The sequence below is a fragment of the Thunnus maccoyii genome, chromosome 20 (assembly GCF_910596095.1).
Source record: "Thunnus maccoyii chromosome 20, fThuMac1.1, whole genome shotgun sequence".
NCBI classification, from domain to species: domain Eukaryota; kingdom Metazoa; phylum Chordata; class Actinopteri; order Scombriformes; family Scombridae; genus Thunnus; species Thunnus maccoyii.
The window spans coordinates 11,363,896-11,481,585 of record NC_056552.1 but is presented as its reverse complement, the minus strand read 5'-3'; the positions used below and the strand labels follow the sequence as shown (position 1 = coordinate 11,481,585).

Genomic DNA, 117,690 nt, shown 5'->3' with positions numbered 1-117,690 from the left:
CTGCTTTCACCAGCTACATTAAAATCCTACTTACACCTCATGCATCGGTTATATTGATATGTGTATATATAAGAATATAACACTGTAAAAGGAGCCATTCTGCATAGTGCATGCTTTTATAACTAGGACTGCAACTGACATTTTTTAATCTTTTTTTTTTTGCTGATTGATGTAATTATTTTCTCAAATAATCATTTTGTCTATAAGATGTCAGAAAATAAGGAAGCTGTCGTATTCGAAAATGTCTTGTTTTGTCCAACTAGCAGTCCAACAAAACCCCAAAGATATTATGTAACACTACGAGAAATATTCACATTTGAGAAGCTGGAATCAGTAAATGTTTCAGTGCAGAACTTTTACTTGTAATGGAGTATTTTTACATTGTGGTATTGCAACGTTTACTCAAGTAAATGACCTGAATAAACCCACCAACCGGTGTTGTTTGAAGAAGCAAAGGATGGCAATCTGCAGTTTTCTGGTAGGAATCTAGCTGGGATTTGTCTGAGGGGGGGAGGGGAGGGGGGGATTTTCTGTTCCCCTGCTTGGGTTTTTGCCTTCTGTGGTAAAGAAAATGAACACATCCATGTTTTCTGCTGACATAAGTGCTCAAGTCAAATATATCCAAACTATTTAATACTGCAGTTATTAGCTCTTGCCTGCAGATGAATAAAGCACTCTCAAGATGTGTTTAATGGTTTACACAGGGCAGGGAGGAATGTAGGACCAGTGTGTTCACTGGAGACCAGTCATAGGCTATTACATAAGACTTTCTGGTTGAGGAAGATTGATTCCAGCTCCTTTTTTGTACAAAGTTCCCTAACGCTGACACAAATTAGTCCACTAATCAAGTCGTTGATTGTTAAAGTAAAAAATGTCAAACACTCACTGGTTTCAGCTTCTCAAATGTTTGTATTTTCTCTCCTTTTGATTATTAATTGAACATATTATTTTGAACTGTTTTGGTCTGGCAAAAGATGGAATTTGAAGGCATCACTTTGGACTGTGAGATTTTTAAATAGTTATTTGATGAATCAAGACATTTTAACCGATAACGGGAATAATAGTTGCAGCTTTAAGTCCTCACACCTTCTTAGTCACTAACTTTTCCAGTTAGTTGAGTATTTTTTTTGGGAAGAATCATCATTTGATAAACCACATGGAGCTGTTGAACATGTCAGAGTTAGTATCAGCACATCGAGCCAACTCCTGTAGCCAGTGTCCCACAGGCAAAGAGCGGAGCATGACTCAGGCTGTGTGGTGTGATGTGTGGTAAAGTTGCATTATATTACCATCAGCCCAGACTGACATGACCGAGGTTACTACAGTTCAAAATGCCCCCAAACATTCACGCCACACAGTTCACAGCGTCTGACTCCAGCCGGCCAATCAGCAGCCGGGACCTGACTTATGATCCTCCTGGACCAATGGAGGAAGGGCGGGCGAGCCACCTGTGCCAGCTTGCAAACTGACAATGCACAGCAGCAATACTGCCTCGGGATTTGACAGTGAATTAAATGAATGAGTTATGAAACGCTCCTCGAAGTCTACAGGAAACTCTGCTGACTTTGGTGCGTTCAAGTGCTTTTGGTGAAAATAGGAAAAATGAAACTGCAGGAAAAGTACTTTACCTGTGGGTGTTCTGTATAGAAAACAATATAATTGCTGTTACAGCCTTTGTGTAAGAATTGAACAGTGCCACTGAAAAGATAAGCCAATGCCTGCATGTTAAACAGATGCCATCTACTGATCAAAATGGAAACTGCCTAGAAATAGGATATCCCAAAAAGGATGTCACAAAAAAGTCACAATATGTGATAATACAATGGCTTGCATTCAAAATGTTACTAAAATAAAGAAGTATTATCAGCAAAATCTACTTAAAAATGTTATATACACACATATATATACATTGTTTTATTGGATATTTTTGATGCATTCATGTGTAAGCAGCATTTTAATGTTGGTGGTTGGGATGGTTGTGTTTCTTAAAGTCCCCGACCACTCAAAATGATGTTACTTGGATGTTTGAGCTTCACTGTGCAGTTTGACACTATATTTTTTCACATTCATCTGCTGAAGGTGGAAAATCTCTCAGTGCTCACCTTACATGACACGACTAGTTTGGAAGCCAATCGTGGTGTGACGTGTGCAGTTAAACTGAGAATGGACTTTTTAATAAAGAAGACATCCAGTGGGCTAAACTTTAGAAACAAAATGATATTTGTATAGTGGTATAGATTGTGGTGGTTTTAGTGAGGGAGGAGAATGTAATTTTAAGATTTTTTAACTAAATAATTGAACTTTTTTTTGGAAAAATCATATCTGGAAGGGCATTTTATCTACTTACACTGTTGGGTGATTCAACTTTTAAAAATGCATCATACTTTATTATTTGTCGATCATGTTTTTGTGTGTAAAATCTGAATCTGCGAGTGACAACAGCTGTCAAATAAATGTAGTGGAGTTAAAAGCACATTTCTCTCTGCAATTTATTTGAGTATAAGTATAAAGCATAACGATAAATATGGAAATACTCTTCTCCTTCATGAAAGTGGGATTTGCATTTGCATTTGAGCTCAGTGTTCCTGCCTGTGTATTCAATTTTTTGTGAGGTTTAATTGATACATTTGAAGAATTAATCGAGACTGGAAACTTTAGAAGTGAAATTTTATTTGAAAAAAAGATACCGAAATGAGTAAAGTAAGCAACATGGATTGTATAAATATCTGTGCAACCAAAATGAGCACACTGAGGCACTTTACTGCCTTCTGCTGCCATGATACACCAAACTATCCAGCTTTATGTCCAGCTACAAACCTCAGAATATCAGATTTATTCAGTCATCAGTTCATTTAAGTTGGTATAATTGTATGATCTAATCTAAAACAAGTATGACTTTGAAAAAAAAACAAAAAACAAAAATGCAATTCCGAGTTAGAAAAGGAGAGGATGCGGCCTGTAAAAGCATCTTTAAACAGAAGGAGAGGGGTTAACACGGAGGATGCAGATTTCAAATAATTTGCAGTTCAACATAAATTAATATAATTTTTGTTTATGAGCTGCCATGTGAGCTCAGCAGTCAGTTTAAGAGTTCACATAAGAAACATGCACACAGAAGCAAGTTTGAAGGTAAAGACTCAGTCATTCACAGTCTCAGTGCTAATCGGGGTTTAACATAAAATGGGGAAGAAAATAAAACAGCAACTTGACAATCACTGTATGACATTCTTCTGCAGTGCTTTGGCCCAAAAACCTTCATGGCACAATTCACTGGACACAATCAGTTACAGCAGGTGAAGAGTACAATCGGTACTTACAGTATGTTACAAATGTTCTCGATGTTTGTCGTGAAATATCAGAGTATCAGTCGGTTTCTCCCTCGATCAAAGTACTCCGACATACAGATGTAAAGTGCACCCCAAATTTTATTCTCACAATTTTTCACCCCTACTTAATATGTAGGAGCTGATAGTCCCAGATGTTTTGTTTCTGCAGTTGGGGTGCTGTTTGTATTAAACCAAAAAAAAAATTCACCTATGGGGGTCGACGTCTGCAGATGTGAGGGGAGAAATACGCAGTAATGACGTAGACTACAAAACTGTACCTACTTGTACGACCGCATGACCTTAATTCAAACTTTGCACCATTTGCTCTTTTTATATTACATCAACTGTTGAATTTACACAGAATCACAACTTTCAGAATACATTCATCTTATCGTAAAATTACCACAGCAACATTGACAAATCTCTACAAAACATCCACCTCGCTGCCCCAAATCAGCCAAATCCTTAGGAAGGAATACGTAAGGAGTGATGAAGACTACAATCTGCAATATCATCTGTAATTATTCTCATTATCAAAGCACGTCATTATGTCAAAAAAAAAAAAGAGGAAATAAATACATATATAACAATATGATAACACTGAAGTCTGGCGGGCGGTGTCTCCATGGGGGAAGGGGGGGTTTAGACGCCCAACTTGTTGGCGATGGTCATGACCACTTTAAGGATGGGCATGAAGGCGGAGATCTCGCTGAAGTTGCTGCTGCTGACCACCTGGGTGTGGACCTCCAGACCCCGCTGGTAGTTCTGGTTTGCCACGCAGCGGCCGATCTCGTGGAGCCCGTTCAGGATGTTGTGGGAGAGCTAAAAAAAAAAAAAAAAAAATTGGCAGAGAAACAATATTAGATGTTATGCGTCACTTGATCTGCCTGCTCTGAAATAGAGCTACCACAACTAATGATTAGTTTCATCATCTGTTAATCTTTCCATTATTTTTAACGATTTGGTTGATGTATATCACAAATTCTCAGAGTGCTTAGTGTTGTATTCAAATAGCTTGTTTTGTCTAACCAGCTGTCCAAATCTTCTATGTATTCAATTCAATTCAAATTTGTGATTTGTTGACTTCAAGCTGCTCAACATACAAAAACTACTATGACTGAAAATCTGTGATGAAGTTTTACAAGGCAACTTCTCTGAATACAAATCTTATTCACTGCTGTTCTACAAATTGTTTTCTCAATTACCTCGACTGATATATAGTTTCAATTCTATCTGTCCAGGTTTTTAGATATCTGTCGCAGACTTCACCCCAATACATAGAGGCAAATGTTATTTTATGCTTTAAAAAAGTACAGCTGAATTGTGTCTTTACAAAAACAATGTCCTGAATCCTCTGGATAACCCACAGACCTCACTGTCAACTACTTCTATATATAGAATAGAGGGGAAAGTTTTTTTTGTGATTTATGTGAACTGAACATTTCAGTTTTGTCCCTGAGGACAGAAAATATCTCTCCCATGACGTACCTAACTGCAGAATTTCATTTGGACAAACAGGACAAATCTGTGTGGTTTCAATTAGAAGGAATGTGAAACTCTTTTGATTTGTGATTGAAGCTAATGAGTGTCTTTTGATCTGAAGGCACAGTCCCAAGTCCACTTTTAAACTTCAGCACAGGGCTGAGAACATTCAGTTTTATTTTTAATTGTTTTTCTTTATCTGACTGTTAAGAACTGAACTTTGTTTGCATAATAATTCCTTACCGACTGCTCTCTCAGCTTGTCATACAGGAATCCCAAACGTTTGGCTGCATCATCAAGTTTCCTTTTTGTTTGCTGAAAAAGGCAATATTTTTGGTCACTTCATATTTAATAAAACAAAACTTTTTTCCTTCCATCAAAACAAGCCCAATCTGGATTACGCCACAGACTGACTGTGAGACTTACTGGGTCTCCTGCTGCTAGCTGGCAGCGCTGCACCAGGCTGTCAAAGGTGGATTTGAGGACCATGTGCTCAGTGGGGATTTCTTTCTGCTCCACCCTCTCTGCTGGCAGCTGCTGAAGGAGCTGAGGAAAACAAGTACACAGACACACGGTTGCTGTTGACATGTTTGCTGTGTGCGTTACTGCTGAGAATAGAGATAACAACCCCTTGTCAAACACTAACCTGCACGCTGGGCTCCTGAGGGGCTCCGGGGGGGACTTGGGCGTGTTCGTGCGTCTGAGGGGCCTCCCCAGCGAATCCCATCACAGGGACAGTGATGGGAGTTGGTGGAGTGTAGTTATCAGGGACCTGTGTACACACAACAGTAACACAAGTACAGTTAATGAGAGGAAGGTTAGAAAACACAGAGACAGAGCTGTGATCAGCAGTTTAGATCTGATTACATTATGTGATTTTTTGGGCCACAGAAACTAGATGTTTGGCTTCAGTTAGCCAGTTGCTAACTTTATTTTAAGAATGATTGAATATGAAATTATTGGACTATGCTCTTGAAGGCTTGACTTCACAGCACTACTGCACAGCAGGGACTGTCTATCCTCTCAGGAGGATATTCAACCATGTCATGTTTATGTTAAACGTTCCTACAAGAGTTTGTGATAGAAATGTAAAAACAAGTATTTTCTACTCACTGTCATGCTCTAAGTTTGATTTAATTTGATCTGTGCCCACAAGAGTTGATTTAGACTGAATTGCTTACGCTTGCTGAATGTATTCATTCTAATTTAACATCCTTTAAAAAGGGAATTGGTTGAAGTGGCAAATTATTAAGAAGTCAGGAACTGATTCTTGCTGGAGAGACTGTTTTTGATAATTAGGGTTAGGTAGGGTTACCTTCTTCTTCCTGGGTCCACCTCGTACTGCTGGTGGGTCATTCCAGCCTTCTTGAGATCCTAAATCAGAAGACAAAGAGTGACAATTAGAATGACTAATGGCATTTTCTACTACTCCTAGTCACACTCACGCGGTGAAAGATTGTCTATGTGAGACAATCTCTTTGAGCCAAGGTTAGTCAACATGGCAAAAATGCTTTAAGTAAGAACTTGCCAGATATGCAACAGATTCTGGCAGTTAATGCAGAAACAAAACCGCAAATATGGCAAAAAGTGTTCAGGCAACATTCTTATATCACTCAACAGCAACAACAGCCCACTGCTGAACATTTATGAGCGCCTCATACATACCTTTTTGATCACAAACATGTATCTATCATTTGCAAATGTTGTAAAACATCTTAATACACTTTCATGACTGTGGATGTTATCTGCAAGGGCCTGACAATGTATGATCCAAAATAAAAAAAAAATACAGTATTTTGTTTCAAGCAGCATAAGCAAACACCACTGAACACACAATAGGTGACCAGAAAAGTATAGAAACGCTGTACACAGGATTACAATCCAATACAACTGATTGAAAAACTACAACTAAAGTAATACTTTCAACAAAAACTCAGGTAAATTTATTGCACGGATGTTGTATTGCATTGTATTAAGCTGTACTGGTATTTCTATTTTTATGGTTACTCAGTGTAGGTTTCAGTGAACTCTTATTCCATTGCAACCCTAACCCTGTCACCTTCATATTCACACTGGGAACTCAGCCAGGGAAAGTATCCTGCAAGTCAAATGAGGGGGACAGATGAATACGATTCATCGTTCATGAATATAATTAGACACAGATTCCTGCTAACATCTCTCATGCTGTGTAGACGAGAAATTATTTCATGTAATTGTGCTCTTTTGACTATAAAGTGACCAACATGGCATCTACCTGTAGGAGGAGGAGCGACAGCAGGGGCACTGAAGGGCTTCACAGCAGGAGCTCCAGGGCCTCCCTGTGGATACCCTGAACCGGGAGGAGCATAAGGACCAGGTGCCATGGAGGGTGCAGGCACCTGGTGGCCCCCTGGGTACATGGGAACTGGGGCTCCAGGCTGGGAGCTGGGTGGCATGGGGACTGATGGCAAAGAGGTAGACGGCATGAAGCTTGTCGGTGGAACCCCGGGGCTGGGCATGGGGGGCATGCCTCCGGTAATCGTCGACGAAGGCTGTAGCATAGGTCCAGATAAGTTAGCCGCTGGCATAGCAGGACCTGGAGGAGGGAAGGCTGAGGGTCCGCCGACAGACAAGGGCTGAGGCTGGAATGGTTGATGAGGAAGGAAACCTGGAAAAGGACACAAATATCACTACATCAAATCAAAGCAGCCTGACATAATCGAAAGTAGAAAACAAATAGTCAGCATCAAACCTGGGGCAGGAGCAGGATGTTGGGGGTAGGAAGGCCTCATGGCAGGGCGGGTCACACTGGGCGGCAGTACATGAGAAGAAGGTGGCAGGCCGGGCCCAGTGTTGGCTGGAACACCTTGAGAGTTGAACATTGATGGCAGAGGAGGTGCAACCACCTGAGAAGGAGCAGAAGGCTGGCGCTGACCCTAAGGTTGGGAGGAATAAAAACAATCAGAAAATGGTTTAAAAGAATTCATAACTGGAAGATAATCTGACAAAATATATGAATGATTTAATGCTTTCAGTTGCTAATAAATTTATACCATAATTTGTGCTTTTGGTGCATTAGGCTGAGCAGCAGGAGTGGGCTTGGAGTTTGGAGGCTGCTGTCCAACGGCAGCCTCTCCCTGAGCATGGAACAGCCTGTTCCTCAACATCGTGATCCCAGGCTGGGGAGACAAAATGGAGCACAAACAAGTGTGTTTATTACAATCCAGAAAGAAAAAAAACTATGAATCTGGTGTTGGAAATGAGGTTGTTTTTTGTTTCTTACTTGGTCTGAGTTCTCAGGCAGGTAGGTCATAGCAGTGGTCAGGCTGCCCTCTGCAGCCAGGATGCCAGCATAGCAAGTTAGCTTCTCAGCCAGGATGGGGCTCTGGACTGCCACCTCGCTGTTGCGGAGGCGTTCAATTGACTTACGCAGCATCATGACTTTCTCAACCAGATCCTGAAAAATAAAAATGGAAACGACAGAACAACATGTCAAAGTAAAAAAGGAAAAAATTTCTCCAAGGTTATTATTCTACTCTACTATTCAGAAAAATGCTGCAAATAACCACTCCAAAGAGCTTCTTGATCATTTTTGAGTACATTTCATTTTTATGAGCACATAAGCGCCACATATTTTAATTTTGCTGTTGTGCTAACATGCATGTGCTTGGTGCAACAGGTACAAATGTAGTTAAAAAACAACGCCCAGATTAAAAAAAAGATTATACCTCTAGACCAAGAGGGGAGGAGCAGTCTCTATGTAAGGCCCAGCACTCCACCAGCTTCTCGATGTTCCCAGAACAGATGTAACACAGACAGGCCTGAAGGCAGCGCTTCTCTGTCCCCTCATGCTCCAACCGGCCTCCCAGGGTATCTACCGAGAAGATTTACAGATTTGAAAATGTTGAAAAACAGCAGGACGGTTAACATGAGAAATGAGCTCAGACAGAAATGTTATTCAGCAAGTAAAACAGGTACTGATAAAAACGGTGCAATTCTCCCGGAAGCGAGGCAAGTCGCAGCATGATCGATGTGCTGCTTCGCTTGTGAGCAACCTACCACACAGACGGGCGAAGTCTTCAGGGTGAGCGTAAGTCAGCAGAGCAGCGAGAGCCTCCTTCCAATTATCCAGCTCACAGCTTTGCACAATGTCCCTCCAGTTCTGGGTCACCACTGATGATATAAGCTAGAGTTGAGGACAAAATAATGAAATAAAGTTAATATACAGCTTCAACATTTCCCCCCCTGTGACTGTACCAACCAGACATCAATCAAAGAAATGTAGTAACATCAACTTTCTCACCATTGAAATGCTGTTCTTTTGCTTGCTTAAGTATTTTTGCTGAGTCTTCTTGAGCAGCTCCTCTCCTCCACTGATGGATAGCAGGATTGCTTCAGCATAGCGACCGTCGTTAAGACACAGATCCACAGCTCCCTCGAAGTTACCGACTAGCAGTGCCTGGCTAATCAAACCATCGGTATCTTCAAAAGAACAACGTGATTAGCCATGAACCCCGAAACGCACAATACAGTTACATTTGCAATAATGACAAACAATGTCAAGGTGTTAAACATGTAAATAGAGCTAATGTGTTTTTAATCACATGATTAAATGTGTTTACCACATGATACAGGGATCTGGAAGTTGGAGACTTCTTTTGGTGTCTGACTGAAGAAGTCAGCTGGAGAAACAGAACCTGATGTTCTGGCATCAGCAACTGAAGCTGCTTCATCAGACCTCTGTAAAGACAAAAAAATAGAGTATTTAACATTAATCAGGAGCAGCAAAACCAATGACCAAAAAGATTTAAAAATAAATACTTTGCTTCTGAAGAATAGCTGACCTCAGTGGAGAGTTGCAGCATCTTTTTTGCCAAGTCTTCAGCATCTACTGCATGTCCATTGGGTTGAAAATTCTTCCCCAGGCATTTTGAAATCTGAAAAAACACAACAGTTTCACAGATAAGACACAGAATGTGATTCAGAGGTAAGATACATGCTTACAAATGTTGCTAATAGCTATAATTACAACAGTTTCTCAGAGGAAGAATACCTTTTTGTCCAATTCATCTTTACTGAAACCCAAGAGTCTGAGGAATTTAATGCGAGCTTCATCCTCAAAATTAACCTGTAAAACAGAGACAGTGAATTAGCTTAAAAATACACACTGGGTGACAGATTTAATGTTGTTTCTCCATATCAAGAGGACATGAGGGCCCACCAGAAGGAACTTCCATATATCCTGCTCAGCGTCTGATGTGGCGTTCTGAATCTTGGCCTGGCAGTAATTGTTGAAAGAACCTGACTGCAGCGCCACCTGCAACTCCCTGGAGCGCTGTAGGAACTCGGTCTCCGTGGTGACCTGGCTCACAAACACCTGTCTGGGGACGGGCTGGGGGCTCTGCACTGGAGGCATCTTGGGATTCTCAAAGGTTATTAGTTTCCCACCAAACTGAAACACAAGAAAACAACAGGTCAGCCATAAATGTTGGGAAATTTTAGCAAAGCCCTTTCTATTAGGATGATTGTAGCACGTTTTTAGCCTTGCACTTACAGCAAAGGAAGCCCCCACTGGCCTGCGCACCCACTTAGGTGGCTTCTTCAGAGGGGGAACTATGGTATCCTGCACTGTAGGCTGAGGAACTTGCAGGGGAGGGAGCACCTGCCCTGTACCAAAGGGATCCATTGAATCAAATGAGGAGGATATCTGTTAAATAAAATGTTAAATGTTAAAGCAAGCACAACTCTCTGGATGAAATTCCACACAGTAATTAAACTCTTTTCCAAATTAAATGTACATGTCCAAAAAGTAGTTCACTGTCAATCCCTTCACACAAGCACCACCTTGTGGACAAACTATACAGCTGAGCATACAGCCTTTGGGATTGAATACATCACATAAGACAGAACAGCCACTACCTTATCAGCGGTGCTTTGCTGCTGAGCCTTCAAGCTCCCTCCCATCACTGAGTAAACAGTGATTTTCCCATCAAACGAGGCGGCTGAAAGCAGAGCTGGATTCCTGGGACACCACTGGACGTCAAAGCACCACTGGTTCGTCGTTGGAAGCTCATAGATGACCTAAAATTAAAATCACTCTTGTAAGGATCAACTGTATTATCGTCAAACCACAATAATGGAGGTGAGGTAATTCAGGGATGACAGAGAAGCAGCAATTAATCTCATATACCTCTCCAGTGTTTGGGTTCCAGCAGAGGATCCGGTTGTCTTTAGCACTACTCAGTAGGAGCTCAGAGTCAGCCTGACTCCAGGATATGGACAGAATTCCCCTGTTAGAAAATAACAACAGAAGGCACATGCTGTATATTCTGCAAGATGACCAAAATACAGAGAATAGTGCGACACACAAACTGCTTAAGTCTTACCTTGTGTGATTCTCAAGGACTTTAAGGGGTGATGTGGCAAAACGGAGGTCCCACATCTGGAGGACTGGCATTCGGTCATCTTCAGAGGCCAACACCAACTGAGTAGCCACATCAGGGTGCCAGAGCATCCCAGAACAGTGCATCTGAACACACAGAACAGATGAGACTTACAATGATTAAAAGGGATTTTCTATACATCAACTTATTCATTTATCTCATTCCTCTATCGGTTCTCACCATTTTCTAATGAGGTAGTGAGACTTTTATAGAGGTAGTAAGTGGTTTAGTAAGTAGCTATAATGAAAAACAGGCCAAGTAAAGTTATTTCAGTTGCTGCAGTTAAGTTTTGCTTGTATGCTTAACCCTCTCTCTTTCTCTCTCACTATTGTCTCTTGCTTATTTTCTAAAGAGAAGTATATGTTGCTTCCATTTTGTAAGAGAGATTGCACCTGAACCAAAACATGCGTGATTTGTGCACAGAAAAACAGACAGCGTCTAGTAAAGGCAGACAGCAGCATCAATTCCAAGGGATCGTCCCCTAACAGGAGATTAACATTACTGATTGATCAAGGAAGTTTTTAATTAATTAATTTGCAATTAACTGACAGAAGGTAACTTTGGACTTGCTGTGTTTTGTTTTAAAGCCACCAACCCTGTTGCTGTGGTCACTGATCTTGATGATAGGTTCGTTCTTTCTTAGGTCCCACACAACTGCTTTCCCGCTGGGGTTGGCGGAGGCCAGGATGTGCTGAACCTGTCGGTTCCAGGACACGACACTGATGTCTTCAGCAGGCTGAAAGGAGGGGCAGAGGCTGTTACTGACAAAAACAAAATCAAGCAGTGAGTCTGAAACACAAAGATCCCTAATATTCAAATAATGATACATCAGGCCTATGCCATACAAACAGTGATGGCACCAATTCAAAATTGCCACCCAGATCTAGCTACTAAGAATGAAGTTGGATCAAGGTCAGACTGCATGTGCCAAATCCAGTAGTTGTTACACAGATGTACCAAAAAGGCCATCTTGTATGGTCATAATTAAATATTGTATTGATTTTATAAAATTATTCAATTAAATTAAAAATGATTCATTAAATTCCTTTCAAACATTACAATTTCATAAAATAAAATGTCTAAGTAACAAGTCAGCATCATTTCCATAACCTAAAAGGCAATTACAGCCACCGCACAACAAATGGAAACCATAAACAAATACCTTGTGGCTCGTTCTTAACTCAACATGAAACTAACTTAACATGAAACTACAAAGGTTTAGAAACAAGGAGGGGAGCTGCCTGTTGAAGATTGTGGTTTCTTTTTTATGTTTTTGACTCAAACAGTAAATAGGTCGAGATCAAAACAAGAAGTCAGCTCAGCCCTAAAAACAAACATACGTAAATTTCATAAACCCTGTGATCATTGCATCATGTACCCACCTGTGCCTTTGCTCCTGGTGTCATCGGACTGCTGAAGTTGTTTAGATCCCAGATATATATCTCTGAATCATTCGCTCCTGATGCGAGGAGATTACTCTGAGAGAAATTGAGAAAGATGAATTATGTGAAGTACAGTACAAATAATTCAAATGGATGTGTTTCTGTATTAACTGTCTCTAATCACACAGAAAGATTTGACTGTAGACATTTACCTGAAAAGGGTTGAAATCAAGCGCTCGGACAGGTCCTGTATGTTTGTCAGACTGTCCCACTACTGTCTCAGCTCCAGAGTTCATTATGGCCTCTGGGTTATATACAGTTAATGTGCCATTTTCACTGCCACCAACCAGTCTCCCTCCTGTACCGTCTGCTCCCATTCCAAAATTCACCCACACAATACTGTGCAACCTGTGGAATATGAAAAGTATTGTGAGTTTTAAGTATATGGCACATATGGCATAGTGACGATCCAACCTGGAGTTCACTGCATCCTTTCTAGCTGTGGATTGAACACTGATACAAAAGCTATGTGCTTCATCTCTCTAACTCTTTGCCTTTTACATGAACATCAATCATTATTTATTGAAAACAGTGGAAATCAAAGGGGTGCAGGCCAAAAACAGGTAATGTAAAAGAATTCAAAATTAATTTAGAGTGCAAAAAGGCCCTTTCCATTTTAAAATCGGCCATAATTTAATACAAATTGTGCGTAAAATGTCTAAAGCAAACATATTATATGCTTTTCCAAAATACTGGAGATTTTTCCTTGGATCTTGATATGTATAAACAACATAATAATATATATTTGAGGTAAAATTTCACTTGCTACCTTGTAGAAAAATATTTTCAATATACGTACAAACCTTAAATAAAGCTTGTAACATGTAGATATAACCCTGCAATAACACCTGCTATTATGAATGTTATAATATTCTTTTTTTTTTAATGTTTTGTGGTGTTGTTGATTCTTTATGCTCATTTGGGAAGCTGTAGTTGTGAAAAACTTATTGACTGAAAAGCACTGATTTATTCTGACAATTCTTTCTAATATCCCATAAAAATCAACAAGGTTAGACTAAATATTGGACACAGTATAACACAATACAAATCAACAGCACAACAGCTTTAACTAACTGTAAAACTGAGTTTGTTAAATCGAAAAGCTAAGCAAAATATCAAAGCACTCACATCCTAACAGTAGCCAATACAGACACTGGTAAAACAATAATGACTTATAATCCTGCCAACAAAACGTATCTTGCAATTGCATCATTTCATATAGTTTACCTGTTTGAGGTGGGTAGTGACCCTTTAAGCTGCATGTCCAGAGAGGGATCAGAAAAATCCACCTCAAATATCTCCAGGGCTGCTGTGGTGTTGAAAGAGGCATCCAGCTGTTGTGCTGATGTGCCTATTCAATGATAACAAGAATCAGACAATGGTGGAATGTAACTAAGAACTTTTATTCAAGTACTATATGTAAGTACAATTTTAAGGTACTTTTACTTTACTTGAGTATCTTCACTTTATGCTACTTTATACTTCCACTCTGCTACATTTCAGAGGGAAATATTGTACTTTGTACTCCACTACATTTATTTGACTGCTTTAGTTACTTTTCAGATGAATATTTTACATAAAATAACATAATAACACAATTATAAATGACACTGCATTATTAAAGATTAAACCAGTGGTTCACAAACTGTTTGGTAGTGGCCCCTTACAAAATATCAGTGTGCATTTCTGTCTCCTTGTCATGTTTCAGATCTATGAGCTGTTTGCTGTTCCACCAGAGAGACATTTCCCCTCATGGATTCAAATAAATAACTGTTTGAGGCCTATAGAGGTAACACTCTCCCAATATTTCACAAAAATGCAAAGATTAAAGAAGAACTACAGTGAAGTAGGAGACATCTTGTGTCTATCAGTTAACTTTGATTTTTTTGTGGAAAAAAACTTATCAGACACACATTATTGTGCCAAGCATTGTATTTTATATGTCTTAATAAACATCTGGAGGGGGTCTTTACATAAAGGATCTGTGCGTTTTTTCCATCACTGGAATCAGAACAAGTTAAATCACTGATCAACCAATGCATCTAAAAGCATATATGCATAAAGGAAGATGTGATTTGTAAACAGTCATTTGGTTTAACATTTCCCCTCATGGATTCAAATAAATAACTGTTTGAGGCCTATAGAGGTAACACTCTCCCAATATTTCACAAAAATGCAAAGATTAAAGAAAAGTTCTGAACAATAAATCCAAATTTATGTAAAACAACATGTTTTTTTTCTTCTTTGCTACACAATCTATCATCTCAACACCCCTCAGATTTATATTGTGTCCCTTACAAAGCAGTTCAAAATATCTCCACCCCAAGCAGCTACAAAAAAATGCTACTTATGCATTGACTCATCAGTATTTATAATGTAATTTGCAAAATGTATTTAACATATAAGATACATTATAAAATACATGCTATACACAGCCTGATTTTTGAGTAAAATTAGTACTTTTATTTTAGTACTTGAAGTAATACCTCTATACTTATACTTTAGTATAAGATTTTAAATGCAGGACTTTTACTTGGTATGGAGTATTTCTACATTGTCATATTGATACTTTTATTTAAAGTCCCCCTCCACTTAAAAATATGTTTTTCTCCTTGTTCCTACAGTAGCATGTTTGAGCTGCACTGGAGAATGATGCATGTGTAGAGTTTGACTGGAAGTGAAAACAGTCACATTCATCTGCTGAAAGTGGAAAGTTTCACTATGCTCATTGAAAATCCCATTTAGTTTCAAGCCAATTCTGGTCCAATATTCAACCTACACAAGTGTGATGTGTAAACTTGAAGTGCACATACACTGAGAATGAACTACAGTGAAGTAGGAGACATCTTGTGTCTATCAGTTAACTTTGATTTTTTTGTGGAAAAAAACTTATCAGACACACATTATTGTGCCAAGCATTGTATTTTATATGTCTTAATAAACATCTGGAGGGGGTCTTTACGTAAAGGATCTGTGCGTTTTTTCCATCACTGGAATCAGAACAAGTTAAATCACTGATCAACCAATGCATCTAAAAGCATATATGCATAAAGGAAGATGTGATTTGTAAACAGTCATTTGGTTTAAGGGAGATAGTGAAGAGTGGTTTATTATATCTACCTAAGGCCAGGTAGATAGGATGGTGCCCGGCAGGACTCCACGCCTGGTGGGCAGTCCTCTGGATCTCCTTCAGCCTCATCTTCCTCTACAGGTGTGTACAAGTTTCAAATCCTGGACAAAGGAATTTCAATAGTGACACACTGGTTTACTTCTTACAATCACTGTTGCTTGTGACACACAAACCTTCACTTACATCTCAAACATTCATAGTTTTTACCTTGAAACCGGGTGCCACCCATACTGACAGACTGCCTCAGACTATTTCCTGAAATTGCTGGCTAACGTTAACTTACCAAATCGTTCACCCCTACAGCTTCCACCCGTGTTACAATATATGTACTATGCCAGCATTAACTGTATGATGACGACATCTTAGTGAATTAAACCTACGCACCGGTGACATTATCTACATTGAACCGTAGCCACTTGTAAAATAATTAATCATTAGCCTGGGTTAACTAAAGTGTAGCTAACAGTTTAGCATTTCGCAAACATTATCGCTAGCTTTAACGTTGTAACTCACACCGAAAATCTGGTTGCAGCCATTTTTAGCGTTTAGTTAATATTACCCCCACAGTTTGAAGGGGAACTGATACTTTTATACTCATATGAGCTATCGATATCAGTTAATTTTATCTTGCCATCAGTGCCTGGCCGTTTAATCCCAGTGCTTAATCACATCCTATGTTTCTGCCAGCTAACAAGCAAGCGAACAGCCACCACCCTTGTAACCTATTTCAACAGAAAAGAGAAGCGTTATGTATCAGATACGTTTAAACCCAGCAAAAAAGATGAATATGGTTTAGAAAACAACTCACGTCAACTGTCTATATCACCACCCGACTGCCCGCATTCACAACCCGGACTGCTTGTGTGTTAGCTGCTTATCATCAGCCAAGCTAACAGCTTAGCATTCGGTGGATTCCGACCAAAGTGCTTTGCCGTGTTGTCACTACGCTACGGTAGCCGGCACGGACATTTCTCGTTCGATCGTGGCCTGAGATAACCCCGATGACACAGTAAACCCAATTCATTTTTTACAAGTCTGTCTCAAACCAACAGTCAGATGCCCAAACGAACATTAATATAGTTTTTCTTGCTTTCAATTATTCCTCCTAGAAGATCCCTTCATAATGCACTTACAATGCAAGTGATGGGGCCCAAAATCCACAAGGCTCCCTCTGTGCAAAAATGTACTAAAAAGTTTATTTGAAGCTAATATGAAGCTTCAGCCGTCCAATTGAGTCAAATCGAGTAGATATTTGTCAACATTACAGTCTTTTTAGTGCCAAAGTCCCTCTTTTTGTTATGTCTGTGAAGATTCTCAGTAATCAAGATCATGGTTACTTAAGAGCACTGAACTGAGGGCAGCTGGACTTGGTTGTAGATACTTGAGGACGTCTCACCTCTCATCCAAGGGGCTTCTTCCCTGAAGAGTATCTTCAAATATCAACAACAAGTATCAAGTCCAGTAACCCTCGATTCAAGCCTTTGGTGTTTTGTTACTATACTTCCACAGCAGCTCAACAAGAAAACACTGTCCGAGGAGACACTTTTTATCTGTAAATATCCACTCGATGTGACTAACTCAGACTGCTGAAGCCTCATATAAGCTTCAGATAAACTTCTTTTAAATGCTTTTTTTTTTTTACAAACTGACTGTGGAAACTGTGGATTTTGGCTCCCATCACTTACATTGGGTACGCTTACATGCACACTAATATTCCACTATTATTCCAAATATGACAATATTCAGAATTTTGATACTTGTCATGTAAACAACATATTCCGTTTGGATATTCCGAAATAGGCTTTATTGCGAATGTAGCATTTACTAATTAAGACATGTGGGATATTATTGTGCTTTTAGGAGCATTGTTTGGTCATGTATACAGCGCATTCATAATCCTGTATGCGCCTCAATTGGGGTTTTTACCGCAGTTTGCGAAACACGGCCCTCTTCCCTGTTTACCCCTGCACATGCAAAATGACATATGCTGGAGCGGGAAGGCAGGCAGAGGAGAGGAATGAGAGGAGAGTGGAAAGCTGTTCAGGACGGGCTGGAGAAACATAGTGCGCTTTCTCCACGACGGGGAAAGAGGGGATTGGTTATCATCCTGACTAACGGTGACGACTCGGTGTGATGCACCAAACACACTCAGCGGTGTGGTAAACATCACGGGACACCCTAAGTACTGGATGTGCCTGTAACTATAAAGTCATATCAGTCATATCAATATCACTTATAAATATCAGGCAGCAGCTCACTTATATTTTTCACCTCGCTGGTTTACTTCACTGCCTGCGGAGATCTCGTGATTCCAGTTCCCACTGGAGCAGAAACCCTGAACACCTCCTGCATGTAAATGGGAATATTAGAGGAATATTCATTTCCGTTAGCCATGTAAACAGCTTAGTATGAATATTGCCTTTTTCGGAATAAGGACAAAAACCGGAATATTTTGTGCATGTAAACGTAGTCAGTGATAGCACATTTGAAGGGAATCTTTTAATAGCCAGTATGAGTGAACGGGAGGAATGATTAAGTTATTACAGTAGGAAAACCTCTTTCAGTGATCATATGGACACCTGACTTTTGTTCCTATGGCAGGTTGACTTTCATTCAACACACAAAACAGCACAAAACAGAGGTAACTGTTAACATAAGTCTTTATTCTTGACAGAAATATATATACACAAGTAGAATCAGACTGAAGTCTTTAAATTTCATAATGCTTGACTTCCTCAGGTTCTTTTTCAGGATTTCCTCCTTTCTCCAAGTACAGGTTGTTGTAGGGATACTGTTTCTCTGCCTGGAACAGAAACAAAGGCTTTAATGAAAACGTGCATGTTATTAAATGAAAGACATAATCCAAAACATTTTCTGTACAGGTGGCACAGTGCTAAACAGAAGTGATATTAAAACATTGGAAAACTGTTTAAGATACTTTGATATTTTCATGGAACTCATATTTTTCTTAACAGTCTTGCTCACATTGTACTTCAATGACTAAAAGCATTCACATTTTGTTTTTCAGATTCAAATAAACATACAGGTAATAAAGTAAAACACTCAAAGATGTCTGTAAAACTTTCTAATTCTACTGAAATACCTGCAGTACTTGAGAAGAAATTTATAATTATATATTCAGCCTGAATAATCTGTCATATTCTCCTTAAAAACATTTTAGATAAAAGGGTCGAGCTGTCAGCCCAAACTGATACAAAATACATCAACATAACACTGTTAGTTTATCCTTACATGCATAATTACACAACTCGTTAGAAGAACTGTGAACCTTTAAAAATTAATTGAATTCATTTCATTCAGTATTTCCACATGTACCTATTAGAGGTTAAACTTATCTCATATATGTCAAATAAGAAAGAGATTTGAGCTTCTCTGCCTAACCATATATTACCCAGTTAATGGTGAGGAATAACACAGTAAGCCGACATGCGCTGTGATTACACCTCTTTCTCTCTTTCTTTGGATCCCCATTAGCACCAGCATAAGCATTGGCTATTCTTCCTGGAGTCCACCACACATACAGTGTATGTATATGTATCTAAGGCACAATTCAGCATGGTATAATAACCATTGCACAAAGAGACTCATTAATCACTTGGGGGTTTTGTATCTGGTCCTGACCCTGTGGTAAGTGCAGGGATTATTAGAATAAATTAAGAAAAAATAAAATAATTTCCCAAGCCAGAGTGTTTTTTAAACAAGTGTGATGACTAGGCCATTTCACACACTTTGAAAACTAGTTTGCAAAATGAACAATGATTTCAAGCCTCTGTACTTACAACAGGTTGGTAAGCTGGGAATTTCTCCCCAAGGTAGAACATAAACAACATGAACCCGATGAAACCAAACAGTTGTTTGCACATTGAAGACCAGGACACGGGGCTGGGAGATGTATCCACACGGTTCCTGATGTACATGTCAAAATCCCAGTGCATCTAAAAATAGAAAGAGAGCAATCACTGATGAACTGTTGTGAGCAATCTTATACTGTCAGAACAATTTATTTTGTCATTTTAGTCAACTGATGATTGTACAGAGTCACTGCGTCCTGTTGAGAAAGAACTGCAAACAAGCTAATCTGAACACTGTCTACATACCCAACAGTAAGAGACCCTTTAAAGAGGAATAGAACGATGCACTTAAAAAGTAAAGCAACAATGGTTCTTCCAGACACTCTAGACACGATAATGCATGTATGATCTTTATCAGAGATTATACAATGTTATGTCAGTGTTGTGTCTCTTGACTGCAGCAGTAAAACACTATGAATTGTGTAGAAATGTGCAAATGATCTCTGAATGATATGAAGAAAGATAGAAAACTAAAATCTAGACCCCAAGTGATAATAGATTTTTTAGGCTTACATCAAAGGATGCAAAATCTGCTATCGTTTATATAAACACATAATATTAACAAACATTCTGATGATGATCTCTTACTTTTTTTTTTATTAATAGTGACCATCAACCAAGTTTGTACTAAGTGGGATATTTTATAGTTGACAAATTGACTTGTAAGTGCTTGGTGATGGACAAATTATGTACTGTTTCTAAATGACCTCCAATGTATATCTGCATTTCTGTAATGTACACGCCAATACCAATTTATCTATGACTTATCTAACAAAACAGTAGGAAATATTATCAGCACTATCTTACCGGCTCTCCCCAGTTCCTCCTCAGGTCAGGGTGGTCCCATTGGTACCAGGGGTCCCTCTCATGCTGAGATCTTGCAGGAAGCTTTGGATAATCACCATAGCTACAAAAACACAAAATGATGGCATATGTCATCTATTTAAATACTGTTGCTGGTGATGATGTCAGTACATCCTTTACGTGTGCATCTGGTAAACATAACCATGAGGACGTTGTACTTTTCCGCATCTGTCTTTGCTCTACAAAGAAATGACGTACAGTTTAAACTACTATGAATGTCAGATTCATTCAGAATAAATCTCACCCCTCGCCTTTGTCGGGATATGGTTCATAGTCCTCAACCCTCATGTTGTACTTCTTTGCTGCAGCAGCTCTCTCCTCAGGGGTATTCGGGAACGGACCAGGTAGACTATCCTTTGACGTGGCAGAAGCTGAAACAACAATCGGTGAATATGTGAATAAAACAGGTCACGCATATAAAGAATTTTGGAAAGAAACAACAATGTTATTCTGCTCGCCTTCACCCTCATTCAGAACAACGGTAGCCGCGTAGCTAACGTTAGCATGTCAAGGTTACGTAAATTCGGGGCTTCAAACTTTAAAAATTTGACACGTATCTTCGGAGAGATTCATCAGACAGCTTTGCAAAATGTTATAGTATAACTGACCTGCTCTACTTCCCGACAGAAGGGCTGGAATACCAGACCCTTTGCCTTTAGAAAGGGCTAGGGCCAACCGCCGGAAACCAACACCAGCCATGTTTACTGGCTGCTGCTGTCGGACAGAATAAGAAGTACGCGTGCGCAGGGTTGGAAGTACGGGTCGACATTAGGACCAAATTCTTAAATCTACAGTGTACAATACGTCTACATTGATGTTGTAGTAGTGACTGCTGACTGTGCCGACTATTCTCGATTAGTTGTTTAGACAATGAAATGTTAAAAAAAATAGCAAAAAATGCATTCATAATTTCTCAGAGGCGACGATGAGGTCTTCAAATTGCTTGTTTGTCTGACTAACAGTCCAAAATGTAAGGATATTCAATAAACTGTCATATATGACAAGGAAGAACAGCAACTGTTCACATTTGAGAAGCTGGAACCATCAAGTTTTTGTTATTTATGCTTGAAAAATGACTATAACGATTATTTGATAATCAAAATAGTTGCAGATTCATTTTCTGTTGATTGACTAATCATTGCAGTTCTACTGCTGACTGACCCATTATGTCTATTAATAACAGTAATATCAAGAGTGATAACAAAAGAAACTATAAATACATGAGGATTTGTTTTATAGTGTTTAATTCATATTTATTTTTCAGGAGCAGACACCATCACATCAGAGAAAAGTGTGAAAGTGACATGAAAACTCCTCCAGTGGCTGAAGGGAACGTGTTCTCAGAGTGAATGCACTGAAGCTCTGAGTCCTGTTCCACTTCCCATCAGATCCAGCTCAGGGGCACGTATGCATTTACTGGGGGATCGTCACTCTGCCACCGGTGATAAATTAAAGAAAGTCCATCAGAGAAGGTCTGCAATGTCCTTCTCTACTTTCTCAATGGGACAGTGGAGTTCATACCTGCAGCATAGAGAAAACATTAGACCCACTGTAATATGTTAGACCTAATGAAGGGCTTTTGAGATTTATAATTTTAGGTCTATGGCATATGACTTTACCTTCTGAAGGGTATGCCATCTGCAGTAATTAGGAACTTCTCAAAATTCCACCGAATATCATTAACTTTGATTGGGGACCAGTAGAATTTCTTTATATCTCCAATAACAGGGTTCACAAATGGCAAAGATTCCTGTGATAAGAAATGACAGTGTCAGCCTACAAGTGATTCATTCAGTAATCCTATACGTATATTTAAATCTTATATACAAAGCACAATACCTTTAGATAGGTGAAAAGCGGCTCTTCATTTAATCCATTCACCTCAACTTTGCTAAAGACAGGAAACTTTGGCACGAACCCTGCACCAGGTCTCACATACCTCAGAATATTTAAAGTTTCATGATTCACCTCTGTAAAAATATAAGTAAAGAGTTATTCATGATGTATGTGTCATGAAAACCATAATGTGTGTGTTCAGAAATTTGTGGATTTATACTAAATACATTCACAAAAGTACTGTACTTCTGTACAGGTTTGACGTACTTGTACTCAATTTGAGTATTTCAATTTAACTTTACATTTCTACTTATATATCTACTCCATTACATATTTTACTTGTTGTTCCACTACATCCATTCATTTACAAGATACCTTTCATATTCACATTAAGATTTTCCATACAAAACATAAGAAATATGATGCATTGCTATAGATCAAACTGCCCAACAGTATATGAATATGGATATAATCAAATTAGCTTACATGTTCATGCATCAGCAATAATAATCATACAAAAATGTAATCATAAAACACTGAAAAGGGCAATTCTGTATTATGAGTACTGTGCAGTATATGCTACCTCTGTTAAATTACAAAAGCTTTAATGTACCTACCAGGCGACTGAAGACCAAATTGGTTGCAGGGGAATCCTAGGACAGTGAAGTTGAGGTCACCAAACATTTCCATCAGTGCATTCAGTCGGTGGTACTAAGGAGCGAATGAGGGAAAAGAGCTCAAAATCAAATACCTCTAATAAAAAAAAATGACTGCACTGGTTATGTGTTATGAGATAATGTGGTCTGACTGTAATCAATCAGTGCTTCTGCAGAACATTACCTCCTCTATTGTTGACCCTCAGAAGGTGGCAACGTTGACGACCAGAAGCACCTTACCCCTGAAGTTACTGAGCGGAACCAGCTGTCCGTCCAGGGTCTCAGCAGAGAAATCATAGATTGATTTATTCGCCATGCCTGGACTTTAGCTTGTATATGGGATTGTAGTCAGTCAAGAGTGAGTATTCACTCAGCTATCCTGTTGGCTCGTCTCATTCTCTGAAACATACCTCATGGGTCAGCAATTGTTCAGCATGACTGACTTCATTGTTCTTCTGGGCAGAGGTGAGTTTGCAGAATGGTCATTTGTTCAACAGATGTAACATAGGAAGCGTGGCTGTTAGGACAGTGACAGCTAATTGGGATTCAAATTAAATGAACAAAATTGACATGTATGGGTCTGAAGAACACAGTAGTTTGGCAGCATCCTTTCCTCTTTACTACTGACAGTTACAGAAAGTAGTGTAACATTAAGGTGAGAGCTGCAGTAAATAAAATACAGGAGTTTTTACACTGATTTCTCCAGTTTTTGTGTGTTAATAGTTTTATCACAATGAGACAGACTGTTCATTTTGTTTCTGCAAAGTTAAATCTGTGCAGTGTTTTGTTCTTTAACACAACAGTATTGGTCTATTTTTAAAAAAAAAATTCTTTCCTGATCAGATCTATGTACAGGTTACTTTGTAACTACTCATTAAATGTAGGAAAAGACTGCTGACATTATTTTGTGCACAAAAGATAAAAAGTCCAACAGGAAACCGACCAATTCTGGAAAATATATGATTATAAAGTATAGGAGGTCTAAAAAAACATTCAAAAGAGTTGTTTTAAAAATCCTGAAGGCAAACCAATGTGTTTTTTTCCTCCCGCTTTATTGGCCAAATATTGAAATACACAATACACAAAAACAATATACATATACAGGAAAATCATCACAAAAAACTGTTGAACAATTTCAAAAAGGACATAGAAGGGCATTAAAGGCACAGCACCAAAAAAATTGAATCATGTATTTTAAAAAATCCCCAATACAAATAAGAGAACTGAGGAAAATAAATAAGTAAATAAATAAAGATTACAGGTGTGTAAAATGCCTTTATCATGATCTCTGACGTGAACCCGGAAGGTTGACACTGATGCATTCACTTTACTGCCTCGTAAACGCCAACGTCCATCTTTACAGTAGGCAGAAATCTCTAAAATACGACGCCCTCGACATTCATATAGGTATATCTTTGGTAGAAAGCGACAAGAAATTCACTCCTTATTCACAAGGTGGTGATAATTATTGTTTTAGTTAAGTAAAATGGCACAGAATTGGGCTACGTTGTGCTGAAATAACAAAACGAGTGGGGAAAAAATAGCCTTCAAAGTGGATAACATTGGTTTTAATCTATGAAAAGAGTTAATACTGTATCACAGTGACCATCACTTCCTAATACTGATTCAGTCTCCATATGTTGAAAAATTCACCCTTGTTTGATAGTTAATGTGCCACCCGATCTTAATATAATGTAGCTTTTTCCGACAGTAAGCGAAGGCAGCATTGGGCTTGGTTATTCTTCAATTGCTCGCAAAATGCTGAAGGAAAATATATTATTTTGGCATCTTTGTGGAGAACAAAACGTCCTTAAAAACTCTGTATAACAAATCCAAGCCATAATGGATGAAGAGGCAAAAACACGAACGTAAGTGCATCTTAAATACTGAATTTTGTATCTTGAAAGCAGCTGGAGCGGCTGCTATCGAGCTAACGTTAGCTGAGTTAACGTTAACGTTACACAGCTAGCGAGCAACAACGACCAAGTCACTGAGAAATGTAGCTCTATTTATTTATGGCAGCTGACTTCGGTTTAAATATATAGCCTATTATCGTGACAAGGCTGATATAACATCAGTTATTGCTAATGTAATGTTGCGGTCATTATTCTTGCTCTTTAAAGTGTTTAACAGTTACTATGCTCCCGTTTAAACTGCTTTGGCTGCAGTAACAAAGTTCAGCTGTAAACACGGTTTGCGTTTCTTCACCAGATGTCATCTTTTGGATTTGCCCTGGGAGGATGTACTAATTCCTCACATTTTATGCCATTTGCCACTGCAACACATTGTCAGCTTGCAGAGGGTGAGCAAGCAGTTCCATAACCTCATCCAGGTGTATCTAGCCAACTGCAGGACATTTGATCTGTCCCCGGTAAGTCCCGATGAGTGTTGCGTTTCATGTTTCCAGCCTTTAAATATATATTGAGAGGCATTTATCGTTGCAGCCCAAGTTCTTGAAGAAGTCTGCTCTCTGTTCTGCTGTGATATGCACAGGTTGGACCATGCATCCCCAAGGAGGCGTTTTGCTCCATGTTAAAGGACAACAAAGTTCTCCAGAGCCTGTCACTTCAGAACTGTTCAGACTGGGTGACAGACCAGGAGCTGCTGCCAGTTATCGGCCAGAACCAGCATCTGCTGAGAGTGGACATGAGCGGGTGTGCTTGGCTCACCCGCCACTCCCTGGTGGCTGTGTCATTGAGCTGCATGCACCTCCAGCACTTGGGCCTGGCACACTGTGAGTGGGTGGACAGCCTGTCCCTGCGCAGCCTGGCTGACCACTGCGGGGGGCTGCAGTCCATCGACCTCACCGCCTGCCGCCAGCTCAAGGACGACGCCATCTGCTACCTGGCCAAGAAGTGTTTGAAGTTGACGTCTCTATCTTTGGCAGTCAATGCCAATGTTACTGACGAGTCGGTGGAGGAGGTGGCCAAGAACTGCAGGGGCCTGGAGCAGCTGGACCTGACAGGTTGCCTGCGGGTCAGGAACCAGTCCATCAGGTATACCATATATTTTTTCTTAGTGTAATCCAACTAACTTTGTGCCACTCTGCCCACACTTGCTTTACCGCACTTGTGCACCCATCTATAAGATCTTTTGCATGCTGTGCTCACAGGACGCTTGCAGAGTACTGCCCGAAGCTGCAGTCCCTGAAGGTGAATCATTGCCACAATGTGACAGAATCAAGCCTCGATCCTCTACGAAAACGCAACGTAGTGATTGATGTTGAGCCACCTTTACAGAGGGCACTGGTACTTCTTCAGGATGTGCTGGGTTTTGCTCCTTTTATCAATCTCCAGATATAGCTAAAGGGCCATCTGTCTGTCCAACAAGTGCACACAGGTAGGTAATATCAGCAGTATATCTACTAATTGAGCTTCTGACATATTTATATTCAAAACTGACTGTCAAAGATCCAAACAGGGCCAAATGTCAACCACAATGAATTTAGTACTTGTCTATTTTGAGTGACAACCAATCATTTGTAACATTCACCTTCTTGTATTACAGGTGTCTTCACATCAGAGTCGATCACCATCAGCTGCATCACATGGGCATGTGGATTCTTCTGAGAAATGTGAAGACAATCCAAGAAGACATGTATGAGTTGCACTTATGTTGGTGTGCCAAAATAATGTGGACAAAAAAAAAAAAAAACCTCACTTGAATATGATCAAAGATGCTTATTTAAGAAGAAACTGAAAACAATTCTCTTGCATATGACTGATGAAAGCCATGTACTTTTAAGAATTGCTGCGTCATGTTCAAAAGATGTCACTGAACTTTTTCTTAATCTTTCAGTGTTGTGATAAAGTGACTTTTTTGAGGCGCAGTTCGAAGTACAGCATTTTGTTTTGTTGGTTTTTAAACAAGGTTCTTTGTGTATATGACATTGTAAGAAGCAGTTATCTTATGTTTCATTTAGAAACATTTAAAAAATGTTTGAGTTTAATTAAACATTTTATTCTGCATGTATGTGCCAACATCAATATTCTGTCACTTAACACAGGTTGTGTCTGGCCATTGGTTTTATTTGTACAGGTTTTATTGTCTCCACTACTGCTGAGACTTCTGCTGCCACCGCAGTACAATAAAGGTGGATGCAATTGCTTTTGTGCTGTTGATCGTCTGTCTTCCAGAAGCTCCTCGCTCCTCAGGATCATCCACAGACCTCACTGTCATTAAAAATGTTAATTTCTTACTCTATTATTACTCTACTATTACACCAAAACTATGTTCATTGCTGAATCCCATGAGGGTTAATTGGAAAATTGAATTTTTGTGACGTTAGTGAAGCAACCCTTGCAATCCATATTGTTAATAAATGCATCCTAGTCTTTGAAATAAGTATATGATTTCATTATGACTCTTTCCCGTTATGCCTTTTAAAAGTATCTGTGTGTAGATGATGTTGCCTAGTAATACAGTAAATGCATTATATTAAAAATATTCAATTGTCAAGTACCATCAAAAATGATTGTTGTCACTTCTCTGCTGCCATAAAGAAGCGCACAAATGCATCTGTTAGGATATTTGGGATACTTGTAATGTAGTTTGATGTCACTTTGTTCAAGTGTCCATTGCTGAGTATAGAAGTCAAAGACAAAAGAAGTACTCTTCAGGTATAAGTAACATGGTTTTAGGTAAATTAAGGGACTGTTCTTGACAGATTTAACACAAACAAATGTTCAAAATAATGACCCTTAACCCCTTTTTAAAAAACATCCCAGCCAACAGATTGCTTCTCTGTCAATAAAAAGGAGGTTGCTGTAATTCCCTTGACTGTTAAGCATAAGAGGCCTTTGTCAAAGTGTTGCACTAGTGTGTTCTGAGATGAGGTGACTTAATCTGACACAAGGTGGCAGCAATGAGTCAGGATATTTGTTATTCTGTTCAAGAAGCTGCATGACTTCTAAACTACAGCACATGTTGGAACCATATAGTGATATTTAATGAGAAATATGTCAGGAACCAGGGTCAGGAGTATATAAGAAGGTCAAGACTCCCTTTCTCTATGCTTTAGAGAACAAATCTAAGTGTTTGACTGGTTAGGCATGTAGTGGGAAAAAAAACTTATGATCTTGTTAACACTTGATGCAGTGAATGCACAATAAGAATTAATGCTTCCCCTTGTTGCCACAGCTACGTGCTAAAAATCCCTCTTATAGTTTCCTCTGGTGGTACGATTGGCAGACTATATTGTAACTTGTCTCTGTGACAACACAACAGGTCTATTTTCCACTTGATGGCATGGTTTACCCCATCTGCTGCGTGCTGTCCACAAGCCGAATTTTGCACCAGCAGAGAGTTGTGTTTGCAGGGCTTCAGGGATCGAACAGCATCCTTCTGTTAGCTGTGCTGATCATCATATTGTACCGCCGTGCCTCCAAGGAGACATCACAGTGTCATTAGTTATAAAGAAAATCTTGAAATTTCAATTCATGTAGAAACTGATGTGCCATATATATGCAGTAGACACCCTTATTTAACCAAACTGAGCTTAATTTTTTTCCAACTCTGCAAGCAAAGATAAGCAAGAGTCTGGGTGACATCATACAGTTTTCCCCTCAAAATAACAAATGATGCAAAATAGATAACACTCTTGTGTCATACTGCATGGAAAAGGAATTTAGATTAACTGCAAGACATTTACTGGAACAAAAAATAACTTCTGCAGCTATAACAATCAGTGAAAAAACATGTTCAGTGTTAAACAGTAACCCAACAGTGGCCTGTCCTTATTGTGTTGCTGCTCAGCAGTCAGCGGGTTAAAAACGCTTCAGACTACATTCATCATGTAGGACCTCAATTAGCATTGATCTGCAGGGGGGGAAAGAAACATCGCCGTGTTATTATATACCACGCAGCAATTTCTGTTCAAGTGATTGAGTGTATGGGGGGGATTCCTCAAACATAGCCTCACATATTTTGTCTTCCTGTCAATAATCTGGCACTTTTCTAAATTATTGATCAATAGCAACTGATCATTTCATACCAAGGCGCAACAATGAAGTTGGTTATTCAGTATGCAGTTTTAGCCCCTGGCAGCGTGTAATATACTGTACTTATTAAAACTAAGAATAAATCTCATTTTAATCTCTGGCTGCTTTCAAAGTCTGTTTATGTTGTTTAGAGGCTCATCGGTTTCATTCATGTGTGTTGTGACAGCTGGTTTACTAACAGGACAAACCATGATCCTTAAAAAGAAAAAAAACAATTAACAACCAGGTAATACAGACCTTTTTCACTGCAGACATGTCATAATAGGAGAAAAACAGATGTTACTAATACCATTAAGGACAGTGACTCAGTTTTATGCTACTGTCCAAAGAAGGCAGCAGCTAAATGGAATTCAGCCTTAATTAATTTGACTATTTACACCTGTGCTGTTTCTACTGTGACATGTAAAATGTCTGCAGTGAAAAAGGCCAATTATGGCTGTCGTATTCTCATCGGAGTCTCTTTGCTTTGGCATTTGGATTAGCTCTGATAAGGTATATTTGTTCTTTGACCGAAATGGCAAGAATGACATGCATTGTTAATACTTGTTAATATAAACACACAAGTACAGGGGAAAATTCTGATTAATCCTCTTGTTTTTGAGGTGGATTAAAATGACAAAGACGGCGTCGTAAGTTTCCCCCAAACTTATCCGCAGGCACACATTTACTGTTTGCCATTTGTAGTTTCTTTATTTCTCAATCTTTTTTTTTTATCCCATTGAAGGTAACAAACACAAACAATCAGATAACACATATACGGTACAAAGTCTTTTTTTTAGTATGGACATACAACAATCTTCAACAAAACAAAAAGACACACACATCCATCCTTCCATTTGTAGCAGGGTGTACACATAATACAAATTCCTATAACGAGGTAGGAAAAAGGAAAATATCTCAGTGAAATACATCAATACACCATGGGATGTAAATAAGTATATAAGTAAACAAATACAAATAAATAAAAGAAGTAAACATGGAAAATAAACAAATGAAAATGTCCTCTCCTTACTAAGTTAACAATAGTTTTGTTTCAGTGTCGCTCATTTTATGTTCTTTCAGTAAACAAAATAATTACAGTAATATTTTATAATTTTATTAATATTTTAATATTTTAACTAGTTTGTTATACAAGAAACTTGGGAATATTATATATAATCTACTGTTAATACTTTAGAATAAAAACAGTCACTGCCATTTGGATCTCAGTAACCATATCCAAATGCGCTGTATGGTGTAAATGAATAATGAGGGATTTCGGTAAATCATGTTTATTGTACTGTTTTTTCATTAACTTTCTGAAAATATAATGTTTCTTAACAGTTTTCCTACATTTAAGTAGCTGTTGAACTTTGTCTTGTGTCCTGAAGCATCCAGTCAAAACAAGAGAGATGAATGTCAAAAAAGACCATATTTTAGTTTAGAAAAGCAAGAGAAATACGATAAATATACTATGGATGAATTTTCATCTAACATTAAACAACTGGATAATAAACTGAGTCATTATCAAAACAGTTTTTAGTCATTTATATGAATGCAAAATATTATTTTCATCTTCAGCATGTGTAAAAACCAGATCCTGCTCAGGAAAACAATCAGAAACTGGTTACTTTTCAGCTTCCTGTTAAGTAAACGATGTTCATATGAGGTGGAGAGAGAATTACTGTAGCTGTTCAGAGAGGTTCAGAGATGGGCCAAAAACTGTGTCAGAGATTTTGTTCATTTTCATATTTTTAATTAACAGACTTTTTCTCCCGTCTTCCATCAGTGAATGAGTCTTTCTTTCATTTATTTGATGTAGTTTATCTCCTCCAACCATTCATATACGACCTTATTGGATCCTGGGACTTAAGGATCCATCTTTTGGCCACCAGAGAAGCATAACTAATGACAACATTAAAGTGGCTTTGTGAGCATGGCCATCAAAATGTCGATCAACCAAGCAAGAAATAATGTTGGATTTTAAAATCAGCATGAATAAACATGTATGTTTAGAATCCGTCGAACTCAACCGCAAGGGGCTCAATTTAGAGAGATTTTGAAGGTGTTGATGTACTTGTGGAAGACAAAGTCTTCAGTGTTCGTACAGTGTGTGTGTCATGGATGTCAGTATAGTGGTTTTATCAGCTTCTATGCGGAGTGAGTAAGTGACGATGCCACACAACACATCTTCAGGGTGCCATCTAATTGAAGCGACATTTAAAGCTTTCCTTGGACTCATAACTGTCAGATCCATTAGTATCTCTCTAATTGCTCCGTTCCTAACCCCAGACTGGACAGGAAACACATGGTCAGCTAGCTGTGGTTAGTACTCGCATAGTTTATCTACTCATTAAGACATTTTTCTCATTCGCTTTGAGTGAATAGAGCATCATGACCAGTCTGACTCACAACTATTCCCGGCTTAGGTGGAGAATGTGTTGGCCCAGTTCTTGTTAGAAAGAGCCCACATATTATCTTTTCCATCAGCAACACCATCACTTTTTACTATTTTAAATAAGGAATCATGGGTTGTGGCAAATATTATAAGAAAGAATATAAAGATTTCCCACTGAAATATATTAAAAATATTCTTTATTGAAATACTTTTCTGTCCTTTTTGTAGCAGTATTATCCTGCTGACATTCTTGCCTACATGATTAACAGATTAAGGAACCTTTTGATCAGAAAATGACTTGACAACAACTTTGATAATTGCTTAATCACTGCAGCAAAATGCTGAAAAACATTTACTGATTGTAGCTTCTCAAATTTTAAGGGTTTATTTGTTTTACATAATTGTAAACAGAACATCTTTGGATTTTGGACTGTAAGGGGGACATAACAAACCATTTGAAGTTACCTTTGGTCTTGTTATGATTAAACATCAACAAAAAAGATAGATTACCTGTTAATGAGAATGATCATTAGTTGCAGCCTTAATACCACAATTGTAAATATTGGTGTACAAGTCAAAACTGAGTGATGAACTGAAGCTGAATCACCCCTACTGTTAATCTTAATATGACGAGCTGCTTAGGCAGTGTGACACTTATTCACCAGGTAGCATTTGATATAACAAAGTATTTGTTGCACACTTTGTCATGCAAATGGGAATTCGTACAGTCGACCAATATCTGTGCGTACAGCCCATGAATATAGATGTTGTAGTTTGGGTTTTCAGCAGAAGTATTTTCTATAGTGGAGGCACAGCTGGAGCTTCGGGTGTTAAAGACCTTCTTCAAAGCCATGCATCAGTGGTGTAGCATCTTTAAAGGTAACATAAGCACTTCAAGGATAGATTCACATTTTTCGACATGTTCATATGCACGTTGAAAAAGTTATTACTTCCTGTAATATGTAGAATAAAGAGATTTTAACACTGAGTGGTGCACATTTGGGCTAACATTAGCTACTTTAGTGAAATTGTGCTAACAGGGCAGATATTGTAATCAAGTAACATTAAACCTACCGAAATATTGTGTGACAGCATCCTGTGAGGGTCTTGTTAGTGTAACTCCTTAACCACAAACACCGCAGAGCTACATGTCAGAAAAAATCACTGTTTTTCTGGCTCAGTTGAAGTCCCCGGGCCAGTGAGAGCAGCAGGCGAGGGAACTGTCCATCACACCTGTCAATCAACACCCACACAGCAAACATCTAATACTGTAAGTCTTCACATCTTATTAATAGAGCAATGATTTCCAAAATGACCACCAGGACACTTATTAGAGGCCTCGAATTTAGCGATTGTGACCATAATGACTCATTGATGCTTTTTGAATGGGAGTCAGTTGGAGCCAATGATTTTTTGGAGGCAGCATCTAGTGGCCATCGGTGGCATTGCACTTTCTGCATTTACTTCAGCCTTAAGCTGTGGTAGTTGACTCAGACTGCTAAAGCACCATGTTATTTTCAGCTGACTTCTAAAATGCATTAAGAAGACAGTGGATTTACCCCCCTTTGCAAATGAGATGTTTCACTTCATGAGCTTGACAAATAATGGGTCTGTTTGTCCTTTAAAAGCAGGTGCGTTGCTCCACTTTCTCAGCCTTTGGTTCCCCACTCTGTCCTCGAGCCTCCTGCCAACCAGCCTTGAGTTCCTGCCCAATTTTGAGCACCCAAAGGCCAAGTTTTATAGATATGCTCAATTTGCCTGCAATATAAACATCCTAATAGAGAACATGTATTTACAATAAGCATGATGAGGATTCATACTGGCAGGATTTTGCATTGAAGCATTTTGTCCTCTGACTAATCTGGGCTGCTAAATTGTGAGTAACTGTGTTGAACTTGTGTCCTCCAGCCAGCAGAGATCAGAGTTCAGCATTCTGCCGTAATCACAGATCACATCTTGTTATGGTTAGTGGACACTGAAAGATGCTAGAGGCTGTCTCATCATTTACTTTGTAGGGAGGCTCAGATCTGATTCAGGACAAAGAGAGAAAACAGCGGACAGTCTATGGAGTGTGGTGAATATAATCATTTGTAGTGGGTTATAGTTTACATGTTTGAAGCCACAAAATGATTAATATCACCTGAACTATTCTACTGTTCTACTGTTCGTCTACTGTGTCTCTTTTCTGCTTTGTTGCCTCACTGTCTAGAAAGTCTGACGTAAATGCAGCTCTCAGCATTATTTCACAAATGGCGCACAAACAGCAAAATATGTGTTTAGTACATGTCTCAGCCTGTAGATTAATGACATTAACGAAGTTTCCATTAGCACAGCGATCGGGGGAGACAGAGGCGTCCATGCGTAAATCCACATGACTGAATCACTGATAAGAGAAAATGAAACACATCTCTATGGGCCAAGAGGGGCCAGGAAACGCCACTCCAAATTAGCCCGCGGCCCAATTTGTTGTTACTTCATTAACCGACCTCTGTATCTGCATCTGTAGGGCAGGGGAGGGAAGTTGTGACCCATCTTTTTGCCTAAAAATTCCCCACTCTGCCTTTACTGGGCCTCTGGAAAAAAAAAAAAAGTTCCCTGTGTAGAAAGGCAGCTGGGAAAAGGATCTGCCTGGCACAATACCAGAGAGAGAGAAGCTCCATCAGCCAGTGCTGTGCACAAGAAGAGTTTTAACTGGGTGTGAATCCCCTATCGAAAAATAATCTGGAGCATGTCAGTGTGCTAGCAGGGGGAGCTCAGGCCTGAAATGTGAGAATAAAACTCTCTTTCCAACATAGTTTTTTGATCCCAACTTGATGATTAGTTGCATAATCTCAGTGCTGATATTTTTTCTGAGTAGTCCTTTGTTTCATGACTTATTCAGTAGTTATCAGATGACCTTAAATATTCATATCTCTGTCCTGTTCAGATTAGTTAAGAGTCAAAGTGCTTGGAGTATAAAGTTTCAGATCACACAAGATTAAGGAATAGTGTGTAGCTGCTTCCAAAAAGCGTTTTATAATCATGTGAAGTATTCAAACGGTTTCTGCTGACATTTAATTTTCTTGGTTGCAGCTGTATGTTTGCACACTAACACTGGTATGGTTGACACAAGACACATTTTCCAGCTGTTTATGAACATTCAGTTAGGGAAGTGCTTAAAGCACATACTGATGCCTGTAGCTGACACTGAAAACTATGCCTTAAAGACAATTCAATAAGTCGCAATCTCACAATCTCCCTGGTATCCTTCACAGTGTCAGATTTGGCACTTCTTTACTGTTAGAGTAAGCAGTGTTTTGATTTTTACTTTCAAAGAGTCATAAGGTAACAGTACACAGTAATTTAACCCTTGAATTCAAGCTCTGACAACAAAGGTTGGATGTAAAGCTCATCTTAGTTTGGTTGTTAATGGGGATAATGTACAGGAACCTCCAAATATACAGTAAATATCAGATGCCTTGGAATAAGCATGTAGACTATTTTGAACAGAGGCTCAGTGGAAAGCTACAGTAATATATATATAAATAATATCTTATAAGGACATTCCCTAAATATAGGTAGATTCTTATTTTATTAAATCAACAATATTTCAAAATACATTACAATATGGTATTCATATTATTGAGCAAATTATTCCTCATGTTTAAAGAATAATGCAGATGTATCATTCAAACGAACCCAAATTACAAACTTTTTAAAAAATAATTGTGTACAGACACTTATGTTCCTTAGAGGTGGAAAACGTATTTTTTATTGTTTATTAAATGATGATTATTATATATGCAAATGTCCTGCATTTATGATCATTTGCTTTGCCTGGATGATTATTAAAAACTTGTTGTGTTTTATGAAGAGGATTTCTGTGGCAAAGAGAGAAGGATTTGTTTCATATCTGCAACTAAACAATCCGTTTACTGTTAGACTGATTATGAAATAATACATATGTGGTAATTACATCATAAATTAATTTAAAAAAAAGAAACGCAAAAATATGTTATTGGATGAATGTTGTGAGATTATAGTCACACCACATTAGCCCCTGAAGTGGATCAGTGGAGGTTCAGGTGGAGGCACAGAGGCCTTTTCTGCTCTTATCTGCTGATGGAACTGGCTGTCTAGGATGGCTAGTTTCTTATCTTCCATGGCCCACTAATATCCACAGGGGACCAACACCGTTTGGCACCCTGAAATCCTTTCTCCTACACCGGATGGGAAAGCAGCCTGAGTGGATCACGGGGGCTGGAGACATGGATGCCATATGGCCCCTTTTTATTCTCTGTGGAGTTCAGGCCTTTGGGATGCCCAGCATCTAAATGCACACAAGAGATTTTCACAATATGTGCCGTGACAAAGGCATTTTGGCAGTTTATGTTGTTGTTTGTCGTTGCTGGCACATCACTGGTATTCATTTGCATTTTTTAAAATCAAAGATGTGTTTTTTTTCCCTGACTGTATCTGTAGACACATGAGCATGAAACAGTATTTATTTAGATTTGCAATCAACACATCTTTTAGTTGATCATTGGATATTTTTGCACAAAATATCTTTATTTAACCCTTTAACATACATTTTTGCATATTTGTTTCCCCTTAAGTATCTGAAATATTTGAAAATACATCTTTATCTTTGGTCTATTATCATATATTTTCTGTATCAGCTTGTTCCAACTCTTAATTGAAGCTATAAGATGTTTATATTCACTAAAATATTCAAACCCACACACACACACACACACATTTATATACATAAATAGATACAATGCAGATACAATATAGTTTTAAACCCTTATGTATGTGTGAACATGAGGTTAAGTAAACTAATTATTGGAGCTTGTACCATAGTTACAGGACACGGTGCAATAACTAATTACCCCAAATTTTCTGAATATGATAGCTTTGAATTTTTTTGGAAATTAAAATTTGGGCTTAAAGTTGTTAAAGTCCAAAGCACAAAAAGGGGTTTGTTTTTATTTTGTTTAACTCGTCCAACACAAGCACAGGGGAAAACATGCATAGGTGTTTCGGCCATGCCTTCTTCAGTGTACAATTTTCATGGTTTGCGCCTCTTAACTTTTCACCAACAATGAATGTCAATCAACTTATTTCCAACAGGTGTACCAAGTGCCTACCTGTGATAAGAAGCGTCCTCGTTGAAAACTTCACAAGGCCCCTTCCCAACATTAAATCCCATAAGTTTAACAACCAAAAACAAAATCATACACACATTCACAGAATACTATACATACAGATTATACAAGCAAACACATTTTTAATTCTGTTTAAATTTGTAAAAGAACGGCTCCATCTTTCAGGCTTGATTGACAGGGCTGTTAAAAAAAAAAGCAAAGGGTGCACTACTGTATCTGGCCAGCTGAGGACATGCTTTCCTCAGACTGGGAGAGGGGAACATATAGCTTTATGTAGCCTCACCTACTCACTGTATCCCAGCATTGAGCATCTGTTGTTAAATGTGGGTGTTTTATTCACTCATTCGATATTTAACAACCTACTACCAACTAAATATGTAAACTAATAGACGTTGCTTATGATTTATCTCAAATAGTTATTTTAAAATACCACCAAGTCCATCAGTGCAGATATGGGGACATAAGCTGCCCCCACAGTCTTGAATAATCAACTTTTCCCATGCAGGTGTAATCCACCACAGCCCAATATGTTTATGACGCAGGCTGGGAGACCTCCATCGAACTTCTTTATGAACTAGATTGAGGACAATTTTCCTGCTGAAAGGTGGTCTACCTGGAAGGCCGGGGCTGCCTGCCAGCTGCATGTCATTTCTATCAAATGTGGCCGGGGTCTGTCAATTAAGAAAACACAGGGCAATCTGTGGCTGCTGAAAGAGATCTCCTTGGCCTGCTCCCAGGCTGAGAGACGGCCTTTTGTTCCCAGGCATGTCTCACATACTTTCAGAGCCCAGATAAGCTCAGGCTTCATGAAGCCCTGCTTTATATTTGCCCACTGTAATGTCTCTGTGGGGTCAGGGAATATGGGGAAGCACTGTCGGCGAAAAGGTAATATCCCCCCTCCCACACACACATTACGGGGTCAGGAATAGAAGCCACAGGTTAGGTGGTCCTGAGGCCTGGCCAGGGGACTTTTTGCTGAATGATCCCCTCCTCCCATGTGCCCACCCTTGATCCTTTTCTACCTCTTTCATACCAAAGACGTAAACTGCAAAACAAGCAGGCAGCTTTAGCCGTTTCCTGAAATCGGATAAACAGGTACTCTATGGCTGGATCTGCCAGTGTGGGGGGAAGGGAATTTGTTTTAGTACTAGCCGGACCACCCACAGACAAGTAAATAGGTATATCAAGGTAGGCTGAAATATAAGTAGAGGCGAAAGGGAGGTTCAAGGCCAGCAGGTAGGGGGGTCACAAAGGACTGGGACCTCTCAATGACTTGGCGTCGTTGTGGTTTATCATAAAATATGTCTAGTAAAAAGAACAAGGCTAAAGGCAAATACCAGGCATTCTTTGTACAAGCTACTCTTACATGAGTCAGATTTACTTCTAACTTGTATAGAACGAGTGTGTGTGTCAGGTATGTGCAGTTTTATGATTTATTGTTCCTGGTGATGTTGACTGTAAATTATTTTGGTTTTTCATTCATTAAAATAGACACAGTTAATTGCATCATGTTTTATTTTTTTTAATTATTTACAGTGGCCTGTTGGAATTTCAGCAAAATAGCCATGCACGAGTGAGATATTTACAGTCCTGTGTGTTGAGTGTGTATCCATTAGGATATATATATAGGATAATGTAGTATGTGGACACACACTTTCAGTTTTAAAAATATTCTTTTTTACTGTCCTTATTTGAAATTCGACAGCAGAGAAATGACTTTAAATGAGGGGAGAGAGATGTGGAACGTCATGCAACAAAGGTTCCCGGTTGGACTCGAACCAGCGTTCAAGATAATGCCTGAAACAAACAAGTCTGAAGGCAAAAGCATTTATTCCAGTTCCTAAGACCACAGTCGAAGATGGGATGAAGAGCCTACTGGTATAGAGTGGCACTGGACATGATAATAATTCAAATCAGAATCAGCTTTATTGGCTAAATATGTTTAATACACAAGGAATTCAACTCAGAGACTACAGAGAGAGATAATGAGACATAAACATATAGCTATTATGTACAGGCAAGTAGGTGGAAAAAGAAAAGAAAAAAAATATATAATGGGGATAAAAGTGCACACATTTGGATAATCTGTCCTCTAAGGCATTTATGATCCTGTCTAGTTGCACCTGTCTCCTACTCTTCTAACAGATTGTCAGTTTCAGAAAGTTACAAAAATTGTTAGATGCAGCCTCTCACATTTCTGATGTCAGAAATATGTGGGGTTGCTTCAGACACTGTTTGACTATCCAACAAGCACTTCTGATGAAGCTTACTGACCCCTTTAAATTGCTAGACCAGGTCACTCCTTTGTCCATACTTTTGTCTACTTATAGTTTGGGGATGTTTTTCATGGCTTTGCTTTCAATTAAAGGAATGATGATGTTATAATAGTGTGCTTTCAACGGTTTGGTGTAGCCCTTTTTCTATTTCAAATGCCCCTGTGTACAAAGCCAGGTCTATAAAGAAATAATTTTCCCAGTTTGGTGTGGAAGAACTTGACTGACTTGCACAGAGCCTTGACCTTAACCCCATCCAATACCAGCGGGATGAACTGGTGTACGACTGAGAGCCAGGTCTTATCACTCAACATCAGAGCCCAATTTTGGCTGAATGGAAGAAAATCCCTGCAGCCAGGTCCCAAAATCTTGTGAGGAGCCTCCCAGAGAGGTGAGATTTTCAACAATGTCCATATATTTTTGGCCACAAAGAGTCAGATGTGCATTTTTATTATTGGTTGCTATTGAATATTTCATATCTCTGATGTATGTTTTATATGTTGCAAGGATTCATTTTTTTATGATTACACAAAAACAAAATCCTAGCAGCTGACAAGATAGTGCTGTTGTAAAGTATTGAATCTTGATGGCAGATATTATAAATCTCCTCTCATCTAATACGTTGAAATATACACAGTTACAGTATTTGGATTGTTACTTTTTTTTGCTTTTGACTGTTAATGATGGTTATAGTAGCCTACGCAGTCATTTCTTTCATCATTGTCAGCAAATTGCCCATGCAGCAGTGAGGTATTTAACGTCCAGCCTGGGTCTAGTTCCATTAGATAGCTTTAAGACCATGCTGAGTGCTCTTGAAAATTAGTTTTTTGGCAACTTCCTAGGATGCACAGTCTCCCAGCAAGCCACCAAGGCTTTGTCAAGACCGCGCTGGTTTAAGCTCGCAGCTTTTCAAGCCTCCCATTATGCCTGACTCAGTCGGGCAGAAAGCAAAAGAGCCTTTTCTGCAGTCATGTGGGCATACTGGCATTATACACAGTTCAGTATTAGATATTTGTGAGTCATATAAACAGAAGGGAGGGCACTGAGACTTCTTGAGGAAAAAAAAAAAAACTTTATAATTGGGGAGTTATATAAGTGTCTAAATCCTCCTCCAAGGATTTCATTTTTCCCCCATTGTGTGTTTTGAAAAGCAGGAAGACCTCACAGCAGAGGTGACAAATCCTCTGACATAGAAATCACGGTGGTACAGTTTAAGGACTGTAAGTAAAGTCTTCGAGTCTTGAGGTGAGGGGTAGTTAGCCTCCCACTATGAAGTCATTATTCAATATTCACCAAACAGTACATTTTTTTTTGTTTTTATGTGCAACAGCATCAGGAATGTGGATGTTTAAGGTGAAGGGAGCAATTAATTCCTTCTCAAAATCCTTTCTAAAATGGAATTGCATCGACTGGAAAATTATCATATTTGCATCTTTACTATAATATGTTGGCTAGTAATCTATTAAGATCTGTTTGCACAGATAGCACTGCTCAAAATGCACATATCGTACCTCTTCTCCTGAAATCGTCCCACTTCTTGAGTCTCCTTTTAGACATTCAGTTCTATTTAGCCTCATGCACCCTTGTGTAGATTTGTTATGGTTCTCTTCTTCCTTCTGTAGCCTCCCCCAATTATAAGCTGTATAGATTTCCCCATGGTGAGTCCCTGTCCTCTCTTCAGATCTACTCCGTTCATGTGTGTGTCTGTGAGCTACTTGTGTGTGTGTGTGTGCATGCGCGGCTCCCTGTTGGCCCAGATGCTGCGGTGTGTACAGTGTGTAAATCTGGGGCTAGTCGGGTCGCTCAGGCATGACCTGGACTATGTCGGGCCTTGTCTTCTGAGCGCCTCCAGCAGTGTTCCCCCCTCCTCAGCTCTGACCAGCCAGCCTCACAAACAAGGATTTAGGTCATCTTGACCCCCCTGCATCACCCGTGAGTTCTTTAACGTGGCTAGGAGTCACTACCTCTGATGATCTGTGAGCGGAGTTTAGGATGTTTACAAGATCTGTTTGCACAAAAGAGATTTTTGGTTTCATTTTAAATTCTATAACAGAGCCTGTAAAACAAAATGATTTTACTGGTATCTCATGAGTAAGTACTCTGCAGATTGCAATCCCTCTTTTAGTCTTGTGAAATGTTTCCTGGAGCAAGACCGACCCAAGCATTTATACCCACCCTCAAAATGTGCAAACATATAACACTATGACTCCAACTGATTTTGTTGTAGCTACCCCAGAATCTAAATTTTTGGTATGATGAAAAAAGAATTTGTTACATGCTTTAATTCCCAAAAAGTTTTCTGTTGTCCCTAAATTCCAAAAAGTACCGCTGTTGTCAGATGTCGAGACAAAATCTGTCTTTAAAGCCACTATGTGTAGGATTTGAACATAGTTGAAGCATGAAGCATAGTTTAATAATTATTGCCAAACTAAGATTTTTTCCCTGCTAATAAGAATGACACTGTGGCAGACAACAATGCTCACTAGCTCTGGACCCCACCAAAAACAATACATACCCAGTTGTTTTCACTGGAGTTTTCTCATTTTTCTACCAACAAAACTTTTGCAGACATATTAATATGAAAGACACTATCATCAAATAATTAGACTTTTACTCGTAACTTGAAATACTTGAATTATGTCCGAAAAATGAACGGACTAACTCAAACAGCTTTGTTTTGTTGTGCCCCTCCTGGCCTTAACCAAACCCTGAAATGTGACTTTGTTGTTTATGATGCGTCTAGAAATCCTACCTGCAGAGTCAGAACAAACTCTCAGTGGATGGACACCAGCATTTCTTGGACCAGGCTGTGTGCTGTAATGCCTTTGTTGCGGCAGTGAACTGCAAAAAAAACAACAACACTGAGCCTCTGTACAGTAGCTTAATGTCAACATACTGTAAGTGATGAGGGAAAGAGGCTACAACAACAGCATCGCTGTTCCTAATTCAAGCAGTTAGCAATGACAAAGGTAACAGAATAAAATCTTTTTTTTCAACAGTGTTCATTACCTACAGCCGTTGCTGCTGCTACTGGCAGAGGTACCTGTTTTTGTTATGATATATATGAATAAAAAGCGTAAATTGTAAAGACTGTTGATGAATGGGTGATGGTAGGTGACACATACTTAACTTTATTTACATATTTATTAATTTGGTGCTTAGATCTACTCCCTCACCACTACAAATACCACCACACCACTGCACTTAAGGGAGTGCAAAGGCCTGTCCTAGAACAGGCGTACCAGTACAACATTTACATGGTGCCTCTGAAATCAGATTATGTATGGGTTCAATTGACTTAATGGATTTGAAGAGACTAGATCCTATTAATGAATAGGCTGCCCTACGGCACTGCCCCGACCAATAGCAAGCTAATCTGGCATGCAAATTAAATCCTGCCTCAATATGCCTGCCTGTTTAATGCGATCCATTACACAGTTTCACTTATTTATATATACTATTATAAAAGAATAGGCTTATAAACAAACCGAGGGAGGGGTTTTGTTCTATAAATGGTCCTGCGCAGCGGCCCGGGGGCCAGTGGAGGGAGCAGTGATATTTGCTGTCGTTCACTGCCAGTCTCTGACACTGCCTGTGTTTAAATTATGGGGGAGTAGCATTCCACCTTTAGTCATCACTTTATTTTATTTCATCTTACAGTAAGTTTTTTTCTACCAGCGGGTTCTTTTATAAAAGAATTTCCTGTGTTTTACACTGTACGACAAGCTTTTTTTAGTGAGGTTTTATAACACATCAGTATCATGAGACTATGTCAAGGGCGAGATTTGATCTGTTTCTGATTTGATTATGTTTGAAACATTTAATCTTCTGTGCCCATTTCCCCACTTCAGATTCACCACTTTCAGCCCACCGTGCTGCGGGGAGATAAATGATTTGTAGGCTGAGGAGTGCATTTGAAGTCATAATCTGGCACATGATCACGCTGAAGGCTGAGCGGGACGTCTGCTGAGGAGCTTCCAGCCTCTTTGGTTCTGCCAGGCTCTTCATGCCTGGTTACCTTAGAGGCTGCTTTGTTAGTGTCGGAGGGAATAGGGGTCAGGGAGAGGCCAGATTTCACCTGACCCCTGCTGAAATATTACAGCCACGTTTACTTATACGTCTCCAGCCGGGGGAAAAAGCTGAAATGGAAAAGGAGGGGGAGCCTTGGAGGGAGAAAAAAAAAAGAGGGAGCTAGTGAGAATATTGTCAGAATCTGATGAGGGTTTTTCTGCTGATGAGGTTAAATCCTTGTATAATTTTGGTCAATCTCCTGCATTGTATTGCCTAAACATGGCTAAATGTTTTCTTGTAGGCTGTAGTCTCATGTAGCACAGGCCTTACTAAGGATCAAAGTCTGATTCAATCAGGTTCAACCACTTTCAGAGCATACTTCAGCACAACTGGCTTTTGAGCAAAATTGAATAAGACGTGAATTGAATATTTTCTGTTTATCTGACACGGGTTCCCTGACAAATATAAATAAATAAAGCCTTCCCAATGCAGGTATGCTTGAGTGTGTGCACCTCATTTCAAGCACAATTAACTTGAAATGGAGTGCTGCAGGATCAATAGTCCCCATTTGATCCAGGGGGGTCTGTCACTCCATGGAAATGGCACACATATGGTAATACAGCCAGCTTAACAACAACTTAGAGGATTTACTGTTGCCGTTTTCAGGCCAACATGAATAACAAACAGTGGGCCACTCTTGGGAGCTATCTTCTTTTATCCCAGCTTCAATTAATCTTAAAGAGAGATACCATTTAAAGCTAATGAACGGGGGGTAAAACTAATGCATATTGATACCGAGAGTAAGATTGTCTGTAATATTCAGAGCCATAGAAGGGGACTCATGTCGCAGATTTCGCCGCTATAGGCAGCCTGACTCTAGCAGCTTGCCTCAGAACACAACATAAAAAGATAAATGAACACTGAATGACCCTGACGTAGCCCTGTTCCTTCATCATATAAATAACAAAAAGCAGAGCGAATAAAGCAGACTGCGCCGAGGCCAATTCCCCAATGGGTGCTTATATGAAATGCAACTTTCAGGCGTTCCCCCTGCTCAGAATGTGGCATTTATTTGCAGGACTCTGTTTCAATTTAAAGGGAATGGCAGCTGAAGGAGGCACAGGGGACAGTGTCTCATCACTGCCACTTACCGGCCTGCTGCCGGGGAGGAAAACCTCAGCAGGCAGCTCCACTTAAACAGTGAAGACCTCCACCAGTCAATGTAATGTGTGAGGCTCTGATAGCCTCATATTCTCAATCCTTTTTGAGCGTGTGGGTGTTTGTTCGTGTGCATGTGTGTGTTTGTTGGACACTGAAAGGTTGGTGGTGTTTTTAGGAACACGTGTTTTTGTAACACTCGAGATATTTCAAAGGTTTTTCGCATTTGGCCTCTAACTACAACTTAGAAAGATTAGACACAACAAAAGGTTTCATCTTGTTTTAGATTTTTAACTTGTGGACTGCAAGGGTTGGGATCATGGTGTAAAAAGAAATAAGTGCTCATGTGGCAAGTTAAGTATTTTTTTTAAGTAAAGGTAAAATCCTTTTACCTTTGGTGATACAGTTTATGCAGACAGTGATGTTCCTTGCAGGGCTAATGTAAATTTTGTACTGTTTTGGAAACCACAGTTAAAGGTCCCTTGAATAGCCTACATAGGCTACTTAATAATTTTAGTATTGCGGCTGTACTAGTTCCCAGCAAAAAACTAGCCATTTAGCAGAACATATCTGATAATGACAAAAGTACAGCTTCAACATAATGTTATTTTAATAAAAAGACTACAAATGTCATTTTAATAATCATTGTACAGTGAACTATAACAATTTTTCCCCAAAAAACTCTAGAAATGACTGTCAGATACAAGACCAATCCTGATCTATAGAGGATAATATTGTAAAGATAATACCCACAGCCAGTGGTGGTGAGCTGCCAGTTAACATGCTATCTTGTCTGCCCTCGTGACCCTCCATCTGCAGGTCACTCAACCCTAATCCTTAAAGATCCTGCAGATATCACACATATATGTAACGGGCACTTGAACCTGGAACTTGGAAAACAGTACTTCTCTGATGGTGACCTGATGTGTCACAAAAAAGTCCAACCTATCAAGAAATCACACATTTTTTCAACAATCATTGGTTTACACTCGCTGCCAAGTATTATACACTTCTTGTTCATATGGACAATTTGATGTATTATTATATGTAATTTTGTGTTATGTGTTTGTCCTGTTTGTTTACATCATTGTGTGAATGTTTTATGAATAATGAACTGTGACCTGCCAAGGGACTGCAGATGATAGTCACATTTACATGCATCTAAGTAACCAGATTATTGTAAATCCAGAGTAACCAGATTTCTGCTGTACCCCCAACTATTTTGGAAGCGTGGCTCAGGGATTTTAAACCGTATCATCCATAGGCTGACTTTAAGGGAAAATCTACAGGTTTTTACTTTCAGGTGATCATAGTCATTGGTGTATCACATGAACTAGATCGATCAAAACACCAATACAATAAATCAAGGCATTAACTTCACATTTCAGTGGACTGGATATTTTATCTCTACATGCAGGCTGTTTTAATCATTTATGACACAGAAAAATAATCAGTTAAATAGACCTATGTCACAACTCTTACATCAAAACTTGTATATTATTGAACCTGCCTGAGTGTACAACTCATAAATGTTATATTGTCAGGGAAATTTCCACCTTTAAGTTTTGAACAGGAGTACTTGAACACACCAGTAATGTTTCTCTCACTAGTAGGGCTAAATAAACACTTTAACCAATGACACTTATCATCACAGATTCAGTATGGTATGAGAAAATTAAGTCTTGTATACTTTGAAGTTGCATAGAGAAGGGAAATAGTCTTAAAGGCCAAAACTCCAGTAACACGATATTTGATTTTGTCACCTTTGAATAATCTCTCCTTGTGTCCTTCTTGTTGCAATAGAAAATAACGTGAATTAAAGAAGTGCTCTCAAAATGCTATTTGGTGGGAATTTTTTGAGGTTAATTTTCACACAAAGCTACATGTAACATACTTAGAGAGACCATCGCATAGGTCATATGTTCTGATGCTGAAAACAAAATTAATTATCTTATATTTTCACCCTAGGAGTCACTGAGAAAACAGCCTGACTGAAACAGTGTGACTCCCTGCCCAAGGACGTTCCTGGGACCGCTCTTGAAAAGACGGCATACGGACGTTCCTTGCCCAAAGGGTTAATGTTGATGAAAAACAAACAAACATGTCCATAAATAGGTGCTTTCCCTGGAAGAAAGACTTTATATGCTACAAGCTCATTTGAAATTCAGTGGAATGTCTCAACACAATGGTCGAACATACAGGGCTGACGATGGGGGGTAAATTAGAGCTCGGAGATGAATTATCAAACAATTAAAAAAAAAACGAGGCTGAGCCAAAGGGAAACAGAGCACAGATGATATTGGCAATGGTTTTGGAGATGCTCTTGTCTTTCTGGGTTAAGTCAGTCTGTTTTCTGATTTGTTTTATTCTTTTTCGTTTTTGCTGTAATGCAGCATATCATGTATTGTTTAAAGCCCGAACAGTCGAAAAATGAAAGGTTTATTTCAAAAATCTATTTCTCGGCAATCAGCATATCAAATGTGAAGCCATGTTAGCTGACACTGAGGCCGGTAAAATGGGAAAGGATGTGTCCATCCCCACCCCCCACTCACGCTCCACCCTGCTCTCCCTGTGTTCCAGCGATATTCATTTTGATTTCAATTAAAGATCCTGAGTGTGACTCTTGGAGAGAAATTGCCTGCCTTTAATTAGGTAGTCTAAGTTCATGGAAGCAATTGTTGTTTCCACAGCACTTTCAATTTGATGAGCCAAGGACTCCCATTTTATAGCTATGAATGAATATGGTTTCATACCCCTCAGGTTCCTTGTCCTGTTAACTGTCTTGCAACCAAATAGAGAATATTACTTGTGTGTTTGTCATTAGTCGTTGGGGTTATGCTGCTGTGGGAATGTTATGTATGTGTGTGTGTGTGTGTGTCCTCTAGCATTGCTGTGGACTGCAGGTGGGCTCCTCCATCTGTGATGAAGAGGTCACTGGCTGGCTAGGACCACATGGTGCGGTGCAGGCCGCTGCCCGCTAGTCAATAATCTATTACAGGACATCCCTCCTCCTCCCCTATGTGACTAATGCACTGCACAGAGAAGGCCTCCCAGAGGTTAATGCTGCTCGGCTGACCCTGGTCCCTTCTGACACTGTCAATGTTTGATTTGGAAAAGCTCTTCCTCAGCCAAATATCGAGTCGGTTCATTCTGAAGGTGGCTTGAGGGGTGTTTAGGGATCCACTAATGTGTCAGTATATCTTATAGGGGACGTCATATGCTTTTTGTGATTTTCTGTCTGTTTCTGTTATGCTGTTATAATGTCAGATGTTAAACAAAGTAAAAATTTCAAAACTTGAGGTGAACGTATGTGAAATGTCATCTTTAACTCTTCAGCCTGCTCTGAATGCTTCTTCTGCAATGTCAGCTCTACTTCCACCTTGTGATGACGTCAGATTATTTGCGCAAGCCTATTAACCGGCGTCCGTTACGTAGCATTTGTTGCTAAGGTTGTTGCACGGGCTGTTTGAGTTGTCCACTTGCATATTTCAGATGGGATTCAAGTTTGAAAATGTATGAATGTATTTGAGAAGTTTATATTTCCAATAAACAACGAGAAAAAGAAAGCGAAGGCCAACTACTGTTTGTTTACGTAGCCCCCGGAGCTGGTGAGATGCAGCTTAGCTAACCAATCAAGGTAGAGTGGGCTCATCGGGAGGGGAGCCTTAAAGGTACAGGAGCTAAAATGGCCTGTTTCAGACAGAAGCTGAACTGAGGGGCTACATGAAGGGCCAGTCTAATATAAATAAGGAGATTTGAATTGTAAATCATGCAAAGATACACAAAGGAGAGCCCCAGAATATAAATATAGACCTGGAAATGTGCATGACCCCTTTAAACATCAAGTACATTTGCATTCGTGGTTCAGAGATCATCCAGTAATTTTCTTTGCATACACAAAGTACACTCCTGATCTTGAGAACTTATACCTCCTGTTATTTTGGAGCAAACATTGTGTTCATGATGATGCTTCACTCCAAAAAAACTGTCTTATCTCATGGATTTATAAAGGATTAATTATAAAAATCAAGTATGCAAAGATATCTGACCTTCTTCAGCACCATTCTTCAGCATCATTTAGCTTTGTAGAAGTAAACTCTTTACACATACAGTGCAGTCATGGGATCGTGGCAAATCCTTCATTGTGTTGTCTCTGTACTCAAGCACACTGGATTTTAAATGAAACAATGATCATGAAGTTAATGTAAAGACTGTCAGTTGAAGTGTAAGCACTGAGAGCAGTTAACCCGGGGGTGCTCAGATCTTCATCAGAGGATCTGAAACCATTTTCATACATCGTCTCCTAATTTTAGAGGACAGAAAGTAATTAAGATAAACTTAAATTAAATCATCTTATTCAACAATCAATGTCAAACAACCGACAAAAAATCAGCAAACACTTCCACTGCAGCTATCTTCACTTTCACTCCCTGCTACGCTGTCCTAAAATTGGGGGAAACAAGCTCCGAGCTGATAATCTGTGTGGATGTAAACACCTGAAGATGAAAGTAATCACTTGGAGCCTATAGTATTTTCTTTTCAGATCCAGTGTGCTGGAGTACAACACAGTAAAAATCATATTACTGTCCTGACTGTACTGTAATGTCAGGTACTAAGTTACTACACGTTGCTGTGTTTGGAGCCGCAAGGTTGAAGGTGCCTCACGAGGAGCTGTGATAAACAGATCTCTTTGTAGGACCCTGATTGGTAGAACATCATGTTATTCTGACAACCCTCACTTCCAATCAATTTATGCTACAAATTCATACTCGCATTCACTCAAGCATCGCCTGTGGCCTCCATTTCCGTTTTTCCCTTGTCGGCTTCTCCAGCTTTTCTCTTCTCTCTCTCTCTCTCTCTCAGCAGCAGTAAACAGGATCAAATATTTGTGTTCACATCCCAACAAAATTCCACCCAAATCTGGTTGCCAAGACAGAGAATTTTTAGAAAAAACGTGAGCAAAAACAGTCACAGTTTGTTTTTCCATCTAATTTGCATACAGCGATATTTGCACTGTAGTTAAGAGCCTCATAAATGAATCGGATCATGGTTTGTGAGCACTGCGCAGCCACGTTGAATTCATTGTGAATATAATCCACAACATTAAAGCGATGTCTCTTTGTTTCACTGTTCTGTTTTAATAAATCACCTGCTGCCTCTGCAAGAAGCTGTCATTTGAAATTCTAGCAGCGGGTCTCGTCTGAGTGTGATGAGGACCACGGGCAGGCCTCATGTCTGCGTGTGGAGCAGAAGGAAATTAGCCGCACCTGAATGACAAGGCAAAGGCTCCCACCCCCAGAGGGACTGTGATCTACACACAAACTCCCTTTTAATAGACTTACACCTCATTTGGCCTCTAAAGCTTGTTGAAGGGTCCCAGAGGACGGGGAGGTGGGGGGAGGCGGGCCCCTCAGAGGTCAGCCCCGCTGCTCGCTGTAAACCAGCTGCAGTGAAAGGGAGAGCTTGATTAGATGGCCATTCACACCCAGAAGGGGACCGCCGTGGAGGGACAATGCCACATTTTCCCTTGCAAAACAACAGGGACATTTTGTCTGGGCTGTCGCGAGCAATATCTGTTATGTCGTGGAAGGCTGTTTGAAACACTCAGTCTCTGGAGAAGAGAGCCAGCGTGAGGAGACGAGTTGTTCTCACTGCAGTCGCTTCTGTTTAAACAAGAATCCATGTTTTCTTGTGGGTTTGGAAGAGGACAGTTTTACCTAATCCCCTAAATGATTTGATAATGTTTAATCTTATCTTAAATATTAATGGATATCAGCAGGTTGATATAGTTATGCAATATGGATCTGTGAGAAATATGCAGCAGATGACATGAAAACAAGCATCCTGATGGTGCACTCGTATCTTTCTTTGCACTGAATAGCTTACAAGCTCCAACCAGTCACCTAACTATCTACTCCTCTTAAGTGTATCTGCTCTGAAAGGTTTAGGGTAATTCTAATGCACAAATAAAAACTTAATAAGCTGGTCTACCCACTCTTATTTAAATAACAATAGTTTTAACCTTTTACCGCGCGCTTTTCTTTCTGCAGGACGCTTGCACAATGTGCAGCATAAATTAAACGGATACTTATACTATGAAAAGTTACATCAACACGTTTTATTTTGTTAAACTCTCACTGTTTTGGTCGTTGTGGTCATTTTCAAAAGAGTATACAACTTAAACCTTAAAAACATGCATTGTTTCCATACCCTCAAATCAGCCTGGTGGTCCAACAATTCAATCCATCCTTGAAAAATTAATGTCCAAATCCATCACAAGTGTCTATTGATCAATAATGAACCATTTGTTAAGGGATTAAAAACCTTTTGAATGTTTTCTTTCAAAGCAAAGGAGACATTTTTGGACAATTAAGGGAAATTTCATTCCTAATATTGCATACATTCAAGCTCAATTCTTGCTTAACTTGGCCAACAAGTCCTCTAAATTAAACAACATATGCTGTTGGTCCATGCCTTCCAGGTCGACACATACTGCATAACCATTTTCTGATCTGATGCCACCATCAGCAGGGCGACATCGTTGTTTCAGACATAACACTTTCCTGGCTGTGGTTAAGGCTTTGTTAGGCTTACAAGTGTGTTTCAGTAGCTAAAGAGCTTCACTTTAAGCACTGAAATAATACCATGTTCTCTGTCTAAGCTAAGGCTTGTAGCTGCGGACCATCCGTGCTTCAGATATAATATGATTCCATTTTGGCTCATTTGAGCATCAGCTGCTTGTAATTGGAAAGAAAAAAACATGTGACCTGGATAATGGCAGAGAATAAGAAGTAAGGTGAGTATCACTTTTTATAGAGAATGGTTCACACTGTATAGTAACTCACAAAAAAAAGTAATTAGTCGAGAAGACTTTTGTTTTGCATCGCCAGCTCAATGAACTGTCTCACAGCTGCATCATATAACATATATTACACAATATTCATATGACAGCTGCCATAATTAATATTTGTGTTGTAAAGTGGATTTCATCAACTTTATGTATTTTGGGAGATAAAAAAAAAAAGTACTTTTGATGTCTCAGAGAGTGTATCTTGGGTTACTGAACAATAAACCTCTACTACTATAATTGTCTTCCAGCGAATATGTTTCAAGTGACACATGACGATAAACTGGGGATTCATTGTGTTTGTGTGTCTGGCTCAACGCTCTCACTGTGTTTTGTTTTTTTTTTTTTTTTCTCTTTACACATCATTCAGTGACATCCAAAAACATTGATGGTTAATTATTTCTGAGTAGGCTTTTTTGCATAGCTCCTGTATCCCCGGGTTAATTCAAAAGCATTCCCTTATCTTCCCAGGGGTATAGAGTTTGCATTTTAAGTGAGGCACAGCACAGACACTCAGCAGCATCTTAACTTCCTAAGTTGAAGTGTGGCTGGGGTTAAGTGGTCCCTATGCTCACAGCACCTATCTCAGCCCAAACATGACAGCTGGGGACTTGACTGTTGCTATGGAAATCACATCCCCCCCCCCCCCTCCTCCCTGCCCCTCCACCACCTCCCGCCCCGAGTGCATGAAAATGCCCCAGACTGCTCATTTGAGACCATACAAGTCCTCCTCCTTCTCTCTGTGTTAACAAGTCAACTTTTCTGTTGTTCTGCCCTGTTTCAAACAGGGTTTATTGCAACTGGAAAATGGCTCGGGGTGCACTCGGGTGCTTAACAGTGCTCAGCTCGGCTTTGCAGCTGGAAAATTTCCTAGAATGGGCTCTTGTAAGCTGGCTAGAGATAATGACTGAAAAATGGTTTGCCTCACAATCCACCTCAATTTAAATAAAAATCTAATACAAGCACATACTGTATGGTGGTAAACAAGATAAATCCTATAAATCATTAATGTGCTGAATATTTCTCAATACTTTATATTATAATTAATTTTTAATTTAAGTAACAATTCTTAATATTCTTCTCATATTAAACCACATTTTTGATACAATTTTTATGTTCAGTAATCAGCATTCAGTGTATTTGTAGTTGTTACTGGCAGAGTCCCCGTTTCCTATGCAGGATTCAAATACCCAGAAACAAAGCAAGCACGTACTGGACATAATGTTGCAGACAGCATTGGATCATAAATGCAGTATTATTTTGTCTGACAGTATCGTTGACTGTCTTCTTTTGTCCATGGCTTGTTTGGCTGTGTTGTAAACAAATACACAAGTTCCGCTGTTACATTTCTGACAGAATAGCTGTCCGAGATGTGTTTGCTGCCCCCAGTGGTCGATATCATTTCGAACAGAAGTCTCAGACCTGTATTATTTAAATTATTATAGCCTCTTTTCACTCAATAACAATGTTAATTGTTATTTCAACGTGGATGTTTGAGCTCCACTGTGCAGAGTGATGTACAGTATGTACAGTTGCACACTAGAAAGCTATTTTCACATCCGTCTGCTGAAACCTGAGTGTCAGAGCACTGAGTTTACATGTACATTCAACCAGTTTTGTGACGTCACAACTAGTTTTTAAGCTAATTGTGGTCTTTAAACGAATATGCAACTTACACAAATGTGATGGAAACTTGAAACCTCAAGCGCACATACACCTAGACCGGACTTTTTAGTGAACTTGAAATGAAAAAAGGAGTAGATGTAGACTTAACTAAGAATTTTTAAGAGGGCAATTGAAATCATATCACAGAAAAGGGTTTTTCTAAACATTTCTGCAGGGGATATTTAAGGATTATTTGTCATTATTACATTGACTAGGGTCTTAGTTTTGCTGTCATTCAATCAGTTTTAATTGAAATGTATTTAGTTATGTCACAGTAGCACTTGATAACCTTTTTTGAAGGGTTGTGCACACTTGGGCCAAGAAAAATGAAAAGAGGCACCAAAAACATGTGACAGTGACATTGAATTCACCTCAAGGGTATTAGATATTTTATTCGAACTATCATGAGGTAATTGACTAGCGCTCTGTTGTTGCCTTCACATCATGTCTCTTCTTCTGTAAATATGAACTGCTGACTGTTGGGACTCCCATTGGCAACTGCAGGAGGGATATATATGATTTTGATATTTTCTACCTGCATAATGTCAGGAACTTTTCGCTCAGAAGTAGTAAAGGTAGCAGGAAGCCTAATAAAAAACTGAATTAGTTATATGAAAAGGTTCTTGAGAAGAAGGATTTTTTTTGTAAATGCAGGTTCTGCCAGCAGGATAAAAGGGATGAAATACAAAAGACTCTCCAATTTGGCCGTTTGAAAGACTTGATATGATAGTCTTAAATCTAAACCAATTCAAACATTCTTCTAATTTTTGCTGTTTCGTGATGATCCTTTCATTTATTCTGCCCAAATTGGAGAGAAAGCCTTGAACCACCAGTCTCAAAGAGGTGTTTTTAGGAATTCGTCTTAAAGCCATCACTTGAAAGTTTTAACACTCAAACTTGTGGTATAAACAATGTTTATTCCCCGAGAAGCTGCCTACAAAAATGTGCTGGAGGAGCTTCATAGCGTCTCTGCCATAAATAATTATCTGCTATACATTTCATCACTCCCACTCCTTTCCTGTCTCGATCAATCCTGAGCCGAGGAGCCTTGCATGCTGCTGTAAAATGACTGGAAGCTGATGGATACAGTCCCCAGCAGAGCACGTGACCTGTTTTCATCGCCGCCTATGGCACCACATTTAATCTAAATGTAGTCCTTGACAACAGGAGGGTCCTCGCTCGTCTGTGTGGGATCTTTGTGGAAATGTAAAGTGTTATGCATATGATGTGAAGTGTTTTTTTTTTAAAAACAGACACCATCTGTTTTATTTATTTTTTGTCATGGTTAAATTGGTTCAATTTGAGCATATACAGAGAAGAAGAAACCAAAAAATTTGAACAACAATTAGTCTCAGACTAATAGTGACAGGCTTTAAAGTTGTGAAAGTTGTGTCAGTGTTGGCTGTGGGGATGCAGGTGGGAGCCGACCAATCCCGTGCCAGCTCTTCTCCACTCAGCTCCTTTCTCCGGGGCAAAGCGCTGGCCTGCTGAGAGCACACATGAGCAGTCCACGGAAGGGCCGAGATCCCGACAGCTCTAACCCCCCCCACCGACATCTCATCCGTCTTGCAGTGTGTTGGCACTGTGAAGGGTAAACTGGGCTGATCTGTGGGACAGGCGAGGAGGGCACAGGAGAGCAGCCTTCCCACCGGAGCCCCAGACCAGCACGCTTAGATTAGAGGAAATTTGTTCCACAATATTGTGGCCTCCTGCTTTCCAAAGCTGGGCCCGCACAGAAGGCAGAGGCAGAGATTTGGGCGGTGGCCAAGCCTTTTCGACGGGCTCCTTGTTCGCGCCACATGTGCCGAGCTCGACTCCCCACTGATCCTTCTAGCTTTATAGCCTCCCTGCCTGATGGAACAAATGCTAGATCGCAGAAAATAAACTTATCTCATTTGGATGACAACACATTCCCCCAGGTTATAATGTTGCACCATTTTGAAAAGGCAGACAGGGTCAATTGTACATTTCCTGCTCAACCAGGGAGTCTTTAGCTGTGAAAATGCCTGTCTCACCACATGCCTGACAGTGAATTTGGAACAATTTGCCTTATTGACTCCCTTGGTGTTTAGTGTAAAGTGTTCCCCTAGTATGGCACTAAACATATATATTTCTTTACAGATATTTCACAAACACTTGCATCTTCTTTTAGTGAAGAATAGAAGAAGAGAGTTCTTTTATAATAGGTATGTTTCAACCCATTACATCAGCCAGTTTCTTTTTTTTTCCCCTAGTGGTGGATGCATGACATGATTGATGACCTTAGTAGATTATCTCCAATACAAAAGCCATCATTGAACAGCAGGGCTGCCATTGTGTGTGGGATGTCTCCCATTGATTTAAGTAGTATATTTTCATGATCTATAAAGAGGCCAGCTGGAGAGAAAATTGTTTGCTCTCAAACATTTTGTGTCTATAAGCCATCACACTCGTGATTAGAAAATGATTATCACTATTTGAACTCCTTTATGTTGTTTCTTTGCTGGAACAATAGTCTAGTTACACCCTTGTGCATAACCAACTGAATTAAGTTAAAGGCACAGTTCACCAAAATTCCAAAAAGACAAAACAAAACCCAAAACATATTTTCTCACTTCCCTCTCATGGTATATATCCATGTAAATAGTATACTGCTTTTACAGTATTTGATGAAGTTTTGAGATACCTACAGTATGTCTTAGATTGCCTTCACACCAATACCATACACTACAATACAATACAATACAATACAACAAACTTCAACATATGATATATAACACTGTATACTACTAGCCAAATACATTTTGGAGGAAATCTAATTGCAGTGTCATGTTATACCATATAAGGAGGTAGTCTGGATGGATGGACTTTGACATCTGAGACCAAGGGTTGCATCTGGCATATGTTGTTTTGGCTACTAAAACACTCAGTTAAGATTAAAGGATAGGTTCACAATTTTTCAAGCCAGTTTTAAAACAACAGTCAGGTACATAAATGAACATTGAAACAAGTTTTTCTCGCTGTGATCATTCCTCCAGTTCATACTGATCATTAGAGGATCTCTTCCAAATACGCTTTACAATTTTTAGGTTTATCTAAAAGTTAGTCAGAGTTCAAAGTCAAAGACAGTGGATATCTTCCACAGTGACAGTCTTTTTAGCAAAAATTTCAACAAGTCCTCCAAATTATATGACCAAATAGATCGTTCGACCACGCACTCCAGAACGACCTACAGGAGCGTTTTCTAATCTGACACCTCTATTTGATCACATGATCTTGTGCATACATGAGTTTTATGCACCCAATGACTCTGCAGTGGAGCATTTTGATGGGAGATGAGGATGAGGGAGAGGAGATGGAGTATCATACAGAGGACTCTGACTTGCAGTTTCATACATTTATACACCCTTACAGTTGTAAGAGATTGCACTGTTTTTGTGCATACAGTATATGTTGAATTAATACAATTGAAAAGCATTTAAAGCACTTTTTTTTTTTTTTTTTTTACAGAAGATGTAGCCTATTTTTTCTATATTAGATACGTCACTTTTATGACTCAGGAATTTTTTTGAAACTTTGAACCCATGGTTCTTTAAGTTCAGAAAATAAAAAAAGAGGAGAACTAAATATTTCCAGTTATTTCTGTGATGTGTTTGTTATCATAGAAAGTGATTATATATGGCTCTTTCTTCATTAGGTGCAATTTTACAGCAAAAGAAAAAAAAATCGCAACAATCACAAAAACTCTGTGAAAAACTGGAGGGACTGTCTAATAGACCTCTTCTGTCCATGGTGGACCTATTAACCATAGATTTGTTTTCATCTCTCTGACAAGCCAAGAGAGGAGTGTACTCTCCAAACAAAAGAGCCCAAAAGAGCCATGAAACTACAATGTGAGTAAAAAGACTAGAGGATATCATTATATACAAATTAATTCTCTCCTGAGCTGGTGCTGCTGGTTTAATTGCTTGATTGCTTAGTCTTGTGCTTCCCAGCAATCAAGTTGCTTCCATTTAATTCAAGTGCCAAAAGATGGGGAGAAAGTGGCCTCTCCTCAGCCCTGGAGCATAATAGACAGTGGAGAGTGAGGATACACCCTCCAAATTGGAAAACACTGGGCCATAGATTAACAGAAATGGACACCATTAGCTTGGAGATGAAGAAATCCTTTTCCCCCTCAAGTGTTTTGGAAAGCACATTCAGACTATGGCTGCAGTGGCACCTCTGGGTGATCAAAATCTTTTTTTAGTTGAGCCTTGTGAATATTCAATAGCCGAGGGATTTGGGACAATGTTTAGAATCAGTTTAACTTTTTAATAAAAGTCAGAAAAGGAGACTTGTTGAAACATAATCCTGATGTAAGAAAATATCAATTACAGGAGGTAATATATCGTGCCAATAGACATGTTTCATGCCAGTACACTGGGACATTTTTATCTTATAGAGAAGCACTTTTCTCTTTTTAACCATTATCCTTATTAGCTAAGCTTCAGAGTTTCACACAGCTTCATTGTAGGTCATTTAATTTAAAGTTAAAGTGAATTAAAGTGAATTTTGAATGAATTATTGCTAAGAAATCAATATCCATGGAGTTTGTTGGGAGTTGTTTTTCTTTAGTGCCCCCCTACATCTATATAGTTCCATCTGACAATACTGGTAATTTGATTGGTGCAAATCTGTGTGGACGGGCACAAAAAATGTTTGTAATACGATAAAACGGCCGAAGATAACAAGCTGTGGGTCGTTGTTGGTAGCGGCTGCTTTGTCTTAAATGTGATTTATAAGTGATCCCTACGTTATTCTGTGACTCCTTTCTTTGCTTTTTTTGTTATTTGAATCACGGGGTTACGTACGGAGTGCTGCGGTTACAGGACTACTTGTGTGAGTTTGGACAGTCTGGTCTTTAACCATCGTCAGAAGTGGACTCATGAAATGCTAGCTAGGCCTCCGGTGACTCAGCAGCTGTTGACAAATGAAAAGTAACATCTTGTAGGAATCACTGCTAACATTAGCAAGCTAAGCTAATAAGGATATCTTTTCCAATACAAACTTAAAGCATAAGGTGAGCATTTTTTTTATATTTTTGTCATTGTCAACAAATCTCATGTGCAGAGCCAAACCAGCAATGAGTTGATCTACTTACAAGTATTGCGTGTGTATCCAAATCCTGATTATAGTGTATTCTTCTGTGCCATAGACCTCCGTTGTTGTCCAAATACTATTAAAAACACATCAGTGAGTCACACCATTGCACTGGATATGTTCCATCGCCACAAAGATTACGGTCACGTTACTTTGTTTAGAAATGGCTGACAGTAGTTCCTTATAAGGCAAACACCACTGCGCACATGTGGGAACATGGTTCCGTTTACGGAATTTTGTTAGCTTGTTGCGCTACATATGAAAACCTCTTGATTTTGTACTGAAGTTCTTTGAGAAATTTACAACGTAACATTACAATGCAGCACACAGATTAATATAGTTTAATAAAAATATAGAAAGTCGCCAGCCATATCCTTTAACAGCACCATGGGTCCTCCCTAATGTTGAATTTGTAAAGAGACAGGCAGTTTAAATCACTAATGGTTGATAGCTAACTCTACGTGGGCTAGTTCATAGGATACAGAATGAGTTCTCAAGTTAGTTGACAGCTGACAGCTTGTCTCTTAGCAACACTGGACCTCAAATGTCAGTCAATCGTTGTCAAGGGAAACATCCAACCAGAGGTATTCACAAATATGTCCAAAAATTGTTTATGCTTTTTTGAAAAAATGGAAAAAAACATGCATAATAGCTGCAGTATAATTATAATCTATATGTCTTTACACTAAAATTGAGGAGTATTCAAATTCTACAGAATCAAACTTCTCTCTGTGATGCTTGTTTCATGGCAGCAGTCTGATGTGTAGATGTATTCTGATAATAACACAGCCAACATCTGCAGACGTGAGACTGCTCACTGATCTTGATCAGCAAGGGCTGTTCTCACACTTCTGCAGCACTCGAGATGGAAGTGAATGACATGCATGAAATAAAATCCCTCAACACTGAGAGCCTGCGTTTAATTTTTACATGCGGCACCTAATCTGTGTGTTTAGCATTAACTGTTTTTCTTTATGCGGAGTTTCAATGTCTTATAGTCTTCAGGAAAGTTGACATGTAGACAAACTGACATGTTTCTTTTCAGCCTGTCCAAGTCCACCAAACTCTTCTTCCACCTCCCTTCAAGTTAATCAGGTGTAATTTAAAATCCAAAATTCCTGACAGTACATTTTCTGATGGTATTGCCTGTATGTTCTGCATGGCTGTTTGGATCAAAGACTGGTTATCTCTTTTATTGAGCTGTTCTAACCTCTGTCCACTCTCATTACAGGCAGGGAGCGGTGAATTTCCTAAGCAATCAGGACTAACGTTCCTGGGCAGGTATAGACTACGACACTTTAATGAGTTAAAATGCAAAGCCAAGTAGAACATTAAATCAGAGCGAGTGAGACAACCGACTCCAGGAATCATCAAGCCTCTAGAAAAGACAAGTGGGTGACATGTCTGTACATACATACAACAGAAGGGAGCAGATACAGTGTACAGTATTAAATTGTACATTTATTACATTATAAGGCTTTGCATTTCAGTCTCTGTCTTCAGACCACTTCTCCAAAATCTTTTACTTTAGACTGTCTGTATTTGGTCTACCTTTGCTTATTTCCTCCTCACTGTGTACACTGTGTACTGTAATAGTCCTCAAACGTCTATTTGTCGCTTGCTTGAATAGAACTACTTTTCTCTTTAGATTTGACAAACTCACAGATGTCCTTAACAGGAAAATTACAGCTTTAGATTAAAATGACCCGTGTTCCCGTGTTCCTGACAAATGATTTCCAATGGTCACGTGAATACTGACTGTCCTCTCTCAGAAGCAGAGGTGAAAGCCTGATGTTGCGATAGTGCCACGAACCTCTTAAGGAAATGTTGGAGTCAATGGCTGGATTTACAGGATGACCGTGGTCTTTCCTTATGATTGACCAAGTTCAAAGTTACAATCCTTAAAGACTCTGAAAATGTATTTTCTCAATCAGCTTCTTGTTATGACCTGTGAACGCACAATATTCTTTAAAAGTTGGAGCAATTTTGGTTATTTCACATTAGTGATTCCTGTGTTTTTGTTTTTGTCTGTGCTCCTCTTATTGGTTTGAAGAAGGTGGGGCTACTTTAAAATAAGTTGATGTCACCTATTTCCATGCACCAATCAGTATGCCAATCAGTGGCTTATGCTGTCAGAAAACTGTTGATCATTTCTGATCAAACCATAACTACCCAGTCCTGATGAAACAGATTAGCTGATACGTTGGGTCCTAAACAAGCAGCAAGCTCCAGGTCTGAAAAGTGAAGCCAATGCAAAAGTGCCTTAAACCTGCATTCTTTCTAATGGCCAACAGGGGGCGACTCCACTGGTTGCAAAACAGAAGGCTTTAGGGCATGGCAACCTTGTGATTGACAAGTCATTACCACTGCGACAACGTTGGTTATGTACGTTGGTTATGTACGTATTCTAATCCGGGGATACATATCGTATCGTATCGTACGTTTTTGATACTATTGACAGTGGACATTAATTCTGCTAAAGACATTAAATACTGTATATTTATGCTCATTCTACACTCAAATATATTTACACTCTCTACTGTACAGAATAATTTGCATTGTTAGTGGCACCATTCCTTTGCTGGATTTAAATGATGACCACATACAAAAGGGATTCATAGGAAATGAAGAATGCATGCACTGGATGAAATTCAGAAGACATTAGCTGACATTGCACATGATTTGTGGGTATATGCATATGTCACATACTAATAATAATAATGCGGAGCAGCCAGATAAACATATTTGTATTGGTGTAAGTAAAGCTACACATATTCATGAAGAACAGATAAAATGTCCATCATGGCCGAACAGAGTAGCTCCTCTAAGCACGTTTTCTGCCCCCAGCGATCGATAAATGTGTAATTTTGGAAAGAACTCCAGGACTTGTATTAGTAAGACATTATTAACCACAGGTGTCTCAAAATCAACCAGAACTGTAGTCTTTAATTAAACTTACCCAACCTTTACAATCGCAGTGTCAGACCAGAAACACTCATATGAATCACTTTTTTAACACCCATATAGATCATTTGGAGGGTAATGACAAACAACATATTGCTGTTTTTGTATGAGGACTTATTTGGATTTTAAAGGTTAGAGCAAGACCTCATGTAACTAGATCCATATTTCTCTTTATCTTTAATAACCTCCCTATAGTTTTTTTTTTTTTTTTTTACATTTGGCAAAGACATGTACCAGTACATTTTAGGTCTTCAATCAGTCCTCCAAGAGTTCAAACCTCTTGTGACTTTGTCTTGGACTTGACTTTAGTAGTCTTGGATTTCATCAACATTCCTTTGTACTAAAAATAAATATATTATTTTTCCTCTTATGAAATATAGACATCATCCATGTCAGTGTCAGTCAGTGCCTATAAAATAAAAGTAAAAGTTTAGAAATAAATAAAGTTTTGTCTTTATTTCTGCTGCATATTGGAATTATTACTTTAACTGCTCGTTTATGATTTTGTGTTTTTGATTTTGTTGCTTATAAACTGTATGTGTCTCAGTTTATGTATGAATATCACCTTATATTACTACATTATTATTTATTATTCTGTGTCGTGGGTCACCTTGCTTTAATAAGGTGCTAATCACAAAGGAATTTTGTAAGTTCTGAGAGTTTTAGTGTCCCATGATGGTCTTTAAGCTGTTTTAGTGGCTTTTTAACCCTGACAAATTTCTAAAAATCCTGACGGAAACACTGAGTACTTGTAATTGGTTGACATGAACCCTCCTTTTGCCTGCAGCCCTGATAAAAGAATCACCCAGCATTGTGAATCTGGGTTATGTGCGGTATTCTGGGTAAACTGGGGGGGGTTTTGGTGGGGTGAGGTGCGAGGTGAGGGTAGATCTGAGAGTTTTGACGCTGAGACGCACCAGCTGTGTTTATAGATTCCCACTGCACCTGCTGGGGTTACAGAGCAAGTGCACTGAGGGATTAAGCACTGGGGCACTGGGAGAAGTAGAACAAGGAACAACAGATTCATGTTAAGGAAGCATGTCAACACCTCCCTGGTGTCTGTACTTAAGCTATTCATTGTTGTTGGTTGCTACGTAGGTTTCAAAGTAATCTGTGCTCTGTTTTTTTTTTTTTTTTTTTTTTTTAGCTGTTAATCAAATATGCTCAGCTGAGGAGGAAAGGTGCCAAGTTGCTACCACAGGAATCTGAGCATTATGTACAAAAGAAGACGACAGCATTAAGTTGGATATAAAAGAAAGATAAAAGCTGTTTAAATTTAGCGTCCATAGACATTTACGTTTTGCTGGAGTGCGCTACTTCTTGATTACAATGTTGACATTTTACTTAGAATTAACCTGATTAATGTCATTGAGCGTAAAAGCCCATAGCTCAGCATTTCTCATGATCACAGGAGATGGATTAAGAAAGAAGGCTTTCAAATTGAATATACCTCTCCCTGCTCAGCCTGCTAATTGTGCCATTTACCACTACTTGAGTCACTGACCGACGCTATTTAGTCAAACTAATGATGATGCACAGTCCAAGCCATCCCTTGATAATTAAACGAAAGCTCCATCTCTTTTTCTGTATTAGCTTTTTTTTTTTTTTTTTTTTTTTTTTTGGTGAATTAACAGGTGCACACAAAAACATATCGAGCTGTGGTCACTTTGTTCATTTAAATCACTTGTGGCATTGTTAGCCGGGAAATTACTTTTTTTCAGAATCCATTCCCTGTCACTTGTTATTGATTACGCAAAGTAAGAACTGTTAACATTCTTGTTTTGAACGTTCAGTCAGGTGAGAGTGTTTACTGAGCGCACAGCATCTACTCAAAAAAAAAAAAGACTTTCATTTACCACTTTTTGTCTGTCAATGTTTTTGGCAATATTAGAATCTCATTAGTTTATTGTTCTGCAGATTTAGGTTGGTCTTATTTGTTTTAATAGTTGAGCACTCTTAATGTACCACTATGGGTTGTTTCTAGGATGTGATCTTATTGGCATTATTGGCATTTTTGATGATTTCATAATCACATTTTAGTTTAATTCTGACTTTATGAAGTCTGTTTTATGTTGTTTCTCTGTAACTCATAGTATTGCTGCCTACCTTGACCAGGATTTTTAATCTCAATAGGGATTTCCTTGTTAAATAATGTGAAATAAAGAGACATCACCAGCATCAGCTATTTGTTGAAATACTTAAAATAACTTCTCGTTTTTCTAACAAGTGACCTCTGGAGCAAAGAATGTAGTGTGATGTTATATCACCAGAAAATCAGTCGGTGTGGATATTTGGGTCAAGAAAGTGTCTGACTTTATTTCTTTTAGCTACTATCATGATTTTTCACTAATCCTAACCATGTTTTAGTTTCCTAAACTTAACTAGACTTAACTACACAAGACCTTAACCAAAGAGGTGGCATCAGAAACTGCCCAGATTCATGTAACGGTCACAGAGGTCATAGTTGGAGGACAGACTTCCTATTTTGTCATAGTTGTGATGACTTGTTGTAAAAAATTTTTTAAAACTGTGGATGAGTGAATTAATTTGAACACTTCAGCAGCTTTCTACACTCGTAGCTTTATCTACACTTTACGGTTGTTTAAAAACTCAGGCTCCACTGTAAACCTTTCCCTTTTCTGGCCTGATTGACTCTGATATCACCGGTGCATCTAAAATAAAAAGCCCATGTGTCCCTGTAAACACACAGCATTTGTTCTGAGGCAGAGTGGCACTGCAGAGCGGAGCAGAGCTGCTCTCCGGCAGCACTGTGCCTGACCGAGCCAGGGAATAAGTAAATGAATAAATAGGCTGATGTTGAATTTTCCCCTCACTTGCCTCCACTGACACAAATAGGATCTACAGTAATTTATAATGCTGTTAGAGAGGCGGCTCTCTCTCTAACCGAGGTGTCTGTCACCTCGCGTGCAGGAGGCCTCTCAGTGCCAGAGTGGAGGACCTGCAGCACCCTGACATCCTGCTTTGCTATTCCACACACACGGCCCAAAGGCTAAGTGACATCAAGCCTCATTATTGTCATCACATGCCACATTTGTAACTGGTTAGTGAGCAAATTGTGATAAAATAGGCTGATGCCCCTTCTGAGCGTCTCTGGCTGCACAAGCTGGACTTTCCATAACGTTGAGAACCACATCAGTGTGAAAGAAAAAGAGGATGAGAGTTGCTTTTTGTGGCAAAAATACAGGTTTTCTTGTATCTAACACTTCCTGTATTTATACACCATTTATGTATCAGAATAGTTCACATCCATAGCTTTAATGTTATGGCTCTGGTGCAGAAACCAGTCAGTTGGAATTAGTTTTATCACCCAAAAATGGCAAAAAATAACATTGAGTTCTGTGGGAGGTGGTGCAGTCTGTGATATAAGCCTTGCATTAGCACTCATATGCACAGTATTTCTAAATGTGTGACATCTCTATGCTGTTTCCGATGAGCTACTGCACATGTTCATATGCTAGCGCCTCAGTTGTACTGTTCTTTTATCTAAAAAAAAAATCCACATGCAGAAATAATGAGCAGGAAAATCTCTTGCTTGCATCAACCTCAAATTGGCGAAATGAAAATCTGTCTTAAACAAAGGGAAAGACCCCCATGGTGTCTGGGTCTACAGTTTCTGTCACACATATTCCTTGGAGGTTTCATGTGACAAAACACAGAAAGTTGCTTTGTCCCTCCTCTTGTCACGTTACACCCCTTACCCATAGGTTTTTTTTTTCTCCCTTCCTGTTGTCTGGCTGTCTGTTCTGTCAGCCCATAGCCTGGCACCTGCTCTCATGTTCCTAATTAGTCTCATTTAATTAATTATATACTGCAGCACATCTTCTTATTTCTGGTTTCCTCTGGATTTCATCGCCTTTGTTTCAAAGTTGCAAAGAAGATTAGTTAAATGTTGGCGCTCAATTTATGGTTGTGACAACCATGCTAGTGTGTGGATTTAAGACTGTTTTTAGATGATCTACTTACTACAAGGTGTTTGTTTCCAGGATTGTGACTCTCATGATGATGGGAGGATCAGATGAGACATCATTTCATATTCCCTCATGAAGTTTTTATGTATTTCCTGCTTCGTAAAAGTGCTTAATAATGCTGTTAGGGAAGGCGAAGCTGCTGCTTTTTTGCCGTGGGTTGTTGTGTGATCTTGGTAAGGAATACCTGATGGCATAAGCAGCTTCCCAGCTGCTACTTCATCCTCCTGTTACACAGGGATGCATCATGTGCTAAAGAAAAGGTTCCATCAAATATTTACCACCTGATCAACACAGCACAATGGGGAAAGATCAAACCTTTGACTGAACAGGTCATTGAGTTTCCAGCAGAGAAAACAGCACAGTAGGAAGACAATAGTTGCACTATTGCATTCTGTAAAAATCCTTGTGGTATTGTTTTTATTCTTATTCTAAAAGAAAAGTTTCTTATTACATTGCTGGAAAAAGGATCTCGCTAGCTTTCTTCTATATGTACTTCAAAGTTGACGTCATGCGTTATACAGCTTGGTTTCAGAGGGCTCCGCATTAAGAACATAAGAGCTGTTCTGAAATAGCTTGGTCATCTCATTTCACTGATTTATTCTGAGTGACTTACAATTCATACAAAAGTACAATAAGCTATAATTTACATCATTGCAATCAGCTTGTAAAGAGGTTAATGGTTTGTGTGACTGTAAAGGAGATGATGTAAAAGAAATGAACACATTAGAAAAGGGAGATGCTGAGTTGAATAGTGAGGTGTTGGGGAATTTTCCTAAATTGAGGTTAAAATATAGTATAAAGTCGAAAATGCAAGAAGCATATATGTAGGGCAACATTGTGATGTCCAGTTTTTGATTATTTTACCATCTTTAATCCATTTATCCCACCAATACAAACTATTTTACATCTCTCTAACAAATAAACAACACATAGTATTACCTTGAAAAACATATATTCCAATAGATTAGCAGATTTCATATGAAGTTCATCATTATGTTAAAATAATACCCTGGCCACATTTTCTCAGTCTGCTTTACACTTTAGTCATTAGTTAGCCTCCACTGCGTTGTTGTGTCATTATGATTTTGGGTGTAATGTTCCTTTATTTAAGTGCTGGCTACTGTGGCGGTGTTTAATAGGTGCTGAACTGTAAAGTCAAGTTTATCACGGATGAGAAAGTCAGTAAAAGATATTTATGGAGTTTTTACGGTGACTTAATTAATGGTGACTTCAGAACTTCTAACACTCGTCAAACAACAATATAACTCACAAGAATTATGGATGAATTAAAACATTATTTGACAATCAAATGAGTCTTTTTTGATAGTTTTTCTTCATCAGATAAAGTGTGTATTAGATACATATTTCCTAACATGTGTTGTGTGTGTTCTATAAGGGGTGTTTGTGTTATTTTTACGTCAAGAGGTCGTGAGAGAGACCTGACTCATTGGAGCCCTTTCACTGCTGACAGCCGATCATCTGACACAACACAAGCCCAGATATTGTTTCCTTAATGACAAGTAGGTGTTAAGATGTTGAAAGAGGAGCCACACGTTAGAACAATAACAACAACTCTTCACATGGAAACTGATTTTTTTTTTTTTTTTTATGCAAGAAAAGTATTTGCTTTGTTAATAATTACATTTTCTCCTGCTTTGATTCGGGTTTGTTTCCAAAGGACCTGTTTATGGAGAGGAAATGACAAGAAGTCGAGTTGACAGGCCTGGAGTGAGACAGTTAAATGCCCCTTGCTGCTCTGGATAATTAATAAATAAAGTACCAGGGGAGTCCTGTCATGGCTTCCTCTATGACAGGGGCTGTCTCCAGTGCGCTAAAGCATTAAATGACCAATTCCTGTCAGGCTAACTTCCACTGCACTCCCATGGCACCCTCTCTCTCATTCTCCCTCTCTCTCTCTCTCTCTCTCTCCCTCACACACACACACTGTCTCCCTTTCTTCCAAAGAGAGCTACTTTGCTCTCTTTGCTCTGAGTTTTTCAGCGACTGATGGCTCTAGTTCATTTCTGCTGAATTAATTGGTCCCTGAATGAATTCTGTTGACAGGGCAATTCATCATGTGTTTGGCCTGACAGTGACTGGGGTGTTGGGAGTGTGGTGGTGGTGGTGGTGGTGGTGGTGGTGGAGAGGAGGCGAGGGTGAGGGGAGCTGCAGGAGAAGCTGGGGTTATAGGGGGGAAAGGATGGGGGTTGATGATTCTGCCCTCTCTCTTCTTCCCGCTTCTATTATTCCCTCTTCTGCTAACAGGAATAGCCTGCATCAAATTCTGCTGCCCCCCCCCCTCCCTCCCTCCCTACTTCTCGCTGAATATTTCCCAGCTCCCCCGGTTGCAAACAAACACGCCTGGCTGACAGATCCAGCTGATTAGGGAGCTCTTCTGTCTGCTTTGGAGGATATCCCCATTACTGGCCAGTCAGGTAGCAAGCCCTGCTCGCCCAGGACCACCAGCGCCTGTTACGTGGGACCTGACACGTTCACTAAGTGAGGCGCATTGCATTAGGCTTTAATTGCATCATGTATCACACAATAGCCATTAGGGTAATTATTTACTGGTGAAGGGTAAATGAGGTTTGGCTCTGGGCTGAGCCAGCCAGGCAGCGGCCTCCACTTTGGCAGAGGAGTGGTGCTCACCTATACGCTAACAGATCTAATCGACAGACATTTGCTTCATTTGGAAATATGTTGCCCCCCCCCCCCCCTTTTTTTTTTCTCACAGTCGTTTTCAGTCAAGCAGGGCTCTTATTATGTCCAATCAATCAATGCTTACTCATTAGGAACCTCCCCTCAAGTATCCTCTGGATGGCCTCACACAGCAAGAGTCAAAAATTACCTCATAATTGCTGCTCAGGCATCATAACAAGCTAGGCTGCCCCACTGACACGGCCATACAAACAGGTCTAACACAGGAATTGATGGATACTGGAGAATCGTATTATATATTGCCATATCCAATTAGATACAGCACATAAAGCAGCAGATCCATTCCCTCTTTTCATAGCGTCTAAACCAGTACTCGGGTATAAAGACGTGAAATGCATTTTCATATTTCCTCAGCAGCACCCCCTTGTCTTGGCGTGTCACTGCAAATGATAACATCCTGAGGATTTATTGTACATTTGACACACCAGTAACCAAATTATAATTCAGTTGCTGCGGCATATTCATAGAACCACTGTACAAATCGCACAGTGAGAGAGAGAGAGAGAGAGAGAGTGTTCAGTCAGCATGTATTAGCGTGGAGCAGCTTGAAAAGGTCAACAGTTAGATCTGACACTGTGGGTCTGAAGTTATGCATGACGAGGTTCACTGTTGTAATACTTGAAATAAGTGTTTCTTATTACTGTCAAAACTATATTCCAACACGCATCCTGCCATGTGTGGAGTCCCAAACTGTTTATTTTCTCCTTCTTCTTAAAAGTTAATGATGAACATTTTTTTTAATGGATCATACATTTTCAAGATCAATCCATTTTCATAGGTACATACAGTATTTTTGTCCTTAACTTTTGAGGAATAGTAATTCAACTTCCCCAGGAGAAATGTACAGCACATTAGGATAATTACTGCCTGTCCAAAGAGGACTAATCACATTAATGTCACAATTAGACTGAGAGGAAAAAGTATAATATAAAAAGGCTTTTTTTTCTCACAAATGAATTAAAAATTATAGCTAGAGAGCGTCCCGTTTCATTATAAAATGCACAGTAAATCAACATTTCAGCACTTGTGCATTAACTTGATTACTAAACTAGTTTTTCATTTGAATAAAAATGTCTTTATTCAATCCAAGTTGAACTTTTTTGTTTCTTTTTTAGGATCAAAAACTCAATTTTATATGAACTTTAGATTTAGTCATAGACAACTAGTGTCATTCTTCTTCGTTCACTGATATTAACTGAAAATTTGATGAACAAAGGCAGTGACAGGCGCTGATTAGAGCCAATCAGATCATCCCACCGCTCTTATACAGTGTATATGGTAAACAATATATATATATATTTATATTCCAGAGGATGCTGTTGTCATCTGGCATGCTGCAGTCAATTTGAGCTTGATTGACAGATACATCCAGGTTCACAGTTTATTGGTTTTGGAGGAGAGAGCCAGATATGCCAATTTAGACAGGAAAGTGACAAAAAAAAAAAAAAAAGTTTCCATCTAAATAGAATAATTCTGCTTCTGGGAATTCTCAGCTGGGGAGACAAAAGAGTCAAGCTCTTTTTTTTCCACTCCTCCTTTAACAAGGGCTGTGAATGACAAACATATATATACGACAGTTAAGGGCTGACAGAACATCAGCTTTTGATGCTTCACAGGGGAGCTATGAAATAAACAACAGGCAGAGAAATTGAATTACAAAGCAAAAAGGGGTCTCTTCTCGTTGGCCCAGAGGCATCAGAGTGCACCAAAAAACAGCTCAGCTCAGTATACTTTTTAGAGGAGCTTATTTTCTCCTTTTACAATGTTGAAATTTGCAGGAAAATGTGTGATAGAAGGATAGAAATAGAAAAACTTCATAGTATTTTCATTAAATATCATATCCATGCTGGGCCAGAGGGTAAAACTCACATTTTTTGCCATTAAAACAAGACTGAAAGTAGTGTTTGGACCAGATATGAATGTCTGAATGAACAAGTGAAGAGCTCAGCTATTGTATTATACATTCCCATTCTGTCTCACATCAATTCAAATGTACATGCCGCTTTATCGGGGTGCGCTGCCCCAAATCCTTTGCAAATCGCAGAGCGCTAATCAGGACAGTGTCCACTTGTTGTAAATCAATAATGATATAACTAAGTCATACAAGGCGGCAGTGGCGGAGGGATTACGGAGCGAAGAAAGAGTGAAAATAAGCTCTAAGAGGGATTTCATGCATAAATCTCTCACTGCAACTTAGCACAAATTGAATTCAGGCACACTGCTAGAAAAATTAATTCAGCTTTACAAAGCGAGGAGAGGTTAAACACTTTATGTGCTGCTCAGTGATCCAAATCATGGAGAAAACATTCAGAGGCATTCTCACTGCAGCCCCCGTCTACCATGTGATCTTTTATACCTGAAAAGTAAATACATTTATCTCAAAACAGTCTCATTAAGTGCCTGAATTCATTATGGCATGGTGTTTTATATTTGACTCTTTCTTTTTCATACCCATTACTGCTCAGAAAATAAGTTATGTGCCATCTCAAGCACAATTTGTAGATATCAAATATAACACTTTATTTTAAACCTAAAATTTGGCAGTAATAAGCAGTGTATAAACACTTCATAAGTGTTTATAATACACAATAAGACACTATAATGTAATTGTAAGCAGATATAAAGACATTTTAAGTGTTTGTCTACAATTACAACTTACATCAGGCATCTGTAACTAGTGTACAAACAGCAACACAGCTCGAATCACTTTTTATTAATATCTGTAATAATTATATTATTACAGTACTGCAATTATATTAATTTAATGTATTTTTAATGGAGTATACATTCATTTGTAATCACTTCTTCACTCTCCATGACAACAATGCCATGAGATGCCGCTGAAAGTCCCGGGAGGAATCTAGTGCGTGGACCCTTGAGTTAAGTATTTTCTGCCAAACTAAATGAACCTTCAACTGTATATAGACATGTGTTAAAAAATATGTGTGACATGTGTGTCATCATATATCATTAAGTGTAATTGCAGCTGTGTTTTACTGTGTTATCAAGCTTTCATTAACTATTTATACACCAGTTAGTTACAGTTGTTGTCAAATACATTAATAAACACTTAAAAAATGTCCTTATATTTGCTTACATTAAGTGTTTATATACTGGAGGGTTAAAATAAAGTGTTACTCTTAAGCTAACTTTATATAAATGTATTGACAGATCAATTAAAATCAAGCTTATGATTGATTTTACATCAGATAATGGGAACCAAATATTAACAGGACTTCTGAGGCCCATCTGATATAATGTTCTGTTGTTAAAATTCGACTATTTAGGGCCACAACTAAGGATTATTTTCATCTTTTGATTGTTTTTTTCAATAAAACAATCAATTGAGTAGAATATAAAATGTCAGAAAAGAACTAAAACTATTTCCTGGAGTCGACATTTACATCTTCAAGTTGCTTGTTTTGTCTGACCAACTGTCAAAACCTTAAGATATCAAATTTACAATGATATAAAACAGAGGAAAGAAGCAAATCCTCACACGTGAGAAGCTAAAACCGGTCATTTTTTGGCATTTTAAACAAAAATTGACTTGAGTATTGTCAATTCATCTCCTCTCTAATGATTTCAGCTCTAGTCCAGACAGTCAGAAACACCATGCAGCCTCTTTTTTTTTTGCGTAAAAGATTTCAGACACTTTTATTATTGTACAAGTGTGACCAGCATAATGAAAGTGATAATACCCATGAACATGAAAGACATTTTTTCTTACTGTATTTACAGAGAAGTGTCTTCACATCACACACAAAAAACCCTTCTACAAATGAACAATTTGTAAATAACATAACATTAAATAAACTCCACCTACCTTTAGGTTTACAGCTGAATATGCATATGATGACCATCTCTGCACTGCATAGAATTTATACATATACTTTTCCTCATGAAACATTGTGGGTTTTTCCTAATAATAATAATACTGCTCTCATGATGCATATAGGCGGCCTGTAAATAAACATTGACGAGAACTAAGTCTTTGGCAAATGCAAATACATTCACTTGACAGATGAAGAAACCATAATTCCAGCTTGATTCAAGGAAATGACTTGGCCTGAAACATGTGAGGGAGCTGAAGCCGGGAGGGAAACATGTTTAAGGCATTTAGCTGAAATCGTCGCCCTGCTTTTTGACGCTATTGGAGTCGTCAGAATCATCTATCAGGGTGAATTTGGACGCTTCTGGCATCAAACTAGGCAAATGATGATACTTGTTTAACTTGGGATGGCTGTTATATCCTTTTTCTGTGGTTGAATGCCAAAGACTTAATCAACTTAAATTAAAAACAATGTAAGCTGTGAGAACATACAGTAGTAGTGCATGTCAAGGCAAATGTGACATGATGGGCCTTGAATTACAATTAAATAAAAAAACTGAACAGTATGTGAAACTGTAAGTGCCTTTCCAGACTGAAACTTATTAGACTTACAGTCAGTTTCATGAAATGCTGTAAAGCAAATATGCATCATCATTTTCTGCATAATAACGCTCCAGTGTTGCAAACCTCCAAAAATAGTGCAAAATTAACAAAAAACACAACAAGGTTTTGCCTGATGACCTCTTGTATCCTGACAAATAAGAAATAGTAAAACACTAGCCAAGCAGTCTGCAGTTTAGTCATTACGAATTATAAAAATGAAATAAAAAAATCATTTTAAGAATATATTTACTAGTTTCTTGAAATCTTGCAAATAGTGGGCCATGGTGATATACTGTCATGGCTCCCTCTATTTTCAAACTGATGTTTCTTTATTTATTTCATTTTCATTTTTACATCTTGATTGTGTATCACAGAGAACATGTCTTAATCTTCTCATGGCATCAAAGCGATCGATTTACTCATGCTGGATGTTTGGTCGGTGACTGTTGAGATGGATAAAAACAATTCTAGCCTCCCACAGACGGCATGTGCTGCTGCTAATCTCCTCTGATCTCACTGCGCTGCCATTTGAATTGAGTGGGAAACAAATGGAAAAAGGAAGGAAAAAAAAAAAAAGGCTGCTGCTACATTTTAAGCTCCGGACAGCGTCCCTGCTGAGAGCCGTCAAGAAGAGGAATGTACAGTATTGATCCATGATGGGATGAAACTGTGACACTGCTACACGGGGAAAATAAATTCTGGATATTTTTGTTTTCAGTCTTTTTCTCTATTTTTTTTTCCTTTTTTTTTGAAACCACTGAAGTTCCCCACAGTTTTCATCATGTGTGTTGCATCTTTCAGTGTCTCTGTTGATGATGCCTTGGAGATTTTTTTTTTTTTTTTGGCTTTGAATGTCCAAAAAAAGCTGCGAGGAGAGAAGAGAGAAGTCGTCTGGAATCCCAAAAACCGTTAAGTTTCTCATTGTCTGAGCCGGGAACATTTTATGCGCAGATGCTCAGTGTCCAGTGGACCATGCCGCTCACACCGGGGCAATATGGAGGCTGAGGCCATGGTCCTGCAGGTTGATTTGGTTTCCATGGTAACTAGTGACGGTCATAGGCAGTGGCAGCAGTGGGAGGGGCGGAGCCTCTCGATGCGGCACTATAATAATAAGGGGAACCTGAAAGTTAACAGAAGAACGAACCATTTGAAACAACAAATAAAGTTTACCAACTTTTACCAAATGTATCACTTGTTATTAGTGTAATTTGATTGGTAGGTTGTTGTTTTACACATTATTTCATATTGAAAAGTACAGAAGCACATTGTAGAGACTTAATTATGACATACTATCTCATAATTACAAGAAAAGATCTCATAATTACAAGATCATGACACCATCCACATTACTCAGGCTACCAGTGTCTCAAACCAAGCAGGAATTAAACGCAAAATTTCAAATTATCTATATAAGATCTTTATCTTATAATTACAAGAAAACTATCTTATAATTACAATATACTTTTCTCATAATTATGAGATTCCTAAGTCATAAATATAAGATAAGGTCTCTCTTTTTTTTTTTTTTTTTTTTTTTTGTTTTGCGAATGCATTGAGCTTCCATAGAAAACTTCTTTTACTCAAAATGTTCCTGATTAATTGACTGTTTGCTGTACACCTGTCAAGCCTTCACATTCACAATGATGACGGATACAGACATACCACTCGAATATGTTATATATTTTAAACAATGGGTCCCTGATTTCGCATAGAGGTAGACAAAAACAAACATTAGCTCCATGAGTTAGCTGAAAATACTATCTCTGTATGACTTTTTAATTTTTTAGTTTACAGCTCCCTGGCTCGTTTTAAAACAATAATCTTAAATATGCACCTGGTTACATTCATGATATTGTTCTAAAAGACAGACTGAAGATGTTTATAGGCAGTTAGCATCCTCATCAGTTGATGACCCAGGTACAAGACATGTAAATAAAGACCATTGTTCTTGTATTGTAACACAGAACAAGTCAGTCCTTATAAGTATGATTAAAAAACATAAAGATCAGAGTTTTAATTCAATTTAATTCTAACTTAACACTATCTGGTTAGCTTACATACTTCTGTTTGTATTTTCAAAAAGTAGGTTATGTTTTCACTTTTAACATGACAAGAAAAGCAACTTTTAGGATGAGGACTAACCGATGTGTGTGGGAATCGTAATGCAATCTTAAGTAGCATTATTAGTTGGGGTTGTTGGAACGTAAACCTCCCAAAACACAATGAAGAACAGGAAGGAGCTGCTAACGTTAGCCTAAACTCTGATAGCATTCAGGGCAGATTTTTCTTTTGTTTACGTAACGTGTAAGCCCACAAAATAATGGAGACAATTAATGATGTGCTTCCAGATTTTTGAAGTAACAAGCATGAGCATGCCTTAGTTTTGGAAAACCACGAAAAATAGACCCAACCCTCCACACTATTATTGCTGTTCATGGTTACAGTTACTATGGCTACGATTGGTCCATCTCTGCTCAGGGGGAGGGGCTTAGCGAACGGTCAATGAATTGTTCTCATCCAGTTTCTCACTCATTACTCACTTAGTAATGCTGGGTTGCTGAATCGCCAGGCTTCATTGTAGGTTGTGTACTGTGGATGACTGTAGGGGTTCCCCGAAAACTCACTCCCTGCAAACCAAAACAACAAATCAATTAGCATTTCAATGCGTCAAACCATTACCCCTTCACATGCAGTCATTTCTCGTCATTCAAAACAGGATGCAATTTGAGGGGGAAAATGATAGTCATCGATGTGTGACCAGTCAAGCAAGTAATTTATTTCTTTTTCATTTCACTTAAGTTATGCAACACTGAACAATACAGGATGTGACACTGAAGGCGGCTTTCCCTGTCCCATTTATGGATATCTACTCATTCTTCTTCCTCCAGTATATTCCAAACCGGTCTAATAAATACCATTTGGTAATAAACAGTTTCATGCATACATTTTTGATATGCTGCAATAAATCCTGCAGCCTTTCTTGGACGAATTTTAACGTCTCCAATCTGATCCCCTCCAGTCTGAGCTCTGTTGTTTGGTGCAACAGAATTTTCATTGCAAGGGAAGTAACTTGGAGCATGTCAGTGAGCACTGCTGTTGGTTCAACACGTTTCTTTCCTTTACGAGACAATAAAGGCTATTTTATATGAAGCTGGTGAGAAATGGCTTTGCTTTAACAGTGTTTTGCGCCTGCCACTAAATCTTAGTGGTTGTGTATAGGATGAATGGGTTGTGACACAAAACCACAAGCCATGGGATTAAGGCCCTCATCTTTTGCTTTGTGCCACATAAGAACAAATGGAAAGTAAAAGTATGTTTGACTTGGCGCTTTTCCACCCACATGATTTAACAGTTTTATTAGTCAAAATCCAAAAGCAAATCTGGACTGCACCGCCACGAGGGTGCTACCACATCTTCTTTTGTTTTTACTGGTAGCTGTTAAATCAAACAAATGTAAAGTCTCTGTAAATTAAAAATTGTTTTTAATAACAGAAGCAGAACTAGAAAGCACTCACACAGCACACATTCACTGTTCTGCTCTATTTAGATGTAAAGGCTACGCTAAATTAATAAATGTTTAGAAATGTTTTCTGGAGCCACATCTGTATTAAAATACACATAGTGATAAAGCATCATGTGATACATGTGCCACATTTTTAAAATTAATGCCACAGTTGATCAGAATGTAGCAGAAATGACTGAAAACGCTGCGTCTCATAATTTTAAAGGGTCAGTTCACTGAAATCATGTAACTTATTGAGTTCTTTAAACATCATAAATAAAATTCAATTCACCTCAGTTGTATGTGAGATCTCCAAAATCTGGACAAATAAAACTATCTGCACAGCTATATACCACTGAGGTAAGCCGAAATAATCTTTGTAATTTGGGTGAACTCACCCTTTAAGAATTTTTTAAAAATCCTTCACAAAAGCAATCATTCCTTGTTCTATGACCTTATTTTCCACCAAGTTTCAATGAATTCTGTTCTGAAATCTGCAGGTTTATCTGCCAACTAACAGACAAAACAAATGGCACAGCAAATATAACCTTCCTGGCCGAGGTGATAATGAAACACGTCATCGCAGCTCTTTATAATGGGGAAAAGAGGAACAGCCAGAGCCTGTGATGGGTTTTGTGATTGCTAAATGATATGCTAACACAGCACACACTCCACTGGTTTCCCCCATCCGTGTGGTTTAATCACATCAAGGCAAACTGCCAGCTGTGTTTTGGTGAAAAACTGTGTGGTGATGCTGGAGCTGAACAGCACCAAAACTGCATCACCTGCTCTGTTCCTGGCAGTGAAACACAAGCCTGACCTCCTCAGAGAGACAGCGATTTGAATATTTACTGGGCTCCCATGCCTCTGCCTTTTGACCCTTAACTGTTTGCTGTGAACCTGAACTGCAGGTTAAGTAGAGGAGGGGAAAGGGATATGCTCTGGAGTGCAGAGGCTGGGGAGGGCTGGTAGTGCTGTTTATCGACGGACGGTGAGAACGGCAACGCAGGGAGATAATGAGTCAATAAGGCACAGAGGAAAGTAGGAAGGAAGGGAGAGCGACTGTCCTCTCCCCTGCCTCTGATCACTTATTCAGCCTGTCTAATCCAATCATACACACAGAGGTAATATACAGATGTGTGCGCCTCTTACTCTGCAGGTCAATATCTACTGCTTCTCTGTGTAATTTGGCGCTAAAGTCTGCCCACTCTGCTTCTATAGCTGCTACATGTGTTCGTTTTGAGGGCAACGCCATGTGTTAAATAGACCCTAATGACAATGTGAAGCAGCAAAGTCGTCTCTCACTCACCAGGAACCATTCCAGCGAGCGTGGAGGTCGGGTAGCTGCCCTGGCCTGTAGGGGGAACGTGAGGAGGGTACCCGGGTAAGGTTGTGTTGGCCATGTCCCGACCTGGAGAGACAAAACAAAGCAAACAAAAACATACATCATCAGTGCTGCTAGTTTTAAACTTTAAATTTTTACTTTCAATTTTATGGATGATGTCACTGAAAGTTAAATCCTGGTGAATTACAACTACTGAAATTTTCATAGTGATTTAAAACTGGAGACTCCTTTCAGAGTGTTTACATTACAATATACATTACAGTATATTCTTGGTTTATTGTAGCTAATATATTGTTGCATATGAATTATTTTAATGTTGCAGCTGGTTGAGATGGAACAAATGTTACATACATTATATGCTTATATCTTAATCTTGAAAGTCACGACTAACAACAACTGCCAAATAAATAAAGTAAAGTAAAAAGTGAAACATTTCCTCCCACAATGTAGCGCAGTGAAAGTATAAAGTAGTACAAAAAGAAAAATACTCAAAGTATAAGTGCCTCAAAACTGCATGTAAATACAATACTTGGCTAAATGTACCTATTTACTTTTTATTTCTGCTTCAAGTGTTTCATCTCAAAATGCGAGTGAGCTCCTGTAAATGTACAACACACCACATACACAACACCATCACGCTACTGTTCACTGTAGACATCATGACTCATCACCACCACAGCGAGTCAGTCAGCACGACAACTCAGTTTGTTACTCGACCTGCCTGGGCCAAGCATTTCACAGAATGTGGTGTCATTTAAACCAGTTACTTAACACCAGAGAGTATCAGTCTGCCTCTCATAGGTGAACTGAAAACAAGATAACCGCTGCTGCTCACATAAATGTCTCGTCATTACACTGTTGAAACTTTTCTAAATACTGTACGGCACCCTTTGCTGAATCCTATACGCCTCCTTTCTTTTCTGCTGTGGCTGTTAAGACCGAGCACGCTGGCCCCTCTGCACAGTGTCACCAGTCCGGCTGCAGATATTCAGCTCTGTAATTAAGAGTGACGGTTGGGTTGTCCTCGCTGGCCACGGGGACGTTTGGACTACGGCACGTAACCCCAATCTGTGCAGGGGCCAGGGTAGAAGAGGCCCCTACTATATTGTAGTTGTGAGGGCCATTTGGACTCAAAGGGAAAATCATCCCCCGCTGGAGCTTTAATGAGGAACTAGTTGACAAAATGCAGCATAACACCACAAAACACCAGTTGTCCATGTTGTTGCCATTGTAAAGAAAATGCAGGAATACAGAGCAACTCCCAACCACCTCAAGAAACATTTTTATTATGATGATCCAAAATAATTTAGCATTTCTCCTGCTCTTTATGCAAAAGTGTGTTACTAAGTGAATCCACTGCCTGGTGGAGTCATATTTTAATAGTTGTTGTACTTTTTTCAGTGTAGAACTGTGTGCAAGTTTTCTTTTTTCATCTCGTATATCATGAAATGCACCTTGTAGCAAAAACACTCATTTTATACTGTTAGGAAAGCTTTTTTCCCTCCATTTTTTTGGTTTTGGCAGACTGCACCACACAAAGTTCTCAGTTTAAAGTGTTTGTGACACCTCTAACTGTAAATTTCAGGCTAGTCTAGGAATACAACACTGTTGCTACAATTTACTGTACCTCCCAAGTCCAAAACACATTTATCTTACCACATATCAAAAACTGAACTGTGCTGCCAATTAGCATTGCTAATGAGAGCATAAACCACGAGCAAATTTAGATATTGATGTAAAAATCCAATTTATACACGTACAATATCATGAGAAACTTATATGTTTAATTGAGGGTGAATGAATGAGCCCTCTGGCTATTGAAGTACATGCTCCTAAAGACTGGGGAGTGAAACAGCAGGTGCCTCTGGTGGAAAGGCAGGGCGGCAGGCCTGGAGGTACACAAGACCCAGGCCAGGAGGAGGAGGAGGAGGAGGAGGAAGTGGGGGTTAAAGGAGTTATGGGAGTCTCGTATGGCTCTTTCTTAATGTAGGGTGATGATGGATGGAGGAGAGATACATAAAGAGGCAAAACGAGAGACACGGGAGCTCATGTGACTCGCTATATACGCCTTATACATACATTATATCCAATCACAGACATAAAGGGAAAATTCAGCCAATAAGAGAATTCATATTGTTCTATTACACTGATCTTTGACAGTAAAATCATCTACAAACACATGCAAAAATACTGAAATAAGGAATTTTTTTTGACATACTTTTACTTCTATACCAACACATTTCAGAAATATTGTACTTTTTACTCCAGTAAATGAATTCTACACATACAATTTGCTTTGCAGATTAAGATTTCACATACAAAACATTTGATTTTCTGATAAAATGTGGTGCACATTTATAGATTAAACTAATTAAATTAGCTCCACCTTGACTTGCTAAACCATTAAAGTGCAGTTTACAGGTTAAAGCATCAGTCATAATAATCAACTAATAATACGCTGAAAGGTGTAATTGTGCATAAAGAGTGACTTTTGACAATAAAGTGCTTTTTTTGATGATACTTCTGCACTTTTATGTACAAGAAATAATAGTAATGAGTGTTTTTACATTGTAGTATTATTAATTTAACTTACTGATCTGAAAACCTCTTTCACCACTGGATATACCGTCCAAAACGTTTTATTTTAATGTGCTATTTCCACTTCACCATCAGAAGAAGAGTTTTGTTCAACGTCACAAATTAAACTGTAAAGCTGTAAAATATTACAGAAATTACATTTGTGATCATGAGCTGTATGGAAAAGAAATGATCCAGTCTTATGTTGTACTGAACAACTGTTTTCTATTATTTGCAAGCCTCAGCGCTGGTGGCTGTATTGTATGAGACCTGGTGAGATGTGTCTTTTGGTTAAAGTGCTGCGACTCGAGGAGCTGCAGAGTTAAAGAGCTTTACAGAGAAGAGTGAGGTCATGTCGGACCTTTCATTTATAATAAGAATTAGTTAGCCACAAGCCAGTGCACATAAGTCAAAGGGAGCCGTGGGAGTACTGTAGGTGGGGGGTCCAGCAGGGGTGAGGCCATTGTGTGTCTGTGTGTGTGTGTGAAGACATTGGTAACTATTGTCTAACTGTCTCAGCAAACACTGACCCAATCTTTTCTTCATTATTATGGCAGCAGCTACAGCAGTTTCACATGTTTAATAAAAGTAAATACTCTTATCTCTTCATTAACTCGGTTCAGAGAGATGAAATAAATCATGAACACAAAAGATTCCTGCTTTTACTGAACATCTGGTTTCGCATTCTTTAAAATATGACAAAACTGCAATGCCAGGAATGTTATTTTCACCCAGAAAATTACTTTAACTGTGACTGGAGATGAATGAATCACACTTTTTCCTCTATTTTTACACCTTCAATACATATTCAGAGACTCTCATACACCAAATCCCATGAAGAAATGTGCAAACTTTAATGATGTTTTCAAAATTTCAAACAATTGCATGTTTGCAATTTTTTTTAACAACAGTGAAGGACTAAGGAAGAGTATTTAACGTGGATCGGTCACTACTAGACGATATTTGATCAATATTCCTTATACAGTCCAGTGTATTGGATCAGGGCATCAATACAGTACTCTCAACTTAACCCTCACTAGAGACTTCAATCCTCATTCTAACCTTGAATAGCAACATTGAAACACCCATTTCGGTGATTTTTAGCGTAATTAAAAGAGTGAAAATCTGTATGTATTTTGATAAAAAGCATGTCAATATGCAAATATACAAAAGCAAAGGACTGGATATGTTATGTCAGAGGTTATTGTTACCCACTAAGAAATCAGCTGATAAATAAATTCAAGCATCAGTCTGAGTATTCGCCATCAACTTCAGTCTTTTTTTTTCATAATATGTTGACTCTGATAATAATAATCACAGCCTGTGTTGGATCCTGTTTTCGTTTATTCCAGGATGCAGTTGGCAGTGACTGCCAGCAGCTCTGTGACTGTTGCTTTATGTCCCCTTTAAAGCCCTCTTTCAGAGAGGCGCTGGTTGGGAGAACTCTCTGTACAGCAATGATAGCCTCATTAGCTGCTTCCTAGCCTTTGTTGTTTTTACAACAGAGATGTGTGTCCAGATTCTCATTAAAAGATGGGCTTCTTTATATTGTCTGCTTCCTCTGACAGTCCCCTTAGATTGAACGCCAGCAAATCAAGCTATTTATTTTCCTCTGCCCTCTTTTTCTTTCCCTGTGAAAATCAATTCAAAGATTTTTTGGTTTGCTGTTACAAAAGCCTGTTGATTTCTGTCTTAATTTGAGAAGTGGCTTGTAACAGTCGCTGCTGAGCTGGGAATACAGTATTTCCTGCACCTTAAATATCGTATTTTTACAGACAAGATTGTTTCAGACTTGTGCTTTTGCAGGGATTTGACAAAAAGTACAAACTTATGAATGACAGCAAAGTATTCAAGTGACACACTACTGCTAATTTTCTTGATCTGAACCATGTAGAGTGACTGAAACATCATACAATTCAAACTTTTTTTTCCCCATTGAAAATAACTTCAGTCAACTCTTAATTACACTGTGAGAAGACAAAGATTCATGAGTTTTTATCTCATTCCGCAACAACGTGAGAAGAAATATAACGCACAGCTTTTGCATTAACATCAAGTCAGTTTCTTAAAACAAACAGAAAACCAGGGGTGACCTTCTCTTTATTTGGCACAGGAACAAAGTCATTTGTGGCTGACTCTTTTGCTTGCAAGAGTATTAAATTTAGCATGACAGGGACACCTTCATGTTTGCTACAACAACAACCAAAAATCTTTGACCTCCATTTTCTAGGCTATATGCAGAACGGGGCAATTTATCACAAGCCAAAAAATCTCAGCACCCTAATTAATTACAACTAAGTAAAGAATGTTTGGAGAGCCAAATTGCTTTAATTCCCCAAACACTGGCTGAAAGTCATTCATTATCAAATGTGTGCTCAAAGGTTAGTTTGCTTTTGTGAAGACGAAATAAGCATTAATTTCGGAGCCTGAGTTTCCCCCTGTGGGAAGACAGGCGAGCAGTTCGTCATGAGGCCACACATCACTGACGGCAGGTTCGCTGTCTGATCGTTGCTCGCTGCTCACTGCACAACGGCAGGTCTTGATACTTTCTGTGTAGTTCACCCTGAGAGCACTCACTCCATCACCTTAATTGAATGTTAAGTGCGGATAGTTGTATTTGCTGCTCAACCTTTTGTTCAGAAGAATAACAGGTAGGGATAAAGGAGCGTACGGAAGCAGCTGCTTGAAGAGGAGAAGTGTCATCAACACAGGGGCTTTAAGCCTTTGGAGGCCTCCATTAACAGGCCCAGCAGGGAATATGTTTAAAGAGTCTTCAGTATGCAATGAGTGGAGATGTGTAAAACTCCCACTGAATGCTCAAGGGAATCAGCTCAGCGCTCTGGATGGCTCTTAAGTCTGAAGCATCATCAAGGAAACAGGTGGGCTCTGACTAATTTCAGGAAATACAGAAACTCCTTATAGAAATAGTGGACAATTGGCCGTATCAAGGCCATCTCTCCATTTATTACTCAAAATACACAAAAAGTTCTGAGCTCCTCCTTCTGCTATTCATAAATTCACCCAAGGCTCACACTATTTGAATTTTAAGCAGTTCGAATGAACAAGAATAAGAAGCACTTGAGATGAAATCCATCTCTCGAAGGGAATTCATCAAAGAAATTACTTCCCATATCAACAATAGAAATTACCTCACAATATGCAATTGTCCTATCCACATATTCATGGAACCCTTTGGTGTTTTTATGGGGTAAGAGGGACTATTTAGCAGGTAATACAGCATTAATGTGGAGGAGAGGGAGAGAGAAAAAAAGCTGTTTTAATGGAAGTGGCTTCTTGCCTCTGAATTTCGATGATGTGCACAATGCCCTTAAATCCCTTTCTTATTTGAGCCTGCTTTGCAGGTACTTTTGAGCCTTAATAGGATAAGCAGAGGACACAAAAGATTTCTATCTCTCAAGTCTTTCAGTTCACTGAGAATCCCAATCTCTGGCAATGAGCACTTCATGAATCATTCATTTTTAATAGATTATGCAAATTCCAGGGCATAAAATCAACAAGATCAATAACTGCAGGCGTTTTAATTGGTGTTCGAAAACATTTTAAGGATGAACATAATCTCCAGTTCTTTCCTCCGTAAAGGCACAATTAATTTAAAATTGGATCTCAGCCTAAATACTACAGATAATTTACTACTTTTTGCATGGCTTAAAATTCCTCTGGTAGGCTTATCGCTGGCAAGTAAACTGTAATACTCAGCCATTAGAGAGACCACACACCTGAATATCACCTATTATCCACACAGGCACTGAGGGAAAACCAAGCAGAGGAGCCACTAACCAAATACTAATTACCAAGTGGAAGTCAGAGTGATGTTTGTTCATTAGTTTGACCTCTGTATGCTTTATTTCTCTGCCTCCAGTGAGCTCTACCAAAAGAAAGGACATGAAATAAACTTATTTACTGATAAAAATGTGCTTTTTTTTCATATGCACACACACAGATGCACACACACTGATACACATACAATCCCATCTTTCTTCTTCTATATGTGTCTTTACACCTGTAAGGAGACCCTCACTGCAGAGAAAATATCCCAGGTGCAAACAAAGCTGCCTGCAGAAGCAGGCCTGCTTTCACGGGGCCATCAGTGCACAAAGGACGAACACACACCTTTCTTCTCAGGAGGCCTGCCTTACAGGGGAAATCTACCTCCCACATATTAATGAGAAAAGGGCCCTTTCTTTTCTCATAAGACTGCTTGGCTATCATTTGAGAAGGGGGGCCGGTGCAATTTTCAATCACCCTGTCCTCCCCCACGCAGAACTCGTTGCCTTTGATGGCTGCTGCATAATTATATGAATTTTAATAAAAGATCTGTATATTAATCTCAGGCCCCCGACAGTCATCGTAAACTTTCAGTAAACTTAACCTTCTTCTTGGTAATAACACGGCAACAACGAAACAATATTTCAATTAGCCAGGCAGTCATTAACTGTGACAAGGAGAGGAGACAACGAGGGGTGGGGGGAGAAAGAGAGAGATAGGAGGGTGAAATAAATGATCATGGTGTTAAAGTTAGGCGGCAGAAATGCCAGAGCGTATTTACCGAGGCACATTACTCGTGCTTTGAGACACACAAACTGTCTCCCGGCGTACAAATCACAGGACCAACACAGCAGCAGCAGGCAGCCAACAAGCAGTCAGTCCTGCATGGTGGCCTTTTTTTTTTTTTTTTTTTTTTTTTCTTTTGCGAGACCTTGCTCTGATACACAGTCATAGTTCTGATCTACTGACACCCAAAGGTCCTTGTCCAGCAGTGACTGAACAGTCACCCCCTCCCGATTATCGCCCTGCTTGCTCAGCGAAAAACCAGACGGAGGACAGCTGCTAAGCTTTTATCGTATCATCGTACCACCTTTTCAGCTCAGAGTGAAATGGTATTAAAAAAGTCTTCACACTTAACTTTTTGGTTTGCTTTTATTTTTTCAGACATTTCATTGTTTGTCAATTGCACAAGCATGCTTTGCATTATTTTTCTTTTACATTGTACAAAACCCCTCAGCTGAAGCTGTGGCCTGGCAGCATAAAGGCGTACTGTATGGCACTTGATCTTACCTACAGGGTAGCTTTGCGACACGCTGGGGCCCAGGTCTGGGTTGGCGCTAGATGATAAACTGGGCTTGACTTCGTCCAGGCTGGAATTCAGGGCAGGGAGCGAGTACTCATTAGCCTGGGAAAAGGACAGTTGAATCATTACACAACCAAACAATACCTAGATGGAAATCCTCCCTTCTCCTCCTCCATTAAGCGCTCCACACAGGCCTGTGTGAGTATAAATTTGTATGAGAGCATTGTGTGTGTGTGTGTGTGTGTGTGTGTGTGTGTGTGTGTGTGTGTGTGTGTGTGTGTGTGAGCTGCAGGGTGGCAGTTCAAGCATATCATGAATGTATTTTGGTATTGTCTGAGAGGAAGTGGGATTTTGAGATGAGTGAAAAGCCAAGGCGTCAGCTGGCCCTTTGTGCTTGACTGCAGTCCTACCCCTGACCAGCCAAGGGAGAAAGCAGTTCTGCTTTGTTACAGGCACACCATGTGGCCCTGTTTGAGAGACACCATTCACCTTTTCAAAAAAAAATATTTTTTTTTTTTAGCTTTTTTGCTTATAATTTAGAGTTTACACCACCTTTAAATTTCATTGCCTCTTATCTCTGAATAGAATCACTTGTACATCTTGCACTTTTTGTTACAGTTTAACTGTCAGAGGTTTAGCTCCTTGTGTGCGTTCAGGTTTTGTGTTAAAGGCCTAGTTCACCCAAATCACAGAAAAAAAACGTATTTTCTCACTTATCTCTTGTGGTATGAAGTCATGCAGATAATTTTGGTTTTATACGCCCAGGTTTTGAGATATCCACCTCTGAAATTTACATCTAAACTCAAGTGAATGGAATTTGTGCAAATGTGCTGCTTTAATTTTTCCAGAAACATTGAAAAAATATGATACCTGAGTTACCAGAGTACTGATCAAATCATCAAAACTTCTTTCATGTTTTCTAACCCTGAATGAAATACAGTATACAACTGGCAAAATAGAGTGAAATCAGTAAAAATCTACTGAAAAAATAAATAAAAATGACTTCTAATTTGATAGTTGAGAGTTTAACATACTCCTTGTTACGGACATGTTTCAAGAAAAGTATTGAAGTGTGGAAAAAAGCCTTATTTATCAAAAAATCTCTTATACATATATATACAGATAATATCCTGGTTCACAGAGAAGTCTGGATTATCAAGATTAACTGGGACACTGTTTCTGAAAAGACGTGTTCCTGTTTAATTCTTTAAAACAAACATTTTCAGATTTTAGCTCCACAAATTATATTGGGGTGGCAGCTGAAATCTTAGAAGCAGACATGTAGAAACATCAGCAGATAAAACCAAATATGACTCTATGTGTAATTTGGGTGAACTGACCCCTTAATAAAACAAAAGAAAACAAAAGAAAACAAATTTTATTCAATTTAAAAATAATCTCTTCCCAGCGTGTCTTTCATCATCATGTTTCCTTTTGTAAATCCGCTAAAGACACTCATGGCAGATGTTAGCAGGTTTTTTTAATGAGATGAGACTTCCGGAGTCTGAGTGTTGACAATGTTTGTCCAAAGCCCAGTGTGAGCCTGAGTGGCTCAGTGGGCCGCGCTCCCACAGGGGGACGCCTGTGACCCCACTCTTGTCTGCCACTATCACCGATAAACTCTAATTGTCTGCTACAACTGTTCACTGGCACAATGTCGGATGTTTTCCTCTATTCTCAGAGGCTTCAGACGCCAAACAGACGTTTTATCATGCAGATAAAGGGCAGGAGGGGGAAAACTGAAAAGATAGGTCTGAAAAGGATGACCAAATGGCTAGCAGAAGTGTGGGAGGGGTGAATCCATTGAGTTTTGCATCTCCAGAATGGGTTTTTAATGCCTCGCTACAGAACCCAGACACTGGCTAATAGGGCCACATTTTCCAGAGGAAAAAAAAAACGAAAAAAAAAAAAACGTGAGGCACCCATGAAAGGGAAAGTGCTCTGATTAATATTGCATTAAATTAAAGCTGATTTTTCTGGACTGTTCCTGGCCTCTTTTTTTTTCTTCCCCACTCTCCCCCTTTTTTAGCCTAACCCTTTTCCCTCTGCCTTTTAATACTCTCCCTGACGCTCTTTGTGATTGCAAGTCATTTCCAATTCGTTTTGGTATTGATCTTCCAGTAGAAATCAGTTTTGTAATTAGCTGCAAATTAGGCCCTCTTCTAGAGGTGAGGCCTGTCCCACTGATTTATCACCTGCGTAATTCGCCCCGATTGGAGAGAAATTAAAATGAACTCAATTAAGCGACTGCTTTTGCTTTATGGGTCCGCTTGTAGTTTTGTGGTAGAAATTAATAGTCTCTTGTTGTTTAATAGTATAATGAAAGTAAATAAAGGTTATCCATTGTAATAAACCCAGAGCTTTTAATAAGCAGTGGTTTCTGGCTGTCGTTTTGGCGTGGGGGTGGCTGTTCCCCAAATGCCTCTTAATTTTTGAAATGAGGATGGATGGCAAGCGTGGTTTTAATATCATAAGGACTCGGAGCAGGAATATATGGGGGTTGTTTGCAATGTTTCATACATCCATCTCATGAATATATATGTTACAATAAAGGCAGCTTTCAAGACTGCTTCAGTCATTTAACATCAGCATATGATACAGAAGTGGAAAATAAACAACAAAGGCAAGAAGCAGCAGTTGAATAACACAGCAAAAAATGAAGAAAAATCTAGGTATTGATTAATTTAATGTTGCCATACTGTTATTCTCAATTATAGGGGATACAAGGAATGTGTTTTTCATGACAAAATCAATAATGTGTGGGAGTTTTCCTGGTGATCCCTCCAGCATTATACATGCTGGCTTGTAATCCAGTGATCGGCCATCTCAGACGTTTGTTTAATTAGCTTTCTTCTCTGGATATGGTTTAGGAATATTTGTGACAAAGGTGTTTTTTTTATGTGTGTTAGATTCAGTATTGCATGCACAATTTGGATGTATGTGAAAAAAAAAAGCAGAGGTGATGAGTTGCGGCGCTACTAACCTGTTCGGGTTTGATATGCTCCGATGTAGGGAAGACGTCAGGGTACGAGGGGCGTTCAAAGACCCGGTCCAATGCTTCCAGCTGCTGCTGGGTAAAGGCATCTGCCCTCAGGTGTTTCCGTAAACTCTCCACACTACCCTGAGAATCACTGTTTGGGCCAGAACCATCTGAACCATCTATAAGAAGAAAGAGCAACAATCGAGACACTGACCCCGCAAGCTGGCCTTTACTTCAAGCTATGCACTTTATATTCTCCTCATGTTTTTTCTGTACCACCTCTGTGGGGGATCTTGAGGAGGACAGAAAGGGATGGAGTGCAGGTTTTTACTGCACAACTTAATGGCTGTGGTGAGCCACTGGCTACATCACACTGACATTTCCCCACACAGTATTAACACCATCATGATCTGAAAGCCCTCTGGTAATTGATGGATTACCGTCACTTGCAAATATATACATGTTGTGGCAAGCATGTGTAGTAATGAAAGCAGCAGCTAGCCCATTATAATGCCTTTTCACCCCCCCCCCCCCCCCTTTCCTCCCCAAAACCTTACTGGTGATGAGCAGCTTTTTTTTTAAAAGCACAATTTCCCTTTCACAATTCAATACTGCTTTCATTCTCTGCGAGTGTGCGGTTCCATTTGGAAACAGCAGCGCAGGACAAGAGGCTGAATAAAATCGTACAGTCTAGTTCAATCATCCTGCTCTCCAAACACAGAAATTTTCTCCTGACTCCTGACCTGATTACCCAACTGTTGGGAGAAGGATGCCTTAGCTTTCACCGTTGTCACTTGTGTGCGACGCTTTAAAGCCTTTACAGACCATTCTACCATACCTCCCTTTCTACCCCTTTCTACCCCCGGCCCTTCTCCAACACCCCCACCTCTCCTGGCTGCAGTGGCTGCATCTGTAGGTCTCCTCCCCGGATCCCAGAAAGCTTCAGCTCCCTTACAAATCTGTCATTCTAAATTTGCGGCAGATTATGTTCTCCCCTCAGTGGGAGAGTGGTGATATATGATATGCAAGGCCCCTATTGATTGCCTGATCTGGTGGCAAGAGGGAGCTGAAATGAACTTGAAATGAACATCATGCCTCAACTCATTGTGCGTATAATACTCTACTTAATCCCACATTTTTCTCTGCCATGGAATTCAATTGATCAATCATGTCTGTGTGATAGTACCATTTGAGAGGGTTATTGCCATTCTATTCTGCTGCTTGACCTTTTTTCACAGGCTGAGGCCAGAGGATGAACCTGACTCCTGCACAGGGAGCCGAAGGAGCTATAAAAGAGAGTGTGAGTGGGTGTGTGTGTCCGAGCATGTGTGAGTGTGTAACCTCAAATTGTATTGATAGCAAAAGAAAGTCATGTATCAAATAAGTTGTACTATTTATCCTATTTTGATTAAAGAAACATGTGCATCCAGAAATATTTACCCAACAGAGTATTATCTGTTGTGTGATTTTACCTCTTAAACATTTGATTTTACCTGTAAAATTTTCCTCGAGTTTCTTTAAATTTAGAGGGAGAGCACTTTCCACACTGCAAAGCGTATGGTTTTCACATCACACTGTGATGTGAAAACCATATGCTGAGAAAATACACCCTTTCAAAATCCATTGGATTATCTCAAACATTCGTTGTCATTACGCCACAAAGACAGTGGAGATATGTAGTCATCTAATCAAACCCAAAATGTCATATTTTTAGCTGCACCATAACATCAAATTGAAAATATTCTAGTTTTGTGCATCATTTTAAACATATTTTCCCAAAATTTGGCCAACATATTTGGTAACTTGAGAAACTTTTGGATCTCCTGAATTAAAGCTTATTTTTGACCTCAAAACATACGTTTTTCAAAGATGGACACAGTGGTGCTTGCAGCAGAATTTAACAGAAAAGGATTTTGGGGAATAAGCTTATTCTCTTATGGTGCTTTCAGACAGAACACAAAGTGAGTTTTCACCTCATGTCATTTGCGCTTATTTGACTGCTGGACCATTTGTGTTTATTCGCCCCAAACAGCCAAAAGACCAACTGCAAGTTAGCTGTAAGCTAGCTAGCAACAGACACACCGACTGTGTCTGTCGGTGTGTTTCTGTGTGTTTGTGTTCAGCTCAGCCTCTGACTGAACTCAGAACTCAGCAGAGACTCCAGTTCCTTCTGTTATTTCCCTCCAGTCCAGCCTGATCTCACAGAAATATGTGGAATGACCACAGCCTCTTAACACATTACGTGCCGCCACCATGAAATGCGGCGTTAAGAGGTCGTGGTCATTTCATGTATTTCTGTGAGATCAGATTACTCCAGTCTCTGTCCTTTTGCCTCTTGCGTCTGTACGTTATGAAGCACATTCATAAAGGCCAGGGATACGCTCAAGATGAAACATTTTCAACTTGTGTGGACACGTAGCCTGTTTGCATCAATTGGCCCCAATCGGGGGTAATTTGCGATGATAGATAAGAAGATCGATACCACTCTCATTCCTGTCCTTTTAATAATAAATGTTATATAATAATGAAGCTATAGTCAGCAAACAGTTAGCTTAGCATAAAGACTAGAAGCAGGAGGAAACAGCTAACGTGGCTCACTCGAAAGGTCACAAAATCCACCTATCACAGCATATTTTGTTTGTTTAATTTGTACAAAACATCAAGTTGGGGTTTTACAGTCATCTGTTTCCCCCCGCTTCCAGTCTCTATGCTAAGAAGCTAACAGTCTCCTGGTTGAAGCTTACGACTCATCTTACTCTCGGGAAGACAGCAAATATTTCCCAAAATGTCAAACAATTCCTTTAAGAGGTTAACACAACTAATCTGTGAGTACTCAGCATGTTTTGTGCACAGCCACAGTGAAGGCCCTCACCTACTATAGCTGCTGCTTGTCACTTTATCAAATTCAGTTGTTCTCTTTGGTACCAAAGCAAATAGAGTCATTAATTACTTTCCATCAGCCGGTCGGAGCCACAACACCTGATCAATACCCCCCACCAAACACACACACACACACACACACACAAACACACACGCACACACATATCTGTCATTCACCACTGTGGAATACACTTCCCACACACAAGACAAACCATCCTGGGTCAACGCTCTTCCTCCCACTCAGACTAAGGACAGTCCCATCTGCCCTCCCTGCTACCGATTCCCACCTGTCAAATCAACCATATTTTGGTGATGAAGATGATTCTGGTGACACTTTCAATGGTAATGTAGTCATGTAATTATGCTTCCTCGAGGTGCCTAAATCAATTTTATGCATCCTCAGTCATTTTCTTACAACAGGTGAATGAGTCCTACATGAAAACACTATCATCTGCCAAAATTAGAAGAACAAAATGAGAGTATTTAGAATATTTCACATGAGAGATTTCTGTATTTGTGTTTTGTCTGCACTCAAATTGAGGGGTAACGTCAGGTTTTTCTAGGCAGAAAACAGCATCCAGATTTGACAGGTTGTTGGGTTGTTTGCTCAGTATTTTGGTCAGGAAACTCCACTGTCAAAAAAAGCTGACTGTGTCAGCTTAAGAAGACTAAGTCAAAACCTAGTACAGTACACGGCTGGTGCATGAGTGTACGTCATCTGGTTGCCATCAGACATGGACATTGCCTGCATTTTTAAGATGTTTTGTTTTTATGTAAGATAACTTTATAATGTGACATATTAACAGTCCAACAGTGAAAATTACAAACAGCTTAATCTCAACCATTGCTGTCGGTTGGTGCAAAATGCATTCTGTGTAACTTCGGCTGACAAATCGTGTAACTTCATCACTCAGTCAGTCAGTCAGTCAGTGAGTGACTCGGTGACGGACAGACGCAGTTATAGGGCTGGCCCTGTTGTTGTGGTCCAGCTAAAAATTAAAACTTTCTAGGTTTTTGGGCTGTTAAGACATCACCGTGGGCTTTGAGAAACTCTAACATTTTAGAGACTAAACAGTTAATCGAGAAAATAACTGGCAGATTAATCAATAATGAAAATAATTATTAGCTGCAGACCCAAACCTCACTCACACAGTCTTGAAGAAGTAGATTAGCTGTGTTTTTGAGTGTTAAACTGTTATTATTTTTTTTAAGAAAAATTAAATGTTACAGAGAAATACTTTAGATTAGATTTAGATTTAGAAAAAGTTTTCAGGTGCAAGTGTCTTATTGTCACTACAAGACGCGAGATCCATTATTTGGACATTTCCTAATCTGCTCGTGATGCAGCAGTGATACTAATCTTTGACCACAGTGGCTTTGTCAGTGCGTCGCATGCTTGTCCCGCTCTGTGGTCGTTTATTGATCATCTCTGGAGTTGAGTGTATTCATCTTGACATCAGTCTGTATTAACACTCCGGTAACGAGGGAGCAGCCTCTATCAGATCAGATAACCAGCTCTAGAGAGCAGACTCCTCTCTGCGGGTTTGGCACCCAGAGGTTGCGACCCCTAGCAGGAGGCTTTAGCCAACGCAACTCTGAGGCTGGGAGTGAGTCCGAGTGACTGCCCGCCAAACAAAAACAGAACAATTATCATAATGAAGTGCAGATTGGCTATGAAAAGTCGTTTTTCCGAAAGACTGACTCTAACAGAGGAAAAGAATGATTTCAGAATGAAAGTTTAAACTCTTTCACACAATTAAATTTGAGTTTCCGAGTTCTTGTTAGAGGCACAGGGAGGTTAGCTGGCACCTTGAGGTCATGAAAGCCCCCCTCAGATGAGTGAGCTTATCCCCACTGTCTACTCCTTGTTTAAATAACATGTCAGCATATATACGCTCTCGATCCCCTAACACATTGTTACGTAGTTCGCGATAATACACCTCTATAATTTCCCGCCTGGTTCAATTCTTGGCTAAATGAGATCAAATTAAAACTCATTTGCATCAAATTGGATGAACTCAGCTGCATTTTGTTTTTTCTAATTGAATGTTTTGATTATGTCAGCATGAATGAAATACTGTCTTTGGGATATAATATGTTTGTTCTGCATCACCAAAGATCTGTGATTACTGTTGAATCAAATAGATGAGCTGATCGACGGAAAATTAGCAATTTTGATAATCGATTATTTTTAATTTTCTTTCTAATTCTCTGTTGGCAGCTTCTCAAATGTAAGAATTTGCTGCTTTTCTCCGTTTTATACCATTGTAAATGGAATATATTTGAGTTTTGGACTGTTGGTCCACCATTGTGATCTAGGGAACTGGCATTTTTCACTTTTTTCTGACATTTCCTAAACCAAACATTTAAATATTTAATAATTTGCAGTTTCAAATGTAATGAAAACAGGGCTGCCAATTTTTGACTTCAGCTAGGAGTGAGATTCGTTGCCATGGGGGGGTTAGGGTTAGGGTTGGGGAGGGGGGGGTGTACATGTTTTTGTTCATAATAAAATGAGCATTATTCATGGTAAATTGACCCACTTGACCTCTCTGGCCTTGTTTAATGCTGCAATGCTGCAATAACTTTACTAACGTCGCTCTACGTAGGCCAGCTCTACAACTTTACACCGGCAGATCCTGAGTAAAACCTGAAAAATAGACAAATAACCAGAAAATAATCTGATTAATTCTTATATTCAGAAGAGAAAAGTGTGGAAAGGCGTTAAGCCACATTGCTTACTGTTGGTGCTGTTTGCTGTGATGTTCTCGAGCTTTTAAAGGCTTTATCAATCTAATTTGGAGGTTGCACTTAGGTGCTGACATTTCGCTTCGCTCTGAGTTCCTGTGTTGATTCTTCCTCTCCTCCAAAACAGATGCTGAGACACAGAGCAGGGTGTGACGCAGGCCCGCTCCATCACTCATCTCCACACACGGTTCAGTCCTCATGACGCTCAGAGATGAGAAATAATTAATTCAACAGCTACTGAAGCACAGAATCACATCCATTCTGACTGCCACTGGCTATTGTTGTTGGCTTTTGAAATATATGATGATCATCTTATCATGAAATTTCTCTCTTGGTATTTCTCTCATAAATCAAGAAGAAAGACTGACACAAAGCAGAAAGCGCTCAGAATGGCTGAAATTAAGAATCAACTGCAGGTCTGATTGTGCAATTTGTTGGCCAGTCTGAAAGGACGTGTGATATGACTTTGAAAGACCGGACACACTTCATGGGTTTATCATTCTGTCCATTGGACACTGCATGTTCTCAACAGACCTTCAAACTGTCTGCTCAGGTCAATGCAACGTGAACAAAAACATCCATGAAAGCAAATTTGTACTTAAACATCAGATTCTGTATGAATTTTTTTTTTTTCATTTCACCCCAAAGAGAAGCAGCTCAAGCTTCTCCTTTGTCTTTTCTGAAGCCTACAGTGTCAGAGGCAGTGGGGGTGGTGGAGTTGGGATGCAGGGAGTGAGGCGGGTGGTGGTGGGGTACTTGGATGTTAATCTGTGAGGTAATAGCTTTTCTCTGCAGAATTGCAAATTCTAATATATGTCACTTTGTAAAACGTGTGGACAGCCGTGGTCACCAAAGACACCATCTCCAGGGGTCTCTCTCTCCCGCTCTCTCCCCCCACTCTGTCCGTCCGCAACAATGGCTGCCAAGTGTAACATGCTACTTTTAATTTGCAATAACACGTGACAATAGCAGATTAATGGGTCTTATGACACCTGTGTCCCTGAAGCTCCTCTTGCCGAGACCCAGTGTACATAACGTGTGTCACACTACATTATCTCTACATCCCTCCTGTAATGGGGACCTTTTTTTAAGGGCACTGCTGACTTGGAAACTTAGGAGCTGTCTGCTCGCTTGGCAGAGAGCCACAGCTACTGCCTAAAACAAATACTCTGGGCTACACAGCCAATCCATTTCACCGCAGCTTGTGTTGCACACCGCCTCCCCTCCCTAACCCTTCCCCTCCTTTCCTTCCCTTCCCTTCGCTCATTTTTGTTCATGTTTTCAACCCTTGATAATGACTGCTTGTGCCATAATCATCATGAGGCTTACCAAGTTAAATAGGGCTCAGGCAAGCCACTGTGCTGTGAGGAAATTTAATCCAGGCATTAAGTGACTATAGACTACTGCCTACTGAGCAAAGCAAAATATGTCTGAATAGCAAACGAGGCAACACTGAAACACAGACTTTAGGTGAAGAAATAAGCAGTTTGAGACAAACAGGACCACGACGGTTAGCACAAGCATGTTTCTTACTGAAAAACTGTTTGATTTCAAAGCAAGACCGTAACCAGGATTTAAAATCATCAATCCTACATATGATGTTGGTGGATGACTGGTTTTGCTAGAAAAACAACAGTTATTCAGTACTATTTGATCATTTCCAGACAAAAAGCGACAACACGCCTTATTTTTGTTAGTATTTTTTATGTAAAGCAAAGAAAGAATGCCACTTAAAACAGTTGATGGTGAAGTTCAATACACACTTATAATTTTTTTGGCCAAATATAGAATCCGGGATGATTTTCTTTCAACAATACACCCCCCAAAAATAATAATACATGGTTATATAGGGCCATATTTACCACAGGTTATGACATACTGGAGCTGTGGCCTCAATTTCATATAAAACCACTCACTATTTTCTTGATGACACTCCATTTCTACCAAACTTATGGTTGCAAAGGTTACAAAACACAAAATACAGAGGACATAAGCTAGGTCTCCTCAGTTTTCAGGGACACATCAGCCACTTCAGTTGCTTACTATTTTTTTTTTTTTAATTCGGGTTTGTTTTTCGGTACACTTTCAGAGACGACAGCAACAGGACAATAGTGTCCACAGGGTAACATCGTATGTAATATACTATTCTTACAAACTGTGGCTCGAGGCGAGACATTGCTTTGTCGGCCGTGTGTGTGTGTGTGCAGCCAAGGCCTGGGGTTTATGTTTTGGAAAGATAAAGTATCCCTGACCCTGTGGTTCCAGGTAGGCACCAGGAGGTTCAGAGAGTATATAAGAACCACAGCTCCCCCCCCCCACCCCCTCCTGTCACCCTCAGTACAAGTCCTACCCTGTCGCAAACACACACATGAGCGCACACATCCACACACACACACACACAGCTTTCTTCTCTTTTATCGTAATGCTAGCCGAGCACCTAAATCACAGAAATGGCAGCACATCAGGGGAATCATTTGAGACTGAATAGCCGTAGAAACATGGCGCTGTCACCTGGAAGACCTCCACAAAACAGGCCAGCTCTCCTTCTTACACACGCACACACATACCTTATTCCTCTCCATGCCCTTTAATACCTCTTTGCCCTTCAGCAGCAATCTGCATAGAAATGTGTGCATTCTATCATTCAGTGACTAGACATTACACCCTGGCTAATATGAGAGGTCCTCGAACGACTGAAAATGAACCCTTGAAAATACCAGACGTTTGCATTATGCCCTTGCGATTGCATCTCTTACAGGGAAAGACTTGATTATGTCATTTGCCATGTCCACGTCATGCTGGTTTTTATATCTTTGCCAGGAAATCTACCTCTGACAGGTCATTAGTCATCCCTCCCTCCCTGCACGCACATAAAACATCAATTCCACTCAATATCCCGCAAACCCCCGCGCTTCTCAACAAACGCCAGAACAAAGAAGACGCTATGTAAACTGCTGCCGTGCTCTGATTAGCTCTCATTCCAGAGCACTGCAGAAATAAGGCACTCATTCCCCACCCTGTTTGAGATAACTGCCCCTTTTCAGCAGCCACATCATCCCTCCGTACCCGAACACGCCTCGTAACATGAGTGCATCTGTTTAGCTATTCTCATCAGCTGCTTATGTAGTGACATTAAGGAAGCCTATTGCTTACAGAACCAATAATCTATATCGCCTCAGGCCCCGTTATATCCACTAACCTACTACTTCAGCAGCAGAAGTGGAGGCACTTTTGTTAAAGAAAAAAAAAAAAAAGAAGCCCTCCACAGAGCTATAGAGGCTTTCTTGACTGACCTGGGTGGTTGGCTACATCATCTTGACATGTAATTATCTAAAGCCCTTTAATCACTTCCATAAAGATTAATTGCAGGAGACAACAGCGGAGGTCGTGTCTTCAAATCAAAAGACTCCTTGGCAGATTGACACAGCAGTGTAACAGAGTTCAGACTTAGGTGTTTTATAAGGGTCATCTACTGGAACAGAAGCAGGTTTTAATGCTGTAATTGCAAGTTCAGCAAAGTGGGTTTTATAGCATAAAGCCGCAAGGAATGCTACTCGCTTTTTAGGTTTTTTTCCCCGTGATTTTAGGTATTTTCTTGCATGCTACCATGCCTAATCCTGCGCTGAGGTTGTTGTTTTTTTTTTTTGTTTTCCTCATAAAAGAAAAATTCTCTTACCTTCATCTCTTTTCCTCTTTTCACCGTTGGATCGTGGGATACCCAGAATCCCATTGATGGAGTAGGACCCTGCAGGGTCGTTGGAGGCGCTGGTTACAGGCGGCGAGGCTGTGCTTGGTACTAGGAAAAAAAGAAGCAAAAACATTAACAGCCAGCTTATATTCATGTATGTTCTCTATGTGCTGTGATTCCATATAACATTCAGCTGATACTGATGCTGTGAGCTGCAGTTTTTACCTATGGTATGGCCTGTTGTCGACAGGGATGTCCCATCAGGAGATGGATGGAAAGGCTGCTGGACTTTTGTTCGGATGATCCTGAGAAACAAAGGAGAGGCAGGTGTCATCGGCACTTTTCTAGGAATGTCTTCTCTTTGCTGGAGATTTCCAAACGACCCCTGTTTGAGCGTGATCGCAGCTGCTATGGAGATACTGCGTGATTAAGATATCAAATGTAACTCATACGCAAGAAGGGATCTGATCGGTGGTTCTGCCTTAAAGGTGAGGTCTGGAGAAAAGTCTTCATTGCACTTTTGGTCTGAGTGATCTTGCAAACAAAGCATGAAATCACATCAATTCACCTCAATGATCAGCTTCACTGACTCTACCTGGCCCACACTAATCAGCTCCCTCTCTCTCCCTCTCTCTCTCTCTCTCTCTCTCCCCCCACTGTGGAGGTGGTTTCACGGGGGCCGAATCGCAGTAGTAGCCCTTTGCTTCCCAGATCAAACATCTCTGTAGAACCAGCAACCCCCCATGTGCCAATGCGGATGAGGTTGTATTGATCGGGGCTTGGGGAGAAAAAGTTGGGGATTAGTCACACGGGCAAACAGATGCAAATAGAAAGCTATAAATTACATGTGACAGGAAAGCAATAGTTCCTTATTGCCTTGCACAAGCTTACGCCAGCATTAGATTCCTTTAATCTGAATGGCACTTGGGGAGAAAGGGAGCTGTCACAATAATTTGTAAACTTTAAAACTATTCATCATGTATGCCATGAGAGCTATTTTAGAGCACAAGCGAAAGAGGTCGAGTGAGGACCACAGAGCCTTTTCAGGTTGATTTCCGAGCCCAGTTTGTTCCTTTATTCTTATTTATTTGCTTGTTATCTTTCCGTAGAATGAAAATATTCACTCGCTTAGATAAAACCGCACAATATAGAACCACAGATTATGATTTCAAACCAAAAAAATACAGCTCTCCTTTTGTTTTCGTCCTCCACATTATCTAGAAACAGATCAAATGATTTGGATATTGATGTTACTGTGGGTGCCAGAAGAATTTAGAGGAATAAATCCAACACTGTCAAAAAAAAAAAAAAAGAAAAACTCCCCTTGGAGGCAAAGCTACCTAACAACAAGACTTTCCAGAGAGCGCATATTGATGTTTTAATTTTTTTCACTTCTCCCCATAACAGTTATTCGACCCCTTGACTTGTGTGTGCTACATAAATTCAAAGACTTTATTTGGTATCCATGTTCTTGATATTGAATAAGCAATTTGGGAGAATGAATTAATGACCTGGCTGTTGCTGAAAATCCCCCGAAGAAATATTAAAATTGCTTTACTTCTGAATCAATAATATCGAACGCCATTGAGGACCCTTTTTTTTTTTTTTTTTTTTATGTCTACCAGCAGCGTAGCGTTACTTGTTGGTTGTGGTGGCCCAGACTCGTAGTACAACACTATCTCTGTAGCGTTTAATAATGCATGCAGGGGAAAGGTGTTTAAATAGAGCATCCTCTTTTGTCAACAGTCCTGAGGTCAGACTGTCTGCCACAGAAACCCACGACTGGCCACAGTCAGAACCATCCGACTGGAAAAGACTTCGGCTCCAGTCTTTTTTTTTCTTTTTTTTTTCTTCCCTCCCATTGTCTTAACTGGGAAAGCCCCATTTAAGCACATGGAGTGAAAACTTCTCTTGTCATTTATTTTAAACAACTTGAGGCACTATCAGATGATCTGGAACCAGGCTTGATTGTGAATGAAGCACTAAAGATGTTTTCATTGATTTCTGCAGACTGCTCCTTTTACAAACTCAACCATATATTGAAATATTTAGCAGGAGCTAAATCAAAACAAATGTGTGTGTCCTCTCACTTGTGTGTGTGTGTGTGTGCTCTATTGTGTGTGTGTGTGTGTGTGTGTGTGTGGCACTGGAGCGAAAATGCATTGAAATCTTACATTTCTTCTGCTAAAAAGAGAAAATATTCAGCATTAAGCCGTAATAGAAATTCAAAGTAGCTCTCATATTTGGCTGATAGAATTACAGTTCTTTGTATTCACAATTTAATTTCCCACATAAACAAAGACACATAAGGCTCCCCCTTCATTTCCAAAATAGAAAGCTTTAATTGGAATTGAAAAAACTTTATATGGGGTCTTTTAATGATATTAATGTACATTTTGAATTTATCACATACATGTGTCTGAGCCTCCTTAAATGGGGCTTTTTAAGCAACCACGAAGCATGAAATGAATTTTCTTCAGCCTTTCTCTATTTAAAAGATGTCTTGTGTGGAGCTGTCCATGCTCTCCCATCAGCTCATTAAAATGTAATGCTGATGCTGGCTCTATGGAACAGTGCCTCTTAACCAAAGTTCATCACCAGGGATCTCTGGTGGTGGAGGGGGGGTGGTGGTGGTGTGTGTGTGGGGGGGCGAGGAGGAGTTTGTGTGTGTGTGTGTGTGTGTGTGTTGGGTGTGGGGGGGGGTGTCCTGGTTCCTCCTGTAGCTGCCATTCTTCAACTATGGCGCTGTTTACGAATCTCTTAAGGACAACTGAACATTTATAGCCTGAACAGTGACACCTGAAATGTTCAATTTAGATATTTTACCTGATAATTTGTCATATAAGCATTTATATAGCTGTTTTAACGCCACAACTTTGGCAAAATTGATATTGCACTCGTTTGCATCATCATGATTTTACATCTACAACAACAAGACATCACCTCAGATTTTAAAAGAATTATTAATAAACATATTTTATTCTCCTATGCTGCATTAAAGGCGCCATCATCGCCTCACATAAAACGTTTTGGGTCCAAATATTTTTTCTGTTATTTTTAATTATGACCTTATTTTCACGTGATGCAATATTTTGCAGCAAATCTACTGTATTTCCCCCTTTCTTAGGCATAAAATCTTGCAGATAAAGCCAGCCTTGCTCTCTCTCTCTGTCTCTCTCTCTCTCTCAGTGCAGGCTGCTCAGCTCCACACATTAGATGTGCTAAAGAAAATTGGCCTGCTTTATAGCGCCACGGGATCTGGTCACCGCATATTGATCGGTTTTCATCTCGACAGATTCACTGAGTCCTGGATGTACTGCTGATTGTTGAGGGAGTTTGGTCTGAAAGATTGAATTGCACCTCTGAGACCACAGGCAGCCTCGCCGCGCTGGGCAGCACAAAGTTGGTCAAACAATCTTCTGCTTGTGGGTGGTGCGCTTAGCACAGATACTGAGATAAATGGTTTCCAATTTGCGCTCTGCCGGCCCTCTTTATTACACTGTTTACATCCTGCAGCACGTTGTTAAACCACAAGAAAATTTACAAAAGGTAACAAGAAAAAAATAAAAAAATCTGGAATTTGTAAGCACATTTTTCTATCATAATCTAGAGCGCTGCAGTGAAATGTTTCCTACCTGTTAATGGATGAGACGCTGGGAACAGTGTCGTTGTCGCAGATGCCCTCTGCCAGCAGTCTGTCTCTGATCTCCCAGGCGAACATGGTTGGGTTTTGCCTCTTGTAGTCTGCTATTTTTTCCACGACCTTTGGCGTGGCCACTTTAGGTTTAGACCCACCAATCACCCCTGGTTTGATGCTACCAGTCTCGTAGTATCTGCAAAAAATAATATTCTCCAATGAGGCAGTGATAGTTTGACATATTTCAGTCTGTGAAGCTTCTGATACCTTTAAGATAGATGCTTAGTATTAGTTTAAAATAAATCAGTGAAACACGCGCATGTTGCAAGCTTTGGAGCTACTATTTTTTTTTTTCCAAGAAAGTGTCCAAAAAATCTGACTTTTCTTCAGCAAAACAAGATTTTACAAACAATACTTCACAGCAATTCTGTCAATTCTCTTGAATCTCTTGAGTACACACATGTATCCACACGGAATATGGATTATAAACCCGTCTGAACTCTACTCATCTGCAGTTTAATCTTTATATTTTAGGAAACCTAATTGAAACTAATTAAATTTTAAAAAATGATCTGAATCTTGGAGGTTCAGCTCTGTCCTCTACATGCTATTTATCTGGCCTCTTCCCAGCATGTCTACCTGGCTGCAGGGTTCGCCTACCTGCCCAGGATCTTGCTGACGCAGCCGTGGCTGACCCGCAGCTGTCTGGAGATGTCGCAGGGCCGGACGCCCTGGTGGGCCAGCTCCACTATCCGCTGCCTTACCACGTCCGGGAGGGGTCTGCCGTTCACAAACACCCCGCCGAGCTGGTTCACACCTCCGTGCCCTACGTGGGATACAACAGCAGCACACACACAACCGTAACATTACGTAAAGTCGTAGAAGAGACGCAGGTGAGCATTTCAAAATATATATATAGCAGAGTCAAAAATCACTGACAGAATATAATATAGCATAAGAGAAGCGCAGGTTGTTACACTGTTTTCTATGGAGCAGGTGGATTTACATCTATTTTTTTTAGAAACTTATATAAATGCATGAAAGGCTGCGCATAAATATGCTATTTAAAAATTACCTGTTTCTTTTATTATTATTATTATTATTATTAATAATAATATTATTCTTTTATTTTTATGTAATCAGAAGGTTGCTATCATGGAAGTGCTTTACATGTCTGTGTTTTAAACGTTTAATAAATACATCACAATGACCAAATTATAATATTTTGTCAGTCATCAGTCACTGATCCAAATATGGAATGAATATATTTTTTGGCAATTTGAGGGAAGGCAAAGTAGAGATGATCACAGCAATGCAAACCACCACATAGTCTTGCTTTTTTAAAATATCATTATTTTAATAAAACAAAAATTGCCTTTTAACAATCATGTCTGTTTATATGAGTATATTTGCAGATTTTTGTCCAGTTTTGCTGGTTTGTTTAATTAATTTTCTCCACTTGTGTTGCTGGGACATAATTTATCAACAGCTTTGACTTTCTATATCAGATTAATTGTAATTCTTTAAAATAAAAATAAAAACACAAAGCAACATTTTCTTCTTGAACGCTGAATTACGAAGCACGTTTTTCATTTTTTTTCGTCTATCACACTTGTTATGCAGCTACAATCTGCTAATTTAATTCAGCCTACATGAGTCAGTGGGCCTGTGACATAATTACTGTTTTAATTTCTGAAAATAATTAAAAAATATGAATTTAATTGAGGCTCCAATTGTTGAAAGTTTCTCTCCAGTCAAAGCACAGAGCTTAGATTTTCTCAGCAGCTCCGCGGCTCATGTTGGCTATTAAGTTGCAAGCTCCTTCATTTTCCCTGCACGGTAATTTTAAATAATTGAACAAGCTTTGATCACTCATATTACATATTATTTGGTAAATGAAGAGATCATCAATTATTGAAACACATTCACCATATTATAAACCACACTATGTGGGCTTAAGTTGGACATAGAGGGGGTTTGCTGTTATTTGAATGATTTGAATAATAGATGTGACTAATGTGTCCTGACTTATTAGGGCCTGAACACACTGTCACACTGTCATCCTGCGCGGGAAGCTGCAGGGTGATACACGTGTAAATTACAGAGCACCTGCCAACGCATGTTCTTTGTTTACTATGATGAAGTTTAATATCTGCACTTCCTATACAGCAGCATTGTGCTCATTCATGAGATTTCCTAAGAATTTTTTTTTTTTTGGTCTGAAATTTGCACACATAAGACAAGGTGTAAAATATGAGGAGAATATTGACTCCACCATCAGCCTTTACATATTTGCCTCTATGTCAGTTTATTAGCTTGTAACTTTGTCTGTTTTTCTGCGCCAAGATGCTGTTTGCACATAAAAAAAAAACAATCGCTGTGCTCCCTGCTGCAGGCCTTTATGCAGAAATAATATATTTATTATTATTGTTTTTTTTTTCTTTCCACCGCATACACGTAAAAGCTGCAGTGGCAGAGGAACTCAGGTTGTGCTACTTACGGTGCATCGCTGTGAAGGGGTCTGCTTTGCAGTGAATATCCATTGGATAGCAAAGGAAAGAGAGATAATCAACTGAAGTCGCCGTTTCGCCTTCCTATCAAGGATGAAAATGTGAAGAAAAAAAGGTGATTCTACTCGATGGAGGGACTTATTTTGCCCCCCTCCACCCCCGCTTCAACAACCGATCTGATGGCAACTTCTTTCCCCCAAAAAGTTGCCTTTCTTTGCTTTAACAGTCCGGTCCGGGAGCGGAGGTCTGGCAGGTGCGCAGCATGACCGAAGGGTTGTTTCAGTGATACGACCTGTGTTTATCGGTATTTTTTTTTTCAAAGCCTGTGGTGACCAGAGGTAATTCTCATAGCATGCCAGCGAGCAGACCGCGTTTCTTTTAAAAGAAATGAAACGTTCAGGTCCAGCGTGCAGGGCCCGGTATCTCCTCAATCCTGGTGGCCTTGATTCACGCGTCAAAACGGCGGAGAAACATGCGCACACACATCGGGGTTTCTCTTTTCGCGCTGGATGCGTTAGGCTGGATCTTTGGGCTGGGAATGAAGCCTCTCTCTGTGTCTGTGGTTCTAAAAGCTGCAAACCTCCCCTCCTCTCCCCCCCCCCCACCCACCACCCACCACCCCCTCTCCTCCCCTCTGCAGACCCCCCTTTTGCTTATATGGATGACTTGTCAGACAAAGGCAATAGATGCCAACACTTTGTGATTCGCCAACGCAAAAGAACCGTGGGTCCAAATGAGGAGGTCTCTGGGTCTGACACACCGACAGGAAGGGGAGGGAGAAGGAATGGATTCGGAGTTAGAAATATCAGAGTATATTAGACATTATCACAGCTGTGAATTATTCGGTCGCTTACTGGAAGTTTTGAATCAATGAAATAGAGATTATTTTTTAAATATGTGTCTCTTTCTGATCTTTCCCCCCCCCAATCTGTTACACGGATTAACAGCCTGTCTGGGAATTTACAGGATATATATGTGCACAAGTCTTTTCACAACCGGGATTTAGCTCGATTCTTCTTTTATTTTTGTGTTTTTACTTAATTTTTTTAAAAATCAACAGTCTTTAAGTCAGCTCTGGAACCCAAGTAGGCCTAAACTAATTTGTTTATAACCTTAATTTTTCCTGTAATCTGAAATAGAAAACGTGAAATCTCTGATGTATGCATATGCAGATGTAATGAGCTTTTTACATTCAGCTGATGGTGTGATGATTGCAGTGGTCCAAACTGGGAACAGTGGTGGTGGTGGTGGTGGAGGTGGTGGAGGTTGGAGGTGAAACTGCTCTGCACGGAGCAGTGCCGCTCTGCCTCTGTAGATGGCGCTGTATAGTTTCTCAAATTTAAAGGCGCTCTCAAACACAGGTGAAGTCCCAAAAAAGTAAAACTTGGGGTGCAGTTGAGTGGCTGTGATGAAACTGAGGAGTGAAAATATTCCTCTGGAACAATCATCCATAAACTACAGATCAGTGTTAAGTGTTGTAATGAATTAAACAGCTGATAAGACTTCTACATCTGCAGTCAGGCATCTGAATGGGAAACTCATTAAAGTAAACAATGCATGGTGGAGTAACATGAAACTCAAGGTGCATCTAGGTTTTGGATCCTAATAAATATCTCATTAAAAAAAGTCCATAGAACATGATAACATCTCAAATAATCCAAAATTGTATTTCAGTTCACCACGTAATTGTTAATTATAGAATAAATATATCTAAAAATAATTAACTTTATATGTGTTGCACCTTTCTTAAAGCTACAAAATTCTGGAAGGGAAAATAGAAAAGCAAACAATGAAACAAAAAGCAAATAAAAACAAATTAATTAATTAACAAATAATGCAGAAAAATACAAAAAAAAATTAAAAAATAATCTCAAGGTTACTGAAATTACAGTTAATTAGTAATTTTGTATTTCTGTGAGCATGAAGTGACAACAACTCAACTAATAATAATAATAATAACAACAACAATAATAAAAAACGTTCCTTTTTTGAAATGCACGCGCTCTCGCCAGATATTTGGGCATTTTGGAGAGGAGGTAGGTGAGGTTTTTGGGTGTTGGGGGGCATTTCTTGGGGGCAGACGGCCACATCTCGCGCTCTTGCCTCCTGGTCAGGTTAGGGGATGATTTCTCTTTTTGTTACTGTTTTTGGAGTGAGCTTCTGGTACAATATGTAGCACTATAGGCTGTAATTTCACAGCCGGCTGCACATTTCCCTTAAAGCTACATTCTTTTTTTTTTCCCTATAAGACCACCACCATCACCACCATCACCCCCTCGCTCAGCCCCCCACCTCCCCCACTCTCTCTCTCTCTCTCTGTCTCTCTCCCTCTCTCTCTCTCTCTTTCTCTCTCTCTCTACATGCCCTCCTGCTCCCCACAATTTGATCCCCCCCCCCTCCATGCAAAAATTAAGCATTTAGGCTTTTGGGTAAGGAGGGAGAGAAGGAGGGAGAAATTTTTTTTTTCTTGGGGGGGGGGGGGGGGGGCACATATCCAAATGAATAAACCGGTGTTTACTCTGTTTGCCTTGTGTTTGCACAGCACGTGTGTGTTGTGTTTGACTCTGGTCAGATGGGCCTTATAACCCCTCTCTTTTTAGGAAGGAGGCCGCTCTATTCAGCTGCTACATCGCGGGGTCAGACAGCTTCAAAAAAAGACCATTCAGGAAAATTAAACAATAGGATGAGTCAATGAATTATTGCTCCACTTTTATTTATTTATTTTTTTTCAGTTTCACCTTTAATAATTAAACCCTGATACCTCTAATCATCTGAGGAAAGAAACTGTCAAAATGTATGAATTTCATGAAAAACAATTTAGCAAAATTTGAATACATTTCTTATTAATTTCCTCACTGACAAACAAACTGCGGTGTTTAAGACAATTCTGCCGCATGTCAAGAGTTTGGAAAATGTTTTCGGAGCCCGGGTGCACCCATTAGGAGAGGTGTAATGTATTGACAGAGAGCAATTTATCTTTTGCCCCGCTTCCTAATGGCCTGTGCAGAGGAGAGAGGAGAGGTGGCATGGAGAAGGAGGAGGAGGAGGAGGAGGAGGAGGAGGATGAGAGGGAAGAAGGAGCACCGAGGGTCCACCGAACATCAGCTCACACTTTCAGGTAACTGTGGGGAGGATGATCGGGGGCGTCTGGGTGGTAAAGAACTTTTATTTCTAGGTGGGAGAGGTGTCATTTCTGTGTGTGTGTGTGTGTGTGTGTGTGTGTATGTTTTTCTTCTTCTTCTTCCTCCCTCCTCTGTAGACTCTGCTGCTTGTCTCGCGTTACTTCACCAATCGATCTGCGTTTCCCTGCAGAGGGGAGCTGACACCACTGGTTGTAAGTTGAATATTAATCCTTTTGGATTTAAGGGAGGGGTTTGTTAGGAGATTTATGGTGATGTAGTTGAATTTGTGGCTATATAAATATTGGCAGATTCATATCCAACCCTGCAAGTCTGAGAATGGCGTTAAAAAACTGATAAGCTGTAGAATAAGATTTTTTTGTGTGTCTCAATAAATAATAATACTCGTTTATTTAATTTAATTGAACAGAATTAACCAAAAATGTACATTAAAGGTCTGAAAATTACTCTAAAAATGTTTATTTTTAGAAGAAATTGTAGGTATTTTATATATTGAACGAAAAAACATGAGATTTTGGAAGCTGCCAAGTTCTGCCTCCCTACAGTTCTCTTGCTGCACATGTACTGCACTGTACATATAATACTGTAATACTATAACAAAAAGATACTTATTGACACTCCTGTGTATTGGATTTCCACACTGTGTCCTGTATGTGTACTCCAGCAGCGAGGCTGTACTCCGGGCTACAAATCTCGCTGGCGTGAACAGATGGAGCATCAATTTGATCCCATCCTCGACACCGTGAAAGATTGATTTTGCACTTGCTTTTAATTTTGCCCATAATTAATTGGATCATTACAACTGTTTTTTCATCGATCCCCGCGTTGGAAACTGTAAAACTAAAAGTGAATTAGAATGTGACATATGTTACTATTTGTTATACTTTTATGTGTATTTATTTATCTTTTTTTGTTTTGTGGAAGAGCAGCAAAAATTCTCTTTTATTTTCTTTGAAATTTTTTTTTTTTTAGAGTTGTGCATCGTTTATTGCCAGGTCTGTTTCCTGTACATTGCAGTAAAACCAGACTGTATATTAAATTTTGCAGAGTTATAAACTCATTAGCCTATAACCTGAGAGTGTGGCCTATTGATTTGAACACACACACACATATACACACACACACACACACACACACACACACACACACATACATACACACACACACACACACACACACACACTGGTCCTCTGAAGCATCTCTCAACGAAAAAAAATCACAACATGCCGATAATTTTCCCATATGGAGATATGTAAGAGTAGTAATTAGTGACCTTGGGTTTGTATATGATGATATATCTGTAATACCTCTATTTTTGTGATGGTCCTGTATTTTTTTTCTGGATTTTATTACAGGAAAGGCAAGATTTTAATCTAATTAATTTGATGCAGTAAGTAATCGACTGTCAGGTTGAATCTCCTGAAAGTTCTTTAAAATAAACATTGTAGATAGAATAACATGCATATGACAGAACTGTGCTTTTGTTGACTTTCAATTTTCAAATGGTTCAGGTGACAAACAGGATGGAGAGAATTTAAGCTGTAGCTGATTCATTAACAGTAAATTATTTCTATATATCTTTAACTTCAGTTCGGGGATTTGTTGTTGAGGAAAAAAAATACGCCAAATGACACCGTTTTTTGTTCCTTTTTTTTGTTTTTTTTGTTTTGCAGAATAAAGTTTGCCCCTTTTTTAAGGCTGAAATACACTCTAAAAATTCATACACTCAAACAAACTCGCATTTTTTGTTCCTTGTGGTGCCGTTTGATGTTATTCTTCCATTTTGAAAGTGTGCTCAAACCTAAACATGTCAGCTCAGTGCAGCCAATTTAACCGTTTACTGTCTTTAATGGGGAATCATGAAAAATTAAGAATAGGCGTAAAAGTCAATGCCAGAGTTTACAGCTGTCAGGGTCGTATTTCAGATGATAAAACACACACAGGAAGGACTTCCTTCTGCTGTGAGACTTTGAAGTGTCACTGTAAAATCCACTTTTTCACATCCAGTTTGCTGTTAATTCCAGTTGAACACAACTTATTTGTGCATCATCATCCCATCATGGGTCCTCACACACTGAGTGGTTACACTTGTACTTAAATATTGTATTAAAGATCCAAATGCAAGTGAGATCAGGTTACATTGCTTTGATTAGAAAACACTTTGTTAAATTACTTTTCATACCCTGAGCACAAAAGCAGTCAGACAGTTGAGTTTCTGAGCTTTTCCACGCCTCAGGTACAACAAATCATTAAGAAGAATTAACATCTCATTTGCATTTACACATAAAGGAAGGACCTAGTTACAAAAACACCACCACAAATAATTTGTGTTATTAATATTATTATTATTACAATCGTTTTTAAATCTACAGTATCAAAGCTAGTTTCATATACAAAAAATAATCAAAATTACCATGAATATTTGAAAAATTTCAGACATGCTGTCTTTCCATCTCCCATGAATTACCACACTAAGTTGGGGAATAAAGCGCAAAAGACTTAAAATACACTGCTCGCTCCTCATTCATTATGCAGATTTTCAAGTAATTGTTAAATATGCCCTGCAGTGCTGGATTAAAAATAGGACTGTATCTTGTCATTTTCAAAAGTATTCTCCGAGTTGCATTTATTGTACTGGGAACCAGGGCTAAATCCCTTCTCCTCCCCATCAAACTTTCCACATGAATAGTTAAATGTGTGCCCCTCTGGTTGGAGGCTTTACAGTAAAACACTAAGGGAACTAGAAACTTAACTCAGTAATATCTTCTTGCATGTAGATAATTTGTGTGTCTTTTTTTTTCTTCAAAATTTTCTCTCAATATCAAAAGTTCATCCTCACTGACACAGATTTACATCAAATCACTATTTCCTTATTTTCTCTTTTATTATTTTACACACAAAACTAAAAAAAAAAAAAAAAAAAAATCATCCTTTTCACTTTAACCACCCACAACAACCACCACAGCAGCAAAGATGCCTCTCTTCCAGTGGATAAAGGCAACACACACCAGCCAGTCCTCCCATAAGGCCTTGGGTTCATCGCCATGGGAGAAGCTGATCCCACGTCTGGATCTTTCAGTGAATCTGTGTGTGTGTGTCTATGTGTGTGTGTGTGTGTGTGTGTGTGAAGCAGAGATCAGCCCGAGGCGGCTCGGAGGTGTCCCGCCAGCTGCGTCTGTCCCGACCAGACAGCCAACAGCTTCCAATCACATGTCAGCAATATGGGAAACAGAGCTTCTGTCCAGTGGGCTGCTGACATGTGTTAGCCTATGGCATGTGAATGCATAATGTAGCAGCCAGTCACCTCCTGGTGGCAGGCTTTGAACTCACAAATGTTGATTTTTACACCACAGACAAGTTGATTTCTTTAATTTTCCCCTCTTTGTCTCGCTGTTTTCTCTTCATCCTTCTTCTTTGTCTTTGCTAGTCATCTTCATTGTAATGATGATGTGATAATATGAGGAATGTCAGCTGCTCAATGTGATTTGCTGATTAGTTTGTGTGTCTGTGGGTGTGTGCGAGGCTGTGTATGCACATATATTCCTCTCCCCAGAAATCTACGGATGAGCAGTTCCCACATAAGCTCCTGATCACTTCTGTAAATGCTTCCTGTCACCTTCAGTGGTGTAATGATCATGAAAATTGTGACCTTGATCTATGGGAAGCCATAATGTGACTGAATGGCCTCCTCCCACACACTTTCTCACCGGCTCCGAGCACAGAGGTACGCTAAAGGACGGCTCCGAGGAAGATTGTTTAGTGGTAATAAAAAGCCAGTAGTTTGGCTTGTAATGGTGCGGGCATTCCTGCTCTCCAGAGCCATTTGGCTAAATCTGCTGTGATGGAGGCCTGTGTGAATGTAGATGAGAATCTAGGAGATGTTGACTCTTGTCCTCAGGCTCCGGAGATTTTATTGTCTGGTCGGCCAACATGATCAAAACCATAACAGTGTTAAGGGGATAGAGAAGTGCAACATTGATGTTATGTCCTGCGCTGATCATTTAAGGTTAAAATTTAAAAATCCCTCTGCCATCCTGATGTTATTGCGCCTGTATTGGTGTTGGAAGTTGTCATCTACTGGTTTATTATCATTGTTTACTTCTGAGCTGAAAGAGGAGAGCTGTAATCTGTGGCTATGACCATAAAAATACACACTTTTATGGCTTCAGTCACATTAGACACAAAGCTGGTGTTTATGTTTTGTCAATTGCAGACTCTGTAATGTTTTTTTGCTTTAAGTAAAGTATCTGTTTACATGAATTTTAATGTGTGACAGTCTGATATGTTTGGCACAAGAGCAACTTTTCCCAATGTTTGTTTTTCATTTTTGTTTTGCTCCAAGTAAAGTCAGAGAAAAAAAAATCCATCTCTGGCATGATGTTGCTTGAATTCTCATTTAGTCTGGAAAATCTGGTTTGCGCAACATTGTTTATGATCACACCCTTGCCAGCTTTTCATATTTAAACGAGCAAAGGTTTAATTACCAAATGATGACAGTGTCATATGGTGCCATGATGGCACAGGGTGTCTAATGAATGCAGAGGAGCGAGGGATGCGTACCCGACACTGAGTGACAGTGGGATGCACAGATCAAAACAGAGAAAAAAAGAAGAGGGAGAGACAGTAAAACATCTGTAATTTGCAATTCACTAATGTTCAATGGTTGCTCATGGATTAAGAACTTTAAACTATTGTCTGCCAGATGGAAGAGGAGAGGGAGGGAGGGATCGAGGAGGAGGAGGAGGCTTCTAAGCAGCATATTTACATCTGTATATCAACCCTGGATTTAGTAATCAGACAGAGGAAAAACCAACTGCCTCCAAAAACACTCTTGGGGCATTGCATCTATTACGTGTTTTCCAGCAGCACAAACATTAGAGAATGATTTTTTTTCCGAGGCGTATTTAAATTTGCTGGGACAGCTTGTAGATTGTGGGGAGTTTTGTGCACAACTTGGTCTATCTATCTCGATATAATCACAAGACAGTTTGGAGTTCCGGACCCGGGCCTGCTCACACATCAGAGTTAATTTCACTGAGATGTTGATGTGCCCTGAAATATTGCACTGAAGTAATATCAGTTAGTGGGCCGCCAAAAGATGTACATGCTTAACCAGGCATGAAACCTTGCTGAATTACACCGTATTTATACTTATCTCAGATCAGCGCTTCTGTCATTAAAATTTGGTCTGGTTGCCTGTCTGTTTTATGGATCTGTTTAATGATGCACTGTGTAATAGTGTTGCAATGTATAGCTGAGATATTGGCACATTTCACTCAGTGGCATCGATAAATAACCGCAGCAACCCTCAACTTTCATCTCAACTCCTCTCCCACAATCCTCACTGTTCTCTGCTCTTGGAAAAATGTGACAATGTTGAATTTGTTGCATTTAACATGTGGACACCCTTGTGTTTACAAGTTCTAGCTCCACACTGACAAATCATGTCTGCTTCATAGTTCTGCAGACAATTTCCCAAACCACAGCTGCAGACTTTTTCTTACTTTACAGGCAGCCATTGATTTCCATTCATTTCCAAATGGTATGAAAATCAATCAGAAGGCTTTTGAAACTGGCTTGATTTGTGTAATCCTTCACTGCATTTATTTGACACGGCCCGACAGAGTTCACAGTGATGAATTGCAAAACGCAAGTTTCGAGAGCCTGCCAATTGATTTTCATGCCGTACCAGAATTCATGGAAAGCAATGGCTGCCTTAGAGCAGTGGTGCTCTACCTGAGGGTCTGAACCCAACGCAAGTCTGAGCAGTCAAAAGATGCTAAGCTAACAGGACAGAATAGCAGAAATACATTTTTTTTTCTAATTTTTGCTGTTTATCTTGTGAATCGTTGGTTAATTTAAACTCTTCAGGCCCCCAAAAAGTATAATTATAAAGTAGTAATAGTAATGAAGCAAATGAAGAAGATATAATCACCCTTGAATTGGCCACAAGCCATGTACTCAAACTGTGTAGGGGGACCGCAAGTGAGTACACAAGCCAAAAAGGTTGGAAACTGCTGGCTGAGAGAATACATTAAAAAATCTGAAAGAACGCGTCCTGGTATACAGTCTGGTTGTGTAAGTCACATACCATGTAATCGCAACACAAACCCCTTGTTTATTTCCAACCATGGACTTTTCTTGTGTGTATACTGTCAATAATACTTACTAAAATTACTCAAAACAAAAGAGGAAAATCTGCAATTTTACGGCAGAGTTTGAAAAATACTTAGTTGTAATGTTAGCTATCTGTAATTTGCAGCAAATGGGTGAAAGCAAGCAGGTGTGGTCCTTTAATCCTGGATTCATCCACCATCAGAAATGGACTGTGGAGAGTTCACCCTTTCATTAGTAATTAAGTGCTGTTGTCATGCTGTGACGTAATGAGTTTACCCCGGCCATCCATCCTGTGACACTCAGAGCTCCTCCCACTCCCAATCACACACCAGCAAACAGCACTTTATATGTTCAAACAGATACATGTACTATAAATATTATAATATTTGCACCAACACTGCCTATTCACTCCTGTTACAACCAGAAAAAAATGAATTTTTGTAACCGCAATCAATGTTTTCCATTGTAGTTTTCTGTTTCTTTCTTTATTTAGTCGCCCCGTGAGATGAACTCTTTTCATTTTTTATGTTGTTTTAAAGAAAAGAGCTGACTCCTTGTTTTCAGTGCATGCATGTATGTTGAGGCAGACACATGTTGTAGCAGTTGTTGCCAGCGATATATCTGGGCCCTCTGACTGTATCGCTCTCCCATGGCTCTCTCCCCAGGACTGTGAAAACATCTGTCACAGCGGCTGCCATTTTCCTCTGTGGTCAGAGCGTCGGGTGAAGGTGCTGCCTGCTAGCCTCATGACATGGTACACATGGGTACCTCCAACAACAGTGCTCATTAACAGGCAAATGGAGCAGGAGCCCCAGCAAATTGAGCAGCATTTCGCTAGGATCGGCCCCTGCCAGATTGTTCAGATAGCCAAAGTGACATCACCAAGTGCCAGCCCCCTTTGCCCCCACCCCCCTCCAAAAAAAATTAACATCCCTAATCATCTGCCAGGCTAAACATTATTCTTCATGATTCAGATCAGCCATGCTTGCCCTCCACTCACAGAGTATCTCTCCTCTCTCTGGGCCAAAAGCAGCCAGCCTTGGACTGATTGCTCAGCCTTTTGTGCCCTTCGTTTGTGAGAATGGCAAATCGATTCGAAAATCATCACCCATGAGCGGGTCTCACGCGGAGCTGGGCGCGTGAGTGTTGCAGATATGAAATGGAAATCAGGGAAAACAGAGAGCAGGGCCCTATTTTTTGGAATAAGCGCAACTGAGAATAAGACTCGCAAATAAGTTTTATCACATAGAAATTACATGATGCTCCTTTGTTGAAGGCACAATCTGGGGTCCAAATGTAAACAAAAGGTTCAAAACACAGGACTGGAATTCACTATTGCTCTTAAATGAATGAATATATATATCTAATACAGGGCCTTACACTACATGACAAATGAATTATTATAACAAGCTATAAGTTATTGATGCATTCTTTCAAAGGCTTGCTTATATCAGCAATGTGTTAAAAATACAGCAGGAAGGAAGGCAAGTAATTTAAATTATGATCAACTGGAAAACACATAAAATGCTTTAAAATGATTAAATTATGTGAACTGAACATTTACATGGTCAAATAAAATTAAGCATTGCACCTTTAATATCTTCAAATTTCAGCCTTATAATTTAATATTTGATTAAAATGTTAATTCCAAAATTACCTACCAAGTATTTTTTTTTTCAATATTTTCACATTTTTTACCAACATTGACATCTGTGGAGGAGCCCCTTGGATTTTCTCAGGTATATTATGACTATATTAGTTGAGCTTGAAATGAAAATGTCAATCGAGCACAAGTCTTAAATATAAAAAAAAATGTAAAAAATGCCCCAAAAAAGTGAACTACAGGAAGAAAGATCAACAAGAGGAACAGAAAGGAAGCTTGGCATATTTAATTAATTACGGCATATTAGAATGTTTGTTTACAGAAATTAAGTGCTTACAAGAGGCCTGATGTTAATTAATTTAAAGTGTACTTCCCCCCTCACTCCCCACAATGTGTTGATGACTGCTGCTGAGGTACTTTCATGGCAGGTAAACCTATGTCTCATTGGATTTCCATCAATGGCTCTGAGGTGTGTATGGAACAAAAGCTTGCCACACAGATTAGGGAGAGTGTTAACATGATTGCTGATTAATAACGCCAATTAGAATTCACAGCAAGGCAACAAGAAGAGCAGATCAGTGTGATTATGACAAGAGCAAGCAAGATTGTCTGAACTGTACCCACTGAGGAATCACAACATACATAAACCAGCTCGGCTGTAGCTTTTTGTAAATTTAATGTCCAAAGGTTGGAAAAAGACAAACTTAAGTTGTGTTAACTGCTCCAGCAGACCATCAACTTACACAGTTATCTGTCCTCGAGCTGTATTTTTAGATTTTGCAGAGCACTCAGAAGGAGTAAGAAGTGCTTATCCATGTGTCCTGTTGACTTTTTTTGTTGCCACTTTATCAGTGTGTCTGGGAGTGAGGCGCAGCGCTGCACACACAGTATAACCGGGAGTCTCAGGAGGTCTCTCTCTGGACAATGATGTATTTAAGCCCCTCCAGAGGTCAGATGGACTCTGTCCAGAACATCACCTGCAATCAATAGTGTTGGTAAACCAGGCACAACTGAGCAGACATGGAGGGTCCTCTTCTAAACACACTGTGAGGGAACCGCATGGACCATTGCACTGCTAAAACTGTGAGAAGAATGGCTTGACGCGCTGCTACTTAAACACTGGCGAGAGAGAGAGGACTTATATATATGTTGGGATCCAGTGGCAGACTCACATTGTTGTTACACTTCCCAAAAACTGGAGACAGAAAATGTGATGGTTACATTGAAAAAGATAGAATAAAATGTATCATATGAATATAAAGGATTTGTTGATTGCATTAATGAATGTCATATCAAGGTCAAGTTTTTATTATATTCATATCCAACAGCCGTTATACAGACAGACTGACAGACAACAATACAAAAGACTACAAAAAGACAAAAAATCCTGGGAAATATTTTGTCTCATCCCCACAAACATTTTCAAGTATATTTTTGTTTTATATTGCACCTTTATTTTACATTGCAGTAGCTTCTGGTACAAAAGTGTTCCTGTACCCCTTGTTTTGTGCACCTTGGGGCCCTGTCCTAATGAAGAAGCTGGATTTCATTATACAGTATGCAATAGATGGGCTCGGTCCTGCTGCATAAAGCTAGCATAACTGTGAAGAATAAAGAATCAATGGCTGGAGTTGAGACTCACCTGCTATATACGTAGGCTTTTCAGCCCACTTTCCAATATGCTTATTAGCGTATTGTTGTTTTAAAAGACAGCTCTCCAAACCACAAGGAGGAAAATTCAGAAGTTCAATAAAGCACAATATAAACTATCAATATCATCATGATTTTTCCAGTATGGAAAAGGGTTTATGGGCCTTTTTGCACACTGTCTTACAGTTAATTTTGTTTTTCAGTTTAATTTTCAGTTAACCTTTTCAACAACTTTAACTCAGGTTAAATCTGCATGCAGATTTTGACCAAAAAAGACTAATAACACAATAAAGGCATTGGAGCCATGTTGACTGGATAACAACACAGAGAGAGAAACAAATGGCAGAAAGAACTGACAAATTAAATGTCATCACTAAAATAAAGACAGCAAGTTAGTTTTGCTCAGATTTTCAACGTATTCAATGTATTCTGTGACTTGATCTCTGAATTCAGTGATCACATCCTGTGCTGTATTTCCACTATTAGAGGGTCAAAAGCATTTAAGTTTGGGGCTTATTGCATATTATGTATTAATGCATGTTTTTTTGGTATATTTATAATTTATATTCTACATGCTTATTTGTACCTTTTGGACAATTTTGTACACCTAGATGTCCCACAAGCAAGAAATCAGCTCTGAAGAAGAGTAGTTGCAGAAACATTACACATCTACAATACTCCTGCTTCCCATTCAACTTAATATACTTGTTACGTTATAATTATGTATAATTATATCCATTGCATTTATAATGTATGTTCAATTAAAAAAAAAAAAAACACACATTTGTTGCTTTTTTCCATAAGAAAATGTTCTTTCAGTGGTCAGTGCCTTTTATAGATCAGTCTTCTGATCTTTGGGGTTCTGCTGAGTAACAAATATGGCTGTCAAATGGCCAGCTCTTTATCGTGAGCGAGCCTCTCTAAAGTGGGCCGGATTCAATCATGTGTCTGCGAACTTGAGCCCCAAAAACAATGAATGCAGAGGCACTGAGTGTCAACTGCAAGTGGGTTTTGAAGAATTGGCATAGTCATTTAGGCAGCACCTCACATCCTTCACAAACAAATGAAGCCCCCAGTGCTTCAAAGTGAGATTGATCTCCTTTTGAGACTCGGCACAGAACACTGGGATTCTGAATATTGAGAAAGGTGCCTCTCTCCATGGAAACACAGTATAAGCCCGCCCTTCCCCCCTATCCCATCCTCCACTGGAGTGATGTAGAAAAAGGACCCGACGGAGTTTTCAACTTCATCAATATTCACTCATTCATCGTGAATCCTGGCAGCAAATTCTCGACTGTATTACTGGATGGATGTTCTCCTTTGTCACTGTGAGGAGTGTCTGAAATGGAATTTTAAATTAGAATAGAACAATTCCCAATTTTTATGGACTCCGGTCACAGCCATATATATCACTTAATGATGGAAAACTTTTCAATTTTCCTGTGTAGGCCTTTGGCACTATCCAGCCATTAAATAGGTCAGGGATGAATGTGCATAGTTTACTCTCAATTCTATAAAAGAGATGGGAAATCCTGTGTTATGTTGATAAAACAGCTTATTTGAAAAAGCATAATCAATAAGAAAAAAGGATTGCCTCATTGAATTTCACCTGCCAGACCGCCATATTGTGTTGCTTTTATTTAAAAACTTCCCTCTGAGCAAAATGCCTCCTCAGCATTGATGAAATAAAAAAAAAATCAGCTGTTGATAAAGATGTTTCTGGTAGCTTTAAAAGTCAGTGAACCCAGTAAGTAAATGGATCATAGCTGCTGGTCAACCTCGCTCTCAATGACCCATGTGAGCATGGGTCACAACATCTGCAAAAGCCTGTGACAGAGAAGCAGCGAAACTCTTTTTACGGAGCGCTGTCAATACGTGTTGAAATTTGGTTATTGCACGATTAGCATGACAAACTGCCTGCGGTGTAATTAGATTAGTGTTCATACATATCAATGTGATAAAGGAGAGGCCTTTCTCTAAGCTTGTGAGGTTGTAACCATCCAAAAACTACTTTCTGTAGTCTGAAGATGTATTATCTACAAAACATTTTTTGTAGGTTATAAAATATGACAGATTTAGTGACTTGTTAACTGTTCATATATATAAAAGAAAGCTAACACACACATGTTCTATCATCAAAGAGCTAAAATTGAGGTTTTTGTCAATTATTCCTTGGTGTAATCCAAACCCTTAAATCCAGATAAAATGCTCTTTTAATCACTCCGCTTGAAACCCGAATTCATTACAAATCTGCTACAAAAAGGGTATTTTGTCATAAAAATGTTAATTACCAGGGGGTACTGACCTCCCTTTTGGCGCTGTGTATCCCCAGCTGAGGACAGGGCGCTTGTCCACTGTTGCCACTTAATGACGGTAATATTAAACACTCACAGAATGTTGTCGCGCTTTTGTCTTCATTCATATCAAAATGAAGTTCTTGGAGGCCCGCATTTATCAATCACGGCAGGGCTCCAGCTGTTCGCGAGTCTT

At 39.4% G+C, this 117,690-nt stretch overlaps 5 protein-coding genes and 2 long non-coding RNA genes across 9 annotated transcripts; 2 read left to right on the top strand and 5 right to left on the bottom strand.

Annotated features, from left to right (window-relative positions):
- Nucleotides 1-2,650: 2,650 nt before the first annotated feature.
- sec31b (SEC31 homolog B, COPII coat complex component) lies at nucleotides 2,651-16,759 on the bottom strand. 2 transcript variants are annotated; one of them, XM_042397813.1, is made up of 26 exons: nucleotides 16,611-16,759; nucleotides 15,793-15,903; nucleotides 13,900-14,023; nucleotides 12,825-13,020; nucleotides 12,613-12,708; nucleotides 11,826-11,966; nucleotides 11,174-11,316; nucleotides 10,978-11,077; nucleotides 10,707-10,868; nucleotides 10,342-10,494; nucleotides 10,009-10,239; nucleotides 9,841-9,915; nucleotides 9,632-9,724; nucleotides 9,410-9,527; nucleotides 9,091-9,269; nucleotides 8,847-8,973; nucleotides 8,516-8,661; nucleotides 8,071-8,244; nucleotides 7,841-7,966; nucleotides 7,540-7,723; nucleotides 7,063-7,455; nucleotides 6,124-6,182; nucleotides 5,455-5,580; nucleotides 5,235-5,354; nucleotides 5,052-5,123; nucleotides 2,651-4,148 (listed from the first exon to the last, which is right to left on the bottom strand). In XM_042397813.1, the coding sequence occupies exons 2-26, from the start codon at nucleotides 15,869-15,871 to the stop codon at nucleotides 3,969-3,971; spliced, it is 3,597 nt and encodes a 1,198-aa protein (XP_042253747.1). In that variant the 5' UTR covers nucleotides 15,872-15,903; nucleotides 16,611-16,759; the 3' UTR covers nucleotides 2,651-3,968. The 2 variants fall into 2 exon arrangements, with proteins under 2 accessions (XP_042253747.1, XP_042253748.1); XM_042397814.1 differs by lacking the exons at nucleotides 2,651-4,148; nucleotides 5,052-5,123; nucleotides 5,235-5,354; nucleotides 5,455-5,580; nucleotides 6,124-6,182 and adding an exon at nucleotides 6,192-6,906.
- Nucleotides 16,760-18,444: 1,685 nt separating this feature from the next.
- On the bottom strand, nucleotides 18,445-21,279 carry ndufb8 (NADH:ubiquinone oxidoreductase subunit B8). The gene is made up of 5 exons (XM_042398573.1): nucleotides 21,147-21,279; nucleotides 20,783-20,909; nucleotides 20,482-20,581; nucleotides 19,603-19,758; nucleotides 18,445-18,605 (listed from the first exon to the last, which is right to left on the bottom strand). Exons 1-5 carry the CDS (start codon nucleotides 21,235-21,237, stop codon nucleotides 18,513-18,515), a joined length of 567 nt encoding a protein of 188 aa, XP_042254507.1. The 5' UTR covers nucleotides 21,238-21,279; the 3' UTR covers nucleotides 18,445-18,512.
- A 435-nt stretch (nucleotides 21,280-21,714) lies between these two features.
- gpx9 (glutathione peroxidase 9) lies at nucleotides 21,715-24,043 on the bottom strand. Its single transcript, XM_042398575.1, has 5 exons — nucleotides 23,215-24,043; nucleotides 22,992-23,085; nucleotides 22,378-22,508; nucleotides 22,158-22,288; nucleotides 21,715-22,059 (listed from the first exon to the last, which is right to left on the bottom strand). Exons 1-5 carry the CDS (start codon nucleotides 23,344-23,346, stop codon nucleotides 22,002-22,004), a joined length of 546 nt encoding a protein of 181 aa, XP_042254509.1. The 5' UTR covers nucleotides 23,347-24,043; the 3' UTR covers nucleotides 21,715-22,001.
- A 312-nt stretch (nucleotides 24,044-24,355) lies between these two features.
- Nucleotides 24,356-27,375, top strand: fbxl15 (F-box and leucine-rich repeat protein 15). Of its 2 annotated transcripts, none has more exons than XM_042397413.1 (5): nucleotides 24,356-24,898; nucleotides 25,242-25,401; nucleotides 25,524-26,026; nucleotides 26,143-26,373; nucleotides 26,538-27,375. In XM_042397413.1, exons 1-4 carry the CDS (start codon nucleotides 24,873-24,875, stop codon nucleotides 26,330-26,332), a joined length of 879 nt encoding a protein of 292 aa, XP_042253347.1. In that variant the 5' UTR covers nucleotides 24,356-24,872; the 3' UTR covers nucleotides 26,333-26,373; nucleotides 26,538-27,375. The 2 variants fall into 2 exon arrangements, with proteins under 2 accessions (XP_042253347.1, XP_042253345.1); XM_042397411.1 differs by having other exon boundaries at nucleotides 24,357-24,898; nucleotides 26,143-26,369.
- A 13,401-nt stretch (nucleotides 27,376-40,776) lies between these two features.
- On the bottom strand, nucleotides 40,777-57,781 carry LOC121887104. The gene is made up of 3 exons (XR_006092905.1): nucleotides 57,630-57,781; nucleotides 41,579-41,667; nucleotides 40,777-40,831 (listed from the first exon to the last, which is right to left on the bottom strand). It is a non-coding gene; the product is annotated as an uncharacterized LOC121887104 (long non-coding RNA).
- Nucleotides 57,782-70,986: 13,205 nt separating this feature from the next.
- LOC121886895 (paired box protein Pax-2a-like) lies at nucleotides 70,987-103,223 on the bottom strand. Its single transcript, XM_042397260.1, has 10 exons — nucleotides 102,681-103,223; nucleotides 100,841-101,006; nucleotides 100,179-100,376; nucleotides 96,769-96,848; nucleotides 96,532-96,651; nucleotides 87,231-87,406; nucleotides 84,235-84,349; nucleotides 76,546-76,647; nucleotides 74,275-74,361; nucleotides 70,987-72,835 (listed from the first exon to the last, which is right to left on the bottom strand). Exons 1-10 carry the CDS (start codon nucleotides 102,721-102,723, stop codon nucleotides 72,714-72,716), a joined length of 1,209 nt encoding a protein of 402 aa, XP_042253194.1. The 5' UTR covers nucleotides 102,724-103,223; the 3' UTR covers nucleotides 70,987-72,713.
- Nucleotides 103,224-105,751: 2,528 nt separating this feature from the next.
- Nucleotides 105,752-106,674, top strand: LOC121886471. The gene is made up of 3 exons (XR_006092745.1): nucleotides 105,752-105,808; nucleotides 105,950-106,024; nucleotides 106,495-106,674. It is a non-coding gene; the product is annotated as an uncharacterized LOC121886471 (long non-coding RNA).
- Nucleotides 106,675-117,690: the final 11,016 nt, after the last annotated feature.

Bases quoted from the DNA above. Each gene is read 5' to 3' on its own strand.
- sec31b (XM_042397813.1), bottom strand. From the start codon at position 15,871: ATGAGGCTGAAGGAGATCCAGAGGACTGCCCACCAGGCGTGGAGTCCT. The intron at 8,662-8,846 runs GTAGGTTGCTCA...TCTTCTCGGTAG, and splicing joins AGACTTCGCCCGTCTGTGTG to ATACCCTGGGAGGCCGGTTG. The intron at 7,456-7,539 runs GTTTGATGCTGA...GTCCTTTTCCAG, and splicing joins ACATCCTGCTCCTGCCCCAG to GTTTCCTTCCTCATCAACCA.
- ndufb8 (XM_042398573.1), bottom strand. From the start codon at position 21,237: ATGGCTGGTGTTGGTTTCCGGCGGTTGGCCCTAGCCCTTTCTAAAGGC. The intron at 20,910-21,146 runs GTCAGTTATACT...TTGTTGTTTCAG, and splicing joins TCTGTCGGGAAGTAGAGCAG to CTTCTGCCACGTCAAAGGAT. The intron at 19,759-20,481 runs GTAAGATAGTGC...TTCTATTTTTAG, and splicing joins GGAGGAACTGGGGAGAGCCG to ATGCACTGGGATTTTGACAT.
- fbxl15 (XM_042397413.1), top strand. From the start codon at position 24,873: ATGGATGAAGAGGCAAAAACACGAAC. The intron at 24,899-25,241 runs GTAAGTGCATCT...TTTCTTCACCAG, and splicing joins GAAGAGGCAAAAACACGAAC to ATGTCATCTTTTGGATTTGC. The intron at 26,027-26,142 runs GTATACCATATA...CTGTGCTCACAG, and splicing joins GTCAGGAACCAGTCCATCAG to GACGCTTGCAGAGTACTGCC.
- LOC121886895 (XM_042397260.1), bottom strand. From the start codon at position 102,723: ATGGATATTCACTGCAAAGCAGACCCCTTCACAGCGATGCACC. The intron at 96,652-96,768 runs GTAAAAACTGCA...TTTTTTTCCTAG, and splicing joins GACAACAGGCCATACCATAG to TACCAAGCACAGCCTCGCCG. The intron at 72,836-74,274 runs GTGAGTAATGAG...TTATTATTATAG, and splicing joins CAGCAACCCAGCATTACTAA to TGCCGCATCGAGAGGCTCCG.